This window comes from Erythrolamprus reginae, chromosome Z (assembly GCF_031021105.1).
Source record: "Erythrolamprus reginae isolate rEryReg1 chromosome Z, rEryReg1.hap1, whole genome shotgun sequence".
Lineage (NCBI taxonomy): Eukaryota > Metazoa > Chordata > Lepidosauria > Squamata > Dipsadidae > Erythrolamprus > Erythrolamprus reginae.
In genome coordinates, this window is record NC_091963.1 from 99,810,146 (window position 1) to 99,954,324 (window position 144,179).

The window sequence follows — 144,179 nt, forward strand, 5'->3', positions numbered from 1 at the left end:
CTTGATCGAAGTGTATAAAAACATGCATGGGATAGAAAAGGTGGATAGAGAAAAATTCTTTTCTCTATCACACAATACTAGGACAAGGGGGCCCTCCCTAAAGCTCATAGGTAAGAAAGTGAGGACAAAACAAGGGAAATGTTTCTTCACCCAGAGGATTGTTGGTTTATGGAATTCACTTCCAGAAGAGGTTGTGACAGCTGTCAGCCTTGATAGCTTCAAGGCAGGATTAGACAGATTCATGGATGCCAAGTGTATCGGTGGTTATTGAAACGGATGTCCAAGTGCTGCCTCTAGGCAGGCAGGATTCCCTTGAGTACCATTTGTTGGGGGTCAAGGGAAAGGGAGGGTCTTGCCTTCTCTTTCTGCTCAAGATCCCCATGGACAATTGGTGGGCCACTGTGTGACACAGAATGCTGGACTCGATAGGCTTTGGCCTGATTCAGCATGGCTCTCCTTATGTTCCTATGTTCTTATTAAGCAATTGTTTAAAATCTTGTTATGATACTTTTCTATTATAAGTCTGCGGAGAGGGGCAGCATACAAATCTAATAAATAATAATAATAATAATAATAATAATAATAATAATAATGGTTGTTTGCAAGACTCATATCCATGATTTGTCCAAATAATCAATTTTCTGTAAATTCTTCACACTTAACTCTGAATTCATTAAGTGATCAGCTACTTTGTATCAATAGCAAATCAATCATTAGCCATCATTCACTACAATATGTTGTAAGCAGTGAAGGGCTACCAAAATGTTTACTACCACACTGTGGGCGTGGCTTATGCAGGACGCCCTGCATTTTCTTTCAACATCTTTCAGTGAAAATTGGTGCTCTGGGATGGAGCTCCATTTTTGCTACCCCCCTGCGTTCCCCACCATCCGGGCAGTAGCCCACCCCTGGTTGTATGAATACAGCCAGCCTGTCATAAGAAGAAATTAAAGAACCAGACTGATGAAATTATCATTTCCAGGAGATAAAATAATGTTAATGTTTCAGGATATTTTCAGCGGTCATCAAACAGAGCATTAAACAAGTTGATTTGCAAGCGATAAAATGGACTTCAATTTAGCATCTGAAGAACAGAATCCTTGTCCCCAAAAGGTCAGGCAAGCAATTAGGTTTCTTCCCTCTTTCCATGGACAACTTTCTTCACGGCACTTTGAAGTAAAAATACCTGGAAATACCTTCCTTAAAAGTTTTCATTTATCCATTGTAAAATATGTCAATTTTTTATTTCTACTTTTGATTGTACAGTTTTTTTTAATTCAGAGAGACTTCCTTGCCTGCACTTGAGGTAATTCCTGGAAAGTTATTGACTGATTGATATACATCAAATTGGTATTAGCTCTTAGCAATCATGTAGAAATAGGTTTAGTTCCTTGGCTACTTAATTCCTAATAAAACATGGTGTAGTTTTGTGACCTTCTTCCGCAAGATGGAAGGCATTTCGTACATATGTATTTGAGAGCAGAGGTTTTCTAATTGTAGCTCTTCCGTGGAATCCAGATTTGTGAAACTCCCTTCGAACAGTTTTTGTGGAAACTGGTTTCTGTACATGTCTATTGAGCTCTGCAGTGATTTTAGGAGCTGCGGTCTTGCGATCCGCTCTAACAATTTGCTTTAGAGTCTGACGGTCTTTCTCGGACAACTTCGACTTTCGACCAGACCTGTGCTTGGCTGAGGACATTTTCCCTTCTCTCTCAAAAGCAGTCATTACTTTTGAGACATTACGCCAAACATTCGGACACTTGCTGTTACACTAGCACTTGCCATTCGAGCACCAACAATTTGGCCTCTTTGAAAGTCTGAGAGGTCTGCCATTTCTAGAAGGTTATACAGGTTATAATCAATTTCCTTAAATTTCTGTAAAAAAAAGGTAGTTTAAAAAAACATATCAAATAACAGAATTAAAAAAAAAACAACATTAAAATGTGTCAAGTTTGATTGATTTGAACATGTTCAAACATTATGATGCCAAAAAGTCTGTGTTTCCATTTATTTGTCCACTCCTATATTTAAATGTTTCGATCATGTCCCCCCTTTCCCTTCTGTCCTCCAGAATATACAGATTGAGTCCATTAAGTCTTTCCTGCTACGTTTTATGCCCACAACCCTCCCCTCCACACATGCGCACTCTTCATGCTGCCCCTGCACATGTGCACAATCCTCCCACCCCTGCGCATCTTTACAAGCCTCCCTGAAGCCTGGGACAGTGAAAAACGGCCTAATGGGCAAACCAGAAGTTCAGAAAAATGGACTTCCAGTTTGCCCCTTGTGCTTTTTTGCCCTCCAGGGCTTCAGGGAAGCTTCCTTGATGTCTCCAAAGGGCAAAATGGCCTTCCCAAAGATTGAAAATCAGCTGCTCAGTACGCGCATGTGTGCTATGGCTGACATAGGGCAATACCCTGCGTGCCCTCTAATATGGCTCTGCGTGTTACTTGTGGCACGCATGCCATAGGTTCACCATCATAGCCCTATACCATTCCAGACAAATGGTTGTCCAATCTCTTCTTAAAAACCTTCAGTATTGGAGCATTCACAATTTCTGGAGGCAAGTCATTCCATTGATTGTTTTAACTTTCTCCTGAGTTCTAGGTTGTTTCTCTCCTTGATTTGTTTCCACCCATTATTTCTTGACCTGTCTTCAGGTTCTTTGGGGTAAAAAGTTGATCCTGTCTTATTTATGGTAGCCCTTTATGTCACCCCTATTCTTTTTATTCTGAATTCTTTTCATTAAGCTAGACAATTCCTGCCAGCAATGTTTGTTTTAGCCTCCAATCCTCTAATCATTTTTGTTGTTCTCTACATTCTCTAGCCTCCCCGAGTCTTTGGAGAGGGGCGGCATACAAATCTAATAAATTATGTCAATACAACACAGCAAACGTGATCACTATGCTGGACTTCGTATTTCATCACCAGTCAGGCGCTTCCCAAGCACCTAAGACTACGTGATGTAGCAGTGAATTATGTTTGCCGATCTCAGTAAAGCTGAGATTTTGTCAATTCCGATGGTTTTCAAATGTTTCAAATAATAAATTATTATTATTATCATCATCATCATCATCATCATCATCATCATCATCATCAGAGTTTATCATGTTTTAAAATATATCAACCAAAGACAGATGCAATATTCAATTGTGGTCTTACCAAAGCAATATAAAATGATATTACTATTTCATGTGATCTTAATTCTATCCCTCCATTAATGCAGCCTACATCTGTGTTGGCTATTTTGGCAGCTGCAGTATTTAAGTGATTTTCCAGTAGGACTGCAAAATCCCTCTCACAGTTAATACTATTGAGACAGGTGCCACCTATTCTGTTTCTGTACATTTGGTTTTTCTTGTTTAAATGTAGTATTTTACTTTTCTCACCATTAATTTCAATTTTGTTAGATACGATCCAGGGTTCAAATATGTCAAGGTCCTTCTGTATCTTGAGCCTCTCTTCTGGAGTGTTGGGTATTCCTTCTAACTTGGTGTCATCTGCAAATTTGATGAGTTTTCCTTCTATCTCTTTGGCTAGACAATTGATGAAGATATTGAAGAGTCCTTGGCATAAGACAGAGCCACTAACTACTCCGTGTATACTTGTAACACCTCCCCCTGCCTATGTAGTTTTTTGTGTATGATGACTGTATGTATGTTTTTATATATTGGGGTTTCTTGTTTTTTAGACTTTTTAAATGTATTATTGTTATTTTAGATTCCAACTATTAGATTTGTTATTATATATTGTTTTTATCATTGCTGTAAGCCGCCCCGAGTCTATGGAGAGGGGTGGCATACAAATCTAATAAATAATAATAATAATAATAATAATAATAATAATAATAATAATAATACTTCCCTCCATGTAGATGCAGTTCCAACGAAGATTACCTGTTGAGGATGATTGATCAGCAAATTACAAATCTATCTAGTTGTGATGTTCTCTAACCCACATTTTTCTTTCTTATCAAATAGTAGGTTGTGGTCTATGTTATCAAATGGCTTACAGAAGTTCAAGTAGATTATATCCATAGCATTTTGCTGGTCCATTACTTTTGTCACTTTGTCAAAGAATGTAATAAAATTTGTCTGGCATGATCTGATTTTGACAAACCGATGTTGGCATTATGACTTTGCCTCTAGGTTTGTTGCTTATCGTTTCAGAATGATTCCAGGTATTGGTATCAGACTGATAGATCTGTAGTTTCTGAATCCACCCCCCCCCCCCCCTTTTAAAGATTAGAACTATTCAGCTCTTTTCCATTCATCAGATAATTTCCAGGTGCTCCAGGATGTTCAAAAGATATGGCTCAGTGTTTCTGAGATCACATCCGCCAATCCTTTCAGAATTTGGATGTAACCTATTTGGTCCTGGTGATTTGAACTCATCTAGAGGAAATAGATGTTCTCTTACCATTTTCTTGCTTATTTTGATTTGCATTCATAACATGCATTTTATAGTATTTTTTAAATAGCTTGGACTGGGTTTTTCCCCCCCTTTTGTGTGAAGACAGATGCAAAAAATGAGCTAAGCAGTTCTGCTTTCTCCGTGCAGCTCATAACCTTCTTGCCATTTTCTCCCATGAATGGACCCATTGTTTCCTTGACATGATGCCCACACAGTCTGGCAGATTTGGAGCACTTTTGCAAGGAAGAGTGGGCTAAGATTCCCAAAGCAAGATGTGCCACGCAGATAGGCTCCTACCCCAAAGCTGATTGCTGCCATTAAATTAAAAGTGCTTCAACAAAGTATTCATTTAAAGGTATGCATCTTTATACAACCACATTATTGTAAGTTTTTATTGTTATTTGTCTCCTAAATATATTTCATTTTTTCAACTGAATTGTATATTGTATTGTATTGTATTGTATTATATTGTATTATATTATATTATATTATATTAAATATATATTTATAATGAGCTGGGGTGGTGCAGCAGGTAGAGTGCTGTACTGCAGGCCACTGAAGCTGACTGCAGATCTGAAGGTCAGCGGTTCAAATCTCATCACCGGCTCAAGGTTGACTCAGCCTTCCATCCTTCCGAGGTGGGTAAAATGAGGACCCGGATTGTGGGGGCAATAGCCTAGCTCTGTTAAAAAAGTGCTATTGCTAACATGTTGTAAGCCACCCTGAGTCTAAGGAGAAGGGCGGCATAAAAATAGAATAAAATAAATAAATAAATAAATAAATAAATAAATAAATAAATAAATAAATAAATAAGTAAATATTATATTAAATTAAAAGTGGGAAGAATTCTAAAATAATGATTTTGTTTCCAACTCAAAAATCTGACATTTTAACACGAATGTATAGACTTTCTATATCCACTGCAAAGAGGCAAGAACAAAAACATACTGTATAAACACATAGATATATATACACAAGTAACAGGTTTATTTGACAAGGCATTTTTAATTTTAAAAAGTGGAAAGTTAATGTGTTGTAAAACAAAGCAGAAGCTTGTGGTATAGTTTTTATTTGCAAAAATATTAGATTCACTATGATCTGAGTCATCTTCAGGTTCCCAGAAGAAAAGAAAAATAAGGTGACAAAAAATATCTATTGAAGAAGTAATTATGGAGTGGTTGGTAAGGAGCATCCTTGATAGTTTGCCTTAAAAATTATGCTAACATAGGAGCAATGTCAAAGCAACTATAGAAAGAACAAAGCCCAGGGTATTTTTGTGGCTACAACAGGCATGGAATACTGAGACAAAAAGGCCCTTAAGCCTGTTTATGATAGGCAAAAAAGGGGCAGAAAACATGATGAGCAGTGAAGTGTTAACTAGAATTGTAGCTTTTTATAGTCAGAACTCTGCATAGCTTTTCCCAAGCTTCCGTCTTCCAGTTGGTATGAATTAAAAATACATCACCTCCAGCCACTATGGCCAATGGTTAGCTGTGCTGATAGTAGGTGGATTCCAGACTTCTGGAAGCCCCCAGGTTGCAGAAAGCTATATGCTGAGATGAATGATCTGTGGCCTTCCAGAAGTTATTCAATTACAAGTTCACACCAATTTGGCCAATAGTGAACTCAGAAATTGCAACTAGTCAAAATCACCAGAAGTATAGATTTTTCACTTCAAATTCTAAGAGAGGGTTTATATTTCAGCTTATGCTGCATGAGATACATACGGCTACTGAGCTATGTCTTCTCTTCAAAAGAATGCTTGTAGCTGTTCTTTGCCAATTCAATTCTGTCTCACACAGCCACTTAATAAAATAAAATCAGTTTGTCAATCCCATGTTTTCCTATAGGCCTCCTAAAATAAGCTGCAGCAGCAACTACCCATTACAAAATATAGTTGAATGGAATGTAAAACTATATGACATTAGATCCCAGCTTTTCCTTATTTGGTAGCTGTACACAGCCTATGGGTGATAAAACGTCAACAGAAATGTTACAATCTAGGAGATTTTGTGTTAAGACTAGATAGTCCTCTCTTACCATGTAGAAAAAGAAAGGAATAAATAGAAGTCTTGCCTACTTTGGATTATAGAATTTTATTATTTATTTATTTATTTATTTTTATCAAGTACATATTTGTAATATATATAGATATAATATTAGTTCAAGTCCCAGTGGGTATGGCTAGCTGATGAGGCCAAAATAAGGCCAAAATAGATTTATCATAGTCTCCCTTAATTTTCAAATTCAGCAAAAAAACATGTGACACATACAGATAGAATTGTCGGCTATCAATAAAATTAACTGCCTTGGAAATGGCCCTGGGTTGGGCCGAGAGGCAAATAAGGAGCTTGTGATGTTCTTTCAATACACCAGGGTGATTCGACACAAAAATATGTAACCCTTCCCTGGTGCAGAGCTGAAGGGATTCTCTGCCTTACAAGGCAAAGGTTGCAGGTTCAAGTCCCAGTGGGTATGGCTAGCTGATGAGGCCAAAATAAGGCCGAAATAGATCTATCCTAGTCTCCCTTAATTTTCAAATTCAGCAAAAAAAACATGTGACATATAATATTGTTTATATATATGAGATGGGTACTGATAAGAGGGAACATTAGGACAGGGATGGTACTGGTAGGCACATTGATGTGCTTATGCACACCCCTTACTGACCCCTTAGAAATTGGGTGAGGTCAACAGTAGACAGTCTAAGAGTAGAGTTTTGGGGGTTAAGTGATGAAACCACAGAGTCAGGTAGAGTTCCAGGCATTAACCACTCTATTGCTAAAGTCATATTTTCTACAGTCAAGTTTGGAGTGGTTCACTTTGATTTTGTATCTGTTGTGTGCTCGTGTGCTGTTGTGGTTGAAGCTGAAAAAGTCATTGACAGGAAGGACATTGAGGTAGATAATTTTATGAGCTATGCTTAGGTCATTGCAAAGGCAAGGTAGTTCCAAGCTTTCTAAACCCAGAATTTCAAGTCTGGTTGTGTGAGGTATACTGTTGCGGGTAGAGGAGTGGAGGGCTCTTTAATTGTTGGTATTGTAGATGTTTATGGTTCATTATAAATAATAGTGAACATCAGTGATTAATAGGAATTGTATTTTCAATGTCAGGATCAATTATCTATAGGCTCCTGTCTAATTTTGAAGAGGCTTTATGATCAGTTTAGACTTCTAAATAGCATTCTGTTCTGTCCTTGACAAAAGTATCACCTCTTCTAGAATTTTGATTCTCTGGCTTTCTGGCCTTACTGATATCATGAAGTTGTGGTTGTGGTAATCAATGCCATTTACCAAATGAAAAGGAGGGCAAATATGAAATCTGTTCCCTTGATACATTTGGATAACTGCCTTGATTTGTATGGATGGTGAAAAGTCTGAGGCAGCTCATATTCGCAAAGTGACTTCAGCAAGGAACGCGTCTGGCTTTTACACAGCGCCAGACGCTCCTTTTATACTTTTTAACTTCCCACCGAAACCCAACTGTCAGCTTCTTAGCCAATCAGAGGCGTCTAACAAAATTCAACTATTTACATGGCTTCTATTCATACTCAACACCCCTCCCTCCTTAGTTTAGAAAAAACAGTTTACACAGAAAGCCAGGTGACAAAATCATCCAATCGGCTCAGTCTGCGTGCAATCCTTTCGGACCTGCGCAGATCATTTGAGTCTTGGCAATCGGCCGAAGAGGAGGTCGGCTCGCTAGCATCTCCACTGGTAGTCCAGGGCCCAGGTTGTGGAAAGGCCCCCAGTGTATAGTCCACGGGCACAACGCCGACCTCCGAGGATGCTGGCTCGACATCGCTGGAGGAAGATCGTGGAATTGGTGAGTAGATTTGCATGTCCATTAAATTTTGCTGTACAGTCCATCCGTTGAGGTCCTCTGTAGAAAGCGAGGGTGAATAATCCAAGTTAGTGTTTCAGGCCGTGGTGGCGTTCGGTACAGGTGTGGACTCTTGGCGCCTTCGTAGGTGGTCGATGTGCCTTTTTCACACTCGACCATTGTCTAAACGCACATAGTATGTCTTTGGCGCGGTTTGTTGTAATATTGTCCCTTTTAACCAATTAAGTCCACCATCAAAGTTCTTTGCAAACACATTTTGACCTAAATACAAATTCCTTTCTGGATTTACAACATCATTTTTACATTCATAATACATAGGATGGAGTCTATCTATTGGGGACCTCAGTTTTCTCCCCATCAAAAGCTCAGCAGGGCTTTTTAGAGTGGTAGCATTTGGAGTGATGTGTTGGGTTAATAAGAATTGGTCAAGGTGTTCTTGCACCTCACCTGGTCCAGACCTGCGTAAGGCTTCTTTGGCCACGCACACGTACCTCTCTGCCAAACCATTAGCCCATGGGGAGTAAGGTGAGATGAGGGCGTGTCTGATGCCCAATTGATCTAAAAATAATTCCATTTGTCTGGCAGTTAACTGTGGACCATTATCTGACACCAATATGTCAGGGCAGCCATGTGTGGCAGAAAGATGGCGCAGGGCCTTAATGGTGGCACTAGTGGTGATGTTGCTCATGGCAATAATTTCTACCCATTTAGAATAAGCATCCACAATTACTAAAAAGTACTGTGACCCAACTGGGCCTGCAAAATCAATATGAATTCTTGACCATGGTCCCTTTGGTTGTTCCCACTCCATTGGTGTGGTTCTAGGGGGGTTTGGCCTAGACTCTTGACATGGATCACAAGTGGCTACCCATTTTTCAATTTCTGCCTCAAGCCCTGGCCACCATAAATGTCCTCTGGCCAAACTTTTCATTCTCACAATACCAGGGTGCCCCATATGCAATAATTTTAAGACTTTGTTCCTTAAGCTGGAGGGAATAATGACTCTGTCTCCCCACAAAAGGCACCCCTTAAGATAAGACAGTTCTAGCCTTTTGTTTCTGAACTCTTTTAGACAATCCCCCTGGCTTTCATTAGGCCATCCCTTTAATACACAGTTTACTACTTTTTGTAACACTGGGTCTTGTCTTGTGTGATCAGCTACTTCTCTAGTGGTTGTTATTGGGTTCTCTTCTAATTCTAGAATCAATACATCTGTAGCTGGGGCTGGGTCCTCTACTGCTATGGTCATGGGGCATCTACTTAGCTCATCTGCATGGTTAATTTCTTTTCCTCCCTTATGTTTAAGATCATAATTATAACCTGCTAAAAATATAGCCCATCTAATTAAACGTGGTGACATAAACGGAGGTGTGGGTTTATTTGGCGCTAAAAGTCCTAATAAAGGTTTATGGTCTGTTATTAACTCAAATTTGCGGCCAAAAATATAATTGTGGAATTTCTTAACCCCAGCTACTAAGGCTAAAGCTTCTTTGTCTAATTGGCTATAGTTGTGCTCTGCGGTAGACAATGTTCTAGAAAAATAAGCTAGCGGGGCTTCCGTGTCATTTGGCAAAACATGTGCCAAAACAGCACCCACACCATACGGCGAGGCATCACATGTTAATCTTACTGGTAGCAAGGTGCTATATTGGACCACTACACTGTTTGATGTCAAAAGGTTTTTTATTTGTGCAAAAGCTTCGCTCTCAGTTTTCCCCCAGGTCCAAGGTGTTCCCTTCTGTAGCAATTTGTGGAGAGGCTCGGCTGCTGTTGCTTTCTGTTTTAAGAAAACAGAATAGAAATTTAGAAGGCCCAAAAAAGCCTGTAATTCAGTTTTGTTCTGGGGCTCTGGGGCTTCTCTAATGGCCTTTATTTTTTCTTGTGTTGGATGGATGCCTTCTCCATCAATTCTATAACCTAAAAATTCCACACTGTGGGTACCCCATACACATTTATCTGCTCTAATTCTAAGTCCTTTTTGCTGTAGGCATTTTAAAACCTCCCTAATTCTCTGGTTTAATTGTAGTTGAGATTCCCCTGAAATTAAGATGTCATCAAAATATGGTATTGCGCCTTTTATTCCTGCTAGTAGCCTCTCCATTAAACTCTGGAAGATTCCAGGGGCTACGCTCACCCCGAACTGCAACCTTGTGCATTTAAATGCACCCCTGTGTGTGACTATTGTTTGTGCGAGGACGGTTGGTTCATCGACTGGCAATTGCTGATAAGCCTGCGCCAAATCGATTTTAGCAAATACTTTCCCTTCCCCCAGGGAATGAAGCAATTGTTGGACCACTGGAATAGGATAAGGATGGTGTTGTAGGGCTTTATTAAGAGTGGACTTATAGTCAGTGCAAACCCTTAAGGAGCCATCAGGCTTTAAAGGAGTAACTATGGGGGTTTCCCAAGGTGCTTGGTCACCAAGATGCTCTGTCCTATTAGTTTATCCAGTTGTTGGTCTAGTTTTGGAAGTAGTGGTAGGGGAACCCTACGAGGTTTAAGCCGTACAGGGTGAACTTTGGGGTCTAAGGAAAAAGATATAGGTGGGCCATTGTAAGAGCCCAAAGTGGAGCTAAATACGTCAGGGAATTCTAGTAGGAAGTTAGGAGTCTTTTGGTCAACCACATTGTGAATACCAGTAATTATAATCCCAAGGGGAGCCATCCACTGTAACCCCAAGAGGGAGTGCCTGGCTCCCGACACCACAATTAAAGGTAGCATACATTCGAAATAGCGTGGGACGCCACCAAAGCATATATACGCGGTATTTACATCTCATATACAGCAAACAAAAACAAAGAAAAACATGCGCAACTTCAAAAACTAAACATCTCTCTTCAAGAAGCAGAAAAGCTACTCTGCAATGATCCTAAAAATAACATAATTTTATTAGAAATAAATACGATCAAACATCAAATAAATTTAATAACACAACAACACATCGCTCAAAAGGTTAAAAATGCGAAACAAACATATTTTGAAGCGGCCAATAAACCAGGACGTTGGCTTTCTCTCAAACTAGCCCATCAAAAATCCGATAGAAACATAGATACTTTAGTTGACCCTTCTGGACAACTGAAAACGACCAATTCTGATAAAAAACAAATTATTCAAAACTTTTATCAACAACTCTATCAAGTCTCAAATTTGGATGCCGATTTAATATCAAAATATTTACAAACCAATGAACAAACAAGTATGATAACAGATGACCAAAGAAATCTCCTAAACAAACCAATTTCTATTTCGGATATTGAGACTGCAATAAACAAACAAAAAAACAATAAAACCCCAGGACCTGACGGAATCCCATCTGAATTTTATAAATATCATATTGATATAATGGCACCCATACTCTTAGACATCTATAACAATGCGCTCTCACATGCAAAACTGCCCGCGTCCTGGTTTGAATCCTATATAACCCTTATCCCTAAAGACATTGAAAATAGACACCATTTGGAGAATTACAGACCGATTGCATTACTTAATACTGACTATAAAATATTTGCATCAATAATTGCGGACAGACTAAAAAATATATTAAATAAAATTATCCATTCTGACCAAAACGGATTCCTTCCGGGAAGAAACATTTCCACGAACACAAGAACTATACTAAATGCCTTGGAATACTATGACAAAAACTATGACAAAGCAGCTGCATTAGTATTTATGGATCTCAAAAAAGCTTTTGACAGTCTTCAATGGCACTATCTTATAAATCAAATTAAATTCATGAATTTCGGCTCCAAATTTTTCAGTCTAATCAAAACTATTTATTCTACTCAATCGGTCAAAATTCTCTTTAACAATGATATTACCAACACAATTACTATAACTAAAGGTGTACGTCAAGGATGCCCTCTGTCCCCACTTATTTTTATTCTGGCCATCGAGACCTTTCTCAAAACTATAAGAAACAACTCACAAATTCACGGTATTATGATTAAAAAAGAACATTACAAATTGCAGGCCTTTGCGGATGACATTGTATTCATCCTACAAGATCCAATTCGAATAGCACCCATTTTATTTGACGAAATTTACAAATTTGGTGAAATATCTGGCCTCCAAATCAATAAAAATAAAACTCAAATTTTGACAAAAAATATGATACCAAAAGAGATACTTGCCTTGGAAGAATTAATTAAAATAAAGACCACAAAAAAAATTAAATACTTAGGAATTTGGATGACTTCGAATTATGCTACGATCAAAAAAGACAACTACGAACGATTAATTAAAGAAATACAACAAGATCTTAACAGATGGTCAAAATTAAACCTATCTATTATGGGGAAAATAGCTGCCATAAAATCAAACATTCTTCCAAGGTTTCTTTACCTATTTCAAGTTGCTCCAATAAATTTGAATAAAACTTTTTTCAATACTCTTCACAAACAAGTAAAGAAGTTTATTTGGACCAAGAAGAAGGCCAGAATAAAATTGAAAAACCTTCAAGACCTTAGATCCAGGGGTGGACTTGGACTTCCAGATTTTTATATGTATTATCAAGCTACCATTTTAACCATGATTAAAAATTGGATTACGCTCCAAAACACAAGACTCTTAACTCTGGAAGGATTCGATCTTCTTGCTGGGTGGCACACTTTCTTGACAGCAGACTACCACAAAATACCCAAATACTTCAAAAATCATTACTTACGCAAAACACTAATAACAATCTGGTTCACTATAAAAAAAAATTATTACACCTCAATACCAAAATGGATATCCCCCAATGAAATACTAACTTTTCCCAATCTTTTCTCGTACTCCAAAATTCTGAGATACCAACAACTACTCGACGAATCAGATGCTCTTATTTCTAAACAACAACTGAACAATCAAGGAATTAATATAGACTGGTTAACATATTTACAAATTAAATTAAAGTACGAACAACACAAAAAGCAATTTGGAGTTCAAAATAATAATGTAATAGACACGATTCTTTTCGGTCCTTCTACAAAAATGATCTCAAAATTGTACAACTACTTACTAATCCAAGAAAATCCCGAAGAGCAAGTAAAATGCTGTATGATAGCTTGGGCTCAGAATTTTGGATATACGATTAACCTAATTGAGTGGGAGAAAACATGGACATCAAATTATAAAATGACAACGGCAATGTCTTACAAGGAGAACCAAATTAAAATGTTTTATCGTTGGCATTTGCCCCCAGCAAGAATATCCAAAATGTTTCCCAACTTTTCACCGACCTGCTGGAAGTGCAAGATCAAATCTGGAACTTACTACCACACATGGTGGACATGCCCAATTGCACAAAAATACTGGACAACAATTCAATCCCTAATCGACCAAGTCATGTCAATCAAATTACCACTCAAACCCGAGCTTTATCTTTTAGGGATATTCAGACAAAACCTTACCAAGACACAAAAATACCTTATACTACAAATTATAACTGCAGCCAGAATATTATATGCCTCTCTTTGGAAATCTGATCAAGTACCCTCTTTCTTTACAATAATTACGAAAATTAATGAATGTGCTGAAATGTCTAAAATAGCAATGGAAGCACAAAACAAAAAAGACTCAGAATACTACGAAGCATGGGAAAATTGGCATAAATGGGTTTCTCAGAAAAAATACAAAAAACTTTTATTGTAAAATTCATACTCTATCACACCCAAAAGTACCTTCAACACTTAAATTAATATTAAAATAAATTAGAAAAGAAACACCAAAAACTAATTAAATTTGCAACAAGAAAATATATCAAATCTCTTTTTATCTGTCTTCTAACTAACTCAACACACACTATAAACGTACTAACTACTTTTAGAATAACCAATCTTTATACACACCCATTATATCACCTATATACTCCCCACTCTACAACTAAACAAAAGTCGTCCATAAAAACGTCTGCATTAAATGCAGATTCTTCACTCTCTCCCCTTCCCTTTTTTTTTCTTTCTTTTTCTTTTCTTCTTCTTTCTTTCCTCCTCCTCTTCACAGCTAGAACTTCAATGCCTATATATACTAAGAAACACGACATTTGAGTTATTTCCATATATAAATATTAAGATTAAGAAAGTAAGAGTTATTACATTCCCTCTAAGACATTTGTGTATTACAACTCACATGTATTACAATTCTATCATAAATGTTTTGTTTTTTGAATTCTCCCTCCCCTTCCCACTCTACCCCACCCCCAACCCTTCGTTCTGTCCCCCCTTCCCTCAATCCCCTTCCTTGTTTTTAATTATATTTGTAAATAAATAAAGTATATTTTCAAAAAAAAAAGGTAGCATACATTCAACAGTTTTAAACAGTATAGGTACATCAATTTTCCCCATTACAGGAATAATTCCCCCTTGAAAATCCTTAATTACTAGAGCAGTTGGTTTTAAGGCAGCCTGGGTAAGATGAGGCATATATAACTTTAGTTTTTCCCAGGGCATGATGGTAAATCTAGACCCCGTGTCTAGTTCCATCTGGCACGGCTTCTTGTTAAGGAGCAGAGAAATCACAATTTTGCTCGAGTTTTTAGTTACCGTGCTATTAATTGAATGAGAGTTACCTCGTGAGTAGTCTCGGTTGGTGTTTGCGTTGTTTCTGCGTCCCAGAAAACGATGATTGCGGTTGTCGCGTGGCTGGCCAGGCGGACCCTGAGGACGAGGAGGACGCTGGGCAGAGAAGGAGTCCTCTTGCATGGGGGCTCTGCAGGCTTCTGCGATGTGCCCTCATCGGTCACATCGGCGGCAAATGGAATCGCGGAAAGGGCATTTCAGGCGCGGATGGTTCCCTCGGCAGCCGGAGCAGAGAAAGACGGGACGAGGTTGTCTCGGTGGTCTCGAAGTGTCATGTTTGAGAAGCAAACAGTTGTCTTCGCTGTTGGCTGGCAGATCTTGGTCGTCTGATGACTCGGATTGGGAAGGTTGAGTGTCGATCTTTGCGATGACTTCCTTCTTGTCATTTTGCTTGAGTTCTTTGGCGGCAGCTTCAGAGATTTCAGCTGTTTGAGCCGTCTTGATTATGGTTTGCAGGGAAGGCTCGTCTTCTGTTAGGAGCTTATTTCTTACGGCTGCGTTCCTCATGCCGAATATTAAGGCGTCGATGAGCCGGGCTTCTGGGTTGTCAAATTTGCACTTTGACAACACGGTGCGAAGACGGGTGGCGTACTGGTTGATAGATTCGGTGTCGAGCTGGCTCATTCTGGATAATTGATGCCGGAAAATGATGGCCGGCTTGGTAGGCTTGAAGTGGGCGGCGAGCTTGGTTTTCAAGGCGTCCCAAGTCACGGAGTTCACCAGCAGCGGGTCTGTCAGAGTCTGGGCGAGATCGTATATCTCTGAGCTGCAATAATTCAGGAATATCACTCTCTTCCTGTCGCTGTCGACGTACTTCATGCCCGCTGCTTCTAGGAAGATGTCGAATTTTGAGATGTAGTTGTCCCAAGTAGATTTTTCTGGGCCGAAGAAGTCAGGAGCTCTTCCGACAGGCAGGTTGTCCATGGTGGAGATCGCAGGTTCAACCGTCCGACGTTGCCAGTGAAAAGTCTGAGGCAGCTCGTATTGGCAAAGTGACTTCAGCAAGGAACGCGTCTGGCTTTTACACAGCGCCAGACGTTCCTTTTATACTTTTTAACTTCCTGCTGAAACCCAACTGTCAGCGTCTTAGCCAATCAGAGGCGTCTAACAAAATTCAACTATTTACATGGCTTCTATTCATACTCAACAGATGGCATCATGACATTTGCTAAGGCAGTAGGCATACAAGGAAAAAGCCAAAATATGTATGTTTATTTGTTTATTCATGTCAGAAGCATCACAATTAAAATAAGGAATATTATAAAGATATAAAATTTAAAATATAAAATACAAGATTAAAGTATATACAATAGCACTGGGTCTGTTCAGATCAAGCATTTATTTTAAAAAGTTTCTTCACTTTGTTAAGTTGTCTAGAACAATAATAAAGCAGTTTTTAAAAAACTTACCTCTTTGTACCCAGATTTAGCAACTAATTAGCACAAGAAAATAAAATTCTGTCTCTGCCTTTTGCTCCCAATTTGCCTTCTTGCAACTAAAGCTGCACTTTAGTTTCACTTTCATTTTAGCACTGGCTTGCCTTGCAGCCTCAGTCAGCTGAGAGTCAGGATTTATCAGCTTACCAGGCTCTGTTCTGTTTGCTGCAAGGAAATAAATTGCTGGGAGGCAGAGGCCAAAGGGTGGGTGGTTACATTCAGACGGATCCAAGTTTTCACCCTCTTTTGGGGGGGGGGGTAAAAAGGTATGTCTTGTACTCCAAAAAATATGGTATATTACCAGATGTAGTTCTAGCTGTATAGCAGAACTGCATACTAGTACCCAGTAATTAAACAATTTACTCAAGATGTGAAATCTAAAGCTGCCCCTTACTATAGATATTCTAGATTCAATTCCCCTTATTCCCAGATACCAGAGTGTGACTTTAGGCATTATTGGACTAACACAGCTGTATGGCATCACACTGGAGAAGTCTGGTTTAAGACTTAGTGAGAAATCTCTATTCCTTTGTAACTTCAGTATCACTCAGACCATGGAAATAAACTGATCCAACTCAGCTTTTTTCTTGTTTAAAGAAGTATGCGTTTTAAAGAACAATTTATTAAAATTCAGAGACTGGCAGGCACCAAGATTGATTTTGGCAAGACAAATTTTATCAGAGAAGGCTGCAATCAAATCGAGTACTATGTGAAGATGATATTGTGAATTAAAATATATACAACCAACCCCTAAGCTTGACAAGAAGTTTGAAAAGAGGAAGTGGGGAAAAAAGCATGAGGATGGTCAAATAATTAATTGCCCCATGTGGTAATTGCAACAACAGGATCAGCTGATTGCTGGAAACAGTATTGTATTTCCTCTAATCCATTTTCCAATCCCCTTTGCTGTAATAATATTGTATTCTTCCTCTCACAGGTGCAGTTCATAGCCTATATAGAGATCACTTCCTCAGTCAGAAATAGCGGGGATATGGCTTTTTACCCTCAGTGGCTTTGAAATTTCTACTGGCAATTGTAATAAAACTGAGCAACCCTGGTTTGCTTTCCAGAGAAAGATGCTCCATGGAGCTTCTATTATTAATATAGCTTGTGTTTCCTTAAATCCCCCATTCCAGTTTTTTCCTTAGAAATGTGTTACTGAAAGTACAATGCCATATGCATTTAGAAAAGAGCTACAAAGGAGCATCCCTAAAAAGATATTTAGTTTTTCCCAAAGCCATTTCCCCCCTCTTTTTGGTATATTGTATATATAAAAACAACTCTCCCTTTCTACACTCTAAGAGTCTAGAATTCTGCTATACCAAATTGTCAGCATCTTGTTGTTTGGGAGGGAAAATGTAATAGATCACTTCTAAATGCTGCAATTCATAATAAAACACATTCAACCCTACTCTCTCCTGTTAACCATTACAGTCACAACAAAGTCATAACAATTAACCAAGGTGACCAGATGATTGCCCTGTTTAATAGCTCCCACCTCTGCTTTCTCCAATGTGTCACTAAGCAGATTGTTATGTGGAACACAGGGTGCATGAATGAGGTGGGAGATTCTAGTGCATCTGCCTTTATCCTCCTAAGACCTCCCTATCCTATGCTCCATTTCCCACTCATTGAATCTCACTCTTCTCCCCTCTCCCCAATAATAGGTTTATCTTTGGAAAATCTCCAGACTCACTTTGGGGGAGGTAAGCAGCCTGGTGTCCTGCCCGTTCACATCCTTGGCCGTGGCTCCATCTCAGAAGTGGGTGCCATTTTTGAAGCAGCCCCAGTGAATTATGTCCATTCTGAAAAATGGCACCCACTTCTGAGACAAAACCACACGGACTGAAACGGTTGCTTCTTGTCCTATCTTACCTTTTCTCTATAAATATCATTTCAATCCTGATGACAGAACTCAATTTCTCTATAAACCTTTTCATTTCAATCCTGATGAGAGCAGAAGTCCACTGTTGTTGTCATGGGCCTGTCAGGGGCCAGGTCCAAGGAGGAGGAGATGGAGACAGAGCCAACAGAGGAAGATGGCACAATTTCTTTGGCCATGGAGGAATAAGATGAGGCAATCCCAGGTCCCCCGGGCAGAAGTGGTTTGATTTGATTGGATTGGATTTGTATGCCGCCCCTCTCCATAGACTCGGAGCGGCTAACAACAGTAGTAAAACAGCATATAACAATCCAATATTAAAACAGTTAAAAACCCTTATTGTAAAACCAAACATACATACAGATATACCATGCATAAAATTGTAAAAGCCTAGGGGGAAAGAATATCTCAGTTCCCCCATGCCTGGCGGCAGGGGTGGGTTTTAAGAAGCGTACGAAAGGCAAGGAGAGTGGGAGCAATTCTAATCTCTGGGGGCAGTTGGTTCCAGAGGGCCGGGGCCGCCACAGAGAAGGCTCTCCCCCTGGGTCCCGCCAAGTGACATTGTTTAGTTGACGGGACCTAACTGGTTGCTGGGATTCATGCAGCAGAAGGCGGTCCCTGAGATAGTCTGGTCCGGTGCCATGAAGGGCTTTATAGATCATAACCATCACTCTAAATCCCATCACTACCGGTTCATGTGCACACTTGCATGCATGCAAGATGCCTCTGCACATGTGCAGAAGCATCCCGAGCAATTAGGCAGAGCCTCCCGCCACTGCCGTTCCTGGTTCACAGAATCGGGCAGAACCAGGAGCAATCCACTGCTGCCCTCGGGCTTGGAAAGGGTTGTCAAGAGGGGGCACAGGCAACCAAGTGATGGGGGAAGATGGAAAGGACCGGCAGCAGAGCAGGGCAGCTCCAAAGAGCAACTGTCCCCCCCACTCCTGATTCCCGAGCACAGAGAATGGAGAGAAGGCAGGATCAGTGCAAGGTCACCCAGCGACTCAGGAGGAGGATGCCCGCTCCTTGTCACCAGGCTCACCTGGGGAATAGGATTTAGGAGATGCTCTGAGGAGGGGCATTTGTCGGGAACAAGCATTGCATTCCTCCTAGTCACACTTATGCCACTCACCGTCCTGCTCCGCCTCACCTCACTTTACTTTGTTGCATCTTGCCTTACCTTGCCTAGCCTGGCAATAACACAGCAGCAAAGTCAATCTGCTCTGGGTTCTTGCTGCAGCCCCAATGAACTTTCCCAGCGACTAGGATGCCCCATGATCAGGTTTTCCATATTGCCTCTGCTCCTAGGACTATGCTGCTCTTCTAGACATACAGCAGCCAAGAACTATTGAAAGTATGTGTGCATGTTTAAAGCTATACTCTTGAATTGGCAATGAACCATGGGTATTTTGGGGAAAATTTGGAGCAATAAAAGGGAATTAAACCTTTGCTAAGTTTTCCTATTTGTAATCTTCCATTCTTTAAATTATTGATCATGCTAATTTCAGTTGGAATCTTTGTATGCTAGTGATATCAATAATTAGGCAACCAGAATAACAGAATAACGTAGTGAGAAGGGTCCTTATTCTGCCCCAACCCCAAATAATTACACAAGTTGGCTTGGGTGACATCTGTGAAAAAAAACCAGGTGCTCAGTCATGAAATTTAATTAATTAATTAGACTTCTATGCCGCCCAGTCCCAAAGGACTCACCTAATGTGCCATTCAGACACTATACTTTTCCGCCCACACTGAAAAAAAATTAGAGGGAACATTGACACATGCTCCCGTTCTTGAACTGGTAGGAAAGGTAAGTGAAACGCACTACTGCTGCAATCATAACTAATTATGGAACTCAATTCAATAAGATATTTTTGCTTGAGTCTTTGGCCTCTGCCAATTTGTCCCAGATGGAAAAAAAATCACTAGTAAAATTCAACATTAGAAGAAACATTTTGAAGTTGGCACAAGGGACTTTCAGTAAAATTTTGGATGATACTGTGGAAGGAGAATTTCTTTCACTCCCACATACAGAAATTAAACCAAGAATTAGACTCAGACATGTATATTTCAAGACATAAAAAATATTTATTCTCTTTATACTATTCCTACATCAAAACCTAAGTCAAATGACCAAAGTCAAACTTTAATGAATGGGACTTCATACAAACAAAAAAAATGGAACTTTATACATTTGTATCTCTTGTTAACTTCAAGAGAGCAGTAAATATTCTCTTTTAGAACTGTTGCTGAATTCTTCATCTTTCACGATCCAAACGGTATTTGGCAGTAAAGAATCATCATGCTACCCACTGCGAGCAAGCTGGATTATTAATTCACAATTCAGTTGGAATGGAAGATTAAAATTTCCCCTAATCTTTCAAACAGCTCAATATTGTTTTAGACAAAGATAAATTAACATTGGTTACATTTTTTTTTTTCTTAAAAAATGAACACAATTGAATGGGTTTGAAATTATGCTTTTCCAATGCAGTAAGCTGAGAAGATGAGCACAGCTCAGTTCTCTAAGGGAAGATATGACGCCTTATTGAAGAATAAAGCAGGGTGATTCCCAAAGTGGTTTGTTCACAACACAGCTGGGATCTGCTATTATAAAACTGGTATGTCAAAAATCTGTCTTGACTATGGGATAGTAGTAGCAAGAATGAAACGGCCTTTCTGGGAAAATGCTACTACTACGTGACAGAGGAGGAGGAGGAGAAGGAACTGAGCCAAATCCAGCATAATCACATGGGATAGTTCAGTACCACATCCTGTTTGGCCAATTCCAGCAACATAGGGTCATCGAAGAACTTGCTGATGCTCACATCTTCACTTAGACCCTGGAGAAGAAATAATGAATGCGATCATTAGATTTTTTGGGGGGGGGGGCGAGGGGAGGGGAGGCAACAGTCTTAATTTCATTGCAGTGAAAGAACTGCAGAAGTCAAGAGATAATTTGGCTTCTCATCTTACCTTCCTGCGTCTGGTTTTGATCATAAACTCTCTGGCCAGGTGAGGGGCTGGCTGAGGCTCAAGAGGTCTGATCACGATGCTCTTGTCCAGGGGATCACCTGGCACAATCTGTAACGTCAGGCACATTTAGTAAATGTTTGGCTGAATTTCCAAACCAGTCATGAGACATAAAACGTTTAAAATCTTCATGATGGAATATTAAGAAATAATAATTTAATGTCTACAACGTGGTTCTACTGAATGAATGAAGACACCCACATACAGTGTGTGTGTGGGGGGAGTATTTAGTCAGATACTAATTGTGCAAGTTCTCCCACTTAAAAAGATGAGAGGCCTGTAATTGACATCATAGATAATGGGAGACAACATGAGAAAACACATCCAGAATATGTTTATGTCCACCATAATTTGCTAATAAATTCGTTAAAAATCAGACAATGTGATTTTCTGGATGCGTTTTCTCATGTTGTCTCTCCTAGTTGAGGTCCACCTATGATGTCCATTACAGGCCTCTCTCATCTTTTTAGTGTGAAAACTTGTCCAATTGGTGTCTGACTAAATATTCCCCACCCCACTGTACACACATATCTTTGGCATTAAATAAAGGCTTTTAAAAGCATTCTTAAAGAGTCACATCCACATCTAAATACCAAAGATCTATTTTTAAAACATTTAATGGATTAAACTACCTATAGTTTATAGATCTCTCCTACTATTGTAAAAATGTTTATAAAACTTTCCTTCTGTTGTAGTTAAATATAGCAACCATGAAACAGGCTTGTAAAAAGCTTAATGTTCAAATTCAGAAGGAAACCCAATACTGACTTCTTAATAGCTTAGGCGAATGCTGAATGGAATTAGTGACTAGTGAGTATCCAACAGAAATCTGTTCTGCCACTTTGGCAAAATTTCTGCCATTTCCCCATACTAACAATAGAATTTACGTAAAATAAATATCAGTAACATAGAATTCAGAACATGCTATTCGCCCTCTTTCCCTGCAAAAGGATGTCGATAATTCATTAATTAACATACAATGTTTTACAAGGTGTCTTACATAAATCCATGGCACTTCTTTACAGAATTCTGCCTGGGCAGGTTGTAAGTTTGAATTAAAAATTGAGAATTTGGGGTCTTAAACTTTTTCTCATCTATCTGCTTACAATGCCTCCAACCACTTACTTGCCAGTGGTGGAAGACAGAGAGTGAGAATGCTTGTCCCTGGGTATGCGTCCTGAGGTCTGTCTCAAATCCAAATGAGTCAATAGCTGGGATAAAGGCTTTGATAGTATACAGAGGGGATCCTGGGATTGGTGCATCTTGGGTCACATGGCCTCTGCATAAATACAAAAAAGAAAGCAAATTATTTTTATGCACATTCCCAACTGAGAGATTATACTGTACGTTTGCCTCCGTGTGATATAAGGAAACAAAGTTTTATTATATAGAAAAATTGGTGAGGTATCAAAGCATATTAAGGATGGGGATGGGAGGAGAAGAGAACAAATTAAGTGTAATGGCCTTTTCTGAAATGGAACAAGGAAAAATGTAAACATGTGTTTTGGTGAAGATAGGCGTTGGGACTTAGCTGATACGACTATTCTCATCAGATGGAGCCAGCATTCAGGATGGGTTGTCTTTGTCCATTCAGAGAGAGGACTGAGTCTGTCTTTTTTTTTTAAATTGCCAGTATTTGCCCTGTTGTGATGAATCCGAAGACTAGACTTGGTGTGGCCAAACTAATGAAAGGACTCCCATCTGTTCTGTCTGGGTTCCCCCAGACGTCAATACCAACTAAAAAGAGTAGGCAGACACGCTGGTAAAAAGCAAAGTCATTTTATATCTTTGAAAACAAACACAGATAACAAAAACTGTTCTTACAAACTGGAATGCTATGAAGCTTCACAGAAGAGTCACGACGGCCAGACAATACAACAGGCTTCTTGCTGGCACACACACCACTGTAGATAATAAAACCCACGCCTCCCCCAAGTTTTCAGCCTTCGAGGCCACAAGCCAGAATCAGAGACGCCAAGGATCGAAGCAAGGTCACAGGACTCCCAAAAGATAACTCTCCACAATACAGGAAGGGCGGGCTTGCCTTTTCAACCTTTCTGAGGAGAACCACACCCAAACCCAGCTGTTGCCTATTAGGGATGGAAATACCTGGCTAATTGTCCCCTTCTTTGTGCTGCCCTTCTCTGCCTCATATCTATGATGGCTTGTGCGTTCTCATCTAATGACTCCAGGCTACTTGCTGGGGAGAGCTCCCCCCCAGGGGTCTCAGGCTGTTCCCCCTCCTCCTCGTCCTGACATTCCTCTTCCCCATCTGCCTGTTCCTCCTCCTCCTCCTGTTCCTCCCCCTCCCCCTCTGAGCATGGAGCCGGCAGAGTTCCAGCCGTTCCCTGAGGAGCCTCAGACTGAATCACAACACCATCCAGATTCCGAATTAGAAAAAACAGACAATTATTGCAAAACCCCCCCAAATAAGTATCCTGAGAGAGGACAGTGATCCAAAGGGCGGGACTGAAGGCTGGCTCCACCTGATCTATCAGGTAAGTCCCAATACCTATTCTCCATCTTGGATGAAGTCAGCATTCAGGATAGGACATACCAAAGCTCAGAGATGCCTGTCGTTCCCACTGAATCTAGGATACAAGCCCCTTAATACTGTCCTGTGTCTCTTATGAAAGGTAGATCTTGCACTCTAGTGAATTTATGGTGGTGTCCAAATAAAGTACAGTGGTACCTCAAGATACGAACCCCTCGTCTTACGAACAACTCGTGATACGAACCCGGGGTTCAGAAAAAATTTGCCTCTTCGTACGAACTTTTTTCGTGTTACGAACGCCAAACCCGAACTTCCGGGTTCAGCGTTCAGAGGCTGCTGGAAAGCCGCCCGGCTGTTTTAAAAGGTGACATCCGGCGGCGGAGCTTCTTTCCGGGTTCGGGAGGCCACTTTGGGGTTTTGTCTGGGAGAGAGGGCAGGAGGTCCAGCGCTGGGGGAGGGAGTCAGGAAGGTCCTCCTGCTCTCCCCCCCCAGCGAAAAACACAAAGACGGTCTGACAGGCAGGGCAGAGCAGCCTGGAGCAAAGGGAGTCTGAAACCGCCGGCGGCTTCAGCTTCCCATTGCTCCGCAGGCGGTGGCTGACCGCCTTTGTATTTTTGGATGGGGGGGGGAAGCAGGAGGCGCAGGATCGGCGGGCGAGGAGGCGCGACCGAGCGGGCCAGCGAGGGTGCATCCAACTTGAGGGGCTGGCGGGAGGAAAGCAAATGTCTCTCTTCGTTGCGCTGCCGCCAGCATGGCCTGGTTGGCAGCGGAAGATGTAACCGAGCCCACGGGGCCGGGCTCCGTGGCGGAGACCGCCGGCCGCTCAATCGGGCCGGCAGGGAACAGAATGGAGCCTTCCGCGGCGGGGCTGGTAAGGGGGGGAGCCGAGGGGGGAGCCGAGCCCAGCCCCGTGACATTCGCTTTCCTCCCGCCCGCAGCCGACTGATCGTGGGCTCCTTCGCAACCTCGGAGAGCTTCCTGGGCATGAAAGCTCGCGAATCCAACACGGACGAAAACCAGGAAGCTCTCCGAGGTCGGGAAGGAGCCCACGATCAGTCGGATGCGGGCGGGAGGAAAGTGAATGCCACGGGGCTGGGCTCGGCTCCCCCCCTTACCAGCCCAGCAGGCAGCCGCCACAGAAGGCTCCATTCTGTTCCCTGCCAGCCCAATTGAGGGGCCGGTGGGAGGAAAGCAAATGTCTCTCTTCGTTGTGCTGCCACCAGCATGGCCTGGTTGGCAGCGGAAGGTGTAACCGAGCCCACGGGGCCAGGCTCCGTGGCGGAGACCGCCGGCCGCTCAATCGGGCCGGCAGGGAACAGAATGGAGCCTTCCGCGGCGGGGCTGGTAAGGGGGGGAGCCGAGCCCAGCCCCGTGGCATTCGCTTTCCTCCCGCCCGCAGCCGACTGATCGTGGGCTCCTTCGCAACCTCGGAGAGCTTCCTGGGCATGAAAGCTCGCAAATCCAACACGGACGAAAACCAGGAAGCTCTCCGAGGTCGGGAAGGAGCCCACGATCAGTCGGCTGCGGGTGGGAGGAAGGCGAATCCCCCGTGGGCTCCGTTACATCTTCCACTGCCAGCCAGGCCATGCTGGCGGCAGCGGAACAATCGCCTTCCTCCCGCCCGCAGCCGACTGACCGTGGGCTCCTTCCCGAGCTCCCTTCCTGAGCCTCCCGCTCTCTCTCCCCCCCCTCGCCCCTTCGCCTCCCTGTGTTCCTAGGAGAAGTGCTGGGGATTGAGGCAAGACAGACCTTCTGCTCCTCACCAGCACTTCTCCTAGGAACACAGGGGGGCGAAGGGGCGGAGAGAGAAAGGGAAGCTCAGCATTCCGTCAGCCGCAGCGCTGGCTGTCAACTTTTCTTTTTAGCACTGGGCAGGAGCTGACTTGCCTCCCCAGTGCTAAAAAGAAAAGTTGACAGCCAGCGCTGCGACTGACGGAATGCTGAGCCTCCCGTTCTCTCCCCCCCACCTTGCCCCTTCCGGTTTCGGCGTTCGGGAGACCGCTGGGTTCCCAGCTGTCTCCGAACTCCAAACACCAAAGCCGAACTTCCGCGTTCGGCTTCAGGAGACAGCTGGGAAGCGGCGCGGCTCTTTTAAAAGGTGACAGCCGGCCTGGGAGGCTTCCCAGCACCCCCCCGAACCCCGAACCCGGGTTCATGGGGGTGCTGGGAAGCCCCCCAGGCCGGCTGTCACCTTTTAAAACAGCCGCGCGGCTTCCCAGCAGTCGCCGAAAGCCGTTTTTTTTGCGGGGGGTTTTTTGGTTGCACGGATTAATTGACTTTACATTGTTTCCTATGGGAAACAATGTTTCGTCTTACGAACCTTTCGTCTTACGAACCTCCCCCCGGCACCAATTAAGTTCGTATCTTAAGGTACCACTGTATAGCGGTTGACAGGGAGAGGTTACTCTTTTCCAGATTAATGGAAAAACCATGTTGACGTAGAGTGACGATGGTAATTTGGAGGTTTTTATGTGCCAATTCTTTAGAAGGTGCATGAATCAAAATATGGCCCATATTGCACTGGATATAAATAGGAAGGGATCTAAGATGGGCCACTAAGGCCACTAATACTTCGGTGAGAGCCGATGACAGACCAAAGGGAAGTGCCCGGTACTGAAATTGGGTTCCGGCATAACAGAAGCGAAGAAATTGCCTGTGAGAATGACCAATGGGAATATATAAATAGGCTTCAGTGAGATCTAGGGAAACCACAAAATCACTCTGATGAATAGAAGCCAAAATAGATGAGAGGGAATCCATCTTAAATTTGTGATATTTGAGAAAACTATTAAATGTTTTGAAGTCTAGAGTGGCTCTCTATCTCCCCGAGGCCTTGGGAACATTCCAAGAAACTATGTACCAAGTTTAAGAAATATGTCATCAGAGAGTACTTAAGAACTTTTTTAGATAAGAACCGGGTGTTCAAGATTTTTTTGCTTCTTCTTAAGAATTATTTTCTCCTTAAGAACTGGAAAAAATTCCCAGGAAATTTGGGAGTGGCACAAAGGCCCGGCCAGTTTCCTGCCATTCCCCCTTTAATCCCATCCATCTCGTGCTTTTCTGGGCTGCCAGAGGAGCCTTTCGGTGGCGCTTAAGGAGGCTTTGGCAGTCCAGAACGAACAAAGCATTTTTCTTTCTCTGGGCGCTTGGAGAGGGAATAAACCTCTGCCAGTGCCCAGAGAAAAGAAACGCTCCCTTGGAGCTTGGAGAGAGAATAAGCCACTTCACTGTGGTGGCTCCCTCGCACTGCCCCCCCCACACACAGGGCGAGGTTGCCTCCCAGGGCGTCTGTGCGCAGAAAGGCAAAGGGGAGCAGTTTGCCCTGGCTAAATCAACTCGGCTTCCTCCAGTGAAGGAAAGGTGACAGCTACAAAGCTAGCGAGCAAGAGGAGAGGGGAACCCTTCAGCATGGGAAGGAAGAGGAAGCAGGTAGCAACAGCAACAGCAGCCACCTTTCGGTCAAAGGAGCGGGAGGTTCCCCCTCTCGCTCGCCTGGGTTTCTCTCTCTGGCGCAGTGTATGGGAGGCAACCTTGTGCCGTATATATGGGGGTCACGTGCTCCTTCTCGCCGCTTCAGAATTCCTCTTTTTTTTTTTTAAGCCTTAAAGTTTTGGATTTTTTTTTATTCCCCTCACCTCACCTTCTTCCTTCGGCAGTGACTGTCCTCCTCCTCTTCCCACCCAAATTCCAAGCTTTTATTTCTTTCCTAATGGGTTTCCACGCATTATTTGCTTTTACATTGATTCCTAAGGCAAAAATTGCTTCTAATTACAAACATTTCTACTTAAGAACCTGGTCACGGAATGAATTAAATTCTTAAGTGTAGAGGTATCACTGTATTTCAATCAATATTATTTAAACTTTAAGATACTTTAAAGTTGCCACTTACCTACGCCTGGCCAGGACAGTGTACACTGCAGAGACACAATCAGCAGGAGCCTGTACCTCCACAAAATAATATGGCTCCATTAACCGTGGTGTGGCCTGAGGAAAATGTCATAAAAGAGAGTTTAGCAAAAAACTAATTATTAGTAAGATTCTGTTTTTTCAAGACTAAATATATTTTCCATTTTCTTTCCCACTTATAGCTACTATTGATTACAGCATTTTAAACAAATAATTAATTATTGGCACTTTTTTCCTAAGCTTGATTTGAAAAACAGAAGTGTGGTAGAGACAGCGTAATTGAAGCAGTTCTACCACGTAATAATTCCTGTTCTTCTGGTATATTATCCAATACAGGAAATTAACCACTAAACTTCTACAGAGAATTAAATAATGTCTAGAACTGTAGTTAAGGTGAGTTAAGTTAAACAATCTCTACTTTCAAATTATGGTTAAGGTTCCCCACACTCTGTCAGGTCATAGTCTAAGTCTTAATGAAGGGTTAAGACTAATTAAAATTTAGCTTAATACGTCTTGCAAATCAGGCCCACTGAGCCAGGATAGTGCTGTTTCTGTTAGAAGTTTCTTACCATGAGGAAGGCAGAATACACCACTCGACGGGCTGTTGGAATGATCTGGCCACCTCCCCGATGTAGTGGTTCCTGAGCAATAACAGCATCCAATATCTTAAATTTCACATTGCGGATCACTAGTGAAAAAGAGAGCATAGAATATATAAGTTTTTGTTCATGATTAAAAATGTAGTATTAACTTAGGACGCTGTAAGAGTAATCAAATAGAATATTTCATGTCTACAAGTTATTTTCAATGTACAGTAATACCTCGTCTTACGAACTTAATTGGTTCCAGAATGTGGTTCGTAAGGCAAAAAGTTCATAAGACGAAACAATGTTTCCCGTAGGAAACAATATAAAAGCGATTAATGCGTGCAAGGGGGGGGGGGGGAATCACAAAATGGTGCTCCGCTGGGCGCCGCTGCCCGGCTGTCACCTTTTAAAACAGCCAGGGGGCTTCTCGGCGTTCTCCCGAACCCGAACTTTTCGGGTTCGGGAGGCTGCTGAGAAACGCCGCCGCCCGGCTGTCACCTTCTGAAACAGCCGGGGAGCTTCTCGGCGTTCTCCTGAATGCCGAACCCAGAAGTTCAGCAAAAGTTCGGGTTCGGGAGGCCGCCGAGAAGCGCTTGGCTGTTTTAGAAGGTTACAGCCGGGCGGCGGCGCCCGGTGGAGCGCCGTTTTTGCAATCAGCAGCGGTGTTTTCGGCCGATTTGGAGGCTGAAACGGAGGTGGGGAATCCCAATAGGGAATTCCATGGGCGGAGCTTTGACGTCACGAAGACGTCCTTCCTGGAGGCCACTTTTCGGGCTACTGGCAGATTACAACAGGAGCCTTCTTGGAACTGTTGAAGGACTGTGTTGTAGTCTGGAGATAAATGATGTTGTTGACAGAGGACTGTTCAATTTTGACATTGTTTGTTAAATAAATGAGTAATCTATAAATGGTCTTGGTAACATTGAGAAGAAGGTTTGGCTGTCTCGAACATTTACTTACATTCATCACATAGGGGCCCTTCCCTAGTCCCCCACTGGAAGCCTTGCACAATACTGTCCTTCACAGAACCTAAGAGGGTTTTGTCCACCTGTGCAAAAGAAACAGCAGTATTATCAGCTGTGGGAAATCAGTCTCTGTATACAATGTGGTACATTAATTAATCTACTTCATGGATTACATTATGCATGGATCAGGTCATAAGAGGTTGTTTGACAAACTATGGTGACATGAAACTATGACGCACAATAATGTGTGAATTCAGTTTGTGTGTATATAGCATTAATTGAAGAAACACAGTCCTAAAAGTAAGTATTACAGCACTACATTTTAGAGCTGGAACAAAATGGTTCCAATATCTAAAGCTCCAGATTTCTTTCTTTTTCATGATACCCTGTATTACTGGAAGCGTAGACCAAAATTAATTTCCCTATATTTATTAATTGTGTCAACAAGAAAAACAGTGCTTTCAGAAAGTGGAAGTTTTCAACCCCAAACCAAGAGAACTGAAGATACTAAAGATCAATATAAATCACATTTTGCTTATTCATTTAGGTCTTTTTTACCATAATTTCCTTTCCATATTTCAGAGATACGGTATTAAATATTTGGACTGTACAATGTTTTGATTCAGTTCCAAAATTTTATTTTGCAATGTCTGGCAAATCACAGCACATATCATAACTTTTAAAAGCAGACACCTCTTTTCTCAAGATTAGGTGGCAGAAATAGTATGATCCAAGGGAAAGAAGCAACTGTTTTAATGAGTTTGCCCATGAGTGCTACATTCATACTCCTACACCTAAGCATCGTTTTTTGAATTAAAAAGAGCTTGTTTCCTGAGTATTGCATAGCTCAATTAAATATTCCTATATATGAATATCCATTTGGGATGCTTATCTCCCTTGACACCCAAAGAGGTAAAAGTGGAAGTAAAAAAGAAGAAGACTGCTTATCACAAGCTCTATTGTAAATAGCTTCTGCACAATCCTTACCTCTGAGGGTAAGGTATCATCCACCAAGATGTTTGGTCCAGTAGCATCTGGTCCAAAGGCCCAGATAGAACGAGCAGCCAACAAATCCCAGTCATATTTTGTCTGGAAAAACTCACCCAGCTTTTTCCTAATAAGATATATATATATAAATATTTTGAAGAGCAGAAAGGGGAGAACTCAAAGGTCAAACAGCTTAATATTATTCTCTAACAGTGAATATACTATGTTTTTTTCCTGACAAATATTTGTCTACTTCTCCTTATACTTTTTCAAATGGAAGGTGGCTTTTCTTAGCAACCTGGCATAACTTCTAAACCTCTTAAAGGATGGGCATGCGTTCTATGGCAATGACTTATGGACTGATTGGTTAACCAACTGCACATTTTTGAAAGAATTAAGGTGACCTTGACACAGCAAGCAAACTGCAATGGCAGAATAATTCCCATAGACATAAACATTCTTAAAAATAGAGTTGATTATTATTATTTAAATGATACAATTTATTCACAGCAATTCAAAGCTGGACCAGAATTAAAGAAATTATTTACTTCAAGAATTCTCCCAACTTGGCAGGTCTCTAGAAAATTCATACCTATTCCATGTTATTTGCACAACTTCATTCTCAATGTCTTCAGCTAGACCTTTTTCTAGAGGTTCAGCAATCATTGTAATCTTGTTTCTGAGCAAAAATATAAACGTTATTTGGTTGACAAAGGAAGACAAAGGACAGATTGGATATTTTGTAAAATGAAGGCGCTGATAAATATTGATTTGAAACTTTTTTACTTGGAACTGTTCTTCTATTTGACAGTAGTGTTCCTTCGATTTTCGCGGGTTCAAACTTCGTGAAGAGTCTATACCATGGTTTTTCAAAAATATTAATTAAAAAATACTTCGCGGGTTTTTTCCCTATACCATGATTTTTCCCGCCCGATGACATTATACGTTATCGCAAACTTTCGTCTGCCTTTAATAAATATTTTAAAAATAAACTTTAATAAATAAACACTGTGAGTAATACAGTGATCTCTCGGTTAGCGCGGGGGTTACGTTCCAAGACCTCCCGCGCTAACCGATTTCCGCGTTATATTGGATGCGGAAGTAAAACCACCATCTGCGCATGTGCGCCATTTTTTTTCATGGCCGCACATGCGCAGATGGTGGAGTTTGCGTGTGGGCGGTGGGGAAGACCAAGGGAAGATTCCTACAGCCGCCCAACAGCTGATCTGCTCCGCAGCGCGGAAGCAGCAAGGAGCCGAAGATGGGGTAAAGGCAAAGGGGAAACCCCATCTTCGGCTCCTCGCTGCTGCCGCGCTGCGGAGCGGATCAGGTGTTGGGCGGCTGAAGGAACCTTCCCTTGGTCTTCCCGCTTGCCGCTTGCCAGTCCACACACGCCCCCCTGGATGAGCCGGCCACAGGGGCGAGGGGTGGGGATGAAGGGGCAGGACTTCCCGGGCGGAAGGCATGCTCGGCTCTGCCGCTCCAGCCCCTTTCGGCCGAGCAGCCAGGGAAGTCGAGCCAGGCGTGGCGGCGGCAGCGCTGCTTCTCCGGTCGCCCGGTCCTCTCCTGCCTCCTGCGCCGATGTTCCCCGCTGCGACGGAAGGCAGTCGCTTGGCTAGGGAGGCTCGGCCGAAAGCGGCTGGAGCGGCAGAGCCGAGCACGCCTTCCGCCCGGGAAGTCCTGCCCCTTCATCCCCACCCCTCGCCCCTGTGGTCGGCGGGGATGAAAGGGCAGGACTCCCTGGGTGGAAGGCGTGCTCGGCTCTGCCGCTCCAGCCGCTTTCGGCCGAGCCTCCCTAGCCAAGCGACTGCCTTCCGTCGCAGCGGGGAACATCGGCGCAGGAGGCAGGAGGACCGGGCGACCGGAGAAGCAGCGCTGCCGCCGCCACGCCTGGCTCGACTTCCCTGGCTGCTTGGCCGGGGAGGCTCGGCCGAAAGCGGCTGGAGCGGCAGAGCCGAGCACGCCTTCCACCCAGCGATTGTTCCGCTGCCGCCAGCATGGCCTGGCTGGCAGCGGAAAATGTAACGGAGCCCACGGGGGATTCGCCTTCCTCCCACCCGCAGCCGAGACTGATTGTGGGCTCCTTCGCAACCTCGGAGAGCTTCCGGGGCATGAAAGCTCACGAAAACCAGGAAGCTCTCCGAGGTTGCGAAGGAGCCCACGATCAGTCGGCTGCCGGCGGGAGGAAAGCGAATGCCACGGGGTTGGGCTCGGCTCCCCCCTCGGCTCCCCCCCTTACCAGCCCCGCCGCGGAAGGCTCCATTCTGTTCCCTGCCGGCCCGATTGAGCGGCCGGCGGTCTCCATTCAGGGAACAGAATAAAAAAAAATTTTTTAAAAAAAAAATTTTTTTTTAAAAAATAATATTTTAATATTTTATTTTTTAAATAATATTTTTTGAAAAACCGCGTTGCAGCGTTTCGCGCTAATCGAGAACGCGCAAGTCGAGGGACCACTGTAATCTAAATGGTTGCTAAGGGAATGGGAAATTGCAATTTAGGGGTTTAAAGTGTTAAGGGAAGGTTTGTGATACTATTCATAGCCAAAAATAGTGTATTTACTTCCGCATCTCTACTTTGCGGAAATTCGACTTTCGCGGGCGGTCTCGGAACGCATCCCCTGCGAAAATCGAGGGAACACTGTATTATAATAAGGAAGAATCTGGTTTCAATTTTTATTCATTTCTTGGAACTTGAAGATGAACTGGAGATCCTCATCTGGTTGAAGTGTTTTAGAGTTTAAAAAAGCAGTCTGCCTGGCTCAGGCTACATACATACCTTGAGCCAATTTAAAAACTCTCTACAAACAATCACTAAACTATCAATCCCAATTTAGTGAGCATGGAACAGAAGAAGAAAAAGAGATGGCATCACATATTTGATATAACCCACTGCAAGAATGTAGCTCGCAATAGATAACCTGCAAACTAATAAGTTCTTGCTCTCTTTCTGAAAGAAGCTGAAGGAGTCAAGTAACATCTATTAGTAAGCGGGCCTGTGGACATTGCAGAATACCTTACAGCTAGTCTACTTTTTTTCTAAGCAATACTATACTGTATATTGTTGAAAAACTGTAATAACTAGAGAGAAAATGTTTTGATCCAAAGAAGGAATGGAAAACTTGCTAACTTGTATAGATGTGATGGGGGAAGATTTAAAATGGTTTTTGTAGTGCAATGTATAGGCCTCCAAAGATACTTTTTCAAATCAACTAGTCCCCAATTCATTTGACAGATTTTAAAAACAGGTAACATAAATAAGTAGGTAATTAAATAAGTAAATAGCTTCTTGAATGATTCTAGATCCTTTTCAGCAGACAATATAGAAAACACTAGTATTCATATCACCTTATGCCTCATTTTAAAGATTCTCATTAAAGATCTTACTTCTTATTGGGTGTCTCAGCAAAACATTTCAGGGAAGATGTTTCCACAACTGTCTCACAGAATGTGACCACAGGATCAGCTACCTTTAAAAAACAAATAATGAGAATGGGTAGAGGGCCAATTATCTAATTTCCCCCAACTCATTTTAAATGGGGAGAGCCAGGAAAAGCCACATATTGAAGTCAAATTCAGGGCAGTATTAAAAAGACAAACTCATTTCCCGGTATCTAAAAGAGAGGGGATAAAGACAATGTCATCATCCTGGTGCCACCATTTATGTACTTGTGACAGATGGTGAGGTGTGAGTGACATTTGCAGGATGATATTATTGTGTGCATGTTGTCACTATATATTTTTGCTGTGGGTGCATTGTTAGTACCTTGATATCAATCTCCGAATACATTTTCCGAAGATCATGCATTACACAGTCAAGATAGAGCTCTCCTGTTCCCAAGATCACATGTTCCCCAGATTCTTCCACCTGGATCAGACACAGATAGAACATAAAATATAAGAAAATAAATAGACTAGCAGCTTTACTTAACTATAGTGACAGCAGCAAGATAAGCAGACTAAATTAGATTTTCCCAATGTTGGTATCTTGTACTAAGAAATGGCTATTAGGGACTGATCATATGAATTTTTAAAAAAAGATTTAACATTCAGAAACATGTCAAATATTAAAGGTCCATTAGTAATTTTCAGAGAACCAGTTGCAAAGCATGTCCTAGCATTCTGACTTTCAATATGATGAGTGTGTCCAGTGGAAACATATCAAAAACAAATAAACAAAAATGCCCCAAGACTTTTCTTTGCCACAGGCTTCCCATTGAAACTTCTTATTGAAGATTTTCCTCCCTAAGCAGGGGGCTGGACTAGGAGACCCCCAAGGTTCCTTCCAACTGTTATTCTATTCATACTCCAAAAGTAAGTCAATTTAACTATTATTAAAATTAGTTCTCCAATTATTAATATTTCTTCATTGGGGCAGGAATTTAAATCTCAGGATACAGACAGTCCTTAACTATGATAATTGGGACCATAATTTCTGCACCACTTAGCAATAGCAATCCTAAAAGTGCCTGCTGCTGTTGTCAAGTGAAAATTGTGAGTTGCTAAATGAGGGCCTCATGTGCAACTTGTACAGTAATACCTCATGATACGAACTTAATTGGTGCAAGGAGGAGGTTCGTAAGACGAAAGGTTCGTAAGACGAAACATTGTTTCCCATAGGAAACAATGTAAAGTCAATTAATCCGTGCAACCAAAAAACCCCCCGCAAAAAAACGGCTTTCGGCGAGTGCTGGGAAGCCGTGCGGCTGTTTTAAAAGGTGACAGCCGGCCTGGGGGGCTTCCCAGCACCCCCCGAACCCGGATTCGGGGTTTGGGGGGGTGCTGGGAAGCCCCCCAGGCCGGCTGCGACCTTTTAAAACAGCCGCGCGGCTTCCCAGCTGTCTCCTGAAGCCGAACGCCAAAGCCGAACTTCCGCGTTCGGCTTCGGGAGACAGCTGGGAAGCCGCGTGGCTGTTTTAAAAGGTGACAGCCGGGCTGGGGGGCTTCCCAGCAACCTCCTGAACCGAACCTGGGGTTCAGAAAAATTTTGCCTCTTCTTACGAACTTTGTTCGAGTTACGAACCGGCGTTCGGGAGGCTTCTGGGAAGCCCCGCCGCCTGGCTGTCACCTTTTAAAACAGCCGCGCGGCTTCCCAGCAGTCTCCGAACGCCGGTTCGTAACTCGAAAAAAGTTCGTAAGAGGCAAAATTTTTCTGAACCCCAGGTTCATATCACGAGTTGTTCGTAAGACGAGGGGTTCGTATCTTGAGGTACCACTGTAATTTGAAATTTTCTGCCAGCTTCCCAAAAGCAAAGTAAATGGAAAAGCTGAAGTTACAAGTATTACTCACAAGCAGGTTGGAAGGTAAGTACTAAGGAATGAGATGGGGGATGCTCTGTGAGTGCATGCAAGATGGAGAAGGAATGCAGAGTCACTGTATAAATGTGTGTGGACTTGGCTAGAGAGGAGATGCTGTAGTATAAGTGCATTATGGAATACAAGATCCCTGGGACCACATATTTTGTAGGGGATTACGTAGGAGAACAAGCAGCAAGGGAAACTTGCAACTTTCCTTTCAATTTCCTCATTCACGTATCTTGTGGGAAACCTCCAAATAACAACAGAGTTGGAGGGAACCTTGGAGGTCTTCTAGTCCAACCCCCTGCGAAGGCAGGAAATCCTACACCACTTCAGACAAATGGTTATCCAACTTCTTGAAAACTTCCAGTGTTGGAGCATTCACAACTTCTGGAGGCAAGTTGTTCCACTGATTAATTTTTCTATCCAGAAATTAATTCTAAGCTGCTTCTCTCCTTCATTAATTTTCACCCATTGCTTCTTGTCCTACCTGATTTGGAGAATAGCTTCACTCTCATGATTATCAAGTGACTATGGAATGCTGCAAACATTGTGTGAGCTGTTTTCTAAGCCCACAGATTGGAGCATGTGACCACTGCGGTAGTGATATGGCCAGAAGTTTTGAGGACCAATTGTAATATCCACTTATTAGGTGCTGTTGCAAGTAGATATGGAACAAGTGGTTATTAATTGAGAACTATCTGTTTAGCTAGTGAATGTTATAATCTCTCATGGTTTTTTTCATTTCCCATTTACTGTTTTCACCCCTTTGTCAGCTTTCTGAACTGAACACGCACCTTGGTGGTTAGGGATGGATAGCTTTTATTGACTTTCCGCAGGCCATCCAACATTTTTGGCAGCTCAGATGGATTTACAGGCTCCACAGCTATTTTGATCACAGATGTGGTGTTGAACTTCAAGGGACGGAATATTTGAGCCTGAACAAAACATGTAATTATTATAATTCATTATATTTGCATTCCTGCCAAGAGCTTTGATGGTAGATATTGACCTCCTTCCCATAAATTCTCCAAAAGCATTGGGTATTTTTTCTTATTGTAGGAACATGGAAACTTGGGACTTCAAATAACTTGAGACTATACCCACTATTATATCCATTGGCCTGATGTATTTGGAGGCCAGGGCTTCTTCCTACTCTATCCTAGGATGTATGAAACCCCTAGAGGAGATTCATTATCATATAGGGCCACCTATTTCACATAGTGATCTTCACAACAACCAATTAAAAAATATCAGAGGAGAGCTACAGTATGTGTTTACAACCTTCCAGAAAATCCAAAAAAATAGGATTAGGGTTAGCTACAGGGCCTGGGTGGCTACAAGTAGTTCAAAGATTTAGAGAGAGAGTGTTCCAATATCCCAATATTTACTTCAAATGAATGTCTCCTGGCACAGAACCTTCCCTGGTCATTGTTTTCCATACAATTATGACTGAATAGAAAATGTTGTTGATCAACATCCAAAGTTCTTACAGTAGTCATTAGAAAATTTGTAGAACAGGCTGGAATTAGAATCTAAGCTTTTTGGTATTAGAAAAAAAAATCAGCATGCAAAAACAAAAGGGCAAGCTGATTATTTATTTTGAAGACTGTAGCAGTAAAACTAATTATTTATTTGAAGCTACAATAGCAGACTGCTGTGTGGCTATAAAAATGATAACTGAGAGATATATAAAGTTACTGCCAGAAGGAGTTGTGAGGCTATAGCTATGATGAGGAGAAATCATTAATCTGCTAACACAAAATGATGCTTGGTTCCAGGTTGGTTGTCATAGAACGTGAAATTGATTCATCATAATGGGATAGTGTCAAAGTTTTTAATTTTATGTACACTAAGGACTTGGAAGAGCAATTACCAGGCTAACGTTGCTCCTAGAGCTGAAGATAAATGCAGTGCCGTAAGTTTGTTAACAAATCTAAGAACTTGACTAAAGAGCCAAGACTACAGAAGGTTCAGAAAAATATAAAAAATAATATAAAAATATAAAAAAGCCCATTTCCCCGTCATTGCTTCAATATTTTTAAAACTTCTGTATTTTTGGTCAAGAACAGTTCTTTGAAAAGAAAAAGGCGTGTGAATTTCATCTCATGGTTCAGTCTTCCATTCAAAATAGTCAAAAACTATTCAAAATAGGGGTTTTTACCCATGCTCTACACAAAAAGAAGCTTTTCCAAAAAACAGGAGAGCTTCAAGTCCAGAATGAAAGGTAGTAAACATTGGACCCAATTATAACTGGAGGAAATGACCATGGAGCTAAAAAAAAATTACGCAGTGCTAATTTACTATTTTGAAAGACAGAAAAACATACTATATTTTATTTCAATTATATATGAACTAGCTAACCAAATTATTTACCAATATATTGCATTGCTGAATATATGAAACACACACAAAGTTGATGGCTTATCACATTAAACTAAAAATAGTCAGGATGAAGCGACAGGCAAATGGATATCAGGAACATTTTTCTTCTCACTATCTATGAGAACAACTTTATATTAACTTTGGTACCTCTTCATTGCCCCTGGGCTCAGTGACAGTGGCTGTCTTCACAATAGGCTGGTCTACTCCCTCAATAAGCACCCAGTTACCAGCTGGCACTCTATTAACTTCTATATGGTACCTGAAAGAAGATAGCAGTTAATGCATCTCTGATATTCATGATTCCAAGGATATTCTAGCGGACTTCCTTTGACTAGAAATTCCAAACTCTTTAAAAAGGGTTAGAGATTATTACACAAAGTATGTCACTTGAAAAATCCTTCATGTGAAATCTTCAAAAAATAGTTTGTCTTAAGTAAATAATTGTCATAACTGTATCATTCTTGGTCCACCAGGTCAGGCTCCCAGAACGTCCCTTATTACTTGAATAATAACCTTGAATATAATAGGTAATATGGAAGAGCATCTAAAGCTGTGTTGGTGTGGGTCAGGTAATATCCTGAAAAATATAACTGAACTTTCATTCAAAAGCAATTTTCTCCTTTAAAAACTGAAAAGGTTCAATTGGCTGAAAAAAGGAAGAGTCATGAGAAGGATGCTCAGTTTTGATTAATCAAATACCATTACGGACCCACTCAAATCCTCAATCACCATTGGAAAGCTTTCTTTCTTTCTCATCCATCCATCCATCCATCCATCCATCTATGAAATTACAACTGTGGGCAGTTTATTTTCACATAATAATAATAATAATAATAATAATAATAATAATAATAATAATAATAATAATAATAATAAAAATTCTAATGTGGGATACAAATAAATAAAGAAAAAAATTCTAAGAATTATCTACCTTGCTACAGAAATCCAAAGGCGTCCCACAGTGCAAATCTGTGAATCTTCCTCATCTTCAAGAGTGTAGTTTTCTCCAAGGACTTTCACAGGTTGCTCTGCATGGATGGTTCCACTTAACACCCTACCAAATGCATGGAATTGGACCCCATCGTCTGTACTATACATTTTCGTGGTGTGGCACATAAGTGGACCCTTTCAAAATAATTTTTATTTTTGGTAAAAATCACTCTTTAATTTACCATATACAATTTCTTTAAATATCATTACAATAATAATCATATAAATCTTGAAACTAGTAATCACAGTGACATTCTGGTTTACTGAATCCCACGGCTGCATCTGAGAAATTTTGAATGGCCAATGCTCATTATCAAGGCTAGTATCACTTTAATAGCGTATTTATCTTATGGGACTCTAGTACTGTATTCTGAATTGAAGGAACCATAATAGGATTTATAAAAGAAGTGTAGAAATCCTGTTAAGTTTGGTGGGAATGCCCCAGTGGTACACAAAATGAGCCCAATATAAATATATTTGTGTCTTGCAACAGTTGTACTTTTCTTTAGGGTGGAGTCTAAAAATTTTTTTTGGGCATATACTGTACCTGTTGCAGATGGTTAGCGTTCATCATTCCTAGCAAAGCTCAGTCACTCTTCAAAATCTGTGCATTATCATATTTATTTATCACTAGAAGAAGCATGTGGCTAAATTTTGCTGCCCTACATATGGACTCCATGTTTCTGAGATTTATGCATTTAAAATGGACTACCATAAGTCATCCATCTCTGCCCAACTGGTCCCTCACTCCTCTGACTCATTAGAAAAAGGATGAGATAGAAAATGCTGTCTGATAATTTTCAGCATCTACAAAGCTTAAAATTATTTTTGTACCCATCCCATTTCCAAATTGTACATGCAGCACATATATAGTTTAAAACATTATACTTTAAAGAGCAATGAATTAAGGGATATTTTGTCAGTGAGATTCAGCAATGCTATTATCTAACAGAAAACATTTTACATAATTTGTATTGGAATAAAAAACTGCTAAAGTGAAACAAGCAACTTCCACATTTGTAAGTTTGAGAAAGACAATGCTCCAGTTTAATACCTACTCCTCTTTTCTTCTGTGCTATTTCTACATTTCTTTATTTAGAAACAATAACATAAAATGTAAAATACAACAAAAAGCTACTCAAGCACAACAGCACAATCAGTCTGATGCCAAATACAAACAAAGGAAGAGTAAATAAAATGCTTACATCAGGATCACATTCACTCATAGCCTCTCCTAGGTCAGAGTCAACGCCTCCTGTGTAAGTGTGCTCAATCTTGGTCTTTGCCCCTATTTTAGGGGAGGGGATGTGTTGCACACACATATCCACAAAACCTAGAATAAAGGTAAATGAAACCATAATACATCTGTATTTGGAAAAGGCAGAGATGGAAGTTTCTGCCTTTTTCTAATTTTCCATTGCATTATAATCTCTTTCATGTTCAGAAATCTGCTATATTCAATTGTATTTTTTTTATTAGTAGCATCTGTTCTAGAACAGCAACCTAACCTTTTTCTTTATTTAGTCTGAAGTTATATTGTAGAAACCTGGAAGATATGAGTTTAGAAAGATGCTTAGGACGAGCTGAAGTGTAGGTATAAAGTTCTAAAATTATCTAAGATATGTATAACTGAGGATACATCTCATTTCATGCCAGTCCATTCCCTACATGATTTTCTGATAAGATTCATCTTCAAATTCTTTTATTAGAAGTTGACCCTTCCTTATAATGAATACTTTTATCCTTTTCCAATGATGGAATATTATTTTGTACAGCTGAATGCATTCTTGGCACCTGACAATCTTTCCAAAGTAAAATTGTGTTCATCTGGACATTGTCCCTAATTATTTAAAGATTCATTTATCTGCTGTAGTGGGGCATTTTAATTTATCATAAATAACATAAGAATTCTAAACAGAATGATAAGAAATAAATCAACATTCACAATTAAAGAAATAAAAAATTAGGATAGCCCGCTAAAATAAAAAAAGCAGAGAATTCAATATATACAATAACATTTTGCAGCATATACTGTGCAAACTGTCTTGCAATATACTGTATGTATAGCATTTTAACTTTATAGAAACAATGGAATAGTTTTCATTGAAATCCATACTAGGGTAATCACTCTGCAGTGATTAGATGTTTAGCATTTGTATGGTTCCTTTTAATGTTCTGATTTGTGTTATTTTTAGTCTTGTAAAATATTTTGAAAACCATCTTGTATACCTAAAAGAGCCTAATAAATCTTCTAATATATAAACGAATATAAGCAGTATGTTATTACTCTGAGGCCCACTCTAATAACAATTCTTTTAATTTATAAATGGTACATTAATAAGCAGAGAGTATAACTGAGATATCCGGGATAATACACTTACATTTTATAATATTTTAATGTTGTCATTTCTTTTTAAAGTTCAGGTTTATGTACCAGTCAAATTCATGCTATCCTTGTTAGATTAGTCTGAGAGAAAGTGATTGGTCCAAGGGCACTTAATGAACTAAAAACACTGTGTAGCAAGAGGAATAGGCTTACATCTAAAGCAAGTTGCATTTTTCCCTACTCCAGCTCCCAGGAGCACTCAGTAGGCCTCTCAAACCCTCTGCGCATCCCAGCTTTTCAAAAAACGGGCCCGTTTTGAAAAAAAATGGGCTACACAGAGGGCTTGGGAATCCTGCAGAGTGCTCCTGGGGCCAGGAAGGGCAAAAGCTTTTTTTTTTTTAAACCTCTTCAAAATCTTATACTCCGGTGCATCTTATAATCTGAGAAATACGGTAATCATATTTACCTGTGAACTCTCCAAAGAATTTTTTGCACACAAGCCTTAAGAGAGGACGGATGTTTAATTTCAACTCTTCCTTGGTCAGGTGAATTCCCAGTTCATCCAAGGTTCGAGGCAAGGAGGTATCTACATCTCCAACGACCTGCACAAAATGGATGTAGGACAATAATGGAAGATGCAAGTAGCGAAGATTATATGGAAGGAGTAACTATGTGATTTACCCTGACAATAAAGATATGATCCACACAATACAATGCTTCCTCTCTTTCTGTTTCTGACACTTTACTTTCTAAGCTAAAGACCAATAAGCAATTATAGACTGATGGGGTCCTGTTGTTCAATCAAACCTACTAATTTAAAGATGAAAATTGATGAACAAAGTCCTCTAAGCTTACTGTTTAGATAATTCCTTTTTTAATTCATGTAAAGGCCAAGCTGAACCTCCAAGATTCACATAAACGTCTTGTTCTTAAATTATGTAACATTATGGAAAAAACTACTACTTCCTAAGTACTCTAAAATGGTCTTAGAAAATGATTTCCAATAAAAGATTAACAAAAAGATTAATTATCTAAAGTGGAATAAGGTATGAAATGTAAACTAGTAGCTTCTTCTTTGGCTCAAGATAAAGAATTTCTTTTGAAATTGCTTCATAGATGGTGTTTTTAAAAATAGCAATAAGAAAATATATCAATAATTAATAAGAAAATCTCATATTTATATTCAAATACTGTATATAAAGAAAATTAAACATATTTTAATGTATGGTAGGTTTTTCCCATTTGTTCTGGGTTGTTCTTGGAGGTTTCAAAAGTTCTGAATCAAATACTATATTTTTTTGCACTATAAGATGCTCCGGATCACAAGAAACACCTAGCTTTTGGGGAGGAAAACAAGAAACAAAATTCTGCCTCTGCCTCCCAGCAATTTGCCTTTTTACAGCAAACAGCAAGGTAAGTTTCAGCACAGCCTGATTAGCACAATCAAGTGAATGGCAGTTGGATCTGCCTTCTGGAATATCGCTGATAAGCTGTTTCAGGCTGCAGGGATTGCACCTGCCCATTTCCGCCACCAGCCATTGCCCTGCCATCACTGCCTCCATGTGCCATTGCCTGGAATGGGCTGAAAATGAAACACACAGAGACTGAAAATGGGCGTGTATAGGTGGTGTTAGGTAGCAATGATGATCCCACTTGGGACAGCTGATCAGCAGTATTCCAGAAGGCCATCCAATCTCCAATCAGCTGCTCGTGCTAAATCAGGCTGTGCTGAAGCTGACCAGACTGCTTGTTGTTTGCTGCAAGGAGACAAATTGCTGGGAAGCAGAGGCCGAAGGGTGGGGATTGGCAGGGCTTTGGTAATAATCCTTCTGTAAGACACACAAACATTTCCACCCACTCTTTTTTGGGGGGGGGGCTGTGTTTTATAACCCCCAAAATACAGTAATTAATGAGATTTTTGCTTTGCTGAACATATTTCTGGATTCAATGCATATATTTGCTGACAGGCCTGGGGGGTGTAAACGTAACATCTGATGTCCAAATTTTATTTGATTAATATGTATGTTGTTTTAGATTGGATTCAGGGTTTCTATAGTTTATTTTAATAGGGTTGTTAATTGGTGTTTATAATTATAATCTTTTTATTATTGTATTGTGTTGTGTTGTATTGGTGTTGTAAGCCGCCCTGAGTCCTGTGGGATTGGGCGGCATATAAGTCGAATACATTAAATTAAACATTCTGTTTAAAAAACCAGTTATCCTTTTTTCTGACTGCTGACTGAATATCTATAACTAAACACCAGAAAGATAAACATATGTAACTGGAGCTCTGGTTTCAGAACATTTGGCACATTGCCATAAAAGAGAAACTGCCTTACATTATTTGCTTCATACTTTTTATTTATTTTATTTATTTATTCTTTGTCCAATATACAATACATATGGAAGAGAATAGACATTAAGTAATATATATGATGATAGAAAGTAAAAAGAAGAGAAGTAGATGGGAGGGAGAGAGTATATATGATATAAGAGATAAGGAGAGAATATATATAGATATAGATATATAGATATAGATAAGGAGAGAATATATATGACATATGAGATAAGGAAAGACAATTGGACAGGGGACGATAGGCACATCAGTGCACTTATATACGCCCCTTACTGGCCTCTTAGGAACCTGGAGAGGTCAATCGTGGAGAGTCTAAGGGAGAAGTGTTGGGGGTTGGGAGTTGACACTATTGAGTCCGGTAATGAGTTCCACGCTTCGACAACTCGATTGTTAAAGTCATATTTTTTACAGTCAAGTTTGGAGCGGTTAATATTAAATTTGAATCTGTTGTGTGCTCTTGTGTTGTTGCGGTTGAAGCTGAAGTAATCATTGACCGGAAGGACGTTGCAGCATATGATCTTGTGGGCAATACTTAAATCGTGTTTTAGGCGCCGAAGTTCTAAGCTTTCAAGACCCAGGATAGATAGTCTATTTTCGTAGGGTATTCTGTTTCGAGTAGAGGAGTGAAGGGCTCTTCTGGTGAAATATCTTTGGACGTTTTCGAGAGTGTTGATGTCTGAGATGTGGTATGGGTTCCAGTAAGATGAGCTGTATTCGAGAATGGGTCTGGCATAGGTTTTGTAGGCTCTAGTCAGTAGTGTGAGATTGCCAGAGCAGAAGCTACGTAGGATCAGATTAACAACTCTGGAAGCCTTTTTGGCGGTATTGTTGCAGTGGGCTTTAGCACTTAGGTCGTTTGATATTAGTATTCCAAGGTCTTTTACTGAGTGTGGGTTGGCTGCGAGAATTTGTTTATTCAGTTCATATGCGAAGTTTGGATTCTTTTTGCCGATGTGGAGGGTAGAGCATTTGTTGGTTGATATTGGAAGTTGCCAGTCTGAAACATATTGGAAGTTGCCAATCTGAAACAAAGTCAAGGTCTTTTTGGAGAGTGTGTTGTCAGTGGTGTTGAATAGTTTCACATCCTCGGCAAAAAGCACACAGTTGCTTATGATATTATCACAGAGGTCATTGATGTATAGGATGAAAAGAGTAGGACCTAGTACACTGCCTTGGGGAATGCCGCTTTTGACAGGGACGGGGGTGGAAATGGCGCTTCCGATTTTGACAACTTGTTGCCTGTTTGACAGGAATGCAGTAATCCAGTTGTGGAGGAGTCCTGAGATGCCATAGGATTTGAGTTTTAGGAGAAGTTTGTCGTGAACTACTGAGTCAAAGGCTTTGCAGAAGTCGATATAAATTGCATCGATGGATTTTCCTTGATCAAGATGGGTAGTCCAGATGTTTTTGCAGTGAAGTAGTTGTAGGTTGCAGGATAGTTTCTTTCTGAATCCAAATTGTTTTTTTGATAGTAGGTTATTAGATTCTAAGTAAAGGGTGATTGATCGATTTATAATTGATTCCATGATTTTACAAGGGACGCAGCATAGTGATATTGGTCTGTAGTTGTCAACTAGTGATGGGTCTCCTTTTTTGAAAATGGGGATGACTACTGCTTTTGACCACAGCTTGGGGAGAGTGCTGGTCCTGAAGGATTGCTTTTCTCTGCAGTATTCAGTCGTTAGAACTTCTCCCCTCAGGATCTTTGAAATTCCTTATGGTTTCTTTGCAATTTCTTATGGCTTTTCTCTCAGAAAATCTCCCCTCCAAGGAGCTGCAGTCGCTGCCTCTTCCCTCTTCATGTATATTAGCAGGAGCTGCCAGTTCTGTGGGCTTTCTTTAATATATGATCTGATTTTACTCTTTATGTTGATCAAGAGAACTCTGATTGATTTGTCATACTGAACTGTTCTTTATATTTTTTACCTCCTTGCAGAGAAATTGGAGAGGAAGGGATTACAAGAGAATAAACAGTCACACAATGGGGACTATACATAAGAAGCAGTGCACTGGAAGCCCATGCACCCTCTAATTTCAGCTAGAAAGTACCATCTCAGTCAATTCAACAAGTTGCCTGATTCAATTGTGTCTGCCTTTATATGTATTTGTTTTTGAATAAACCAAGAAAGGCAATTTTGTATCTTAGAAGAAGCAAAGTAAAGTAAAGGGACAAAGCATCTAAAACAACTACAGGAATGTACATTTGTTTACCCTCTTACTTATAATCAAAATCCTCTTTAGAGGGTCAGCTCTGGATACCCTTCCTGCTAAAATACAGTATGTGGCTAACCAAGTGCATGTCTTTCAGTAGTAGTCTCCTGACAAATGAATGTCAACCCAACTGAGGTACACCCAGCATTATGTCCATGGGTTTTTCAGTGCTTGTTAAAGGCTCATTATCCCAGACATTTTAAAGATCCTGCTGTGCTATTTTTAAATTCTGTAATATTAAAAAAAAATATTCTATATTTTTTTACTGTTATTGCTTTATCAGGCATGCTTTTGTCAACAATTTTAACCCTTTGAAAGAACCTTCTATTTGAACAGTTTGAATGGGCTACATACAGTGATCCCCCGATTATCGTGATGGTTCCGTTCCAAGACCCCTCGCAATAATCGATAATTCGGGATGTAGTGGTGCGGAAGTAAAAACACCATCTGCGCATGCGCGCCCCTTTTTCCATGGCCGCACATGCGCAGATGGTGGAGTTTGCGTGTGGGCGGCAGGGAAGACCGGGGAAGGTTCCTTCGGCCGCCCAACAGCTGATCTGCTCCGCAGCGCGGCAGCAGCGAGGAGCCGAAGATGGGGTTTCCCCGTTGCCCAGGCAACGGGGAAACCCCATCTTCGGCTCCTCGCTGCTGCCGCGCTGCGGAGCAGATCAGCTGTTGGGCGGCCGAAGGAACCTTCCCCGGTCTTCCCGCCGCCCAGGCAAAGGGGAAACCCCAAGATCGCTTGCCGCTTGCCCGTCACCCGCTGGCCCGGCCGCTGGCCCGTTCGCCTGCCGCTGGCCCGTTCGCCCGCCCGCCTGCTCGCTTGCCCGCCCGCCTGCTCGCTTGCCCGCCCGCCTGCTCGCCGCTTGCCCGCCCGCCTGCTCGCTTGCCCGTTCGCCCGCCCGCCTGCTCGCCCGCCTGCCGCTTGCCCGTTCGCCCGCCCGCCTGCTCGCTTGCCCGTTCGCCCGCCCGCCCCCCTGCTCGCTTGCCCGTTCGCCCCGCCCGCCGCTTGCCCGTTTGCCCGCCCGCCTGCCGCTTGCCCGTTCGCCCCGCCCGCCTGCCGCTTGCCCGTCACCCCGCTCGCCCGGCTGCTCGCTTGCCGCTCAAGAGCAAGAGGGGGAGAGATAGAGAAAGAGAGAGAAGGAAAGAAAGAGATGAGAGAGGGAGGAAGAGAGTGTGAGAGAGGAAGAAGCAAGATAGAGAAAGAGAGAGAGAAAGAAAGATGAGAAAGGGAGTGACGTCATCGGGTGGAAAAATCGCGATATAGCGATTCGCAATGATCGGGATCGCGAAACTCGGGGGATCACTGTATTGCTTTAAAATAAAAATATATCTATATCAAAAGAAACAACCTTCCTTCTAACTTCCTCTTCTACTTAGATTAATGCATCCTCTCAAATTTGCTTGTTACATTAGAGGTTTTCTTTTCTACTGTTATAAACAATCCTCCCTTAGAACATTTAACTGTTTGCTCTATTAAAAAGCTTTGTCTATCTATTAATTAACTAGTTTATCTCTCACTGTAGGAAGCAATTTTGAACTAAGGAAGAAAAAACATTTTATTTTCTGAAGTTTATGCAAACGGGATAGATGTCAGATAAAGAATCCCAGAACTAAGAGAGCTTTTGGAAGTCTACTGTCTAGATACAAACAGACAACTGCTGACAGATGGCTGTCATATTGTTGCTTAGATACATGTAGCAAAGTAAAGTACATAACTGCTTGAGGCAAATACCCCAAATGTTTTATTCTTGGAAATGAAGGATAAGGTTTTTTCTCTGTTCATCTTTCTTTTTGAAATGACATAACTCTCATATTATAAAAATAGCTTACAATTCCAATATTCCCTAAAGAAAACATGAATATGTTTTCCAAAGTTAAAAACATACCTGGGCCAGTATTTTGTAAACAGGCTCAAGAACAAATTCCACAAAGCTTCGCTGGGAACTACTTGTTGGTGCTTTTTTAGTGAATTTTCTCCTAGAATATACAAAAGTATACATAACAGAACATGCATGACACTTCAAAATCCTATTCTGGTGTTGTGCCAAGATCCTTAGGAACATTATAGCCATGTCTCAAAGTAACTCCAAAAAAACTCAAAAATGCTCCCATTTTATTTTCCCAACCATACCAATCAGAGCAAGTGTTACAATTTCATTCATCGACCCTCCACCATGCATTGCTGGTGAACATCCGATTAGTGAAATTGGAGATTAGATACCAGGTGGAATGCAGCTATCAAAATCTCTCCTGAAGTGACTTAGGTTCTGAATATCCGAGAAAGCAGTTTGACTTGCTTGTCAGAGTAACCATAACCAGAAATGTATTTGTTCATACATATACCTCAATCACTGTTTGGTTTGGCACAGCAACCAAACAGGACAGGTACAGACATTAACATATAATTATGACTGTTGAAAAAAACAATTGCAACAAGCCTGCCTTCCCTTGAGGATCTGTATACTGCACAAACCAGAAAGAGGATTGACAAAGTATGTATAGACCCCTCATATCCTGGACATAATTTATTTCAACTTCTCCTTTCAGGATGCCATTATAGAGCATTGCATGACAAAACACCCTAATTTTCCCCGTGTCATCACACCTCTGAACACTTAATTCCCACAGCACTGTCTCATTTCTCATGTTCTCTCATCTTTATTATCTTCTCTTATTAGTTTCTTGTGGTTTATTTTATAATTTATGATTAATTATTGTTCACTATAATTATAACCTATGACTTGATGTTTATATGTACCTGAGAAAATTTCCTTGTGTGTCCGATTACCCTTGGCCAATAAAGAATTCAATTTAATTCAATTTCTATTCTAACATTCTAACTCAATTTTGCATGGATGTGCAGTCACAGAAGATAACTTTTTCGTTCCCTCTCATAGACCAAGATATCCATTCACTGTATTTCAGTGAGGCAAACCTTTTAGGCAACCAAGTACCCAAACTGGAATGCATGTGCATGTGTGTAAATGTGCGCATGCCAGAGCACTGGAAATCCAATGAACAGCTAGCCGGCATGTGCATCCCAGTTTTTTTGGCCATTCTTGGTTGTTTTCAGGTGTTTTGGGGCCATTTTCAAAAATGTTGTACACACATGCACAGTTTGGGTACTTGGTTGCCTAAAAGGTTTGCCTCACTGAAATACAGTGAATGGATATCTTGGAAATCAGAAGAGCAGCTGGCAATGGTACATGTGTCCAAAGAGAGGGCTCTGTGTGCCACCTCTGGCACAGGTGCCTTAAATTCACCATCACAGCCCTATTTAGTCATCATGTCAGCAAAAATACTACAAACTGTCTCTTGCTGATTGTTTCTACCTTTTGGTGTTGAACCAATATGCCTAGGTACATTCTAGTCATTTCTTAAAAGAAACTGGAAAGCAAAACTTAACAACCCCCATTTTATTCTCCAATTCAATCTGATTCGCTAAGGAGCGTTGACTAACAATGAGAGCCTTTTTTGCTATGGCACCCAGACTCTGGAATATCATACACCCCCCCCCCCCCCCCGAGATCAGATTGTCTGTGTCCCTATTGGCCTTGAAGACATGATTTCACACTCAAGCCTGGGACACAGATGTGTAACAGAACCCAGTTCTTGGTTGAGTGATCATTAAAAAACGCAACCCTGAGCTCCTGTGTTTTATCTTTTTTACATGTGCTTTTAATTTTTTAATATTGTTCATTGGGCAATCATATAAATCTAATAAAATAAATAGATAATAAAAGTTAGTTGCTCCTTACGTCTTGGGGTTGAAATAGATATCTCCCCACAGTCGCTTAGCAAACTCCTGGTAATTGATGTCTCCTGTAACAAGCAGAAAGAATTGCGGTCTCATTTCAGTTCTAACAATCTGTACAATAGCCAATTTCCAGTAGTTTTTCCTCTCTTACACTCTAATGTGATGAGAAAATGAAGCAGAATTTAATGAGGAACTGCATTGAAAACAGACATGCTGTGGCTTGAGGATGAAAGTTCTGAAGATACCATAGAATCTAAATTCTTCTTTTGAATATCTATCTTGAAAATCTTGAAATGCCTCAATAAGTAATCGAGCAATTTACAAAAAGTTGCAACTCTTCATCATGCATGTTGCAGCAGACCATATTTAGCCCTTCTGTGCTTAACGAAGGAAGCAACCTAGGATTAGAAGCCTGTGTGCATTCCGTTTGAATCTTTTTTAGTAGTGGCACTTCCCTGCCCATCACAACTTGAGATACAGCATTATTAACTGAAACTGAATATTACAAATCCAAATATAAGGCTGCTTATTGATTACAAGGGGAAATTAGGTGTCTGGATGGCAAGTGAGGAAACAAAGTGAGACCCTTTGAGACCACTGAGACTATTTAGCTGTCTGCAAGAGTATAAATCCTTCTATTCCTTCTATTTTCCACCACCCAGTCTAAGCTGAAGAAGCTTCTTGGATAAGAATGAAAATGTCTTCCAAGAAAAACCAGAAAGTCCAGTTGCCTCTTCAAAAAGCACCTTTGGGACAACTTTTACCTGGGTGACTGGGAAACTCCATAAGCACTGAACAAACTGAGAGAATGCTAAAGTGATTTAATAAATAAGGAAAAAAATAGAGGGAAGTGTGATAATTCAAGAGACCAATATACATAGGTGCAGAAGATCAGAATGGTCAGTTTGCATTTGTATATGCACATACAGTGGTACCTCTTCTTATGAACTTAATTCGCTCCGTGACCAGGTCCGTAAGTAGAAAAGTTCATAAGAAGAAACAATTTTTCCCATAGGAATCAATGTAAAAGCGAACAATGCGTGCAATCCCAAAACTCACCCCTTTTGCCTTATTACTGCTGGCATTCGGATCCTTGTTCGGGGGCAGGTGGAAGGGGGGGAAGACAGCTGAGGCTGCCCAGAGGGTGGATTGACATGCGCGGGAAGCTGCCTGGCTTCCACCCTCCTTGAAAGTTTGCAGCGGCGACGGCAAAGGAGAATCCCGGCGCTTCGGCTTCAGACAAGGCTCCCTGGCTCCGTGCCTGGCACCAGAGCGGGCAGGGAGAGCCTGGCTTGTCTGCCCGCTTTCGGCCAAGGAGAGTTGGGAACCAAGTCATATGCCAGCCAGCAGAAGACACCGAAGCAGGGACCAAGCGGCTGGGTGAGATGCCCCCCTTTCTCCTCCTCCTCTGGAGCCCGCAGGGACAGCCATGCTCCCTTTTGTCTCCACCAGCCAAAGAAGTGGTGGCCAGTTGAACTTGTGGCCCAGAGTCCTAATCCGGCCGCCGCTTTGCCTCCCTCCGCCTGATCCTCGGCAGCTCCGGCGACCCTGCGTAGCTTCTATGTCCGGGAGAAACTGCTCCGAATCTTCCTTGCACCTCCTGCCCATTGGCCGGTTGAACTGCAACTGCTGCCCGACAGGACCCTCCAAAGCCGCCCCGGCCGCACCTGCCTCCCCCCCCCCTTGCCTGGCGGGTGACGAAGCGCTGCCATAGCTCCGTTCCCGGCTGCCTTGAGTGGAGCTGAGGGGGCTTCTGAGGGGAGGCTCAGAGAAGCAGGGAGCTGCCGACTCGGCTTGGGGGCGCTAAGGAGGAGTGACTCCAGACCTCAAGCCGGAAATCCCCCCAAGTGCTTCATTGCCCGCTGGGCAAGGGGGGGGAAGTAGTTGTGGCTGGGCCGGCTTCGGAAAGTCCTGGTGGGCAGCAGTTGCAATTCAACCGGCCGATGGGCAGGAGGGGCAAGGAGGACTTGGAGTGGTTTCCCCTGGACGAAGAAGCCGTGTAGGCTCGCTGGGGCTGCCGAGGATCAGGCGGAGGGAGGCAAAGCGGTGGCCAGATTAGGACTTCGGGCCGCAACTTCAACTGGCTGTCGCTTCTTTGGCCGGGGAGACAAAGGGGAGTATGTGGCTGTCCCCATGGGCTCCGGAGGAGGAGGAGGAGGAAGGGGGGCATCTTGCCCAGCCACTGGAAAGCAAAGGGAAAATCTCAGGTGCTTCAGCTGGCAACCGTCAATGTTGGCAGTCTGGTGGCGGGGAATCCTGGCAGGGGCGGCAAGCAAATGGGAAATCCCGGCGGTGGCAGTCAGAAGGCAGGAGAATCCCTGCGGCAGTAAGAGAGGGCACGCACCTGGGCTCGGGTTTGTAAGGTGAAAATGGTTCTTAAGAAGAGGCAAACAAATCTTAAACACCGGGTTTGTATCTCAAAAAGTTCATATGTAGAGGCATTCGTAAGTAGAAGCACCACTGTATCATGTAAATATATATTATAAATGGGTAATAGGTAAATTCCTCCATTTAAGAATACTTAAATGAGGTTATGACAGAAGATAGAAGTTCTTATTCAATAATAGTTCTATAGCTCTCAAGTGTTCCTATATGGAATGTATAGAGTTAAGGGGGAAAAAGATAAAAAATAGACAATCAACAGACGTTCAGGGGGAAATGCTTCAAATTTCAGATTACAAAATAATAGTATATTAAAATTTCCAAAAGTCATTTGCAAATCCCTATTATTTTGTTATCAGAACACCAGTTTGAAAGATCTCCTAAATGTTTGCTGAGCAGCTTTTGGAGCTTGTTTTTCACTTTAAAATGGACAGATAGTTAATTAAAATATTCTTATCAAAATAGCAATACTTTCTAGTAAATTTTAGTAGTGAGAGATGACCCTCTGAAAACATGCTGCTCACTAAGCAATGAACAGAATATCAGCACTGTTTCTCAGGGAGCATCATTGTGAAGAATGTACGCCCCAGCCTTTAAAATCTACATATGCTAAACTATATGACTCTGGGAGATTATAAATAAATGATACAAGGATCATTTATTTATCCAAGTAAAGTTTTCTTTAGGAATTGTTACTGGAACAGCAGACAAGCCAGATTCCTCTCTCTGCTACTTTCAAACTATACAGCTCTATCAGGGGAAAGCCTCTACTGCTTGGCTTGTTTGAGTGGGATTTAACATTTGCAACTGGTAAATCTAAATACATATAGACAATCCATACATCAACACTGAAAATATATATATATATAACAAACACATACTTGGACTAAGAACATAGGGATTTTGCAATAGGATTATCCTTTTAGATAAGAGGGTGTCTTAACATAGTTGACAGAGTTATTTTATCCAACGCTTACCATACATGTCAGCATATATCTTGGCAAAGGAACCCAGTGTGAAACAAATGCTATACTGAGAACTGGCAAAACAGACATTGCCCAAAAGAGGTGAAAGGATCAGGTTCTCATCTGTGGAATACATGCTGAAAACAAGAAAATATAGTATCAAACAACTTCATCAAGAGAAACAGTAAGATCATAAGATAAATACGAACTCACATTAAATCTTTTTACCAAAAGCTTTTTATTTTGAATTAATTCATGTCAAGTTGCTAACTAAAAGTTTTATTCAGTGAATCCGAGATGTAAGGGCACATGTTTACAGCAATAAGAAGTAAAATTACATGAACATAAAATGAATTACATTCTAGGTGTAATTTTAAAATCATTGTTAAAACCCCCCACAAATATTTAAAAACAGAATTTTTTAAATTCAACATTATAAAAATTTGATGTTTAAGGAAGTCTGATGTTCCGAATGTATTAAATATTGAGGCAGTGGGATTCAAGCGTATCTATTATAAGCAGTCATTTATGTACCTGATTAAGCCATTGACTTCATCCACTATGTGCCGCAGCTTATAATAGGCATCAGTAGGTGGCAGCTTCAGTTCTAATATCAGACGATCAATCTTGTTAATACACACGGTCACTGCCAATCTTTCCTGTACTGCATGCTTGATTAACCGCTCAGTGTTCAACATGACCTAAAGGGAGAGATAAAAGATAAGGGCATCAGAGAAGGCTTGAAGAATAAAACAGTGAATCTTATCTGGTGGAAGAGCAGCCTATATAAAAAGTATGCTCAACTGTAAGCTTGCCTGTCTGATCGATATATCTATCAATCTAATATAAATTTTGAAATAAAAATGCAACAATGACTTATCACAAAACAAATCTCTATACCACATAAAATATCAGCCAATGACAGTTTATATTTTATAATATAAACTGTCATTATATTTTATAATACACTGACACCAAAGGCTATGCAAACACAGAGAAAAGGATAACATTACCACCACCACCACCCCAAAAAAAGAAAGCTATTTATATAACCTTCTCTATTTCTGCACTGAACAATCTTTACCCTTGGATAAAACCTCAGATCGAGCTAACTATTCAAATGACTCAAAAGGAAGAGGAAGAAAGACACTGGGGTATGTAGCTTGTAGTCTTTCCTTGAAACTGTGAGAATAGAGATTTTAGAAACCATCTTGAGGATCGAATGCTGGATTGCTTAAAAAATTCCATATACATTTTAATAATGTAACTCAAATGTTTCCAGCTTTTCTTGCTTCAAGATTCTCTTAGCATCTTAGTCATTTTTTCATAGTATCCTAGGTCAAAATTGTAAACTAGGCTGGAAGCTTCCTTCTTTCAGAATTTTATTTTTTTGGGGGGTAGGGGGAATGAATCGCTGTTGTTCCTTTCTGTCTAATCCAAAGAAGGCAACCCTTTTTCTGGTTGTGTGCCAAAAGTGTGTGTGTGCCCGCAATAACATACAAGCATGCTCGCATTCACAATGGAATGCGTGCCCATCTGCACATGCGAACACACATGTGCACTTTTCCACACATTTTGGGCCTGGAAAGCCTCTTGCACAAAGCTTCGCCAGCGCGAACAGTCTGCTGCTGCTGCTGCTTGTCATCCTCCTGCCAGCCTTGTGCTCCACAGCATCCAGCATGGCCATTTGTGCTGGCAAATGTTGGTGCCTTAGACTTCTTTTAAAGGAGCATTCTTGGCCAGTGCGCCCATTACCACTTACCACAGCCACCGGGGAAGCAGCAGTGTGAGGACTGCCATGCCAGGTGCGAAGGGGTGGGGGTGGCAGGAACAGCAGGCTGGGGTTTCCCTCCCATCCTGCCAGAGGTTTTTGTCCTTTCCAGACCAGCTCCAACCAAGCTGTGCACAAATGCCAGCAGCTTCTGCGCCTGGGTGCAGAGGAGGGTGAAGAGCCAGTAATAAACAGCATGCAAGTAGAGAGGAAGAGCTTTTCGTGCCCCCAGCTCATTTCACTGCAGAAAGCGGGCGTTTGGAAGAGCTTGGAGGGCGGGCTCCTTTTGAGAGTGCAATCAATGTTGGCTCGCATAATTCATAATTTGTGCACAGCTTGCTTGAAGCTGGTCTGGAAAAAAAATCAATAGCCAATTAGGCAGGGCTCGTCCCACCCAGGTCCCTCCAAATGGGTCTCCCTACGTAGACTCCCTGCTGAACTACCCCAGTTTTTGCCCACCCCAAAAGAGCCCATCCTCCAATCTCTTCCGAGCACAGCCTCTTTCCTGCACAAATGAGCTGGAGCGCAAAAAGTGCTGTCCCTCTCCTTGCATGCTGTTACTGGCTCTGCAACCCCCCCCCCCAACTCCACCCCAAAACCAACAAGATGCTGCTACTTGGGTGCAGAGAGGGGAAGAGCTGGTAACAAATAGCATGCAGGTAGAGAAGAAGAACTTTTTGCATCCCTAGCTAATTTGCTGCAGAAAGTGGGAGCTTGGAAGAAACCGGAGGGCAGGTTCCTCTTGGATGGGCAAACACTGAAGTAGTTCAGCAGATCATCTTCCTGGAGCATGCGCAATGGGTGGCTGTTCTTCCAGTTTCTGGCAGAAGAGCAAAGGGCGACAGCTCTGCATGCCACTTCTGGCACATATGCCATAGATTCACCATAAAATGGGGCAAAACTCACTTAACAAATGTCTCACTCAGCAGCAGATTGAGGTTGTAAGTTGAGAACTACCTGTACTTGTTTTTCTTCAATACAGTGGTACCTCTACTTAAGAACGCCTCTAATTAAGAACTTTTATAGATAAGAACCAGGTGTTCAAGATTTTTTTTGCCTCTTCTTAAGAACCATTTTCTACTTAAGAACCCGAGCCTGGAAAAATTTCCCAGGAAATTTGAGAGTGGCCAGTTTCCTGACATTCCCCCTGGGTTTCTCTCTCTGGCACAGTGTATGGGAGGCAGCCTCGCGCCAGGTGTATTAGAAATGTGTGCTCCTCCTTGCTGCCTCAGAGTCCCTCTTTTTTACTTTAAGCCTTAAAGTTTTGGATTTTTTTGATTTCCCTCACCTCACCTTCTTTGTTCGGCAGTGACTGTCCTCCTCTTCTTCCTCCTCCCCCCACCCAAATTCTGAGCTTTTATTTCTTTCCTAATGGGTTTGCACGCATTATTTGCTTTTACAATGATTCCTATGGGAAAAATTGCTTCTACTTAAGAACTTTTCTACTTAAGAACCTGGGTAAAGAACAAATTAAGTTCTTAAATAGAGGTACCACTGTACTATGTCTTTTTTCAGTGAAGAGGAAAAACCTAGCCTAAGAGAACACACACACTCACCCCCTCAGCTGCATCAATGAAAAGTACCACACCATCAGAAATGCGAAGACCTGCTGTGACCTCATCAGAGAAGTTTACATGACCTTTAGGAGTAAAAAAAACACAATTAAAAATGACAAATCAGTGCATTTTTCCCTTAGGAAATAAGGTTAATAAGAACATGAGAAATCAATCTATTGTGCTTCAATAGCACTGAAGGCATTTTTTTTACATCCAATGGAAAACAGAGAATACTGCTGATATAAAAATATTCTTTAAAATATTTGCTGATTTTCAATGTCAGAAATTCATGGAAAAGACATTTCCATGAATCCGTGAACCTTGAAAAGGCTTAGCTTGGATTTGTTGTAGAAAGAAAATACAACAGACCAGAATAGATTTTTTTATTGGCCAAGTGTGATCAGACACACAAGGAATTTTTCACTGGTGCATATGCGCTTAGTGTACATAAAAGAAAAGATAAAATTGTTAGTCCTATGGTAGAATATCATCAGGCTTTATGTAAGTAAAACCTAAAATATAACCAATAATATCCCTAAGTTGCTTAGGGAAAAATAAACTAGCCTTTTAAAAATACCACTATTTTTAATCAATCCTTAAAATCAATGTAAGTCTCAAAGTACTAGCACCATTTTCTTTACACAAACCCAGAAGCCTGAAAAATTATGAGATAGTACAATCATGTGAAATCTAAACATTTGCTTCAAACCAATTTTAAAAGATGTTAAAATGTTAACATCTATATGAAGCCACTAAGTGAGGTAATCCAATAGTCTGATGAAATATCATCAGTATGTTGATGGTACCCATTTTTATATTGCCACTTCAAGCAGTATGAGAGACTGTCAAATGTCCTGTCACAGTGCTTGGCTTCTTAAAGGATCTGCAGGGGACTAAGATTGAACTTTAATGAGATGAATTTAAGAGAGGGGAAGAGAGGTTCTCTCTCAATGCCAATGAGATGACAATGCCACAGGGTCGCATTGTGGCTCCACGTCATAATGGGCTCCAGGAGGGGGGGGGATCCTGTCTCCCCCATTGTAAAGTGCACTAAATTTCACTGTGCTGCACAAAGCGCTGCTAGAGCAGTGGGAAGGCCATGGAGGCAGCAAAAGCAAATGTACCGCGACAAAGGCGGAATGCTGTTTCATGCAAAAGCAAGTAAGGCCCCAGCCATCGCCCCTGCCACAACATCCCTTTGTCACCCAGGGCACTGCAGCAAAGGGATGAAAGAGTCGCATGTGGCTCTGGAGCTACAGATTGCTGACACCTGCTCTAGAAATATCAAGTCCATTGTAGGAAGACCTGGAAGCAAAGTCAAAAGAGGAACCAACTTACAATCTCTATATAGCCACAAACAGATTAAGTCTTGAATTCCATTGTGCCTTATCTAACATCAAGATAGTACTAACCTTAGGTTGAATAGTCTTATGCATAGATATGGCTAGTAATAAATTAGTTTAAATACAGAAGTTTAATTGGAACTTCACGTTTGATCCTGATGTTTATTCCAGGCAGTCATCATCTGGTGGTTCTCTTTGGTTTATTACTTAAACTAGAACAGGTGGAGGCCATAGCTATGGGAACCTTTACTGAACTTTGGATAGTTCAAAAAGAATGAACTCATTTGATACAAAAGGATCTAGCCATCTGATTGGATTACTGCAATGTGCATTACATGGGATTGCCCTTGGAAAAATATTTGGAAATTACAACTGATCCAGAAGGCAATGGTCTGCATTCTTATTAATACCTAACATTGGCACTTTGTAACACAAATTCCGCAATTGATTGTGTTTTAGTGTACATTAATATGCTGATATTGAAGTATAAACACTTTAAAGGCATGCCTTAGCTCCTGTGTATGTACAGGACCGCCTTCTCCCAATTATATCAGCCAGGTCTAACAGATCTTGCAGGAAAGAGTGAAGAATGTGAACACTAGGCAACACTGTTTTCTTGTAATATTCCCATTGCTTTGGAAAGACCTCCTACTAGAAACCAATCTCACCTTCTTAATAACAATTTTAGGAAACTATTAAAATCAAATTATTTCAGCAATTATGATATAATTTTGCCAATTTAATTTCTTGAGTTATTTTTGTTACAACATTATACTCATTTATTTATTGTAATTTATGTGTTTTCTATGTAGATGTTTAAATTGTCATTTCACTGTAGTCCATTAAAGCTTGTTTGAATATGGCTGATATGAAACCAGCAATTTAAAATACAGAACTTCAAGAGATGCAGATGTCAAAAACTATATGTCATTAAGTATGAAAAACGTTGTTGTATGTCATATACAGATATACCACCACTTTAAGATTCTCTTTTTAAACATAGTAGAGTAAAAACATATTAGATCATTTTTTTGCTATTTTCTAAATCTTTTGATGATTCAACCTACCAGGCGTATCCATGACATTGAAGAGAAATGATTTGCCCTTGGTGTCTGGGAGGACAATGGTCACTGGTGTGCTTTTAATCCCAACACCTCTCTGAAATGAAAACAAGATCATGATAGGGATGGAAATAACTCTTTAGATAGAGGATAGCAAGAATCAGCAAAATTCTACATATTTCTAGGAATACTGAACATTTCTAGAATTCTAGGCACTGAATATTAAATTAAGAGATCTATTGTAAGGTATTTGACAACATGAAAACCTTTGAGTATCAAGGTAGATAATATTATGAGAGCTTGGAACCTTTCTTCTAGATTTCATTTTATAGGAAAGAATGGGAATAAAATTCCAGAGTTTCCTTATATTTATCCATTCTAAGTCAAATCAGATTCACCTTTCCTACAAAAAACCAAATAAAAGTAAAGAACAACCAAAATAATGTTGAATTACAACTTCTTCCTTCCTGGAAAAGCTAAACATTTCAAAACTTTAAATCTAAGGAAAAAAGGAAAGCAGAAGATAGAAACAGAAATGTATAGATTTATAAATGAAAAGGGAGAAAAGGAAGATGTTTACTTTAAATATTTATTGTCAGAAGATTCTGTTGAGATAAATGGAATTGCTTCCTTATGCAATATTTGTATAAAGAAAATATTAAATGTGGATTGGGATAGGGAACCTGCAGGATTTAAGATATTGCTGAAACAAAATTCTCACCAGCCTTGGTTTGCACAGCTATATCAGTTAGGATTACTGGGAATTATATTCCGGTAACAAGTGAAAACCTCCTGTTCCTTATTTCAAGCATTAGTTTTAGATTTAGGACCATTAACAGCAATAAGGGTATTTTATGAAGTTACAGGAATAACCTGATAGGTCACTATAAAATAAATAATGAATAACATTTATATTCTACCCAGCTCTTTTTTATATATGCTAGAATTAAAGTAAGACTTATTGTTGTCTGATTTTACATAGTGTTTTTAATATCTCAAAACATAGTAGGAATATAATGAAACAGTTAATTCAGGGCATTATGCAAGATGAAAAGAATCACAGATACAAAACTTCCAAAAACACACATAAATATACTTACTTCTTGCTCAGTGAATAGAATGTCTGTATAGCAAAGCTGAGAAAAAACAGAAATAGCATTACTCAGACTGGATTAATTGAGGCAGATTATTTTTATCCACAGTTAAGTAGTAATGAATATTGCTTCTTTTACTTCTGCTTTTCCAATCTGTCTTCAATAAGACACATAAGAGGTCTCAGATCTCTGTTATTATGTATGTACTATTATTTTTTATTCTTTAGATTTATAACCAGATTTTCCTCCAAGAGCCTGAAACATCTTATATGGAGCTCACATTTTATTTCATATTTTCATTCAGTCTTGTGAAGCTCTGCTATGAGAGGGAAGGGCCCAAAATGATCATCAAATTTCCACGTCAGTGACTCCTTGTACAAAAATCCCAAGAAATCTATCTGGATTATAATGGATTATGTAATTGGAAGACTAATCATTTTTATATACTTATAGTACAATATACCTACTTCCCATAAAAAATAAAATACATCCTGGAACTTACATCCTGGTCGTATCGCTTCCTGATCTCAGGATGTGTCTGTTCAATCAGGCAATCCACAAAACAAGTCTAAAGACATTAGAAAAGAACAAAGAAATAATGCACCAACTAGTTAAACTACAGTGTTAACAAGTATAAAGATGTGATTCTTTTAGCTCTTTTTACAATTAGAAACAAGACGCCTATATTCTGAGATAACAATTGCCGTATTTTTCAGAGTATAAGACACACCTTTTTACTCCCTAAAAGAGGCTGATAATTTGTGTGCGTCCTATACTCTGAATGTAGGTCCCCCCCCCAGCCCTGACTAGCCGCCCCGAGTCTACGGAGAGGGGCAGCATACAAATCCAATAAATTATTATTATTATTATTTTTAAATTATTAGTTGCTAACAATCTTCCCAGCTCTTTCTTTGCAGGCTCTTTCATTGTTTCTCTCTGAGAATAATGTTTTTCAAGCCCTGAGTCTTTGCAAGGTTTTTTTTAATTACTCGAACTTGCTCCAAATAAGTTTCTTTCCAGCCCCTAACCAGGTGCTAACGATGTTCCCAGCTCTTACACTGTTACTCTCTGCAAAGAATATTTTCCAAACCCTGTCTTGTAGGTTTTTTATTGCTTTAATATAATATAACAACAGAGTTGGAAGAGAACTTGGAGGTCTTTTAGTCCAATCCCCTGCTTAGGCAGGAAACTCTACACTACTTCAGACAGATGGTTATCTTCTTAAAAATTTCCAGCGTTGGAGCATTCACAACTTCTGGAGGCAATTTGTTCCACTGATTAATTGTTCTAACTGTCAGGAAATTTCTCCTTAGTTCTAAGTTGCTTCTCTCTTTGTTCAGCTGCCACCCATTGCTTCTTGTTGTATCCCCAGGTGCTTTCTGGCAACTCCTGAGATAATGGAATACTGCTATCATATCTCCCCTGGTCCTTCTTTTCATTAAACTACCCATGCCCAGTTCTTGCAACCATTCTTCATATGTTTTAGCCTTTACTTGCTCCGAATGTTTCTTTTCAGCCCTAACCAGGTGCTAACTATGTTCCCAGCTCTTACCGGCTTGTAAGCTCTTTCATTGTTACTCTCTGCAAAGAATGTTCTCCAAGTCTTAAGTCTTTGCAGGGGTTTTTCCATTGGTCTACTTGCTCCAAATTTTTCTTTCCAGGTGCTAATGATGTTCCCAGCTCTTAATGGCTTGCAAGCTCTTTCATTGTTACACTCTCCAAATAAGGGTTTTTTAAAGCCCCAACCCAGGGGATAAAATAATGTGCTGAAGCTGACTAGACTAAGGATGCTAGCCAGATGAATACCTGGTAAGCAGATTCTTTTCCCTATTTTTCTCCACAAAAACTAAGGTGCGTCTTATACTCCGGTGCGTCTTATATTCTGAAAAGTTAAAAAAACTCAAGATGTTATTGGACTATCATTTTCAATTTTCTTTCTGTCTATTTCTCTCACCCAGACATATATGCACACACATTGTAGACGCTTGCTCTCAAATTCCAGAATTACAAGAGTTGGAAGGACCATCAAATTCAACAATACTTTATTATTTTATGAATGAACCATAAAGTAATAAAAATGAGCTTTTCTTAGTAAATGGTTTCCGTTTTTACTGTTTTAAAAAAGAGCTTTCATAATGTTCAAAATGTTATGAAAAGCACCATTAGGTTTTTATTATTTAAAAACATTAATTTCAAATTAATTTAAAATTGGAGACACCAAATTTAATTCTATGATGATTAATAAAACTTAGAATGATTTCAGATTCTTTATTACCATATTTGTTAATTTATAAATTAATTTATTAAATAAATTAGCCAACCCTGTGGGTGAACATTTTAATATTCACCTTTCCATGGTGTAGGTGTCCACAAAGTGTAACATTCCGGATCAGTTCTGAGTTGTCCATCAAATCTGCAAGAAAACTAAGAGAAAAAGATCAGAGAGGAAAAAAAATGTTAGTGATTATTACTGCCCAAGGAAAATTTCCTTGTATCTCCCATTTTACCCTTGTCAGAGATGAAAATAACTACAGCTTTATCAAATTTTTAACATCTATACTTTGCAGTTTTGTGTTTAAATAGCTTAAATGAATCTCCCAATACTGGTGATAAGAATATATTCTACCAAAATCTCTTCACAAAGTGGAAACGTTCTTCTCATATTAAAATGTACAAAGCAATATTATTGTCCTATTGAACTGAGATGGGAAGAGAAAGCAAGATGAGCAGCTGTATATTTTCTATATCAAAATCAATTAAAGTTCAATAAAATTAATTTAATAATCGTAACTTATAATTCATGTTGATAATATTATGCATTTCCTCATCCCTCTTTCACATTACTGGCCCCTTGCAGCAAACATTGAGAATAGAAAATAAAAACTACTATATGTGCTGACTATAAGTTTTGCAGATAATGAGATAAGTAGGAAAGTGTTAGCCTATGACAAAGAATTGCTGACAAACAAAAAATTAGTACAATACAAAAGGTAGACAATGTGTGTGTGCAAAGGTGATTACATAAAAATAGACGAAGGGGTTGACTTCGAAGAATAGTGCAGAATCAGAAGGCTTATAATATGAACCAAGGCATCCTTAATCAAACATGCAACATGCATAAAAGTTGGGACTACATCTCTCAGAACCAGTGGTAGTGGGTTGCTCCTGGTTTGGACCAGGTCTTAGAACTAGTAGCGCTGGCGGCAGAAGCTCCACCCACACACCTGGGATGCTTCTGCACATGCGAAGAAGCATCACGTGTGTGCACAAATAAGTGCCAAAATTATTTAGATCCCACCACTGCTCAGAATATAATATAAATTAAGATGGATACTGTAACAACTAAAAGTTTTAGTGGTGAATTTGTAAAAACTTGTGAAGAAAAGAACAGAAAGAAGCAAAAACAGTAATAAAGGTTGGAGGGAAAAGAAGAGAGAAAACAAATAAATCCAAAGCTCTACTCACTCCATTTCATATACAGTAACTGGCAATGTTTGCTCCATGAGGGAAAATTTCTTGGTCTTCACTGGTTTAATAATAGGTTCTGTAGGAAAAGAAAGCATTGAAATGATACTGTCTTTAATTGGAAAATAAGGCATTCCTAAATCATTTATCAATTGGAAGATTCAAAAATAAATGCCACAAATCTTAAACTGGATTTCTGTTTTATGCATGACAAGTAAAAAGATTTTTTTTAAAAAGAGGCTGAGAATATTTCCCAAGCATCAAACAGTGAGTGTACTAATAGACACACTAGACAGAATAATATACAGTGAACCCTCGAGTTTCGCGTCCTCAAGGATCGCGAAAGGGCTATTTCGCTAGTTTTCAACCCGGAAGTAAACTCCACCATCTGCGCATGCGTGCCCTTCCACGCATGCGTAGATGGTGGAGTTTCCCCGCCGGGCAGAGGCTTCCCTGGGTCTTCCCCCTCTTGCCCCGGTAAGAGCGTGAGCTTGGGGCAGCCTAGCTCCGCTTCCCAGCTGGGAAGCGGAGCCGGCAACGCGCGCGCGCTTGGGGAAACCCCAGATCCGCTCCCCAGCTGGGGAGCGGCCCCAGCAACGCGCGCGCGCTCCCCAGCTGGGGAGCGGCCCCAGCAACGCGCGCGCGCTCCCCAGCAACGCGCTGCGGCGGTGGAAGTAAAAACACCATCTGCACATGCGCAGATGGTGTTTTTACTTCCGCACCGCTACTTCGCGAAAAATCGATCATCGCTTCGGGTCCTGGAACGGAACCCTCGCGATGATCGAGGGTTCACTGTATTTGTCTTAGTTCTTACTGATGTATAAAATCAGTGGCAAATCAGTGTTCATATATGTTATTATGTGCTGATATATGAGCTAAATATCTGATAATACACTCTACAAATATTTTTTGGAATTGCATTGCAGGTACCGTATTTTCCGGCGTATAAGGCGACTTTCTGACCCCTGAAAATCTTTCCCAAAGTGGGGGGTCGTCTTGTACGCCGGATACTGATTCCATAGCACCGTTCCCCGTAGGCTGCGCCTGCGCAGACCAAAATACCGCCCCACGCGCCCTTTTCCATGGGCGCGCAGTCTCCATCCCCCTGCCAGCCCATGGGGGTCGGGGGCGGGTAGGCACCGACAGTAGAAGGTGCTGCCCCCGCCCGATCAGCTCCCTCGCCTCCTCTTCCGCCGAAAGAAACGCGCCAAGCCTCGCATTGCTTCACCCTGCTTCGTCCTGCCTGTAATCCTCCGTTGTGTTTTCGGGGGGGGGGGGGGGGGGGGGGAAGCGGCGGGAAAATCCTGTGCTGGCCAGGAAAGCCGGGTTTGCTTTCTGTGATAGCAGCGTGCCTTTTAAACACGCTGTTTCCTGGACCTCTTTCCTGGGGGGGGGAGGGGAGTGGCCTCCTCCCCCACCCACCCAGGAAAATGTTGCAAGAAAGCAGCGTGTTTAAAAGGCGCGCTGCTTTCACGGAAAGCAAACCCGGCTTTCCTGGCCAGCACAGGGCTTTCCCACCGCTTCCTCCCGAAAACACAACGGAGGTCCAGGATGACAGGCGAAGCGGGGTGGGAGCAATGCGAGGCTCAAGCTGGTACCGGAAGACCTCTGTTGTGTTTTCTGCTGGGGGGTGGGGGGCAGGAGGACCTTCATAGCTTTTCCGGGAAGCTGGCTTGAGCCTTGTGCATGTCAGCAAAGCCGGAGACGTGGAGGGAAAGGAAAGAGAGGGAGGGATAGAGGAGAGGAAAGAAGGAGGGAGGGAGGGAGGGAAGGGAGAGAAAAATGAACGAGAGGGAGAGAGAAAGGGAGGAAGAGAGGAAGGAATGAAGAGATAAATATAAAGGGAGAGAGGGAGGGGAAGGAAGGAAAAGAAAAAGAGAAAAAAGTGGAAGGAAGAGAGAAGGAAAGAAAGGGAGAGAGAAAGAAAGAGAGAAGACGGGAAGGAAGAGAGAGTGAGAGAGGGAAAGAAAGAAAGAGTGAGAGAGGAGAGAGGAAGGAAGAGAGAGAGAGTGAGAGAGAGGAAGAAAGCAAGAGAGAGAAAGGAGTGGAAGGAAGAGAGAGAGAGAGAGAAATGATAGAAAAAAGGGGGGAAGAGAAATGAGAAAATGATTGAGGCAGAGAATGACAGGAAAGAGAGAGAAATAGAGAGAGAAGTGACTCTTGATTTAAAGCATATGGTAAAAGCACTTAAATAATAACAGAGAAAAACCCCCCCAGCCCTCACCTGTTTTTATTAATAGTTATGTTTTTGGATTTGCTGGTTGTTTTAGTTTTAATAGTAATAGAGTTTGGTTTTGTTTTATTATTAATTTATTTTAATTAAAAAGTAGAGATTTTATTTATTTATTTATTTATTTATTTATACTTCTATGCTGCCCAGTCCCAAGGGGACTGCCGCTCAGACACTATACTTTTCCGCCGCTTCTTTCTTCTCCGCCTCGTCTCCGCTACTCCCGCTGCCACCTTTGCTCTCCCCGCCGGGGGTAGTCTTATACGGCGAGTATATCTCAAATTCTATATTTTAACTGGAAAAGTTAGGGGGTCGTCTTATACACCCAGTCGTCTTATACGCCGGAAAATACGGTACCTTTCAAATAGGGAAGTATCTTTATTTATCAGATGTGCTGTAATCTATCCTGCCTATTTGGGTTACTTTCTCATCATGCTAATATAGTTTTTCCCAAACGTAGCAACTTTAAAATTTCAATTCCTAGAATCCCCCCAGCCAACACATTGGCCAGGTTAATTGGAACAGGTTTTCCAAACCTTGTGTCAATGGGATATGAAAAATTAAAACTGTAAGAGCCATTCTGTGGTACTGGCTATAGTGCTGAGTTAGAAATCAAGATATTATGTATTGTAGTCCTACCACAGGCATGAAACCATTGGTGACTTTGTACGAGTCACTCTTTCTTAGCCCAACACAATTCACAGGATTTTTCTGGTAGGAAAAATAGTAACAGCATTAGGCATGTATACTAGCCTGTTTCCCCGAAAATAAGACAGGACTTTATATTTTTTTGAACCCTGAAATATGGCATTGGCTTTATTATCAGGGAGGGGGGCTTATTATTTTGGAGGTGCAGTAGGTGGCAAGTGTGGGACTAGATATCCCATCACCCCCACCTCCTCTCCCTGTTCTTGGAGCTGGCCGAGTAGCTAGCCCACTGCCACCACCACATGGAGCAGGACCTTGAAGAGCTTGTTGTGCCATTGCAGCATGAACTGCCTCGTGGTAGTGCTGTGTTCATGCATGCAACAGACTAGCCTTGCAGAGTCATGATCCATAAGGCAGTGGTGGTAGCATAATGAATCTCACAGAAATTCATTTCTGCAGGTAGGACATGCTGGGCTGCGAGAAACATGCCCTACCTGACACTTGTAGCCCCATCGCATTTTTCGGCATTCTGTCCAGAGAAGCCTATTGTAAAAGAAAACTTCTCACAACTTCAATCAAACTTCAAGAAGTCTTCATTTACAACAGGCTTCCCTGGTCACAACACCGAGGACCGCAAAGAAGCTACAAATGTCAGGTAGGATACGCATCTCGTAATGGGTTGCAATTTGGGGGTGGCAGGTTGGGCAGGGCAGACCACACGTCCTATCTGGAACTTGTAACTCCATCACGTTCTTCAGCGTTGTGCCCACTAAACCTCACCACCTTTCAAGCGAAGTAGGAACAAACTCTCCTGGCCTGCCTGAAGAAGCCGAGCTGACAGCCAAACTTCTAGTTGGGGTCAGCAGCAGAAGCAGCTGGGAAGGTGCTTCCTTGTCTTTTCCAAACGCGCCCTTCTGTCTCTTAGCGAGAGGAGGGGAGGTGAAAAGAGTGCACTTAAGACACAGCACTAGAAGGAATCTTTTGGCTGCGTGTTGAACACAAGAAATCTTTCTCTCCTTTTGCAGGTGCGATGAGTCCCATGAAGACTTATTTATTTATTGGATTTGTATGCCGCCCCTCTCCGTAGACTCGAGGTGGCCAACAATAGTGGTAAAAACAACATGCAACAATCCAATACTAAAACAGCTAAAAACCCTTTTTTTAAGAACCAATCATACATACAAACATACCATATATAAATTGTAGAAGCCTAGGGGGAAAGAATATCTCAGTTCCCCCATGCCTGACGACAGAGGTGGGTTTTAAGGAGCTTACGAAAGGCAAGAAGGGTGGGGGCTATTCTAATCTAATCTTATTTCTGGCAGAGTGTGGAAAAGGAAAAGATTTCTTGCGTGCAGCCAAAAGGGTTCCGTCTCCTGGTGTTGTGTCTTAAGTGCACTTTCACCCCGCCCTGCTGAGAGAGAGCCCCACGTTTGGAAGAGACAAGAAAGCACATGCCTGGCTGCTTCTGCCGCTGAAGTCAGCTATAGGTTTGGCTGTCAGCCTAGCTTCCTCAGACAGCCCATGGGAGCTTATTCCCCCTCCTGCTTCACTTGAGAGGGGAGGGTCAGAGGACACAACACCAAGGAACGCAACACAGCTACAAGTCCCAAGTAGGACACGTGTCTCATGATGGGGCGCAATTTGGGGGTGGCAAGTGAAGTGGGGCAGGCTGCAAGAAACACATCCTACATAGGATTTGTACCTCTGTCAAGTTCCTTGGAGAGAGAGAGCAAGTGAGAGGCAGGTATACCGGGTTGCATTCCTGCAGGGGATTCCCACGCACTATCCTCACCTGCATCCCCTGTCTGAAGAATGTGGGGGAGGGCAGGCGGAGGATGAGCAGCCCAAACTGGCGAGTGAGGCAGGGGCGGGAGGCAGAGCCGAAGGGATGGCGAGGCTGACCCGTGGCCTGGCACTCTCTAGCAGACTGTAGAGCACTTTAACATCAGTAACTGCAGAGGCCCAAGTCACTTCCACTGCAGGAAAGAGCGGTGGCAGCTCCAGGCAAGCCTCTCCCGGCCAAAATAATGCCCGCTGCAAAAAGAGCAGCTCCCAGCATGTCCCTCCATTTCCCTGAAAAGAAGTTGGGGAGGCTTATTTGGGGGGGGGGGGCTTATTTCAGTACTGTTCTGAAAAGCCTGATTAGCCTTTTTTATGGGGACATGTATTATTTTCGGGGAAACACGGTATCCTTAACTAACCAAAAATGAAACTATTAAAATAAGTAAAATATGATCATTCCAGGCAAGCCAACTGGATTTACAGCAACTCTACAGTAGTCCTACAAAACTGAACTAAGATTAGGAGAAGACTGCAGCAAGTTGTGCAACAGAGTCTTACTATTTAAATTTCTCACCTGTAAGAGGCTGTGTATCTTCTTCTTGCACTATAGTTTCTACTTCAGGACCATATACCTCCTCAGCTGTTGGATAATACTTCTTATCCTCGTGTAATACTACATCCATCCCAGGGTGGTCGTCATCATGGTCTGCCATATCGTCGTCATCATCATCATCATCATGCTGAAAGAAAAATAAATTGCCCTTAGCCAACTGTTAGCAATAGAGTTCCACTTACAGAATTCAGGGCTGATATCTACATTCAATTATAACTTGCAAACATATATGTATATTGGATAGTTTATAAAATGCTGCCAAACAAGAAAGTATTTTCTCAGTAGCATACAGCAGCTACTCTTAAAACTAAGGCTCACACTTTTTTTCAGGAGCAAGATTAATGGATTAATCTTTAATCTGTTCATTACAGAAACTGAATTAAAGAAGCATGTGAAAAAACTAAAGGATAATCTTAAGCATGAATATTGTTTGTAGCACAAGCATGAAATCCATACCTCATCAAGATCTTTTGACTCACGACCCATTTCATCATCGTCATCATCAGAATCAAGCTCTGGACCAATATAATTTCCAAATTCATCATACAGGTCTGTATCCATGTTGCTGGGTCTTGAATATAAAAATAAATAATTAAAATAGAATCAGTTTGCATTCTGAAAATATCACTTTAATATTTCAATTTATTATCTTAACAGTTTTATTGCAAGCTTGATATTTTATCAGCATTTAATACTACTCTAAATAGCTTATTCCTTGATTTGTTTATTATTCATGCTTATAGTCTTCGGAGAGGGGCGGCATACAAATCTAAGTAATAAATAAATAAATAATAAACTCCTTTCGGAGTTGTACTCTGGGCGGCGTAAAACAATCTAAAACCCATTAAACCCACCACAGAGAAGGGCCTCTCCCATGGCCCAGCCAACCGACATTGTCTAGCCGACAAGACCCGGAGAAGACCAACCCTCTGGGCCCTTCTAAGTTGTCGGGAGCTGTGTGGCAGGTGGGGGGCCCAGAGATAGTCTGGTCCTAAGTCATGTAAGGCTTTATAGGTGATAACTGACACCTTGAATTACATCCGGAGACCGATTGGACCAATGCAGGCCGCAGTGTTGGAGTGATGTGGGTGTATCTTGGTGTATCCACAACAGCTCACGCGGCTGCATTCTGGATCAACTGAAGTCTCCAAATGATTTTCAAGGGTAGCCCCATGTAGCACATGTTACAATAATTGAACCGTCAGGTGATAAGGGTGTGAATGACCATAAGGAGAGACTGCTGGTTTAGGTAGGGTCTTAACTGGTGCTCTAGGCAGACCTGTGCAAAGGACCCCCTAGTCACAGCTGAGAGATGTTGCTCTAATTTCAGCTGGGGGTCTAGGACTCCCAGCTAGCGAACCCGTTCTGAGGAGATCAATTCCCCCACCCCCAGCACCAAGGATGGAGAGATGGCATTGTGCTTTGGAGGCAATACTCATAGCCACTCAGCCTTGTCAGGATTAAGCTTCAGCTTGATTAGCCTCATCCAGACCCTCACAGCCTCCAGCACATCACATCTACTGCTTCACTGAACTGACACAGGTCGAAAATATAGAGTTGGGTATCGTCAGCATATTACTGATATCTGATCCTGTGCCATCAGATGATCTCACCCAGTGGTTTCATGTAGATATTAAAATGGGGGGGGGGGGGGAACCGAATCCTGTGGCACCCCACAAAGGAGGGGGCTCAGGGTTTACCTCTGCTCTTCTGCCAACACCGACTGCAATCAACCGGAGAGATAGGAGAGAACCACCATAACACAGTGCCTCCCACTCCCAACTCTCCTAGTCATTGCAGAAGGATACCATTGTCAATGGTATTGAAAGCCTTTGAGGTCAAGGAGCATCAGGATAGAGGAGTGACCCCCGATCCCGTGCTCACCACAGATCATCCATTAGTGTGACCAAAGCAGTTTCTGTGCTGCAGCCAGGCCTGAAACCCAACTGATAAGGCTCTAGATAATCAGTTTCATCCAATAACTGCAGAAGTTGGAATGACACCACTTTCTCAATAACCTTATCCACAAAGAATAAGTTGGGACACTAGACAGTAGTTTTTAAGATCAGCTGGTTCCAAGGAAGGCTGCTTAAGGGGTCTCACCACCACTTTCTTTAACGGTTGCAGGAAAGACCCATCACTCAAGAAGGTGTTGATCAATGCCCTGAATGCCCTCGTGTCACCTCCCTACTAGCCAAAAGCCGCCAGTAAGGGCACGGGCCCAGTAAATAAATGGAGGCACTCATTGCTCCTATCACCTTGTGCACTTCATCAGTTGTCACAGGATCAAACTCTCCCACACAATAGGATTAAGACATGCCCCTGTCATTACAGTCAAGATTGCCCAATCCAAATTTGAGCAATTTTGTCTGCAAGAAACTGAACAAATTCCTCAGCTCTACCCTGTGAGGGTTCATCCGCTCTCCCCCCATATTAAGAAAGGAGTGGGTCACCCTAAAAAGGGTGGCTGGGCGCAAGTCTACAGATGCAATAAATGCGGAAAAATATGAACATTTTGCTGCCCATATTGCCGCGATAGGTCCTAATAAACACTTGGATTCGGATTACTGGCCCTCCAGCCTTGCTCCAGTTTTTGTTTTTAGTTTCACATTTTATTTTCACTTCACACCTAAAAGCTACCAACATCTAAAAGCTACCAATTCACTAGCTTTCTGCCAGTATTAATCCAAGAGCTGTTTTTTAATTAATGATTCTCCCTAATTTTAATTATCAGGTAAAACTTCTCCAACTTCTTTATAGCCACAACTGCTGTCATATCACATCACTCATCTTATCCAGAATAAGAACAATTATTCTTACAGAATCAGTTGTTCTAATTCTAATTTTCAGAAACTTTCAGATTTAGAATGTAACTTTCTATCACAAATTTTTAAAAAAGAAAAATAGCATCTTATCAGAAATGCATCTTGTAGCTGTAGCTTTATTTTCGACAAACCTAATCTATCTGAATGCAAGCATAGGGTTTTTACTTTTTACTTCAGAGGAAGCTTATGTGTATATTAATCTCTTTCATACTGCAATTAATAAAGATAGGCATGTATATGTTTCAATAAAATATTGCATAAGATCTGTAAACATTTATCCTTTACCATTTGAAAGTGCAGTCTTATCTATCTTCCCATTAGCTTCCATAGGTAGGGTTTTCTACATGTTGCCATACCATCCATTTATTCGAATTCCAGCACGCTCGTCCAAAGTATCAAGCGCGTATTTTAAGGCTACTGAGAGATATTGAGGAACCTTAACTGTCGTTTATTGATTTTAAAAATAAGATTTTTTTTAAAAATATCGTCCGGCTTTAACAAGAAATAGCAATGCACGCGTGAGCTTACCTTTTTTTTTGGTTCTCCTCAGGAAGCGCGCGTTACTCCAGACGTTTCCCTTGCCGGCGCACGATGCGACCGAGGTACAAAAGGACCCTTCATTTTTTTCCGGATAAAGTTGTCCATTTAGCAGCCTGATATATTTCCCAATTTCCCCCCCTCTGTTTCATGCTGGAGCGTGAGAGGGAAGTAGATATTCGATTTCGATTCTTTTCGGGTCCTTTCAGCAAAATTGAATTTTTTCATAAGCATGGACTGCGATCAGGCGTTTATTATAGACTGCCCCGATCGCTATAGGTCCATATCGCCACTTCGTTTTCCAATTGCTATGGTAACCGAATCGACGGTTAATTGCTATTGAAAGTGGCGGCCTAGACGGGGAGAAAAATCGAACTACGTTTCCACAAAAGTGGAAAAATTCCCTTCCTTCTATTTGGTAACGGACAGGTTGGCGAAAGAAAACAAGCATTTTGGGCTCCTGGGTGTGCATGGGATAGTAAAGTAAAACATAAACCTGTAAAATCCCTCACCATTGAATACGGAGTTTTGCTGGATTATGTTCTTGCTTGCCTACTTACTATTTTGTGCTGGTGTACTTCGTTTCCGTCAGTGCCAAATCCAGACAGACTTCTGGGCTGTAGGATTGATTGGAAGTTGCAAAAGGAAAAAAAAAGAAAAAAAAGGGTGCATTCATAGCAAATTCCTTATGTCAGAATCTACTTGCAAGGATGTACTGTAGTGGTTATATTGACTAACAAAATTATATCTGCCAGTCTATTTTTACTGATTTTACTGAATTGATTCATTAACCACAGAATGATGAGAATGTGGGTTGTATTACATAATTAGAGAAAATAAAATGCAATCACTGCCAACATTTCATTTGATTTATTTCACATTACCATGTTGGAGAAGGATACTTTTTCACAGCTAGAAGAACAGCACCAAAAAAAGTACTTGGCCAGTTTTTCAAACCTCAACAGGCATCAGGCTCAGGCATCAGATGAATCATGTATCATGCTAAATAAGGAATGGTATTATTCAATATTGATTTAGCACACGATCCCATTATAGCTTATTCACCAAATAGTGATTAAATAAGACATGATTGACTTGGATGGCTGATTCCAGATACTGAAAGTTTATAGTTGTGATCTGACTTAAAATAAAGTAGCTCAGTGCAATTACTGTTTTATTCCGTTTACTACTATATTTGTAAATAAAATGATTATTACAAAGTCTTCTGTATTCTATATTAATGGAAATTTAAGGTTATGTAATTGAAATATTGGATAAAACAATGGTGTATTTAGGATAAAAATAAGCTGATCATTTTCTATTATGCAGTAATTTGAGAGAAAAACCTAGATTTTCAAATTAAATATCTAAGTATCAGCCAGATGTGTTATTCTTAGGTTCCCAAAGTGGAAGGTATGATTGATTTCCATGCTTTGGAGAAAGAGCTGGAAGAAGCTGTTGCCAAAGATGAGAAATACCAGAGAGAAAATGAGGCTAAATTCCGAGCGGTACATCAGAAAGTATCATCTTATGAAGAATTCAGGTTTCTTGATTTTCAGATTCCTTTCTTGATGCAGAATATGGATAAAAATATTTATGAGGGCAATCTCATAGCAAACCTATTGAACATATAGTAATTTAATTTAATTTATTATATTTCTATGTCGCCCAACTCCCAAAGGACTCTGTAATTAATTAATAATATATATATTATTTTTAAAACTTGAACTTTACTGGATGAAAGCACAATATTTATTTATTGTGCTTTATTTTCATATTAACCAATTTTTTTCAGCTGCCTTCCCTCTATTCTATTGGTGCTCAGAAAACTGGAGAGTAATAATTGTCTCTTAACATTAGTAGTTCTTTAATTTTATTTCATTGCATGTAGTACATTGGATGATATATTTATACACTGAATAACAACTTAGATATTAATCATGTAATGTAGACATTAGAAAGCTGTCAAGGAGAATTCAGTACAGTGGTACCTTTACCTAAGAACACCTCTACTTAAGCACTTTTCTAGATAAGAATCTGGTGTTCAAGATTTTTTTTTGCCTCTTCTTAAGAACCATTTTCTACTTAACCCGAGCCCGGAAAAATTTCCCAGGAAATTTGAGAGTGGCACGAAGGTCTGGCCAGCTTCCTGTCATCCCCCCTTTAATCCTGGCCATCTTGGGCTTTTCGGGGTTGTCAGAGGAGCCTTTCGGTGGCGCTTAAGGAGGCTTTGGCAGTCCAGAGCAAAAGAAACATTTTCCTTTCTCTGGGCGCTTGGAGAGGAAATAAACCTTTGCCAGCACCCAGAGAAAAGAAATGCTCCCTTTGATCTGGAGAGCCCAGAGCGAACAGAGCGTTTTCCTTTCTCTCAGCGTTTAGAGAGGGAATAAACCACTTTGCTTTGCTGCCTCCCTCGCGCTGCCTCCCATATACCCGATGCGAGGTTGCCTTCTGGAGCGTCTGGCAAAAGGGGGCACTTCGGATCAACTCGGCTTCAGCCAAACCAAGGAATCACCACAGTGAAGGAAAAGCCCTGGCTACAAAGCAAGTAAGCGAGAGGAGAGGGGAGTCCTTCAGCATGGGAAGGAAGAGGAAGCAGGTAGCAGCAGCAGCCGCTTTTCGGTCAAAGGAAAATGAAAACCCCCCCACCTGGGTTTCTCTCTGGTGCAATGTATGGGAAGCAGCCTTGTTTCAGGTATATGGGAGGCACGTGCTCCTCCCGCCTCATTTTTTTTTTAAGCCTTAAAATTTTGGATCTTTTTGCTTCCCCTAACCTTCTTTCTTTGGCAGCATCTGTTCTCTCCCTCTTCTTCTTCCTCCTCCTTCTCCCACCCAAATGCTAAGCTTTTTTCCTTTCCTAATGGATTTGCATGCATTATTTGCTTTTACATTGATTCCTATGGAAAAAAATGCTTCTATTTACAAAATTTTCTACTTAAAAACCTGGTCACGGAATGAATTAAGTTTTTAAGTAGAGGTACCACTGTACTTTTATATTGTGCAGGAAATGTACTGCAACATTGGAAAAACATTCATTTTTGTGATACATGTTAGCAACATAGTGCAGCTTCCATTTCCTTCAATTTTAATTTTGTATACCTGAGAGAAGGGAGTCAAATAACTTAACAATTAAATCACTCTGTCTCCTACTATTTTGCATAATATATCAGGGAAAGAAGTAACAAGTACATAACACAGAGACTGGAGTTACCAATTAAAATTGAAGAAGCAGAGGTTTCCCCTAACTGCATATTTTATCCTACATATTGCAATGTAGTGTATTGCATACACTAATTGTAAGTTATCCAGAATTTTATATGGTAGAGCGGTCTTTCCCATAAACTAACAATTAAGAGACTAGGCAAGATGCATGATAATCTTGTTTCTTTAATAATTAGATGAAATGAGAATTTTGTAGCTTTAAACCAAGTTACTGTTGCTAAAATAGTTATCTGAAATGTCTCTAGAATGTTCCTCTATTTGTCTTCAGAGATATTGTTCTAGCCTCCCATTTGAAACCTCTGGAGAAAAAAGACAAAATGGGAAGAGGCAGAAATGTGTTGTGGAATTCCTGTGCAGTTAAAGCAAATCACAAACAAGAGAGTAAAATAGACTTGCCTCAGGTAAGGGTAGTTCTGTCTATGAGCTGAAATGTTTCTCCAAATATTTATTTTAATTTAAATCTGGTTTTTTTTGTCTCCTCAGGAGGCGCGCATTATTTTATTTAGGAACTAAAACTAAAAGATTATTTTTTCAATATTTGAATAACTAACAATATAACTAACAATATCATGGAATTATTATTATCCTATCTTGTGCTATGTTGAGCTATCTTATATTATCTCATCATCTTATCTCTTATCCTATCCTATCCATCTTTCTAGATTTTATTGTTTTGTTGAAGAAATATACAGTGAGAGTATATTTTTTAAGTGATGATGCTTTTATATTCTGCGTTTCTCTTTTTTGATCACTTTACTTCCAGTTGCTCATTATTAATTAATACATTGTACCATTTTTTGTTTTAAAAATCTGTTTCCAACAGCCTTATTAAAATTTCAGTTTTTATAAAATTTTAATTGATAATTATAAAATGAAGAAGTTATTAATTGTGGAATTGGAAAGTACAATAATATCTAGGTTGTGGGACTATATCATTTTTACAAACTCTTTAGGAATTAGAACGCCTGCCTGAGACTTCTGCAGAGTTCTATAGAGACTGGCGCAGATGTATGAAAAACAGTCAGGATCGCTATCTTCTCCTCCTCCAACTTGGATCCCAAAACTTGGCCCGGATCTTCCAAACAGATCTTGGTTTTGGCCTCTTAGGTGAATTTCTAGTCGTGATGAACCAAAATGCTTGCATCAAAGACCGCAATTTTATCTTAGATATCTTGGAGAATTTATCAGGCACCAAACGTTTTGGACTAAACATTGAACTTCTTAGTGAGAAAGAGAAAGAAAACTGCAGGCAGTTGTTTGAAAAATTGCAAAAAATAGAAACTGACCTTGGCAATTTTTCTGAAATTCAACAGATTCCAAATGAAGATGGTACAGATGCTACTCAAATCCATTGTCAAGGTGGTAAAGGAACTGACAAAAAAATATTAAAACTGATGAACCTTTACCAAATCGCCTTGATCAATTCTTGAGTTTATACTAATAACTAAGAATGGAAATATTGTAATGTAAATAAAGAACTAGAGTGCCTATTAAAATTGTATCGATCAGCCTTTTTAGTATACATTGGAAAAATAAGAGCATATGAAAAATAGATATGGAATCAGAGAGTGCTCACCTCTTGCTTTTTGTCTCTGTTGTATTAAAATATTCTATCAACTTAAACCATTGTCAGTTTAAAAGTAGGCATTATTTATTTTTAGAATACTTTTGTCATATTTCTTTTTTTAAAGTTTTATTTATTCAATTTTTCAAAATTAAAAGAGAAGTACCACAATAATTTTGCACAGATCAGAACCGATCTCTTATATCTGTTCAATTACTTACTTTTGGTCTTTAACTTTACCTTGTTCACACAGATTACTCATGCTTACATAATTCTTATATTTGTAGGTACTTTCACAATTATCAGAGTTTTTAAATTTTCTTTTCCATCCAATTATACCATTTTTGCCAGGTATCACAATATTCTGAGTTGTCTAGTCCTTTGATCTGAATCGTCAGTCTATCCATTTCTGCACAAGTGCAAGGCGGGCCGTTCGAGGTAGACCAACATTTGTGGTGGGGCTGGAAGCATTCTGCCACTGCCGATGAAGACAGGGAGGAGGTTGCGTGAGAACGTGCGCAACCAGCCAGCATGTTCCATTGCACGGCGCTGGGCATGATGGGGCCAGGGGGTGGAGCAGTGAGTCTCAGTATAAAAGGGACCGACTCACTATTCCCCGCCCTCTTTGGATTCAATCGTCGGCCCTGTTGCAGACTGACGAGTCAGCAAGAGAGGACACACGTGGACCATCCCCATTAGCCCTGGGATCAGTATGATCTCCAGGGGCAAGGAAAGGTTTGGAGCACTTAACAGAGATAAGGATCCGCGCATCTGGAGGAATTTTGTGGCTTTTAGCAGCTGCCCGCCAGCTGGATCGTCGTGCATTTGTTTCCCCTCCCTCCCCCACCGTGTGAGCCCCTTCAAAAGGCCTGGGCTACTCCATGAGGGTCACGACAATTTACCATGGCCGGGCAGAGAGAAGGGGAGGCATCCCGCGGGCCGGGGATGGTATGGTGGGGGATCAACGGATGGGACCTGCCCCCCATGCCTCCAATGGTATTGGAGTAATTGCTTACGCCAGGGGTGCTTGGGTGTGGATGGAGGTAACACCGCACATCGTAAGGTCGAGAGCCGGTGGGGTCGTTTCTAGGCCAGCACCATTTCTATAGCCCTAACCTATTCACCACAAAGTGACATTATTTTTAGACAATAGTTATAAGGCTCTTAATGAATAATGTGTGCATTGCGCTGGTTCGCATCTGACGTGGGGATTGCCAGCTTCATTGATATACATTGCATATTAGGGAAAGTAAATCTTGGAATTCAGGAAGCTATGATAAAAAAAAAAAAAGGAATATAACAATATTTTACTCACCCACTATTGCATGAACTTATTTATGGGTCAATAAATAATTTTTCCACATGCTAGAGCTTGTTAACCCCTTCAACCCCCCCCCCCCCCCCAAACAACCCACAGATCAGGCCATTCAATGAGGACAAGAATGGGTAATTTTACTTTTAAAATGGAATTTCTCGTTTAGATTTTCTTAAATATTCCAGTGAGGGGGCTATTCTTGGCAGGCTACTCACTGCCCTGATTACAGGAGCTAACAGGAATGTCCTCCACGGAGCTCAGTTGTCTCACTCTTCATTTAGTTTCGGGTAGCATCTGGGCATTGCACAGTTTAATTGTCATCATGACTGGTGTATGCTCATTAGAGCTAAGTTCTGGACACTGAGTGGGCATATTTAATATTTAGGTGTAGACAGACCCACACAGTGCGCTTGCGTGCTATGTTTCGCCATTCCTAGGTTAGGATATATTTTAAAGTTTTGGTGGGAATCAATCACATTTGGGTATATAATCACTTCCATAGTTGACAGCCATCTTGGTACTCTTATATAATATTTGTTTCTTGCCAGATTCTTATTAATGAGTCCCTTATGTCATTTAAAATCTGCTTTAGTTAGAATGCTTAGTCCTTGAAATATTAAAAACCCTACTGACAATTCAGACGTGGACTCTTTGAGCATATTTATATAGAGGGTTTTTTGACTAATAGGTAAGCATAGCAAATAACTGAGCTGAAACCAGAAAGAAGAACTTCAGTTCAGACTGAAGAACCTGAAAACAAGTATTAAACATAAGTATGATTTTATTAAGACAGTTTGAGAGAATGCATTTTATTCTTTACAGTTACACAGTGTCAGTGACAGAGTATGATAAATTGCTTGCCTGCTCTATTTCTAGGTACTCGCCATAGCAATAATCCAGTGAACAATTTGGAAGCATGCTTTTGAGTATCTGCAATATTCTGACACATTCTGTTACAGCAAAAATAATATTGCATTTCCAGGCTAATATTAATTTGATATTACTGTATATTAGTTGGGATTTCAACTAAGTTAGTCCTGATAGAGAAAATTTTTAAAACTCTGTTATTCCCAGCAGAGCAATAAAACATTTGAGAAGAAATTTAAAGAAGTTCTTTTGGATCATGTTATCAGGTGGAACTGTCCTATACTTAGAATCTATGCAATAATTAATCTTTACCTTATGAATTCTCGTTCATTCTTCTCATCAGAGATGCCAAGTTTCTTGAATTTTCCTCAGAGTTACTTAGCCAGGTTTTGTTTCCAATTCAAATTATAGCACACTCAAAGCAAAAACACCAACATGGTTCTACCAGATTCACTTGTATCATTGTCCCAATCTCCAGATCCCTTGATGTTCCAGTGCACTGGTGTGCCTTTCGTCCCCGGTCCATTTGTCTTTCCTTTCTCCCACTTATCATATATATTTTCTTTCTTTCATATATCCTCTCCTCTAAGTTCACTTTACCCTTATATATATTACTACATGTCTATTTTTCTTCCTATGTATTTGTGTATTGGACAAATGAATAAATAAAAAAATAAAAGACATTGTAATAAACTTCAGCCATCAAAAGGCTATCAACATAACAACTGCTCTAATTCATCTTAATTGTGATTAACACTTAACTCTGTAACTTGATATGTTGTTAAGTTCTATTTAGCGTATACTATAGTAGAACCCCCCCCCACAAATAATGGGGGGGGGGTAGATGGAAGGAAGGAATCTCTGTTTGAGTCTTCTCTAAAATTATTTCAGATATTATATTAAATCTTGGTGAAATGAAACAATTAATGATTGAGCAGTCTAAGACTATTATGAGTCTGTTTTGGAATGAGCGGCATATAAATACAATAAATGAATGAAATTCTGTCAGTTGATCAGTTCTAGGAAAAGGAACATGCATGCTCATATCAGCCTGAAATACCAATAAGCATCTCTCTGATCCTATACACCATTACTTTCAGCATAATGGATGCAGTCTTTAACATTACAATAGTAAAACGAAGAATGCCTTATGACATCCTTTCAGTTATAGGCTGATAGGCTGGGAATAAGACAAATGAATATCTGGCAAAACACAAAAACCAAATAGGTTGCCGGGTGTGTTAATATTGTAGTTACCCTATTTTCCGGTGTATAAGACTCACCAGTGTATAAGACGCATCTAGATTTTGAGGGGGAAAACAAGGGAAAAAGCATTCTGAACCCAATGGTGTAGTATTATATTGTTTAATAAAATACTAGTGTAGCAGAATACTTTTTATTTATTACTTATTATTATTATTATTATTTATTAGATTTGTATGCCGCCCCTCTCCGCAGACTCGGGGCGGTTCACAGCAATGATAAAAACAATGTACAGTAACAAATCTGATATTAAAGTTTAAAATAACAATTTTAGATTAAAAAGCCTAAAAACCCCCGAATATAAAAAAGCATACACACAAACATACCATATATAAACTATATAGGCCTGGGGAACATGTCTCAGTTCCCCCATGCCTGATAGCAGAGGTGGGTTTTAAGAGGTTTACGAAAGGCAAGGAGGGTGGGGGCAGTCCTGATCCCTGGGAGGAGCTGATTCCAGAGAGTCGGGGCCACCACAGAAAGGCTCTTCCCCTGGGTCCTGCCAGACGACATTGTTTAGTCGACTGGACCCGGAGAAGGCCAACTCTGTGGGACCTAATCGACCAATTAAAGGGCTCTCTCATAAGTGGGAGAACTTGCACAATTGGTGTCTGACTAAATACTCCCCTATAATAAGTGGACTAAATACTCCACTTATTATACTATAGAAATGGCAGTACAGTCTGAAAATCTCTAACATCAGAACATAATGTTGTCCTAGATTTTCTGATAATGAGGCAGCTTCATTTATACAATTAGTCATAACGTCTTTCAAGGGCTTAGATTTGTCCATATCAGAACTTAGTTGTCATTCTAGAATTCACAGAAGTAATTCCAGAGTCTTTATTTCTTATGAACGGATAATACACACACGTGATATACATTGTTAAAAAGTCCACTCTGAAAGAATTGGAACAACACCAGCAATTCTAGAATGAAGGCTGTCTTCATTTATGTGCATTGTTAAAATGTAAACTCCAGAATTTGCAATTAGCCTCTTTTATAGAACGTGGAAACTGTTGAGTAACATATGAATAGATATCAAATGGTGTCAGCAGGATGGGCTGTGATAGCTATGGTCTTTGGCATTGCTGATGTTCTTCATGCCTTTGCTATTATGGAAAAAGAAGATGTGTTCAAGAAGAATCCTTGCCCAGCTTTCTTGATGTTTGAGAATGCTGCTTACTTGGCTGATATGAGTTTTGAACTGCCCTGTAAGTGTAAGCCAGAGGAAATAACTACTGTAGTTTGGTACTTTCAAAAAAGCATGGGCAGTCAACAAACAAAAGTTCTGACAGATTTTGATGGCACTTTGATAGTGGATTCACGCCACATCAAGGTAGGCAGCGACATGCTTCGTCGTTTCAGCATTAGGATGTTCAGTCTCATTGTTTTCCGGATTCAAGCGGAAGACTCAGGGCATTATATTTGTGGCACAAAGAAAGGGGATTTCTTCTATGGTTATGATATAGATGTACAGCCTTCAAGGAGAATAGCTGTTGCCTTTGAAGATGTGGGGCAGCACCCACAAGATGACCTCCATGAAATAAATTTCACCGTCTTCACAGTTTTCTGGGATTGGACTAAATGCAACCGCTGCGATGTCCGGGGAGAACAACGGAGAATTGGGCTTTGCTATGTAAAGAGTTCTTCTCTATTCAAGCGGTACCATACCACTACAGAAGAGGTGGCATCTTGTGGGTCAAAATCGGTACCCAAGGATTTCTTTTATGGCATTCCGATGAGAAAGCCTGAAGTTGTAATACGAAGTTGCATGGTGTCTTGTAAGGAGGAGACACTTTCAAATGAAGGAGAAGCACCCATTTCAAATGTTATCTCAAAGCTTGGAGAAAAACTTTGGGTTTCCAACATCCCTATTCAATTCCACAAGCAGTCCCTTGGCAGAGGATTGATCATTACTTGCCCTGGTGCTAGGCCAGAGCATGCTGTTGCCTGGGATAAAGATTCAACACGATTATATCTCAGTAGGTTTCTCACTGGGGTTAACAAGACCATGAGGCTCTTCATTGACCATGGGAATCACCTCCACATTCGTTTTACCCAGAAGAATGACAAAGGTATTTATTACTGCTGGCGAGAAGGAGAAATAGTTGCTGGATTCCGGCTATCTGTAGTGTATCAAAGTCGCCACAGACGAAGCTTTGATGATCCTGAAAGTCAATATGCTATTAAGGCTATTTTCACGTGCTATGTGCTCATCACCATTTTCTTTATCCTCATTCATGTTGTTCGCTGTTGCTTCTATGTGTTTAGATGTACAGATTTGGAATAGCATCTCAAGAAAATGAGTAATGGCCTAATAAGTGATGATGATGATTTGCCTCGCAACTAATTTGATAATTAATTGAGCAACTGTTTCTTTATCAATTAAGTATTTACATTTAAGGGGAATATATAACACTGAAGATAAATTTTGCTCAATCAGCTCTCTTAAATATGAGAGCTAATATACAATGAGTAAGGCAGGGACAGTAATATGTTTTCATTAAATATGGCAATATAAAAGTTTTTTTACTGTAGAATTCTCTGCTTTAATAATTACCCGATTGGTAAACCAATTTAAAGTCCATATGTATTGTGAAAAATCCAGAGAAATAGTTAACTGAGCATTGTCAGTCTGAGATTCCTGTTGATGAACTAGTACAAATTCAAATATATTTAAACAATACGCCATAAATCTGTAGCAGTCACACTGCAATTATTCTGTTGACAGTTGAAAGTAGATGGGTAATTCATTTCTTATCCAGTTTAATTGATGTAACGAACAAGCAATTAATTTTGTGTATCTTTTGTCTTCCTATTTTGTTTATGTACATGTTTTTATATTTTTTTTGTTTCTTTGTAAGCCATTATGAGAATTCTTTGGAGAATATCAAATAAAGAAACAGAATAAGCAATGAAAAACAAAAGCAATTTTTTGATGTAATGTTTAATTGTAAAAGAAATATAATAATAAACAAGTTTGCAATTTTAAACAATAAAATCTCTATAGCCTCATTATACTTTTAGTTTCTGTTAAGCATTTACATACAATTTTCTGTAAATTATAATTAGAAGTTCATCTTTAACTATAAATATAAAAACAAGCATGTTTATGTGGATAGCATACAAAGCAGAGCATTAAACCTATGAAGTATTTTGGGATAGTGATTCTAAAAGAAATATATCCAAAATATTAAATAGTCATACATTTTAATCTTGTATATATGCTAGTGGTAGTACAGCTGGTTTTGCTGGAAAATAGGTGAAAAATGCTAAGTTCCACTATATCCCCTAGTTTTATTTTTTAAAAGAAAAATAAATGTTATGCCATTTCTTCCATTGTCACAACTATTAATTTAAAAATAAGAGGAACAGGTTAAGCATAAACATTTAGTATTCTTTCCCAAAGTACCATTAAAAAAAACAAAAGAAAGTTATGTAGTCCATGCATAAGTGAATGCAGCCCAGGGAGTCAAAAGTGAAAAATGCAATTATTAGCATTTGTGTAACAAATAACAACAATAGACAGTGTTCATACGCCATCTAAACTGGGAATATAAGAATTTTATGTCCCCCAATTTATGTGTTATTTAATTAAACAGGCTGCTGATGTCTTAAAATTATGCTTAAACATATGGCTGATGTAACGGGTGGAAAAACCCAGTCACTTGAAAATCCTTTCCCCCTCAGATTGTGTTCACTTAGTTAAAAAGAAGAAGAGCAGTTGCCTCAATGCTTCGTACAAGCCTGCTCTATGAAAGACTTGTTACCTTTTTCCTTCTTTCCTAGTCAACACCTCTTGGGAAATCCTAACTTCTGTTACTTGCTTACTCTGCTCTGCAACTCAACTCTGTTTTGCTCAGCAAAAGTGGACTGTCATTTACAGTTAGGGCAGGGTTTAGCCAGAAATCTTAGGGAAATGGTCATTCAGTAATCTTCAAAGTGCCATAGATTGCCTAACCCTGATTTAGAGCAATTGCTTCAATATGTGAAATCAACCGTATCAATTTTTATTCCTTTTTTTAAACTTCACTGACTTGGTTAAAGCGAATTAAATTCTATCAAGCTTTTTCCTGCCAAACCTTTAATCTTACAGGCATCTTGTCGCTGTCCTTCATGAACACCTAACCTTTCCTCCTCTATTTTCCCCTCTTCTGTCACTTTGTCTTTTGATGGTTTTCCCATCACTTCTCGTCATCATTCACTGCACAGCATCCACCTAGAGTGAAATGGCTGGTAGCACTCAAAAGAATGCAACTATGTCCTCTTTTTATTTGGATCATAACACACAGCCCAATTTGCTGAATATAAATCACAGGATCATCAATTTGGAAGAAGTTCAACAACAAGAGACTGGGAGAGAAGGAGGAGGATGAAGAGGAAAGGGAGAGGAGAGGGGTAAGGATGGGAAAAAGGGATAGGATAGAAGATGGGGAGGAGGAGAGGAGAATGGGAGAGGAGAAAGGGAAGGATTGGGGGAGGGAGAGGAAAGTAAGAAAGGGAGAGGGAAAGAAGAAGGGAGTTAAGGGATGGCAAAAAAGCAGCCTTGACTATAAAAAGAATAATTGCTTTAAATAAATCAAAATATGTATGGGAGTATTGTAATAAGACTGAGAAAATGAAATAGCATATTTGTGAATATAAATATGTGAAGTAAAATAAAAAACTTTGTTAAAAAAAAGAAATCAGTGTCCAGTGCAGTTTTAAGATACAATTCTTAGTTTGGTCAGAATCTTTCAACCTAATCTACAGCATAAGATTGCTTGGATAGTCAGGGTTAGGATCATCTTAATTCCTTAAAAGAAACATGGGCTATAAATTGGAGGTAATGGAAGGAAATTCCATCTTACATTTACTATCAACCAGCATCTGGATTTAAACCTGCGTGAACATTCAAAGGAGAGGTGCTTTTTGTTCATGTTCAACAGGCACATCCTTTCAAATTTTGCCCCTCCTGGAGAACTCCAAGGATTAGGAAACAAGCAATTGAAAACCAAGACTAAGAACAGAAACGGAACTCATTCCATTTCCCTGGTAATTTCAAAATTAACTGAGTGGAGGGAAATTAAACAATTAAAATAGGGAAATTGTGATATTTAAAATAATAGGTACAAAAAAATTTTATCTAGAAATTTTATATCATAGTCTTATCTGAGCCAAAAGCAAATTTTTGTATAATATCAGTGATTGTATTATATAACTTGGAAACTCTTTACAGCAAGAGGTCTCTAAAACAGGAATAGACAAGTTCTTTTGAGCTGCACATAGCCATATATCCCCCCTTTTCTCCCCATGGGAAAAATTTTTAAGTCGTGATCTATGATTTGAGCAATCCTATATTTTAATCTCCCCTTGCACTTATTTTTGCATGGGATTTCTTAAAACCTAAGCAGTATTTTTATATTTCCCCCACCCTTTTTTAAAAAAAATAAAAAAATATTTTATTTCTCTCTTATGAGATTGGTCTGTCTTTCAAAGAGGAAAAGGAAGAAGAGCTTAGCCCAATGGTTCCCAACATGGGGCCCATGCTCTACAGGGGGGCAATTGGATTTTTAATGGGGGCACTTGGAATCTTGTTTAAACCAAGTTAATGGCCTTTTAGGCTTCCCCACATGAAGAGTTCATTTTTTGAACAGTAAGAATTATATGTCATGGCGGTGGCGGCGGTGTGTGTGGGCACATCAGGATTTTTGAGATGCTTAGGAGGGGCATGGCCAAAAAAATATTGGGAACTACTGGCTTAGCCTTTAAATGCATTCCTTAGTGCTACAGACACATTGCAATTCTTTCCTCTTATTTTTTCACTACCAAGCACTGTATTCCAAAGAGGAAGGTTGAGCTAAGAAGTGTAAACTTCTAGGAGAAAGAGTTTGAGACCTCTACATGTTCACCGTATACGTTTGGTCATTTCCATGCGTAAGTGAAAAAATGGAACACATTTATCTAATTTGGATAATCCATCATAACTAGTAAAGCAGCACACAGAATAATAGACAGAATGCATACATACTATAGGAAACAAATTTCACCCACTACCTAGGTTTTATTGGCAAACTATTTCCAAATAACATGGCAGTCAAAGGCAGTGTTCTCTCTAAAATTTTTTTGGGGTGGGCGGAAAAGTATAGTGTCTGAGCGGCAGTCCCTTCGGGACTGGGCGACACAGAAATAATAATAAAATTTCCCTCTCGGCTTCTGGGCAGGTTTGGAAAACTCTGAGTTGATGATGATTTTTAAGTGAGCGATTGCTCACCTGCTCAGCTTAGAGGGAACTATGGTCAAAGGTGAACAAAATGAAGTACTATGATGGGAAAATATAAGGCTAGTGGATGTAAATAACTAAAACTTAAAATATTAATCATTTATTCACGAATGATCATTTCAAAAAAGAAAGGAGCTTCTGTTGCAAGTTATCTCGTGCTCTTGGAAGAATGGCAACATGTAAATTACAATAAATAAATAAATTCTATATTATCTGAACTAAGCAAACCATAAGTGGAATTATTACTTTTAAATAAAACTTGCCTCCTGCTGATCAGGGTTCCCACTTGCAAGGGTTCAGGAAGCCCCTGGGAATCTTTGCATATTTTCCCTAGAAAAGAAGCTATGCCTTTAACATGTGGTACATAGCTAAAACTTCCTTATGAATTATTTTAATTGTAAACTCATAGCAGGATATTTTGCCCCATAGTAGGATATATTTTGTTACAGATTTCTTAAAATCATGTTTTGCCAGGAAAAGGGACTAATCCCAACACACACACACACACACACACACACACACACAAATCCCAACACAAAAAGGGACTAATCTCAACACAAAAGCCAAGATGGGTATGCTTCATGCATCACCTCCCTTGTCCTCAAGTAATCTATTTGATTTCATTACTAAGAAATAATAGATCTAAGCTTTACAATCTATGGCATACATCTTCAGTAAAGAAACTTACTTCTAAATTATACTTCTTTTAGGTCAATGATTTTCACACGTAAATATAACCAGCACTTTTCTGTAATCAGCAGTAGCAGGATTCCTTTTAATTTATTGATTCTAATGAGAAACATCAAGTTATGGCTGTTAAGCCAGCCCAGAACAATTGTTTAGCAAAATACAGGTAGTCCTAGACTTATGACCACAATTAAGCCCAAACTTTCTGTTGCTAAGTGAGCCATTTGTAAAGTGAATTTTGCCCCATGTTACTTGCCACATTTGTTAAGGGAAAATCATGGCAATTCTTAAATTAGCATGGTTGTTAAGTGAATTTGACTTCCCCAATGATTTTGCTGGTCAGAAGGTCACAGAAGGAGATCACATGACTCTGGGACATCTCAACCATCACAAATGTGAGTTAGTAGCCAAGCGTCTAAATTTTGGTCGCATGACTATGGAAATGCTGTAAGTGTGAACAATCTGTAAATCATAACTCACATAGTCATTGAAAGTGACTATGGAAATGCTGTAAGTGTAACAATCATAACTCACTTTTTTCAGTGCCGTTGTAACTTTGAACGGACACTAAATGAACAGTTGTAACTTGAGGACTACCCGTATAGCCAGGTCTAAATACTGTGCTATTTGGGAACTGCAAGAGAAATATTTAAGATAAAAAAGGGAACTGCAAGAGAAATATTTAAGATAAAAATAAAGTAAAAAAGTCATTACAGTCAGCTGAAGCACCAGCTACTGAGTTATTTGGTTATTTTCTGGCGTGGTAATTAAATTTGCATATTTGTTATTTTCAATGGTTGCTGCAGATCCAAAACTATTTCTGTGCCAAGATTAGGAAAAATCTTCCATGTAGTAGTTTTCACTTCATGCCACTTCCTTCTGTTCTTGGGTGGACTCCTTGATCACCTACAATATTTGGAGAGAATGTGAAAGTTATATCAATTGGTTTTAATTGTGACATTTCTCTTCATTTTGTCCAGACATACTTCATTTTGCATTCTTTTAAAAAAATCAAACCCCCCTATATCTCTATCAATTCTATACAGTATTAAATAAAGTTTAAAATACAGAATAATAGAATCTATGATCTTGAAGATCTAATCCAACCTCTTGTGCAGGGCAGAATATCTTATTCCACCCCAGACAAATGGTTATGCCGTTTCCACCAGCAATAGAACATCCACAACTCTGGGAGGAAAGTTGTTCCATTGAATACCGTAATAATTTTCACTGTGAGGAAGTTTCTCCTTAGTTCTTGGTTGAATCTTGCACTGATTAGCTTCCACCCAATTGTTCTTGTCCTACCCTCAGATGCTTGGAGAATACACCCTCTTCCCTATGACTGCCCTTCAAACATTCGATTTTCACTTATTTTTATCACCACACTAAAAATTAAGCAATTAATCCAGCTCTCAGCTCTTCTTGTTGCAATAATACTTTCATGTATTAATGTAATGATTTGTAATATACACGCTAGTACACGCATGTAGCACCTTTCCTCTGATAGTAGAAAGTGACACCTACCACATGCCAAACAAAAATTTTAGTTAAGAAAGATTTTAACTAACTGCAGTCTTGTCTTGTAAGCACAAGAGGGCGCTTGAGATTCTACTCAACTCTAGCTAGAAAAAAAGACTAATAAGAGGAAAACTCTATTTACATTGTTGTATTTGTTTGGCTTAAAAAAAATAAATCTGAATCTTGGTGGATAAGTTCTCATCACCATTTACTTGATTAAGAATCTTCCTTCAGCTCTGAGTTGGGGTTTTTTGGACTTTTTTGTTTCGTTTTTTGTTTGCTATTGGATGAACAACAAATTTGTAAAGCACTTTGAAAAGGAAATTTGGCCTAGTAAATTTCTTTTCCATAAGCTTCATATGCAAATGCCTTCTACAGCTTCAGGTATGTTTTTAGACAATCACAATACTATCACTTTCAGAACAGCATCATAGGTTTTTCCCCACCTATGAAGATGGGCCATTGCCACAGGCCTTCCAGCAACTGGAATATTAATATCTTCATTCCTGCTCTCTTGGGAACACTGCAAAGACCAATTTCAATATTTCCTTGATTTATTGGGTAAACCATTTCATGGCTTACCTCAAGTTTTCCCAAGAAAGGTCCTGCTGCTATTACCCCATCTTTGTTTTCTAGCTATTCTGTGAGGCAGTTTTGTAATGGCCTTCAATTCACTTGTTTTTGTTTATTGGCAATTTTAAGGAGAAGTGTTTCACCACATGGTGATAATACAGTGCTGCTTATGATTGGAAAGCAAAGCAAATGCAGGAAAAGGACATACTAGTTTGACTTAAGAAGAATTAAAAGAAGGGAATATTTGTAGCTCAGGATGTGGGGTACTCGATGTTCTCTGAACTTGGTAATTTTCTTGCAGATATTTCATTACCAAACTAGGTATTATCATCAGATTAATGATGTTGTTAGTTTGGTAATGAAATGTCTATATGACAACAACCAAGTTCACCAAGGATTCCTACTTAAGCTAATATCAACAGTGTCAATATAGTGATGTTTACTTCTATCAATAGGCAAAAACAACTTTCTGAAAATATAATTCTAGAAATCTATTAGCATATAAAATTGGCACTGTAACTGGTACTGTATTGTGCAGGGTTCACATGAGATTTGTATGCCAGTTTATCACTTTCACAAAGTTAGTTATAGTGAGAAAGTAAATCAATGTCTTGCTCCTCAACCAAATCACAGCAAAGATGGTCTTTTCACTAGATATTACAGCTTTGTTAAGCTTAGAGGGGGTTTATTCTCCCGTCGCGAGCTGTACTTTATTCTCCTCTACCACCAGAAGTTCAGCTGCTATAGTGTTGTTCTCAGCTTTCTGAGGTGGCTGGAAGTGAAGATTTCAAACTGGGGAAGGAGGACTGTGGAAAAATCTTTTAAAGTTATAAATAGGAAATTCTCCTTTTGATTGAGCCACCAGATTAAAATGAAGTTTATTTATCTTATAAAGGTGATTGAAATACTGTAATATGCATGAAACCTATTATGTACTCCTAACGATGATAATGATGATGATTCTAATAGCATAGTTTCTGCATGCTGATCCAAAATGATCAGACTTAGGATGTAAGACATAAAAGTTGATTCATTTTTTACCATCTGCTGCTCATCATATTTTGTGATATGTGAATTAAGGAACAATGATATTTCCTGAATAACTAAGCATCTTAGACTGTCTACTGTCAATATCACCCCATTACTAAGAGGTTTGTCATGGGTGTGCATAAACACACCATTGTGCCTACTGTTCCTGTCTTACTATCCTATTGTCCTCATTTATCTATACTTACTCTGATAGCAGGTTCATACCTATACCAGCTATCATGTTTCACAAACAAATAAATAAAAGAAAAAAAAAAAGAAAATCTCTCTATAGTGAAAAAGTTAAAAACATGGCCAAAAGGACAATTCGTTTGCATAATTCCTTTTCTATTCACTTTCAGAAAGTGCTTATTAACTACTTTTCATATATTAGAAACCTTTGGACTGACAAGTCAGAAAACACTGGGTGCCTGCATTCAATCCTTAATGAAAGAAAATTTTAGCCAGAAGTTTTTAAAAAATAAACAGCAAAAAGCTAATTAAAACTTTGATTTTAGAAAGTTGTAAGTGGTTAAATTTCCAGATAATTTGAAATAAGTTTAAGGAATTAATTATAAATAATTTTTCCTATGGGAAAAGTTGATTTGTTGTATTTTTTTCTTGTAACATAAAAGAGATAATCAATTTTTAAAAAATGGACACTAGAGGGAACTAAAGATTTTAATTAAATATAAACCTGAAGAGCAGCTGTAGAAGGATGTAAAATATTATAACATTGAAAATACTTAAGGATCTTTTTAACAATTGGAATCTGAAGTTAATATCAACAGTGTCAGTAGTGATGTTTACTTCTATGAATAGACTGTGTCAAAAAAATGTTTTGGAACAACTTTTATCCAATAAAGCAGAGTCGGAGTTGGCACTGAAGATGGATCTACAAATTAGAGGCTACGAGAACTGCTTCATTGGGAAAACAAAAGAAACTGGTTGATGCTTTAAAAATCAGAAGGGAATTTCAAGTAACAAATCAAGAGAGTGATTGATAATCCTTTTATATGAGGTTGGTTAAAGCTTGGATGAGAACAGGTAAAAAAGAAAAAAAAAGTATCTACATTACTTAAATGGACTAAAGATTGAGATTGTTAGGAGTAGAAGGAAGGAATATGAAGTCAGTTTATTTACCAAGGATAAAATAGATATGTTGTTATTTCTTGCAACACAATGATACGATAACTGAAACATTAATACTTTTCTGTTCATAGATAGGAGTTGGGGCATGAGATGAAGAAATCATGGGTTGTAAATTAAAAGGAGGTTATACAATTATCAAAAATGTTTATATATAGTGACGAGGATCCTCTGCATTTTCTTTCTATTCTTACTTTGTTTTAGTTTTTATTACTGCAATTATAATATTTAATAAAATGATTTTTTAAAAAATTGTAATTACAGAATTATTTCTCCATTCTCTCCTAATTTCATTCTTTATACCACCTATATTGCCGTACATTAGTTCTAGAATAAATATCATTATTTTTAATTGTGCACACTCCTATTTATAAGAGGAATCTTACCAATATTTTCATTGTGGTAAATTGGAGACATGGCAACAAAAGAACTGTACCAGAGTATTTTTAAATATTTTAAAAACAAGGAATCCTGGTACAGGAGGATATGGGAACTGGCTAAAAATAGTATTATCTTTAAAAACTAAACAATAAGACTATCATTGCAGTAATGAACAATGATATTATTTGTTATGATTTCAAGAAGATTGGTGGGGGAATTAGTTGTTGCTGTTGCCCTGAGAAAGAGAGAAATATTTTTGAACACTCTACTGAGCGATCTCAAAGTTGTTTTGTTTACGATATAATTTCTATATCCCTTCCCCCTCTTTTTGTGATGCAATATTATGCTTATCAGTTTTGAACTATGTTTAAATCCTATATTTAAAGATTTGGTTCAACAAATTAGGATGATAAACATTAATTTGTTTTACTGGCACTTTATAAAGAAGCTTGAAAACTCAAAAGGATAATGTCATTTACTTATTGATGGCAGAAAAAGATGAAAGAAAGAAACATCACAGAATAATAATCTGTAAATTAAGAGTTCCTTAACTGAAAGGGAACGAAAAATAATTAGGGAGATTCTGAGCAGATATGTTCATGGATGCTTCAGATGTTTGAAAGTAACAGGTCAAACTAGATTTTTCATTAAACATTTCATCAGATGAACTGTATGATTAAAAAAAAGGAAGGCTTTGAATGCATAGGTAGCTATTTCCTACCTCTCCATCTCTAGCTTCCACTGTTCTGATCACAATATTCCTCTTCGGACGAGCCTCAAAAATTGACTTTGTGTCGAGGCTGGTTTCTGGTAGAAAGGGAAAGAACAACTAGGTCACTGCTACTGAGCATAACTTTGACTCGGGAGCCATTGATGATCTGTAGTAAGGTTTAAAACATGAAACCTTAAGAGAAGTAATGACAAAGAAAATGCTGACTTTCTTAGAGGGGAGAGATGGGAAACACCACCCCCATTCTGATTAAAAAAAAACCTTATCTTTCACTCTTTAATATTGTTTCATTGAACACCTAATACAAAAACATGGAAGAAATTTTGCTAAATAGTGCTGCCCATAAGCTAAACAGAACTAATGTTGTTGGACATAACTAATCCATAATGACATTTTTAATGTTAGAAGACATTAAAAATCATTTAGGGGTATAAAACAGATCCAATTTTTAGATTGGAATATTTTAAACAGTCTCTTCTAAATTAGACTAAACAAGAATGTAGTAATTTAGAAAGATGTATTAAAAAATCAACACAAGAACAAGTAGCATCTAACATGGTAACAAGTCATGGAGTTAATTATCAAGGCTAAGAATTTTTATATGACTGGTTTGGAAGTCAGAGGCAGAAATTTATCAAGAGTTGCCTATGCCAAGATAGGTAGCAAATAAATTTAAATATAGGAATAAACAAATAAATCCAGTCTACTTTGTTCTAAGCTGTTCTAAGCTGGCTATGTGTTTCTGTGCTGCATTGCAACAAAAGGCCTTGAGATGATCCAACATTCCAGTACTGTATTACTGAACTTGTTCACATCCATGAAGAGGAGATAGTAAGTTGCCATCGAAGAATTTATAACTTCCCTACAGATGCAAGATCAACGGAAAGGATACTCTGGATTTAGGTAATGATTTGAACAAATCATTGGAAGGATTAAACAAAACAAGGAAGGATTAAAAAAAAATCCAATAAAAATTTCAATGTTTGTGAAAGTTATTCAGAATTATTGGCAGGAAATAAACAAGTTTATAAATCAGGTAGTTTGTTTTGATCCTTCTTAAATTTACTGTACTCTTTTTAATGTCTCCGGAGATTTATTGTTTTAAGTTTTTTTGTAATCCTAGAACTTTGGTTACTTTGAGAGGATTGCAAATAATTATAAACATTAATAATTATATTTCTATAAAAAGGTACTGTCCATGGTTCTTTGTTCCAAAGAAAATCAGCTACCGTACTTACAATCCTCTTTATATAGCTCACTGGTCAGAAAATAGGAAAACAAAGCATGTAGTTCTTCAGGAAAAAGTTGACCTGGAAACAGTGAAGGGCTACCAAAATTTTTACTACCACACTGTGGGCGTGGCTTATGCAGGACGCCCTGCATTTTCTTTCAACATCTTTCAGTGCAAATTGGGTGCTCTGGGGTGGAGCTCCATTTTCGCTACCCCACTTCATTTCCAATCCCATCCGGGCAGTATCCCACCCCTGCTTGGAAAGAGAATGAATATCTCACCTCGGATCTGAAGGTTGGAGAAAGTCTGTACTGGGATTGTAATCCTGCAGAAATAAACAAGGAACAATGTTGGTTTCGAAATTATGTACTAATCTTTTCATTTTCCCCTTCTTTCCCAGTCTCTGTCCAGTTCATCAGTTAATTTCAGGTTGTGCTTTAGAGAAGGTATAAGACCAAAGAAACATTATTGGGAGAAAAACCCAATCTGACAAAGCTGTTGCTCAAACTGAAATGAAGTAGCAAAACAAACTCCCCCCCACCGAGCTCAGGATAACCGGAACTTTCCACATACATTCCTGAATGAAATGAAGAATTTTAGCATGGTGAATTTGGAATTTTGAACTTATATGATACACTGTAGTTGAATAAGACAGGGGCATGTCTTGCTTCGAGTCTGATTGTATTGGATCTCTTTTTAAAATATTGTGGGTATGACTAACAGCAAGTCAGCCCAGAGATATATATTTTATTTCATAATCTTCTTCCCAACTTTGGAAGTAGCCCTGATCTCCACACGTACAATGAGCCAGAAGAACACTGAAGGGAAAGAATAGAGTATAATTTTAAATTGTAGATGCAAATTTGTATCTATTTATCTGATTATATATTTATCCATCCATTAATCTACCTAACCACCTCTAAGCAGAAAACAGATTGAAATTGTTGATAGGTTCAATTTAATTAATTGGCAGTTAATTAGCAGGCTGGCTACCCATTGGTAGTGCACCAGGCGGACCCAGGCAAACACTCCCCTCGCCACAGCCGAAAGATGGTGTTCTAAAGTTAGCTGTGGATCGAGGAGGATGCCCAAGTTGCAGACCCTCTCTGAGGGGGTCAATAATTCCCCCCCAGAGTGATGGACGGACAGATGGACATGTCCTTGGGAGGCAGTACCCACAGCCACTCCATCTTGTCTGGATTGAGTCTGAAACTGTTGGCACCCATCCAGACCCTGACAGCCTCCAGACACCGGCACATCACTTCCACTGCTTCACTGAGTGGACATGGGGTGGAGATGTACAGCTGAGTGTCGTCAGCGTACTGATGGTAACTCACCCATGCCCTTGCATGATCTCGCTCAGTGGTTTCATGTAGATACTAAACAGCAGGGGGGAGAGAACCGACCCCTGAGGAACCCCACAAGGTAGGGACCTAGGAGTTGACCTCTTCCCCCCCGCTAACACCGACTGCAACCGACCAGAGAGGTAGGAGGAGAACCACCGTAAAACGGTGCCTCCCACTATTGTGGATCTTTAATAGGTCTTAATTGGTGGCCTAGTTAATGTCATCAGAGTTTCTTCATAGGAATAGCCCCAGGTCGGTCTGCTTTTCCCTCCTGGCTGAATTATTTTCTGGCTTTGACATTGCCTTTCTTTCGTAGTATCAGTTGCTGCGATTGCAGGCAAGCTCAGCCAGATGACTACTGTATATGTAAAACTGTTCAGCACCACGGACAACACATCTACTCTCCAAAAAGACCTCGACTTTGTCTCAGATTGGTCTAACACCTGGCAACTTCAAATATCAACCAACAAATGCTCTACCCTCCACATCGGCAAAAAGAATCCAAACCTCATATATAAACTGAATAAACAAAATCTCACAGCCAACCCCCACTCAGTAAAAGACCTTGGAATACTAATATCAAATGACCTAAGTGCTAAAGCCCACTGCAACAATATTGCCAAAAAGGCTTCTAGAGTTGTTAACCTGATCCTTCTGCTCCGGCAATCTCACACTACTCACCAGAGCATACAAACCTTTGCCAGACCCATGTTTGAATGCAGTTCATCTGTCTCGGATATCAATACCCTAGAAAATGTCCAAAGATACTTCTCCAGAAGAGCCCTTCACTCTTCCATTTGAAACATAATGCCCTACGAAAGCAGACTATCAATCTTAGATCTAGAAAGCTTAGAACTACGAAGCCTAAAACATGATCTAAGTATTGCCCACAAAATCATATGCTGCAACGTCCTGCCTGTCAATGACTACTTAAGCTTCAACCGCAACAACACAAGAGCACGCAACAAATTCAAACTTAATATTAATCGCTCCAATCTTGACTGTAAAAAATGTGACTTTAGCAATTGAGTTGTCAAAGCGTGGAACTCATTACCGAACTCAGTAGTGTCAACCCCTAACCCCCAACATTTCTCCCTTAGACTATCCACAATTGACCTCTCCAGGTTCCTAAGAGGTCAGTAAGGGGTGTGCATAAATGCACTAGAGTGCCTTCTGTCCCCTGTCCTATTGCTCTCCTATATCTCCTATACCATTCTTCTTTCTTATATTTATTCTATTCTTTCACTGATATATTTTATTCCTATTATATTCTTTCACTGATATATTTTACTATGAGTATATCCTCTATAACCTTCATTATATATTTACTATGTGTATACCCAATATAATTCTCATTGTGCAATGGACAAAATCAATCAATCAAAAATAAAATAAAATGAAGAATCTAAGACTTCCCTGATTACCTCAATCTTCCCATTTGATTGCATAATGTCTTAATCTCATAATCAAACGTAAGTTAAACAGACCTCAGTCATTTAGAGTGTTATATCCCAGGTTTCTGGAGGGAAAATGCAAAACATTAATTGGTTGTCCGTGCCTGGCAGTAGCAAATATATCTATAGCTGCCAGGCATGGCTGGTACTGTTCTTCCTCCGAGGATCTAAGTAAGGAAGGTGGCCTTGCCAAAGGTAAGAATGCAGGAACCACAGGTACTACCTAAGCAAAAGAGCTGTCCAATTGTCTCTCCTTTATCTCACATATCATATATCTTTTCTTCCTTACATATATCTTCTGCTCCATTTTTATATCTTTTCTTTATATATAATAATTCATGTCTATTCTCTTCAATATGCATTGTGTATTGGACAAAAATAAATAAATAAAAATGATACTATGAAAGAAATGAACTCATTACCGGACTCAGTAGTGTCAACCCCTAACCCCCAACATTTCTTCCTTAGACTATCCACGATTGACCTCTCCAGGTTCCTAAGAGGTCAGTAAGGGGCGTGCATAAGTGCACCAGTGTGCCTTTCGTTCCCTGCCCAATTGTCTCTCCTTTATCTCACATATCTTTTCTTCCTTTCATATATCTTCTCCTCTATTTTTATATATTTACTTTAAATATAATACTTCATGTCTATTCTCTTCAATATGTATTGTGTATTGGACAAAAATAAATAAATAAAAATGATACTATGAAAGAAATGACTACTTCAGCTTCAACCGCAACAACACAAGAGCACGCAACAAATTCAAACTTAATATTAATCGCTCCAAGCTTGACTGTAAAAAATATGACTTTAGCAATCGAGTTGTTGAAGCGTGGAACTCATTACCGGACTCAGTAGCGTCAACCCCTAACCCCCAACATTTCTCCCTTAGACTATCCACGCTTGACCTCTCCAGGTTCCTAAGAGGTCAGTAAGGGGCGTACATAAGTGCACCAGTGTGCCTTTTGTCCCTTGTCCAATTGTCTCTCCTTTATCTCACATATCATATATCTTTTCTTCCTTACATATATCTTCTCCATTTTTATATCTTTTCTTTATATATAATAATTCATGTCTATTCTCTTCAATATGAATTGTGTATTGGACAAAAATAAATAAATAAAAATAAATAAAATAAATTACAGTTTTCCTCTGACTCTGACTACGGCGCCTAAAACACGATTTAAGTATTGCCCACAAGATCATATGCTGCAACGTCCTACTGGTCAATGACTACTTCAGCTTCAACCGCAATAACACAAGAGCACGCAACAGATTCAAACTTAATATTAATCGCTCCAAGCTTGACTGTAAAAAATATGATTTCAACAATCGAGTTATCAAAGCGTGGAACTCATTACCGGACTCAATAACCCCCAACGTTTCTCCCTTAGACTCTCCACGATTGACCTCTCCAGGTTCCTAAGAGGCCAGTAAGGGGCGTACATAAGTGCACCAGTGTGCCTTTCATCCCCTGTCCAATTGTCTCTCCTTATCTCACATATCATATATCTTTTCTTCCTTTCATATATTATTATTATTATTATTATTATTATTATTATTATTATTATTATTATTTATTGCATTTGTATGCCGCCCTCCTCTGCAGATACTTCATGTCTATTCTTTTCAATATGTATTGTGTATTGGACAAAAATAAATAAATAAAAATAAATAAATAAAATAAAATAAATGACAATTTTCCTCTGACTCTTCAGGTATTCAGCCTATCCAAGGAAAAATGTCTGGCTCTTCCTAGGCTCTGGTGGCTTTTCAGTCCCTTCGGCCAGTTTCAAGAGCAGGGAAAATATTTCCTTGATCTCTTGCCTGGATTTTAAATTATTTCATCCAGCTTGCTGATGTCATGATCTGTTGGGTTTGTTTAAAAGAATGGCGGAAGGATACCTGCAGAGCACTCCCTTTTTCACACAGGTTATGCAGCCTGTGCTTCCCTAGAAACTCAGCCGGCTCCTTCTTTTGCCAGTTCCTTGCTTTAGGGAATCACAGGAACTTAACGTAAGGAGAAAACTTAAAATAGGATTCCAGTGTGATAATGGTACAATTTATTCTATAACTTCAGGACATTAATAGCTCGCTCTGCGTTATATCTGGAGCAAAGCTAATTTACAAATGAAGACTGCAGTTTTCTGATCGGGCAAGGCTCACCACTGACAGGACTCTCAGGAACTTCACTGGTAAAGTTGTTGTGGTACACAACAGGAGATTCTTAGAGAGGCCCCACAGAGGCTTCTCCCTGCCTTTTCTGGCCGTTTCCTCCCAGGAGATTCTTATAGAGGCCCCACAGAGGCTTCTCCCTGCCTTTTCTGGCCCTGTTTCCTCCCAGGAGATTCTTATAGAGGCCCCACAGAGCTTGTCCCTGCTTTTTCCGGCCCTGTTTCCTCCCAGGAGATTCCTAGAGAGGCCCCCACAGAGGCTTCTCCCTGCCTTTTCCGGTTACAGTTTCGGAGGGTCGGGTTTGTAAGTGGAAAATCTTGAAAATCTTATCTAGAAAAGTTTGTAAGTAGAGGCGTTCTTAGATAGAGATACCACTGTATCTGCATTTTACCTGCCCTCTTCTCCCTCCAAGAGTTTGCGGTAAGTAGCAATCTCAATATCTAAGGCCAGCTTGACATTGAGGAGTTCTTGGTATTCCTGGAGGTGACGAGCCATTTCCTCTTTTAAGTTCCGACTGTCTTCTTCCAACCGAATCACTGTGTCATGGTAATTGGTAGTCTCAAGAGCATAGCGGTCTTCCATCTCTCTCAGTTGTCTCTCCAAAGATTCATTCTGCAACGAAGCAAAGTTTCCTGATGAAGCAATGATCAACTACTAGTATGATCTGCAGAGAGGAACAGTCATCTCCTGGCTGCAGCTCACAGGTACCTACTTCATTTTTGTTTGTGTTAGTTATGCCAATGCCTGCTATCTTGTACATGTTTTGACAAAATAAATAAAATAAAAACATATAAACCTCCTCCTGCTAGCCAGATGTTTTCAACTTGTTGGCTTTTCCCAGCATCAGCTCCACCTACCGATCCTTTAAGAGACTCCAGATCACAAGTGAGGACCTGCAGCTGCCGGCGGTACTCGTTAGCTTCCTGCTTGACTAGACGCAGCGCCTCAATGTTTCGTGCCGCGGCATCACTCAAATCTGCAAACTATACAGAGACAAGTCAGTTGTTTTCAAAAGTTGCAACCAGAAATTTAAACAATGTTATCTGACCTTTCCAATCCTTCATGTTGTATGTGTTGTATGGTTTTTAAATTTTAATATAATTTTATTATTAGATTTGTTCTATTATTATACTGTTTTTATTATTGTTGTGAGCCGCTCCGAGTCTTCGGAGAGGGGCGGCATACAAATCTAATAAATTGAATTGAATTTATCACCGCAGTTCCTGAAGATGACCATTTAACTATGCCTGGATCTTTGGCATTAAGAGAGTCTTTAGCTTCCCTATCAATGGAAACACCAAATCGCCATTCGAATGGGCAGAGCAGAGGAAAACCAGAGGTTGGCAATTTCCACATAGCAGGTAATATGAAACAGTTAATCTCCTGTTCTTTGGTGACTGAGTTTCAAATTATTCCCCACCACCACCACCAAAAAAAAATATCAACTTTTAAAATAATAATAATGAAGGCAGATACAGTTGGAGGAGAACAAAAGAATCTTTGATTTTAGCCACATATCCCTGTCCTTATTCCTACAATCAACGTAAATATGATTCATCTTCCCCTCAAAGGAGTTTCACTCAAATAGCAAAGAAGTAAAATATAACCTGTCTAGAGCCTGCTAAATAGGCAGCACTATATATATTTTTTTGTAAATAACATTGATAGCCTGATTTTCTGACACTGAAGAGAAACTTGTTGCTGCCCATCCCACTCCAGTCAATGTCTTACGTCTTGATTAGCTCTGTCACCTTTTTTAAGTATCAGAATTGCTGCCCACAAGATATTGGAACAGAAGCCCTTAGTTATAGTATATTCCTTAGGTCAGTGATGGCAAACCTTTTTTCCCTCGGGTGCCGAAAACACATGTGTGCCCACACCCATAATTCAATGCCTGGGGAGGGCAAAAACAGCTTCTCCTGCCCTCCCCAGAGGCCCTCTGGAGACTGGAAATGGCCTCTTTCCCAACTTCTGGTGTGGATGCTGCAAAGTCCCTGATGAAGACAATGTCTTCAGAGGGGCTAAGGGCAACCCAGCCAAGGGGGGTCACTCACAAACGTAAATCCTAGAAAGAAGACTTGGACACATTTTCTCTCTGGGTGAAGTGGCACAGTATAGAGTTGTGTACCTCTTTTTATTTGGGAGCATAAGCAAATGGGGATAATTACACGTACATGTTAAGTGATACACAAACATCCAGTAACATAACTTCAGACATGACATATCTTTGAGTCCTTCCTTTGCCCCAGTTACCACAAACCAATTTCCTTGAAACTTTTCCTTTGAGCAAATGTTTCTCACACCTAATTTCTCTGAAGCCTTCTGCCTTATCACAACCAACCTCCTTTATCCCAGTCTTGTCCTGTTTTTGCTTCAGGCAATGTAAATCTCCCCCTTTGATCGTATAACATCGTGTCTGGAGTGATGTAAACTTGTTTATCAGTGAGATGTTTATTGAACCCTTTGTTTTCCTGTTGCAAATTTACCAGAAGTGCAGACTTAAGCAAGTTAGCACAGTCCTATCCTGGCTATAATAGAATCAGGATAAGCAGAGCATTTTTATGCTAGAGGTCCAGATATATATAATATGATATATTCCTATTCTAACATTTTATGCTATACTGCAACATTCTCGTGGGCCCAGTAGGCTTGTATTTCACCCTCCTCAGTCTCCAAAGGCTTCCTTGGAGCCAGGAGAGGGTAAAAACGCCCTCTCTCATCCCCCCGGAGGCTTTCTGGAAGCCAAAAATGTCCAGTGTAAGTAAAAAATCAGCTGGCCAGCACACACATGCACCTTGAAGCTGAGCTAGGCAACGGCTCGCATGCCAGCAGATATGGCTCCGCGTGCCACCTTTGGCACCTATGCTATAGGTTCGCCATCACTGCCCTAGCTGATAGTTCTTTTTACTTCTGTCCATTATATTGTGGCTATACCTTTGACTTGTACCATTCTTCAGTCTCTTGCATATTGCTTGTGGCCATGGATTCATACTGGATGCGGATTTCACGCAGGGCAGTTGTCAAATCAGGCTTGGTCATGTCCATCTCAACGTGAACCTGTTGCTGCTGCAAAAATTCCCGCAGCTCCCGCAGTTCCTGAGAAAGAGACAGAAAAGTTTTTAAGCCAATAAAGTCAGACTTTGGGCAGGGCTGGGTTCCCCTGAAGTGGAATGAAGCAACCTTAGAGAATGTAGACATATTAAATTCAAACAAGTGGAATGAAAGGGGCGTACATAAGTGCACTGGTGTGCCTTTCGTCCCCTGTCCAATTGTCTTTCCTTTCTCTCACTTATCATATATATTTTCTTCCTTTCATATATCCTCTCTTCTAAGTTCACTTTACCCTTATATATATAACTACATGTCTATTTCCCCCCCCATGTATTTGTGTATTGGACAAATGAATAAATAAATAAATAAATAAATAAAATAAATGTGCTCTTTATTTGGTATACAGGGATGGCTGAATCATCAAAGGCACCTGCTTTCATTTGTAACAAACTTTCTGTACACTTAGAAAACAGAACTTTTCCAGCAATGGCACCAGATTTTCTGGGACCCTTTCTTTCTCCTTCCCCAAATATTGCTTCTGTTCAGAACAGTTTTACTTTACCATTTTGCAATTGTTTGTATCAAAGTGGTCTCTCAAAGTCAGTAGTGACTCCTGATTGTTCCTTCCAAAGCACTGAAAATTTGGGCAGATCGATGACCTTTGGGATTCATTCTTGACTATTGGGATTCCCTTTTGCCAGCTTTTAACACAAGACTGTCTTTTTCCTTTCTAACTAATCATCCAGTCAATTTTATTTCATACTATAACAGCCAAAAAAAGAGAGAAAGAGATAAGTCCTCTTTAGACTCAATTGTATCAACCCCTAACCCCCAACACTTCTCCCTTAGACTCTCCACGATTGACCTCTCCAGGTTCCTAAGAGGCTAGTAAGGGGCGTACATATGTGCACTGGTGTGCCTTTCGTCCCCTGTCCAATTGTCTTTCCCTTCTTTCACCTATCTTATATATTCTCTTCCTTTCATATATCCTCTCCTCTAAGTTCACTTTCACCCTCTTTTATACTATCACCTGTCTATCTTTCTTCCTATGTATTTGTGTATTGGACAAATGAATAAATAAATGAATAAATAAATGAATAAATGAATGAATGAATGAATGAATAAATAAATAAATAAATAAATAAATAAAGGACTAAATTCAAGAATTCAAAGCCTATAAGGTTTTTCAAAGAGTAACCTTTAAAAGGTTTCCACAATGAAATCTTGGGTAGAATTTGCAGAGGAATTGTTCCAGTTATGCATGTAACATCAGCATTAGTTTCCCTCAAAACATCTACTGTTCAATTGTATTTATCTTTTGCTCATTTAAAAAATATTTATATTTCACACTTCTCTAGATGTTCAAGTTATTACACATGGTATATGTGATGGTCTTCCTGCATGGATTTTCCCCAACAGTTCTATAGGCTGATAATGTCTAAAGTTTCTTGGTCCCCTACCTCACTCCTCCTCCTCAGGAAGCTATCTCCTAGTGATATATTAGAGCTCACCTGATAGAAATATCATTGCTTGAGGAACCATCATAAAAGGAATTAGGAGGAAAAGAATACTTTTCCAAAGATACTTCACCAGAAGAACCCTTCACTCCTCCACTCGAAACAGAATACCCTACGAGACTAGACTTTCAATCCTGGGCCTAGAAAGCCTAGAACTAAGATGCCTTAAACATGATCTAAGTGTTGCCCACAAGATCATATGCTGCAACGTCCTGCCTGTTGGCGACTACTTCAGTTTCAACCACAACAACACAAGAGCACACAACAGATTTAAACTTAATATTAACCGCTCCAAACTTGACTGTAAAAAAATATGACTTCAGTAACCAAGTTGTCGAAGCGTGGAACTCATTACCGGACTCCATAGTGTCATCCCCAAACCCCCAACACTTTACCCTTAGATTATCTACGGTTGACCTATCCAGATTCCTAAGAGGTCAGTAAGGTGCGAGTACAAGTGCACTAGAGTGCCTTCTGTCCCTTGTCCTATTGCTGTCCTATATCTCCTATACCTTTCTTCTATTCCTATATCTCTTCTTCTATTCTTTCATTGATATGTTCTATTACTATATCTTCTTTTCTATTCTTTCTTAGATATATTGTACTATGAGTATCTCCTCTATAACCTTCATCATGTATTTTACTATTTGTGTATATATATATATACCAACTAAAACCCTCATTGTGTATTGGACAAAATAAATAAATAAATAAATAAATAAATAAATAAATAAATAAATAAATAAATACATACATACATACATACATACATACTTTTTTGGGGAGAGATATAACTTTAGGAGGAACCATTGACATACCTTGTATATTCCAAAACTGAGTCCATACCTCTAACTTTGGACTAGAAATAGAGATTTATTTATTTATTATTTATTTATTTATTAGACTTCTACGCCACTCTTCTCAATCAACTCAAGGCGGCATACAGCATAATAAGTACAATACAATACAATACAGAATGTATTGTAGAAATCTATTTTTTTTAGTATTACAAAACTAATAGAATTTCTTTAAAAGCCCATGTATCCTGACACAGTCGTTCACATTCATCCAATCCATTCACTCACAGCATCGGCCGGAGCCAATCTCACCACTTACCATGCCCACCAGCAGAGATAGGTCTTCAAAGCTTTGCAAAAGACCAGGAAGGGGGGAGCAGTACGCATCTCCAGAGGGAGTTTGTTCCAAAGGGCCGGGGCTGTCATAGAGAAGGCTCTTCCTCTAGATCCGGCCAGACAAAATTGTCTGGCCAACGGGACCTGGAGAAGGCTGACCCTGTGGAACCTAACTGGCCTTTGGGATGCGTGAGGCAGAAGACTCTCCATCACTCCATTACTCTCCATCATATCAGAGAATCACACAGTGCAGTGATGCCTATTCTGAGAGACCAAAATATAATTTTGTTTTACCTTAGAAACTTCATAAACACTTGTGGCTTAAAGGCTGCCAATTAGCTGTAGCTCATAAGCAAGCAGAGAAATGTGAACTAGCAGTTGCTGGGAAGGTTATGTTTGGCCAAGGGCTAAAGAAAGTGGTTTTTTTAAAAAAAAGTGAGTAATGTTTCTCTTGAGTTGATTTTAATTCCTGGTGACTATATGGTGACACCCATCTTGGCAACAGTACATAAGGGATTGTTGTTGTTGTTTTCAATTTTACAATATAATATCAGGTTGGACCTTGCATCTAAAAACTAATTAGGATGAACCCCGCTTAGCATTCTTAAAATCAGAATGGTAATTTCTAATTATGGGTCTGCTGACTGAATTAAATCAGGAGGGTACAATTTGAGAATTTGGGATTGCATGCTGTCTTCCAAAGTCTTTATTTTTAATTTATTCCTATATTATATTTTAAATGAAATTGATGGGATGAGCTCCACATACAGACACCAAAGAATATTACATGGAGCCAAGAAAAATATTATCCTCCATTTATTATGAAATATATAAATGGAGGATAATATTTTTCTTGGCTCCATGTAATATTCTTTGGTGTCTGCACATCAAATGCTGCAGAACAAGACTATGTGGATCTCATCCCATTAAAAACTATGTATCTCAAAACTAAACAATCTCCTCTAGTCTGGAAATGTTGAATATAAAGGACTCTGAATAAAAGGAAGCAAGATATTTTGCACAAAATCCTTTCTAAGGTTTTTGTGAATAAACTGAAGGTGATGAAATGTTTTTGACCAGAAGAATACAAAGACTGTTCATTTGGATTATTCATTTTTCCTCCTAAATGCACAAATTCAGATCTCTGTAAAAATAGCACAATACAGTGATACCTTGTCTTACAAACTTAATTGGTTCTGGGACGAGGTTCTTAAGGTGAAAAGTTTGTAAGATGAAACAATGTTTCCCATAGGAATCAATGGAAAAACGATTAATGCATGCAAGCCCAAAATTCACCCCTTTTGCCAGCCGAAGCGCCCGTTTGTGTGCTGCTGGGATTCCCCTGAGGCTCCCCTCCATGGGAAACCCCACCTCCAGACTTCCGTGTTTTTGCAATGCTGCAGGGGAATCCCAGCAGTGCAAAAACAGGTGCTTCGCTGGCAACGGAAGTCCGGAGGCGGGGCATCCCAGCTGCGGCAGTAGGTTTGTAAGGTGAAAATAGTTTGTAAGAAGAGGCAAAAAAATCTTAAACCCCGGGTTTGTATCTCGAAAAGTTTGTATGACGAGGCGTTTGTAAGACGAGGTATCACTGTATAATCAATTTTTAGCTTTGAGGAAGGTCGAGACTAACAATTAGAGAGCCATGCTGGAACTATGAAGACTATCTATTGGAAGGTAAACTATGAATGTTATTGATTTCTGTAATGAAACATTCTAGTGACCCCATTCTAAAAGAAGTTAAACCTACTGCATTCTGGAATTCTTTCTGACTGAGACTTGAAGTGTGAGATATGGTTGAGCAACAAAAGAATAAAAATAATTTTAAAACAATTTGGACAAAGTCAAATAATCAATCTTATGACAAGCAGGCTAGCTTTCCAAACAACATAACTAAGCATCACTATATTTTGTATGTATCCCAATCTCTTCCCATTCATATTATAATTTCCAGAGGTTCCACCCAACATGGGTGATGGCTGGACAGGTACATCTTCAGGATAGCAGGTTATGGAAGCTGCTGTCCAATTTTCCTGCAATTGAAACCTGATCTGGTTCACACATTTGTGGATTAATACTTTGTATTCAGGGTTCAAACACGCGGAGATAAAACCAAACAATTATAGCATTGTGCATTGTGTAAACCCAGCCTGATTGTAGATGTTAAAGAAAAACAGACATAGTCTGGCAAAGAAAATAACTTGAGTCTTCAATTTCTCTTCCATATTGAGTTAACCCCCCCCCCCCCCCCAGAATGGCAGTAGTGGATTATTATACCTCATCATGAATTTTTTTCAGGAACATAATCTCCTCCTGCAATGAATCAATTTTCCGTTCCAGATCAATCCGGGTTAAAGCAGCAGCATCAACATCCTGTGGGGATAAAAAAAAATCCTGGGACATGAGAGGGAAAATCATTTAATTTATTTTAACACCACAACAATACAGGTAGTCCATTCAATCACCGACTCATTTAGCAACCCTTTGCAGATATGACTATTACTTCCTGTTCTAACTATTACTTCCAGTTATATAATGAAACAGTAACTTTATGACCACTCCTTGCATTTGTGATTGTTGCGGGTCTGTATAGCAAGGGAAAACTCAAGTAAGATTGTAAGCAGAGTTGTGATTTTACTAGTGACCACATTGCTTACCAACTGAGTTGCTGGTTCCAATAGCTACATAAATGAGGATTAACTGTACAGATAACTCTGTAAATTATGAGCACAACTAAGGCCAAGTTCTGTTGTTAAGCAAGGCACTAAGTGAGTCATGGCCAATTTTACAACATTTTTTCTATGCTTGTTTAGTGAATCATGTGGCCATTAACTGACTCCAGTTTCCTCCATTGACTGTTTTTGGAAGTTGGCTGGAAATAATTCAAATGACAATTCCATGATCCCAGACTACTGACACTATCATCCATCCATCCATCCATCCATCCATCCATCCATCCATCCATCCATCCATCCATCCATCCATCCATCCATCCATTTATTTATTTATTTATTTATTTATTTATTTATTTATTTATTTATTTATTTATTTATTTATTTATTTATTTATTTATTTATTTATTTATTTATTTATTTATTTATTTATTTATTTATTAGATTTGTATGCCACCCCTCTCCGTAGACTCGGGGCGGCTCACAACAGCAATAGAACAATTCATAACAAATCTAATAATTTAAAAACATTTTTAAAACCCCATTATTAATCAGACATACATACAAACATACCATACATAAATTGTATAGGCCTGGGGGAGATATCTCAATTCCCCCATGCCTGATGACGTAGGTGGGTCTTTAATAGCTTACGAAAGGCAAGGAGGGTGGGGGCAGTTCTAATCTCCGGGGGGAGCTGGTTCCAGAGAGCCGGGGCCGCCTTAGAGAAGGCTCTTCCCCTGGGACCCGCCAAATGACATTGTTTAGTCGACGGGACCCGGAGAAGGCCAACTCTGTGGGACCTAATCGGTCGCTGAGATTCGTGCGGCAGAAGGCAGTCCTGGAGATATTCTGGTCATAGATGCCAGTTGCCAATTTTTCATCATATGACAATAAAGATGTTGCAATGATCGTTATGAATCATTTGGTCATTTAGTGCCATTATAATAACTTTAAACAGTCACTAAAAAAATAGCTGTAAGTTGAGGACAACCTATATATGCCAATTAGAGAGGAAAAACTAAGCCTCGGCACTGGGCTTTTGTTAGATCCTGTTTTAATTCATGCATTGATGATGATGAGATGTATTGAGAAAATTGATAGGCTGATTCAATGCTGCCATTTTTGCCCATTGTTTGATTCATTATAGCAATCGTATAAATTAAATCTATTTTAAAAGTGTAGCATTATTTAAAATTTAAATTTTATTTAAATATTGTTATACCATGTACTACAGTTTTCTTGTTTTCCCTTTTTAATGTAAATACCTAATAAAGATTATTTAAAAAAAATAAAATCGCAGGATACGAACAGTATAGGAACAGTTACAACAAGCATTGAGAAATGATGTTTGAATGCAGTTATACCCACCCCATATGTATTTCCTGAATAATTTTATTAATAAGATTTTTTTCCCAATCCTTGTATTGATAAAATGATATCTTATTAAACTACAGAAGCATAGACAGCAAAAAAGGTGGTTTGAGGATTGATCCCCTATTGAGGAATCACACTTTTCATACTCAGTTCAGAGAAGATACATTTATGATGTGAATGTGAAATATGCCATTATTTCTCTTAGGAAATCTAATGTGTGCAACAAAGCTCTCTCCAGAAAGTCATTTTGTTCCATCTGATCTCCTGTGGGGGAGAGGGGAGGGATCGCAAGGCTGCTACTGCGCATGGTCCATTCATAAAAATTCTGTTTATTTTTTTCCCTTGATTGCAAATCTAACCTAGTAATAAAATATATTCTTCTATTCTTGCACTATCCATCAATTCTCAGTGGGAACTGGAACTAGTTAATTAAAGATAATTAGGAAATACAGTAGCAAGTGAATAAGAAGAAATTCATTAACTACTTAAAAAGAAAGGAATAAAATAGTATGTTAATACATTTGGTCATTCAAATGCAAAATGACCAAAGTTGCAAAATTTTCACTTAGGAAATAAAGTCAAATACACTGATATGTATGTATTCATATGGGCACATGTGAAAAAGATCTTAGAATAGAATGCATTTGTAAACTTAATATGAAGTAGTAGCGAAATTGCAACTCATTCAAGAGGGATGTGAAAATATTTACTGACCCCTCACATTCTGAACATTTTTTCCCCATCTCCTACCCTCAAAACAACGCTATAGAGCCCTGCACACCAAGACAATAGACACAAGAACAGTTTTACCTGGACACCATCACTCTACTAAACAAATAATTCCCTCACCACTGTCAAACTTGTCACTAAGGCTGCATTACTTAAGATTAGTCTTCTCATCATTCTTATCACCTCCCACTTATGACTGTATGACTGTAACTTGTTGCTTCTATCCTTACAATTTATATTATATATTATTAATTTATATTAATATTGATTGTTTCCTGATTTCCTATTTGTCCCCTATGACAATTATTAAGTATTATACCTCATGATTCTTGACAAATGTATCTTTTCTTTCATATACACTGACAGCATATGCACTATAGACAAATTCCTTGTTTGCCCAATCACACTTGGCCAATAAGGAATCTGTTCTATTCTATTCCATTCCATTCCATTCTACACTACTCTGCTCTATTCTACGCTATTCTATTATATTCTATTTGTTTACAAGCAAAACTCTTCACAAAACTGGTTTGAAAAAAAAGCAATACCATCATTTATGTCAGACCCTTTATTCACTATGGCCTTATTTGAGAATGCCTTGAGTATACAGAACTGTTAAGGTTTCCAAATTATAATCTTAAATGTAATAGAAAACCCCACACACATTGCCATGTTGTTACCAGCGTTATTACGTAGTTATCACATATCTTCATTTGATTTCTAAGACTTGACATCATGCCTGGCCATAAATATTTCAGATACCCATCCCCATATTTTTAACCTGCTTTCAGTAATGATACAGGTAAGTAAGTTGGTTTACTTACATAAAACCTACATGAATTGCATGAAACATCTTACATACAGAGGTCTTCAAACTTGGCAAATTTAAGACTTGTGGACTTCAACTCCCAGAATTCTCCATCCTGTAGAGCTGGCTAGATAATTCCGGGAGTTGAAGTCCACAAGTTTTAAGTTGCCAAGTTTGAGGGCCCCTGTAAGACGTACAGTATTAGCAAAACATCTGCCTATTGTAGAACACTAACATCAGGCTGGTTTTATCTGCTTTTCCAACTTCATGGACTTTTGTCCATTGTTGCCCAACATTGAAGGAGGGAGTCATAATACTGTACTTTTGTTTGGCCTGAGAATTGCTGGATATTTTGAAAACTATGGTAGTTTTTTTATTGGTGCAACCTAACATTGTATTTGTCTTTTTTGCAGTTATATCTCACTGCTACTTCATATTCAATCTACAGATGCATTCTATTCTAAGATCTTTTTCACATGTTAATGCATACATATCAGTGTATTTGATTTTATTCCATAAGTGAAGATTTTGCATTTTTTTTTGGTTAAGTATCATTTGAATTTTATTTATAGGGATTGCTATGTCACATAATTGTGGATCATCTGCAAATTTTATAAGTGGTTCCCCCCCCCATAAACTTTAAAGAAGTAACTGAATAGTACAGAACCCCCAAGTGAAAGTCAGTTTCATATACAGTAGTACTTAAATTACTAGACTAGAAACTGGTACATTGTAAATTCTAGTGTGCCACTTGGGTGATCTGGGGCAAGTCACTTTCTCTCAACCTAGGAAGGGGGCTATGGCAAATTACTTCCAAAATCTTGTCAAGAAATCTGTAGAACTTGTCCAGACAGTCACTAGGCGTCAATACTGACTTGATAGGACCAAAGAGAGAAACAGAGAACCAATAAACTAATTTGTTTTTTGCTTTTCTCAAATCCAGGCTAAGTAATTTTCAAGATTCTTTCAAAATTATCAAGAATCTTCTCAAGTACAATATCAGTGCCAGATTGACAGGTCTGTAATTTGTTGCAGTATCTTTTTCTTCCTTTTGAAGATGGTAATATCATTTGCTGTCTTCAGATGCTTGACATTTCGCTGATTTTTAACAATGTCTCAAAGATTAAAAAGTATTCAGCCAGACTATCAATAAGGTGTTTCTTGAGTAGCTAGGTATAGTTCATCTAACTCTGGAGATTTAAACTCATTCAGAGTAAATAAGTATTCCTTGATTATCTTTTTATCAATTTCAGCTTGCTCTTCTCAACTTCCTGATGGAATACATTCCTATTTTTGTTGGAGAAGATTGAAACTAAATAGGAATTGAATAGCTCTGTCTTTTGGTTTTCTCTCTCTTACATTTGGTCTTCTTCATTGAGCAATTGATAATATGATGCTTTTCTTCTCCTTTTTGTTTTGAATATGTTTTTAAAAGTTCTTTTTGTTATTTTCTACCACCCTTCACTAACTAAAGCAGATTTTCTTTCATAATACCAATCTCAGGCTACTTATTTCTACTATTATTTTGTGATGTTATTTGTGTGCAACCTTTTTTAAAATAGATTTTCTGTAAAGTTTTTATTTGGTTGCATTGGCCTTTTCTGCTGTCCTCATTTTTCTTTCTTAATTGCAATTGTTTGAAAATGTGCTTTTGCTATCTTCTTCTTTAGGAATTAGGCAACTGATATACTGATTTTTTTTAAAAGAGTGGGTAGGCAGATATTTATTTATTTATTTAATTTATTTATTTATTGGATTTGTATGCCGCCCCTCTCCGTAGACTCGGGGCGGCTAACAACAATGATAAAAAACAACATGTAACAATCCAATTAATAAAACAACTAAAAACCCTTATTATAAAACCAGACACAAACATACACACAAACATACCATGCATAACTTGTAATGGCCTAGGGGGAAGGAATATCTTAACTCCCCCATGCCTTGTGGCATAAGTGAGTCTTGAGTAGTTTACGAAAGACAGGGACAGTGGGGGCAGTTCTAATCTCCGGGGGGAGTTGGTTCCAGAGGGCCAGGGTCGCCACAGAGAAGGCTCTTCCCCTGGGTCCCGCCAAATGACATTGTTTAGTCGACGGGACCCAGAGAAGGCCAACTCTGTGGGACCTTACGGTCGCTGGGATTTGTGCGGTAGCAGGCGGTTCCGGAGGTAATCTGGTCAAATGCCATGTAGGGCTTTAAAGATCATGACCAACACCAACAGATATGTTATGGATTATCTTGCTTAAAGAAGTCCATCTGTTGTAGAGGTGCCAAACTTGGTTTCATTGTGGGCTGCATCAGCTTCACCCTTTGCACATATATTGCAATGCACATAAGGAAGAACAGGATTTTGATCACTTGGTTATGATCACCATCTTGACTTTTTTGACACCCTAGTAACAACAGAAGAACTACCATCTCGAATCAGGCAACAATTCTGAGGACTTCTTATATTTCCTTTTCATTGTTCCAAGACAGGACTTGTCATTTTGCCACCTTACCTGTCGGTAGGAAGACAAATTGCTTTCAGCTTCAAGGCGCAGATTAATCTCATCCTGTAATCTTAAATGAGAGTGAGAGAGAGAAGGGAGGAAAAGTAAAGTAGGTTTATTGAATGATCAGTACTCTTCCACCAGAGGCTACACTCAAGGACAAACATCAAGTTCAACCCCTCCACTCAAACCTTTGCAAATTCCCTGCAAGTACATACACGCTCTTTCTTCCTACAAACTTCTGCATGCAGTAAAAGTTTCAAATTATAATACTTATAACAGCTTATTTTTTATTAGGCATACACCAAAAGCCTTACAGGAGCTGCAAGGAGGGAAACCAACTTTTACCTTTCCACAGGCCATTGTGAGTCTTTTGTGTGTTTTGTGCGGGTGTGTGATGTGGGAATCTGACAAATATAGTGAAATGTGTTTAACAGTTTTCAACCTTTCATTAATTTAATGTCCGGACTTCTAACTGATTTTAATACTTGGTTTTGAGGGGAGGCACTTCAGGAATATTCAATTTCCAGAGGAGAAAATAATGTGAAATGTTTTCATTTTTATAGTGTCTTTTTAAAAAATTATTATTATTATTATTATTATTATTATTATTATTATTATTATTATTATTATTAATTAAATTTGTATGCCGCCCCTCTCCGTAGACTCAGGGCTGCTTTTCTTGTTATCTATTGTCTATTCCATATCTTAACTGGTCAGCAGAACAACCCACATGTATAATTCTTCAGAGCAGGTGTGAACAGTCACAGTATTGGGGAGCAAGATGCTATAGGACAGTGATGGTGAACCTATGGCACAAGTGCCACAGGTGGCACATGGAGCCATATCTACTAGCATGCGAGCCATTGCCCTAGCTCAGCTTAAACGTGCATGTGTGTGCCAGCCAGCTGATTTTTGGCTCACACAGAAGCTTTGGGGGGAGTGTTTTTGGCTTCCAGAGAGCCTCCAGGGGGATGGGGGAGGGCCCTCCAGAGGGCTTCTGGGGGCTGGGGGAAGTGGTTTTCGCCCTCCCCAGGCATTGAATTATGGGTGTGGGCACTCACGCATGAACGATAGCGCACGCCCACTCTCTTTCGGCACCCGAGGAAAAAACGGTTCACCATCACTGCTATAGGATCACACAGGGAAGCACTTTGATTTGGTGATTAAAACATTAAGTTAGAAACGAGAAGACTGTGATTTAAGTCCTGCCCCAGCCATGAAAACCACCTGGTGGATCTTGGGCTAGTCACTTTCTCTCAGCCCAACCTGATGGGATATCTTTGCTGCCTTGAGTTTTATTGTAAAAATAATAAAGGCAGGATACAAATAAATAAAAAAATGTTTCTTATTCTAGGCAGGTCTTTAGCTTAAGCCTGAAGATGTCCTGAAAACAGTATCTCTCTAGATTGTAACTCTTGAAAAAGCAATAATGTCACAGCAGCCTACAGAATGGAAAAGTCAAAAGGAATGGGAAAGCAGGGAATGAAAGAAGACAGGCTTGAGAAAAACAGGAAGGGAAATGACTTACCTGTCATAATAGGAAATATGATTCATGCCAATTTTTTTAAAAAAATCCCCCATATCTGAGGGACAGTTCTAAGACTGCTCTTAGGCTGCTATATCTCTCCTCCAGCTGGCCTGCATCCAGATGGGACTTTTTGTGATGTTGTGTAGGCAGGAGGGTTAACCAGAAGCCCTTCTCTATCCCAAACTGCTGAGAACTGGTAATGCGATTTACTGACATTTGGAGGCACAAAATATATAGAAATAATAATGTAAACCATAAAATAAGGAAGCTTACTCCCCAAATTCCAGGAATATATTTTCCTTGCTCCCTTTCATACTGGTCACAATCCCATCCATTTCAAATCATAGTCTCCCTCACTGTAGGTTTCCCTCTTCCAACAATGCCAAATCCAGCCCAGCATCTAAAGACTGTCTGTCATATTCTACAACCAAGGTTTTCCTTTGAAAAAGGCAGGCCAAAGTCATTTTGCTGTCTGGCACAGAAGACATGGTTTAGACCAGGGGTAGGCAAAGTTGGCCCTTCTATGACATGTGGACTTCAACTCCCAGAATTCCAGAGCTAGCATGATTGGCTCAGGAATTCTGGGAATTGAAGTCCACAAATCATAGAAGAGCCAACTTTGTGTACCTCCAATTTAGACAATTCTCTGTTCCACGTGCACATATAGAAGTTAAATGTTCACTCAGTCCTGAGGATGCTTGGGCAAGCGTTCCTTTGTTTAAGATTATGCATTTAAGATTATAGAGCCGGGGTGGCGCAGCAAGTAGAGTGCTGTACTGCAGGCCACTGAAGCTGACTGTAGATCTGTAGGCCAGCAGTTCAAATCTCATCACCGGCTCAAGGTTGACTCAGCCTTCCATCCTTCCGAGGTGGGCAAAATGAGGACCTGGATTGTGGGGGCAATATGCTGGCTCGGTTTTTAAAAAGTGCCATTGCTAACATATTGTAAGCAGCCCTGAGTCTAAGGAGAAGGGCAGCATAAAAATCAATCAAACGAACAAACAAACGAACAAACAAACAAACAAACAAACAAACAAACAAAGCAGCAAAGAAGCTGATGTTATTTATGAATGATAGAAACCTTTTGTCATCTCAGCAACTGCCAACTGAGGAAAAAATGCTTCCTTCTATGTAGTTTGTGCCCTCCATGCTCGAAGGGGGTGGGGCATAACAGGACAAGGCAATGGCCGGAGCATTGGAGCATTGGTGCAGAAGAGAAGCTGCTTCCTGCTGAGCATCTTTCCCTGCAAGGGAATCTCCTCAGCACTGGCTTAACAGATCTTGGGAGAACAGGAAGTGGAACAGGAGGCAAACTGGATTCCCTTTCCTGCCTCCTCTCTAGGTTGCAAGAGGAGAAGGGGAGGAGAATGGCCAGCTGAAGGGAAGCTGCTGCTGGCGATCATTCCTCTGCCAGCCCGGATTTCCAAAAAAAAGAAATAAAGGAGGTAGCAAAGCACACCAATAACAGCTTGCTGCCTTGGGCAATCATGGCAGAGAGGGGTGGGGAGAGACATAGAGAGAGATGCCTTCCGACCCCTGTCCTATTGTCTCTCCTATATCCCATATATCTTCTCTTCTATTACATTCATTGTGTATTATTGTGTATTGGACCAAATAAATAAATAAATAAATAAATAAATAAATAAATAAATAAATAAATAAATAAATAAATAAATAAATAAATAAATAAATAAATAAATAAATAAATAAATAAATAAATAAATAAATAAATAAATAAATAAATAAAACATATACAGTGATACCTTGTCTTACTAACATAATTGGTTCCGGGATGAGGTTTGTAAGGTGAAAAGTTTGTAATACGAAACAATGTTTCCCATAGGAATCAATGGAAAAGCAATTAATGCGTGCAAGCCCAAAACTCACCCCTTTTGCCAGCCAAAGCGCCTGTTTTTGCACTGCTGGGATTCCCCTGAGGCTCCCCTCTATGGGAAACCCCACCTCCGGACTTCCGTGTTTTTGTGATGCTGCAGGGGAATCCCAGCAGCGCAAAAACAGGTGCTTCGCTGGCAATGGAAGTCCAGAGGTGGGGCTTCCTAGCGAGGGGAGCCTCAGCGGCATTGCAGCATCGCAAAAACATGGAAGTCCTCGAAACCTCGCCTCCGGACTTCCGTGTTTTTTGTGATGCTGCTATTTTGCTGAGGCTTCCCTCACTGGGAAGCCCCACCTCTGGACTTCCGTTGCCAGCGAAGTGCCCGTTTTTGCGCTGCTGGGATTCCCCTGCAGCATCGCAAAAACACGGAAGTCTGGAGGTGGTGTTTCCCATGGAGGGGAGCCTCAGGGGGAATCCCAGCAGCACAAAAACGGGCACTTCACTGGCAACAGAAGTTTGGAGGCGGGGCATCCCACTGGCTTGGGTTTGTAAGGTGAAAATAGTTTGGAAGAAGAGGCAAAAAAATCTTAAACCCCAGGTTTGTATCTCGAAAAGTTTGTATGACGAGGGGTTTGTAAGACGAGGTATCACTGTATAGAGAAAAAAATACAGAGTGATACACACAGGGGGACAGGAGATGGGGAGTGAAGCCTTCACAGCACAGGTTGCACTCATTGCTCTGTTACTTATTTGCCATAAAAAACACGGAGCCACAAAAGTTGGGTAAGTATGGCTGGGTGTGTGTGTCACGTGACTGGGTAGAAATGAGTGACACTGAATTGGCCACGCCCACCCACGTTTTATGGCTCCAGGCATTTTGTTTTCTTTGGGAAACTGGCCCAAGTGGCTCTTTGACCATTTAAGTTTGCCGACCCTTGTTTTAGGGCCTTATGAAAAGCTAACAAGGTTGGGACCACTCTGATCTCAGAAGAAGAGGATGTCCCACAAAGGAGGGATTATTGCAGAAAAAGATCGTTTTCTGATCCCCACCAGCCAATATATACAAATTGTTTAAAATCTGTCCAGCTGGTCCCAAATGTGCTTTTTCAGGAAGCAACTGGATTGTCTTGGTTTTTGTTTGAAGACCTTTCACTTCTCATCCAAGAAGCTTCTTCAGCTCCGACAAGATAGTGGGGAATGGAAGAATTTATATTCCTGGCAGATAGCTGATAATTTGCATCCTTTTAGAGGGTCTTGAATAAAATGACCAGATTTTAAGATAGGGAGAGAGGGACACAATTGAGTGGGGGGGGGGGGGGGGCGCTAAAAAACGTTTAGCCAAAAGAAATTAGCAAAATAATTTCTTTCTTTCTCTCTCTCTCTCTTTTCCTCCCTCCCTTTCTTTCTCTTTCTCTCTTCCTCCCTCTTTCTCTCTTCCTTCCTCCTTCTTTCTTTCTCTCTCTCCATCCCTCTTTCTTTCTCTCTTCCTTCCTTCCTCTCTCTTTTGCTCTCTCTTTCTCTTCCTTCCTCCCTCTATCTGTCTTTCTCTCTCCCTCCTTCCCTCCCTCCCCCCTCTCTCTTCCTCCCATTCTATTTTTCTTTCTCTCTCACTCCCTTTCTTTCTTTCTCTCTCTCTCTCTCCCTCTCTTTCCTTCCTCTGTTTCTCTCTCTTCCCTGCCACAATGGTGCCCAGGTGGAGGCAAAGGTGGGAGAGGAGGCGGAGGGGTGAAGCAGGTCTGAAGGCTCAGCAGGTACTTCCCTTCTCCCATGGAGTTTCTGCCCAATGGACCCGGACAGCCCCCTGACCCACCCTCCAAGTTCCTTCGCTGCTCTTTCACACACCCTGCCCGGTTCAAAACCGACATAGAAGGCCAGCTGCGCGGGTGGAGGGGAATGGAAGGATGACCCCCCAGTTCCACTGCCCCATTACTCACCCACGCAGCTGGCCTTCCTCTTTGGAGTGGGGTCCTGGGAAAGAAGAGCAGGCAGCAGCCGGCCCTTAAGCTCCTCCCAGGTCGGGGCAAATCCTCCTACCTGCCGTTCCCTCTTCCGCAGGGCTGCAGTGCCGGGACATGACTGGGCCCATCTGGGGGCAGGGGAAATGGGTGAGCAAAGGCCCTGCACAGCTGGCCTGAAGTCCGTGCAGAGACCTCCAGCCAAGCTGGGTTAGGGGCAGGGAGGGCGAGGCAGCAGCCTGGAATCCCCTCCCTCCAGCCTTTTCCCAAGGAGGCTGGTTGGGAGGAAAAAAGCAGGACATTTTTCAAAGGGTGCAGGACGTGGGACGAATGATGAAAAACGGTGAAGTGTTTTTAACAGGAAAGTGAACACAGGGGAAGTGTTTTTAACAGGAAAGTGAACACAAAAACAAGGGGACACAATCTGAAGTTAGTTGGGGGAAAAATCAAAAGCAACTTGAGAAAATATTATTTTACTGAAAGAGTAGTAGATCCTTGGAACAAACTTCCAGCAGATGTGGTTGGGAAATCCACAGTAACTGAATTTAAACATGCCTGGGATAAACATATATCCATTGCAAGATAAAATACAGGAAATAGTAAAAGGGCAGACTAGATGGACCATGAGGTCTTTTTCTGCCGTCAGTCTTCTATGTTTCTATGTTTCTATGTGACTGGTCACCTTATCCTTGAAGCACTTGGAGATTTATCTGTGTCCTCAGGGTAATTTGAGTTGATCCTGTATGTTGAGCTATACAATTTGGGATGAAAACCCCTTGAATGGTTTGGGAGTGGATTGGTTTTCCAGAGGAAAAATTGCAGACTACAGGAAGCAGAAACCCTGCTCAGGTGACCCCTAGGACACAGTTAATCCTCCAAGTGCTTCGGGGACCCTCTGAAACCAGCTGCCTGCAAGGAATATAAATCCTTCTACTCCACTCTATCCTGTGAGAGCTGAAGTAGCTTCTTGGATGAAAAGCAAAAGGTCTTCAAAGAAAAAACAAGAAAGGTCAGGCTGCCTCTGGAAAAAGCACATTTGGGACAAGTTATTAACATATGCGGTATACTTGGTTTCCTTGGGTTGCCTGTCTACTTGAAAACTCCCAGGAATAAATGAACAATTGTAATTAAGAAATAAGAAATGCAGATAATTAGAAGCTATCTATGAAATGAATTGCCTACCTCCAATTTCTTTACCTTCAGGAAAGTTTTTACATTAATTCATGCTCAGTTCATGAATTATGCTGAACAGAAATTCAGATTTCACTATCAGATTGTATTACTGGGGAAAATGTTTCTCCCAAACCTGCCTGGTACTGTAGGACAATGATTTGGAATTAGAATGATTTGGAAGCTTTTGCTAAGATAAATATGCTGTTATTAATTGTCTTGCTGAAGAAATGATAGATTACTAAAGAATCACATTTTGTGAAATTCTATGCTCTATGGAGTATTTTTTCCCAATGTAGAATTTCTAGGATGTGCTGAAATTGCAGTTCTCAAAATTCTAGGCTACTGAGATAACTGGAATTTTCGGAGTTGCTGTCTTAATATCTGGAGGGTCCTATTTTGGAGAAAGCTGCTCTAGTCAATTCCATAGCCAAGCAGAATGTGGCACGGTGATTCAAATATGTCCCTAAAATTATTTAACTAACCTGATTGATTGAAAAATTGGTTTCAAATACAGAAGATACAGATCTTGACTAAATCATCCCTAATGATCACTTTGGAAGTCCTAGACCAGTGATAGGGAATCTTTTTTCCCTTGATTGCCAAAAGAGCGAGACTGTGCGCTATTGCACACACCCATAATTCAATGCCTGGGGAGGGTGAAAACAGCCCGAGGCCCTCTGAAGGCTGGAAACAGCCTGTTTCCCAACTTCTACTGGTCTTAGTATGCTTGTGTTTCGCCCTTCCTTGGCTCCAAAGGCTTCCCTGGAGCCGGGGGAGGGTAAAAACATCCTCCCCCCCAGAGGCTCTCTGGGAGCCAAAAACACCCTCCCAGAGTCTCCGTATGAGCCAAAAATCAGCTGGCCGCCACACACATGCACGGTGGAGCTGAGCTAAGACAATGGCTCATGTGCCAGCAGATAAGGCTCTGCGTGCCACCTGTGGCACCCATGCCATAAGTTCATCATCACTGTCCTAGACTTATACCATTTGAAAGCTTAGCATCACCCAGCTTCCACCTATGCTTCTGTGTTTCAATGCTCTGCCCCTGCTTCATGAAAACTGGAAAGTCTTTCTTACTTTTGCCGGAGACTGTTGAGATCCTCCAGCAAGTTGTCTCTCTCAATCTCCAGCCGGGCTTTAGAGTTGGAGAGTTGGTCTACTTCATGACGTAGCTCCCTCATCTCTTCCTGGTAAATGTCAGCCAACTTATTCGGCTCTTTGTCTCGAAGTTGATTGAGCTCAGCCACAAGAACTTTGTTCTGTTGCTCCAGGAAGCGGACTTTCTCGATGTAGCTGGCAAAACGGTCGTTCAGCTCCATCATTTCCATCTTCTCGTTGGTGCGGGTCTCTTTGAATTCATTGTTCAGGGCATCCGCCAAAGAAAAATCCACCTTGTCGGAGGAGAACTTGGGGCCAGAGTGGAAACTTAGCCTGGCTGTCTTCAGCTTAGTGACAGAGAATTGGGTAGTTGGAGATGGAGGAAGGTATCTGCGGCCTGGCGAGAACCTCAACGCATGGTGGACAGAGGTGGTTTGTGAGCCAAAGCGTCTTCCATAGGATGAGACTCTATGTCCTTCCATGGTCAAAATGTTTTTGCAGGGCTCTGCAAACGGAGGGTTTTCTGTGCGAGTGCTGCAGAGGGTTTTATGCAGAAGGATTATCCATCCCTGCCTGATCATACGCCTGTGAAGGGCTGGGAGAGGGGGAGGAATGGGTTGCCTGCCAGGCACAAACATATTTTATATTTACAATGCCAAGTTCCCTGTGCCCTGGCAAAGAGATAAAAGAAAAACATTAGGCAAGACCTTTGAGCATTTTTTATCAAAAAGAGAGAGAAAGCACTTGGATGACTTTGTCCGCCTGTGATGGCCACCATCGCCTCGCAACTCACGTGTCAAGACAATATGATGCTATACAAAGTCGGATCCCATTGCACCTCCCACCTTCCCCTAGTGCAATCATTAACCACCCCAGTTACCCGAGTGCAAGAGAGGGAAGGAGTAAAAGACGGTTTCAGACTAGCAAACTTTAGCATTTTTGTTCTTTTTAATTAATATTTTTATTAATTTTTCTTTAAGACAAACAATACATAGAAACATAGAAGACTGACGGCAGAAAAAGACCTCATGATCCATCTAGTCTGCCCTTATACTATTTCCTGTATTTTTATCTTAGGATGGATATAGGTTTATCCCAGGCATGTTTAAATTCAGTTACTGTGGATTTACCAACCATGTCTGCTGGAAGTTTGTTCCAAGGATCTACTACTCTTTCAATAAAATAATATTTTCTCATGTTGCTTTTGATCTTTCCCCCAACTAACTTCAGATTGTGTCCCCTTGTTCTTGTGTTCACTTTCCTATTAAAAACACTTCCCTCCTGAACCTTATTTGACCCTTTAACATATTTAAATGTTTTGATCATGTCCCCCCTTTTCCTTCTGTCCTCCAGACCATACAGATTGAGTTCATTAAGTCTTTCCTGATACATTTTATGCTTAAGACCTTCCACCATTCTTGTAGCCCGTCTTTGGACCCGTTCAACTTTGTCAATATCTTTTTGTAGGTGAGGTCTCCAGAACTGAACACAGTATTCCAAATGTGCTTGTATCCTTATGATTTATATTTAAGTACGTATTGGTAGTATACAAAGATATAGTGATATTTATATACATGATACTAGTAAAAGAGAAGCAATAGGACAGGAGACGGAAGGCACTCTAGTGCACTTATGCACACCCCTTACTGACCTCTTAAGAATCGGGATAAGTCAACAGTGGATAGTCTAAGGGTAAAGTTTTGGGGGTTAGGTGATTGCTTATTTATACCATATGACAATCATTAAGTGCTTTATCTCATAATTCTTAATAAATGTATCTCTTCTTTTATGTACACTGGGAGCATGTGCACCAAAGACAAATTCCTTGTATATCCAATCACACTTGGACAATGAAGAATTCTATTCTGTTGTATTCTATCTCCAACCTGAGATATTCATTGCAATACTCATTTTTGCTGAGAAAATAAGTTCCCCAACTCATAGGTTGAGACCCAAATTCTTTCTTGATCTTGAACTGCTTTTTCCTTCTTTTCCCAGACAAACAACATTTAACATTTAAAGGAGCTACCATTGCTCCGCTAAGCATAGAAGTCTTACTAATACAGGGGAAAAAAGTCTAACTGTGATTTAGATCAATACAGAAAAACAATTCATGATATATTACTATGTTATAACATCTACTTCAATGTTTCCATTTTAACATTATAATTTGCGTAATTGGAGTCAGTTCTAATATACTAATAATTTTTCCATAAAATTTCTCAATATACTACTAAAATATAACATCCAGTTCTATATTTTCATTTTAATAATATCATTAAAGCAATTAAAATCAATTAATTAAACACAGAAACCCCTTATACTTAAAATTTCTTAATATACTACTATACTGTATGCTTATACAATTTAAAATCTACTTCTTTATTTCTATTTTAACAATAAAATAAAGTAATTAAAGTCAGTTGAGCAATCAGAAAACCTTATCCTTTAAATTTCTTAATATACTACTATCCTTAAAATTTCAATATATCATTTATTTAATTTAATAAATTCAAATGTTTTAAAATTTATTTCTATGTTATTAATACTTTTTTTTAACATTCCACCAATTATACACTTTCTCCCAGGTTTTATAGAACTCTGTTTCCATTTGATTATTTAACCGTCTCGTCATCATGTCTAATTCTGCACATTCCATAATTTTTTAACTACATCTTCGTCCTTTGGTATTTCCTTTTCTTTCAATTTTTGCACAAATGTAATTCTTGCCGCTACTAAAATATGAATAAATTAGCATTTTTGGAATGTGAATAGCACTGACTGTCTCATTCTCAGAAATCTATTGCATTTTCTTTAAGTATCCAAATGCCAAGAATTTGATTCCTCTCATAAACAGACAGCTGAAAATCTAAATGTAATTTAAAACTTCTGATTGACTTTCAGTTCCAGTAGATCCTTGAAGGCAGGGACAAGATTGATCCCCCATAATTTTAGATTTTTTTTTTCAATTGAAGAGCGAGATATATCTGGTATCATTAAAAGCGATAGAATTAACATGAGTGGGCACACAACTAGTTATCTTAGTTTTATAGAGATACTAGACCGGAATATACTTGGAAAATGCTTCTATGTGTGTACTTAGCCTTCCCAAACTTTATATTTCCAGGTTTTGAATGATTAAACCCCATTTTGAAGAAAGTTGTTCTTATTGAAGACTAATTCATTCTAATATCAGATGTGCCTGGCTTGTGTATGTCGGAATCTTTCTTTTGCCTGAACAAGATTAAGAACTAAATAGGGATAAATTGTACTTTAAATAACTAGTTTACTTTTCTAAGAATAAAAAAAGAGAAGATGGTAAAAAGAACCACCAGGTATGAATCACATGATTGCTGATATTAACTGGATTCTTGGTTTCTAGCCCTGCTGAGATTGGTCTCCAAATGAAATTCAAAGTGTTGGTTTCGACCTATAAAGCCCTACGTAGCATTGGACCAGATTACTTACAAGACTGTCTGCTGCCTCACATATCCCAGCGGCCGATTAGGTCCCACAAAGTTGGCCTTCTCCAGGTCCCATCAGCTAGACAATGCCGCCTGGTGGGATCTAGGGGTAGAGCCTTCTCTGTGGCGGCCCCGGCCCTATAGAACCAACTTCTTCCAGAGATTCGTACCATCCCCACCTTCCTCGCCTTCCATAAGGTTTGAAGAGCCACTTCTGCCGACAGGCTTGGGGCCATTCATGTTAACATCTAGCCCCAGCCAACAAATGGATTGATATGCATGATTGCATGAATGTGAGTGATTGGTTTTTAAGAAATTAGCTTCTTAAAAAATGAGGTTTTAGGGTGTTTTTTTTAGGAAGTTTTAGTTTTAGATTTCTGCAACGTCTTGCCTGTCGGCGACTACTTCAGCTTCAACCACAACAACACAAGAGCACATAACAGATCTAAACTTAATATTAACCGCTCCAAACTTGACTGTAAAAAATATGACTTCAGTCACTGAGTTGTCGAAGCATGGAACTCATTACCGGACTCCATAGTGTCATCCCCAAAACCCCCAATACTTTACCCTTAGATTATCTATGGTTGACCTATCCAGATTCCTAAGAGGTCAGTAAGGGGCGAGTACAAGTGCACTAGAGTGCCTTCCGTCCCCTGTCCTATTGCTCTCCTATATCTCCTATACCTTTCTTCTATTCCTATATCTCTTCTTCTATTCTTTCATTGATATGTTCTATTACTATACCTTCTTTTCTATTAGTTCTTAGATATAGTTTACTATGAGTATCTCCTCTATAACCTTCATCATGTATTTTACTATGTGTATAGAGATACGTGTGTATGTTTGGTTTTATAATAGGGGTTTTTAGTTGTTTTTATTATTGGATTGTACATGTTGTGTTTATTATTGTTGTTAGCCGCCCCGAGTCTGAGGAGAGAGGCAGCATACAAATCCAATAAATTATTATTATTAATTATATATACCCACTAAAACCCTCATTGTGTATTGGACAAAATAAATAAATAAATAAAATAAATAAAATAGATATTGTATTTTTTCTCTATGTGAGCTGCCCTGAGTCTGAGGAGAATGGCAGCATAGAAATAAGTAAGTAAGTAAGTAGGTGGGTGGAAAGCAGTCAGAAGATTGGTTGCTCCCAAATAATAAATGGTTTTGTCTATTACAATGCATATTTATTTATGGTATTGGTCAGACCTTTCCCACATCACTATTATACAGTGCCATTTTAATTGCAAATAGGTCTTGATGCTCCCAGTTCCCTGGAAATTACCATGGTTAGGAAAGAGTTTGAGCCAACAGCTTGTCTGCCTGCCACACCCCTGGCCTGCAGCTGTCTCATCTCATTCCAGTTCTTGCTTAACTACCACTCCGCTGCATTTTGTGAACAGTCCTGGCTGACCAGGCCCTGTGTCCCCCTGGAGCCAGAAGCAGACAGTCCCACAATGGGCCTTACTAATAGACCTGAAGCCCACAGCATGAACTTGTTTCTTAGAACAGAAGGAGCTCTGTACTCTATGCTCTGTCCCAAACTGTCCAGTTTCGTGCTCATCATTACAAGATTAATACCAACTTCCCTGCCCAATTGCCATTGTCAGGAAAACCGAGAATTGCTGAAAGAGCACAGTGTCCCCAGGGAAGAAATTGACAAAGACAAAGAAATCAAAGTTAATAGGGTGGGAGGGGAAGCATTGTTGAAAACCTCTGTCAAAGAGAACTTTGAGAAACGATAGATGGCCCAAGTGGTACATGACTTCATGCCACCAAAAGCTTCCAAATATACTTCTAAGATCATACATTGCTTCAGGGCTAATGCTTTTATTTAGGCTGAAAGTCACACTTCTGCCTTCTACTTTACCAGCTTATTCTGAATATGAACTATCTAAAGCAGGGGTGTAAAATTATGCCCCCTTTATGACCTGTGGACCTTGAATCCCCAAATCCCTAAGCCAACATGGCTGGAATTCTGAGAGTCGAAGTCTACAGGCCATAAAGGGGCCATAGTTCCCCTTCTCTGGTCTATAGTCACATGATATAGGAACTGCAAGCCCAAACCATCTGTATTTGTTCATGTGAGGTTTTAAAATAGGAGATCTTTGTATCTGAGAGAGAGAGCCGGGGTGGCGCAGCAGGTAAAGTGCTGTACTGCAGGCCACTGAAGCTGACTGTAGATCTGTAGGTCAGCAGTTCAAATCTCATCACCGGCTCAAGGTTGACTCAGCCTTCCATCCTCCCGAGGTGGGTAAAATGAGGACCCGGATTGTGGGGGCAATAGGCTGGCTCTGTTAAAAAGTGCTATTGCTAACATGTTGTACGGCGCCCTGAGTCTAAGGAGAAGGGCGGCATAAAAATCTAATAAATAAATCAATCAATCTGGTGCACAGAGGATGGTGGTTGTTAGAAAGTTTATTCTGGCCACCCCTCTGGCAAAAGCCTTGAGGGCAGTGATGGGCTCCTGCCGGTACGGTTAGGTATGCAGAACTGGTAGAAAAATTTTGGTCAAGTATGCAGAACCGGGAGAAAATTTTGGAAATTGTTATTTTTCCCTTCTGGGCTCTGGGTATGTTTTTTTCCTATTGCAGTAAATGAGGACCGCCTTCTGCCGCATGGATCCCAGCGACCAATTAGGTCTGATTAGGTCCCACAGAGTTGGCCTTCTCCAGGTCCCGTCGACTAAACAATGTCGTTTGGCGGGTCACAGGGGAAGAGCCTTCTCTGTGGCGGCCCCAAGTTTCTGGAACCAGCTCCCCCCTGAGATTAGAACTGTCCCCACCCTCCTTGCCTTTCGTAAACTCCTTAAAACCCACCTCTGCCGTTAGGCATGGGGGAATTGAGACATCTCCCCCTGGCCTATACAATTCATGTATGGTATGTTTGTGTGTATGTCTGCTTTAATAACGGGTTTTTAAAAATGTTTTTAAATTATTAGATTTGTCTTGAATTGTTTTATTGTTGTTGTGAGCCGCCTCGAGTCTATGGAGAGGGGCAGCATACAAATCTAATAAATAAATAAATAAATAAAAATATAATTTTAGAAAAGCAGTGTGTGTGCAGGTGTGTGTGTGTGTGTGTGCATACACATACAGTTTATACAGTAGATAATGTATATTTTGTGCGGCTGTGTGTAACATGTACATACGTCACATATACATAGAATTAAATAGTATATTTTGGATGTTCAGTAATAGTAAATAGTTAAGAAATCTAATCTGCCTTCAGTCCTTTGGGGTTGGGTGTCATAGAAGTCGAATAAATAAAAAAAATTGTATCTCTTTAAGGCGAGGAGAGGCCAGACACCCTAACCCTCACCCAAACCCTTGAGGCGAGTGACATCGAGTGGCCAACTTTAAGCCAGTCACATGATCACCAAGCCACTCCCACCTGGTCACATGGTTGGCAAGCCACACCACAAAATAAGCCACACCCACAGTGTGGTAGTAAAATTTTTTGCAGCCCTTCACTGCTTGAAGTTGTTTCCTCCACCAAATTAGTATCTGAAGTAGATAGTCTGAGGTAGTCACTTCTGCCATTTCTGGGTCAATTGGTTTGGGACAGGATTTATCGTTTTATTATATGCATTTATTCATGACTTGAATGACACCACTCAAAGAGATTTTTAATGCGAAAGCCTAAATATAATAGTAATAGTAATAGTAATAGTAATAGTAATAGTAATAGTAATAGTAATAGTAATAGTAATAGTAATAGTAATAGTAATAGTAATAGTAATAGTAATAGTAATAGTAATAGTAATAGTAATAGTAATAGTAATAGTAATAGTAATTTATTAGATTTGTATGCCGCCCCTTTCTGTAGACTGGGATATTTTTATCCAGTGGCAAAAATCAAATGAAAAGACAGCACAAAAGCATCAATGGAGGAGGAGGAAGTCTCCTGGCTGTAGGAGAAAGGGGTTATTGTATTCCCAAATGTATTCAGGTTTGAATTCACCCCTTCCATATCAGTAGAGAAGGTAAGCAGCTTTCATTACTAGCTAGGGGATGCATATTGTGTAAATTTGAACGTTCACTAAGGCAGTGTTTCGCAACCTTGGCAACTTGAAGATATTTGGACTTCAACTCCCAGAATTCCCCAGCCAGCATTTGCTGGCTGGGGAATTCTGGGAGTTGAAGTCCAGATATCTTCAAGTTGCCAAGGTTGCGAAACACTGCTCTAAGGGAGTGCTTGTAACCCAGAGATTACCCGTACAGTACTCAATTAATAATCACAATTGAGTCCCAAATTTCTGTGGCTAACCTAAACAGTTAAGTGAGTTTTTCCCCATTTTACAATGTTTCTTGCTACAGATGTTTGTTTTTTTAAAAAATTATTAAGACAAAACAAGACACCAAAATACATATAAGAGAATGACAAACATACAGCAAAATATAGGAGCTATTTTCGCTCTGCTCTTATCAGAAGTTTCTGGAGAAAAACATTTGCAAATCATATCATACAAAGAAACATATACAGTACTTATACTTCCTATTATTTACAAATTTTTAGCTATTTACTTCTGTATAATATATATAGTTATTCCTTAATCTTCTTGCTACAGTTATTAAGTGGATCACTGCAGTTGTTCAGTTAGTAACCCTGTTGTTAAGAGAATCTGGCTTCCCCATTGACTTCACAAAGGAGGGGAGTCACATAACCTTGGGACACTGCAACCATTATAAATACGTATCAGTTGTCAAATGTCTGAATTTTGATTAAGTGACCGTGGAGATGCTACAATGTTTATTACTGTGAAAAACAGTCGTAGGTCACCTTTTTCAGTGTTGTAACTTCAAACAGTCTCTAAACAAACTGTTGTAAGTTAAGGACCATCTTGCCTATTAAACATTAAAAACTCCAAGTATATAGATATACAGATATATATCTGGTGTCAAAAACCCTTCTTTTTTAACAGATAAATGAGATAAAGTTATAGGTTAAAAAACTAAAGTGATTTACTCAAAATTTCTTGGCTTCGCTATATGCAACACTCCATTTACTTATACATAATTTAGAATATTAGCTATATTGTAATGAGCTATGAAAATATTTTCAGTTCATATTTTCAATACAGATCTACCGTACACTCGCCTGCCCTTGTTTGATTGCTTTTTTTGTTTTTTTTTGTATGTCCTGTGTGTTTGGGTTTTTTTCGTTCTATTTTGTTTTGTCTTATGTCTTTGGTTAATGCATATTGCCTAAAATTTGACGCACAAACTTTTGTTTCTATATTGCTATCTGTACCTCAATGTATTTATTGTATATATCCTTGTAAATAAAACTTTATTAAAAAAAACAGTAGTAAGTCACCTTTTTCAGTGTTGTAACTTCAAACAGTCTCTAAACAAACTGTTGTAAGTTAAGGACCATCTGTACTAACTGTCATACTACAATACTGTAAATGTTGCAACAGTTGACATACAGCATTAGTAGTCTTCATGTCTTTGCACTTATAATCTTAGTGCCACATGCGGTATTTATTGATTCCCTTATGATAACTAATGATACATCATGATTGTCCTCTTTACTGACATCCAGCCACACCCAAGTACCATTGTGATTAAATTATTATTTGGGAAACTTTTACAACCATGTACCTATAAAGAAGGTTGTGGCTCCTCTTGTCCCTGGCGTATCTCCAAACTTAATTCCCTCTCTGTGCAACATGCACGCACCCCTGACCCAAAAATGAAGGTCAAGGCAGTTGTTTGCCAGCTCCTGAGTCTTTTAAGCATGTCACCCATTGGAACAGAAAGAAAAGACTGTTGTTTGACTATTGGGCAAGACTTGGATGCTGTGAATAGCATGGCAGTGGGGAGAAGGAGTTGCCTGTGCATAGCAATTAAATCTTCTTTATCCCACACGGTGGGGGACCTGGCACGTCTCTGAGGAACTACCTATAAAACTCAGTTGGACATTTCAACCCTGCAAAGTTCCGGGAAACAATGCAGTTTCAGCAATAGAGGAGGTGGCTAGTCTTAGGGGCATTGAAGACCCTTTGTAGCTTTTCTTTTAAATGAGATTTATTCTAGTAAACAAGATCAGATATAGCAACTGAAACACACTTTAAGCTGGTATCTCCATCTGGATGTAACTGGGCTTGTTATATTTTGCACCATGCATTTTTTCCTGTCTTGCATTTAATCAGTAAAACAGAGGCAACCAGAGGGTATGGTCAAAAAGGTCAAAATGGAGAATGCGATTGTGCAGTTGAAGCTCTGCCCTTATTTAAAAAAAAAAATCTCATTGAATGTGAAAAAGAGGTAGGATTTCAGCCATAGAGTTGCAGCTATTGCCATGAACTGTTTTGATCCTCACCCTGTGATGATCCTGCAAGATATCTGATTAAGTGCTGCTACCATATTCAAGTTCTAGGTCAGTGATGGTGAACCTTTTTTCCCTCGGGTACCGAAAGAGCATGGGCATGTGCTATCATGTATGCATGAGTGCCCACACCCATAAATCAATACGTGGAGAGGGCGAAAACAGCTCCCCCCTTGGAGGCCCTCTGGAGGCCAGAAATGACCTGTTTTCCAACTTCTGGTGGACCCAGTTGGCTTGTGTTTCGCCCTCCCCAGGCTCCAAAGGCTTCCCTGGAGCCAGGGAAAAGTAAAAACACCTTCCCCATCCCTTAGGAGGCTCTTTGGAAGCCAAAAAATGCCCTCCCAGAGCCTTTGTGTGAGCCAAAAATAAGCTGACACATGCACATTGGAGCTAAGCTAGGGCAATGGCTCGTGTGCCAGCAGATATGGCTCCGTGTGCCACCTGTGGCACCCATGCCATAGGTTCGCCATCACTGATCCAAGATGAAGGCAACATTGCGAGGACCAGGCCAAAAAAAAAAAATTGCCAGGACACATTTGGTGCCCTGTATAAATGCCAGTAAGCATATTCTGTAAGCATATAATATAGTGAGAATTCATGCCAGTAACCACAATAATAATGCATTAAACATCTCATTACTGTGAAAGTGACACCGCGCAATTTCCAAGGAAGAATTTCAGAGCTGTTTTTCAAATGCCTTACAGTATATCTCTGCAGTGACATTACAGTAACCTACATGTTCAACAACGTTTTTGGCTGCCCCTAGATCTTTCACTCTGGGGATTCTATTACTATACTGAAGTTTCTCAAAAACAGCATAGATCAGTTGCCTAGTAATATTGTACTACTATGTTATAATTATACTATGTTATACTATACTATGTTATAATTATAATACATTTTTGGCAATTTACTGGGAATGTAATTGATTTATTCGTGTTTTAAACCTCACCTTTATTATTTTTATAAGTGAACATACCTAATATTTCTTTCTCCTCCCATTTTCCCAGCAACAATAACCTGGGCTGAGAAAGAGTGACTAGCCTAAAATCACCCAGCCTGTTTTTATATGGTGCCTTAACCACTGTATCAAAATAACCAATCAATGCAATAGATCAGGGGTAGGCAAAGTTGGCTCTTTTATGACCGGTGGACTTCAATTCCCAGAATTCCTGAGCCAGTCATGCGAGCTCAGGAATTCTGGGAGTTGAAGTCCACATGTCATAGAAACATAGAAGACTGACGGCAGAAAAAGACCTCATGGTCCATCTAGTCTGCCCTTATACTATTTTCTGTGTTTTATCTTAGGATGGATATATGTTTATCCCAGGCATGTTTAAATTCAGTTACTGTGGATTTACCAACCACGTCTGCTGGAAGTTTGTTCCAAGGATCTACTACTCTTTCAGTGAAATAATATTTCCTCATGTTGCTTTTGATCTTTCCCCCAACTAACCTCAGATTGTGCCCCCTTGTTCTTGTGTTCACTCTCCTATTAAAAACACTTCCCTCCTGAACCTTATTTAACCCTTTAACATATTTAAATGTTTAGATCATGTCCCCCCTTTTCCTTCTGTCCTCCAGACTATACAGATTGAGTTCATGAAGTCTTTCCTGATACGTTTTATGCTTAAGACCTTCCACCATTCTTGTATTGCAGGAGTAGGCAAAGCCAACTTTGTCTACTCCTGCAATAGATCCATTGGCATTTCATATTGCACTGTATTACCAAGTGGTATGTTTTCCCATACACAGGACTTTTTATTGTGTCGCTAGCAAATTTAGTTAAACATTACTTGTGCAGTGTTAAAGTCTGATGTATTATTTTCTTCTGAATATAGTGAGGGATTACTGGTGGTAAACTGATTTCTGTTTGGCCCATTCTTAATGCTTTTGAATTGCCCTTTAAAAGTTAATGTACTCAAAAGGATGGTTTTATCTCCTGTTTTTCTTCTATGATATTTTCTTTCAATGTTTATATAATTAAAAGAAGGCAAGGAATTAATAAAAGCCCATTCCTGCAGGAAGTGATACTAAGTGACAATTTAGAAATGCAGACACCTTTGGGGAAATTAGGAAGTAATTGATTTTATTTATTGGCTTTTTACTTGCATTTATTCCCATTATGTCACGAGCTAATTGTAGGACAGTTATATAATTTTATAACAAGCTTGAGAGCTATTATAAGAAGAATGAGAGGTGTATGGGAGCAAAAATAATGAGTGGGTGGGAGACTTTCATTATTTGTGTTATGGCTGTAAACCTGAGGCCCTCTAGGCATGGCTGAATTAATAATAATAATAATAATAATAATAATAATAATAATAATAATAATATAATATATTACTATTAGTTTTTTCTCATTCCTATCACCCATTTTCTCCCATTTATTATTATTATTATTGTTGTTATTATTATTATTAATTAGATTTGTATGCTGCCCCTCTACGAGAACTCGGAGCAGCTCACAACAATTAGAATGTAGAATACTTTATTTGGACAAGCGTGATTAGACACTTAAGAAACTTGTCTCTGGTGCAGAAGCTGTCAATGTATATATGCAAAGCCACAAAGTAATAACAATTATAATATGGTACCATAACAAGGGGTGGTAGAGAGAATGAGAAGGATATCTCATCGACAGCCATACAACATAGATAAATATAACTTAGACATAAAACAATACCGTGAAGATTAGATCAGCAGAGTAATTGCACAAGGGAAAAAAATATCCCTGTGTATAGTTGTTTTGGAAATGCCCTATAGCAGCGGCTGATCAGGAAGTGTTGGAGTGAATTCATATAGGGAGCAGGCCTTTTGGCTTATTTTAAGCAGAATTTGTTGAGGAACTGGTAATACCATTGACAACCCGGCAGGTTAACCAACCCTGTAACACCATCCTAAGGGGAGGACACAGTTTAAGACCAGGATGTGAGGAGTCCATAGACATTTTCTCCACCCTCCTTCTGACTACAGTCTATCAGTGGTGGGTTCCTACTGGTGCGCTAGGGTGCGCCATTCTGTCGATTGCACAATTTGCATGCGACGGCGACTCTGGTGCTGTCTTTGCTGGTCCATCATGCGGCGCCACCTCTTTTTTCCAAATTTTTGGCCCTTTTTGCTTGCTGCGCATGCACAGAAGCAAAATCTCATGAGAGGATGCTCGTGCAAGTGAGATTTTGGCAAAAAATTATAGTTTCCGTGCATGCGTGGACTGCATTGGCTGCCGATTGGTTTCCGGACACAATTCAAAGTGTTGGTTATGACCAACAAAGCCCTACATGGCATAGGACCAGATTATCTCCAAAACCGCCTTCTGCCGCATGAATCCCAGTGCCTGGTGAGGTCCCACAGAGTTGGCCTTCTCAGTGAACCAGGCAATGTCGACTGGTGGGGCCTAGGGGAAGAGCCTTCTCTGTGGAGGCCCCGGCCCTCTGGAACCAGCTCCCCCCAGAGATTCACCCCACCCCCACCCTCCTTGCTTTCTGAAAACGTTTGAAGGCTCATGTTTGTCACCAGGCTTGGGGTCATTAGATCATTCCCCCCCGACCAACGAATGTGTTGAGAATAAATTATTGATTGAGTGAATGTTAATGGAATCTTTTAGTTTTTAGGATGTTTTTAAAAAAGTTTTTAAGTTATTATTAATTGGATCAAATTGTTTTATTATGTGTTCCTTGTTTGTTGTGAGCCGCCCCGAGTCCACAGAAAAGGGCGGCATACAAATCCAATAAATAAATAAATAAATAAATAAATAAATAAATAAATAAATAAATAAATAAATAAATAAATAAATAAATAAATAAATAAATAAATAAATAAATAAATAAATAAATAAATAAATAAATAAATAAATAAATAAAATTGCGCGCATGCGAGTGTGCACTCGTGAGATTTTGACGGCTTTTTTTTTTGCGTCCTGCACATGCGCAGAAGTAAAATCACGTGAGACAACATCATTAGGATGCATGCACAGTGTACCATAGGGAGATAAAAGGAACCGGCTGCTGAGGTTTTCTATGGATTATTAGCTTTTTGACAACAAAGCCTTCTTTGTGGTCCCCTTTTAATGATGATTCTAATGTTAAGTGTCATTTCTAAAAATGTCATGCTAGCTCAGGAATCCTGGGAGTCGAAGTCCACAAGTCATAGGAGAGCCAACTTTGCCTACCCCTGGACTGTTCCATTGAAATGAAATAGTCCATATAAAACCTGAAGGATTCTATTGCTGATTCTGTGCTGTCCAGTATATATGTATGTATGTATGCATGCATGCATGCATGCCTGTATGTATGTACATGTATGTATGTAGAGCCGCCCCGAGCCGTCGGAGAGGGGAGGCATACAAATCTAATAAATTATTATTATTATTATTATTATTATTATTATTATTATTATTATTATTATTATTATTATTTATATCTGTATTCATTCATTCATTCATTCATTCATTCATTCATTCATTCATTCATTCATTCATTCCTTCCGCCCTTCTCCCTAGACTCAGGGCGGCTTACAACATGTTAGCAATAGCACTTTTTAAACAGAGCCAGCATATTGCCCCCACAAACCGGATCCTCATTTTACCCATTTCGGAAGGATGGAAGGCTGAGTCAACCTTGAGCCGGTGGTGAGATTTGAACCGCTGACCTTCAGATCTGCAGTCAGCTTCAGTACAGCACTCTACCTGCTGTGGCCTGCAGTACAGCACTCCACCTGCTGCGCCACCCTGGCTCACATATAGTAAATAATATAGTAAATAATGGTAGAGTAGGAGGGCTCTTCCTAAAATCCGCTCTCATCTCTACAGCTTTGAGCATGTTTAGCTCGAGATTGTTCTGGCTGCACCACAGGGTGAATTGTCCAAGCTCCCGTCTAAATGTGTGCTCATCACTATCTTGATTGAGACCAGTAACTATTGTATCAGAGGAAATGCAGTCATTGGTTTAGAGAGAGAAGAGCAATGGAGAAAGTACCCAGTCCTGGGAGACACCTGTGCTAATAGATTGGGTGCTTGATGTGATTTTCCCTAGCTTCACCTGTTGCTTCCTATTTGTCAAAAAGCTAATAATTCACCTACAAGTATGGACAGTACAGTTAGGCTGAATCAATCTGGACTGAAGTATTTCTACAATGGATGCCAAGCTGAAGTCTACGAAAAGGACTCTTTGGGGACTCAAAATTTCACAAGATGTAATGCAGTGTCATCTACTGATCTATTTACCCATTAGGCAAACTGCAAGGGATCTAATAGTAGATCTATGATGATTTTTAGGTGAACCAGCACTAATTTCTCAAAGATCTTCATAAGTACATATGTCAGAGCAACTGGTCTGTAGTCACTCAGCTATTTAATGGAGGTTTTCTTGGAAACTGGGATGACAGAGTATTTAAAGAGCCCTTCACTCCTCCACTCAAAACAGAATATCCTACGAAAATAGACTAACAATCCTGGGCCTAGAAAGCCTAGAACTAGGGCACCTAAAACATGATTTGAGTATTGCCCACAAGATCATATGCAGCAACGTCCTACCGGTCAATGACTACTTCAGCTTCAACCACAACAACACAAGAGCACGCAACAGATTCAAATTTAATATGAACCGCTCCAAACTTGACTGTAAAAAATATGATTTCAACAATCAAGTTATCGAAGCGTGGAACTCATTGCTGGACTCAATTGTGTCAACCCCTAACCCCCAACATTTCTCTCTTAGACTCTCCACGATTGACCTCTCCAGGTTCCTAAGAGGCCAGTAAGGAGCGTATGTAAGTGCACTGGTGTGCCTTTTGTCCCCTGTCCAATTGTCTCTCCTTTCTCTCACTTATCATATATATTTTCTTTCTTTCATATATCCTCTCCTCTAAGTTCACTTTACCCTTATATATATTACTACCTGTCTATTTTTCTTCCTATTTTTTTTGTGTATTGGACAAATGAATAAATGAATAAAATAAATAAATAAAGCAAGAAGGGGTATTGCTCATTTCCCGCACTTTTTAAAAGATGCAGGAGAAGATGGGGGCCAATTTTCAGCATTGTTTTTCAAGCAAGAAGGCATCACAATGACTGGTGCTTGTGTTTTTCCTATCTTTTTTTATAATGAAAAAGCCTAGCATATCTTTTTTCTAGGGGTGTGTGTGCGTCCATTGGAGATAGACAGTGATGGCTACCCTTTTTTCCCTCGGGTGCCAAAAGTGTGTGTGTGCATGCTATCACACATGCATGAGTGCCCACATCCATAATTCAATGCCTCGGGAGGGCGAAAACAACTCCCCCCCCCAGAGCCCTCAGGCCAGAAATGGCCTGTTTCCCACCTTCTGGTGGCCCCAGTAGGCTCGTGTTTCTCCCTACCCAGGCCCGAAGGCTTCCCTGGAGCTGGGGGAGGGTAAAAACGCCCTCCCCACCCCCAGAAGCTCTCTGGAAGCCAAAAACGCTCTCTGTGTGAGCCTAAAACCAGCTGGCCAGAACACACTTGCACGTTGGAGCTGAGCTAGGGCAATGGCCCATGTGCCAGCAGATATTGCTCCATGTGCCACCTGTGACACCTGTGCCATAGGTTTGCCATCAATGATGCAGGATATTTGGTTATTGTTGGTGTATTTGAGGTGAGGAAGGTAGTGGTAGATGACAGTGATCTCCTCTCAAGCCTACAACAGAACACATTTGGGTCATCTGCCAGTGGATGATTCTCTTCAATAAGGGAGAGAAGTCTGCTGTGGCCAATCATGTTCTTCAGTCTTCCCCAGACATTTGCTCTTATATTAGCTGAGAACTAATTCTTCATTTTTTCGGAGTTGCTTCGCTATTTTGGTCTCCCTTGTTGATGCCTTCCTAGCCTTCCTCCCATCTCCCCTTCAGAAGTTTCTCTGCAGCCGGAGGGGATTGAATTCTGATGTTGGATGACATTCCTCTTAGTTTCTTACTGGAAAATAATAATAAAGCTCTTACATATCTTATTAGATGTGCATCCACCTTGCCTTTATAACACAGAGTCAGCCAAAACTCATGCATGGATTTAAAACAACCAGTTGCGTGCCTGATTGTAACATCAAGCCAGTCACATCGTTTGATTGCACTTAATGGTGGAACAACAGGGTCTTGTTTTCATTTTTGGCAGTCCCACTGTTGCCAGGGAAGCCACTCTGGGACCAATTAACAAGAGCTTAAAAGTAGAGAAAAGCAGGCACCGAGAATGACTCTCATTCACAGTGACCTGCAGCTGAATTTGAACTGTTGACCTCAAATCCATTTAGCCCAGCATTGGGAGAAATGAATAAGGCAAAGTGGATTTTGGGTGGATTTTGAAAGAAATTCCATTGTGCTACTCTTGTTGTGGGAAAGTTGAGCATCGGCCAAACCACTTGGAGCCCATGTCTTATGCCACCTTTCATTGTTTCATAGCCAGAGAATCTGGGGAACATTACGACATCAGAACCAGCTGAAGGGAATCTGAGACTCTAATGAGGCTACAGAGCAAACACAAGAGTTTCTTTATTCCCAGTCAAAGTGATGTGTGTTGGGGGGAGTGGGGGTTGTCTTTCCCTCTCGAACAACAGAATTGGTGGGAGATCAGAGAGGTTGCCTGAAAAATAGGCGGAGCTCTGGAAATTGATGGTCGAGGATGCTAAAAATCCAGGACATAGATTTGGAAAACAAGGACAAGGAAAGGACAGTAATATCCTAGAAGGACCATTAACTAGCTTATAAGTAGTTTAATAAGGTCAATTAAATTGAAATGCATTTTACTCTTGCCAGGGCCTCAACACAAAGGCTTCTTTGAACTGCTAAAGACAGTAAAGCAAGAGAACTTACAACTAGGAAAAAAAACCCCAAAACCACTCATTGCTTAGTTTGCTTTTTCTTTCCCAATGACAAATATGTAGCAATGCCATAATAGCCTAAACAGAGCAGGAGGGTGTAGGTATGGTTGCCCCATGGATCCAATTCTCAGATTTCTCTGATTCAGTCTGTACTATTGGATGCTTGCAGCAGGTTTAAAAAATATATATATTTCGAAACTCAACTAAATATTTGAAGTAAACAATTGAAAGAGAATGGGGGTCCACCGTTTAGATAATAATAAAGGTCTTAAAACTGAACGGAATGGGATCGCATTTGATGCAGAGGAATAAGTCAACGAAAGAACAATTAAGTCTGAAAATAGGTTGGAACCAACTGGGGCTGTGAAAAATAAATCCTAAAAATGTCTCCCTTTACCTTTCCCAATGGGAGAGGCAGTTGAGCAGAGACTCCAAATATTGACACGGATGCTATTCAGGGCACCCCTGAAGACCCCATATTCTAAAAGACCTGCAGTAGACCTTGGGCAGCCAGACTCACCCTGTCCAATTGCATCATGTAGTACAAGGGGAGAAAAGAAACATTTTCCCATACCGAAGGGGTATTTTGTTTCTCCTTTATGGAAAGAAAAATACAGATGCCTCTTATGGTTTGCTTCTGAAAAAGTGGTTGGAAATAAATTCAAAAGCCATGTTCTGCCCGCTTTTCCAAAATTCCAATCAATCAATCTGTTTGTGGCTGCCGCGGCTTGGATAGCTTGTAGCAAGCCATTTTCCTGTGCCTCTGGTCAGGAGCTCTTTATCGGCTCTGGGGGAGGGGTGCCATCCCCTCCCAGACCCTTCTTCGCCACCCCTCCCAGTTCTGATCGAACTGGGTCCCCAGACAGCGGAGCATGGGGAACTCTGTGTCACCACGGCGCTTGGCCATAACCCTCTCTTCCCTCATTCCCTTCCTCTATTGGAACCAGGTATTCACCAGAGCCTTTTGGATCTCATTCTCTTTGCAACAATTGTGGAGCAGAAAGGCAACCAGGCAAGTGACCTGGCCAGTGGCTCTATAGGGAAAGATTCATGCTGAAGGCAGCAGAGTCTGGGAAGAGCCGCCTCTTGGGAGCAATCAAAGGGGCACTGGGACCATGGGCTCGGTTAGCCAAGCGGAGGAAAAGTGGCTGGGAGCAAGGTGTATATGGCAGGACCCTGGCTAGACCCTTCAGGCAGGGTGGCTGAGACCCTCCCTGCTTCCGCCAGCCTCTATTTTTAGCAATTCTGGAGCTGGCCAGCAATGAGACTGGAGGTTTCACCCATCTGGTAGCTACTCCGGCTCCATGGATGCAGCTGGGACACCAGGCAGGCTGGACCGTGCCACTTCCCACCCCGTAGGCATGGCCAAAGCAGCCACCAATGCTCAGTGCTTTTTGCTGGAAAGAGGTCAACCGGCCCAGCCTCTGCCTACCAGCGGAGATGGAAAGCCAGCTGTTTTATACTTAGCTGGCACTGGATTGGGCATGGGGAAGCGGCAGCCTGGTGCTCATCCTCTTGATCCAATGTGCAGGCAGCCAGATGAGTCTCCTGAAACCCAAGCAGGAAAACGGAGGAAAGGAGCCCAAGCTGAGCCCCCAAGCCCTTTCCAGCCATCAACCAGCGCCGTGGGTGCAAAGAGATTTGCCACTGCTGCTTCCTTCCTGGAGTGGCAGGGAGAGAAGAAGGGTGAAATCTGAAAGGCAGGCAGATCGTAGCCTTCCCTTCCTCCTCCTGTTGTTTCAGGCAAAGTGGAGTTTGCCTGTCAATTGCTCACAGATCAACTCCAGCCTTGTTGGCATCCCAGCACCTTATAGCTTCATAGCTGCTCCACTCGACCTTTGGGCTGTGCTGCCCAGAAATGGCTGACATCGCCTTGCTTCATCCAATTGGCAGGGCAGCCCATTCAGCACACATGCACAGCTTTTCTGAAGCCTGGGAGAGCAAAAATGGCCTGCCATCTCCAGAAGGCTGAAAATCAACTGACCATTGTGTGCATGCGCACTGGAGCTAATATAGGGCAATGCCTTGCATGTCCTCGGATATGGCTCTGCGTGCCACCTGTGGCATGAGTGCGATAGATTTGCCATCACGGTCCTAAGACATAACAGTGTTTAATTGAAATGTTGATCAGAATTTGCTCAGTTATGGCATTGGCTGCCACAGAGAACTGAACCACTAACCAACCAGTTATGGCATGGCTGTCACAGAGAACTGAACCACTAACCAACCAGTTATGGCATGGCTGTCACAGAGAACTGAACCACTAACCAACCAGTTATGGCATGGCTGTCACAGAGAACTGAACCGCTAACCAACCAGTTATGGCATGGCTGTCACAGAGAACTTAACCACTAATCAACTCAGTCTCTTTGTCCAAGAGGCTATTCCATATTTATCTTGCTTAGTTTTGCCTTTGTTCTTTTTTATATATTTACTCATTGATAAATATAACAACTCAAAGATACAATGAGGTACAACCAAAAATATAACAGTGTTAATAAAATAAGAAAAGTATTACAGAGTGGTGATTAAATAACTGACATTGGAAGAATGTCTTCCTGTAGTGGATAAAAAAGCTCTACAGAGAATTATTAAAACTGTTCAGAATATAGTTGGGCTTTGCTTCCCACCCTGGATGATATCTTCGTATCTCGCTGTTCTAGGAAGGTGCACAACATTCTCAGAGACTCTTCTCATTCTGCTTTACAAAACTTTTTGAACTGTTGCCTTCTGGCAGAAGATACTGAACAACTAAAACTCGGACCACACGTTTCCTGAATAATTTTTATCCCAGAGCTATACTCGCACTTAACAATGAACTAAAGAGTCACCATCAATGAGCTGTTGGACAATATAACTTGGTCTGTTGTGTAGATGTTTGGGTGGTTCGGGGTGGGGAATTTGTAGTGGGTGGGGCTTTTTTAGGGGCGGAATTGTTATGTGTGTTGGAATTGGTTTCTGGGCGTCATGCGACTTTTGTTGTCAAAGATTATTTCTTTGTATTGACAATGACAATAAAGGTGTTTTTTTTAAAAAAAAAAAAATAAATCCACAAAGTGTTAATGTAGAAACGCAGTAGCTCAGTTCTTTAACGTTAATTCCAGCCATCTATTGCTTCATCTTCTTGGTTTTCATAAATTTTATTGTTTCAATAGTGATATTTATATAGTACGCTAGATTATTGGTATTGTATTATAATGGGCATCTTAAAATGTTGATTATAGTTAAGAAATAGATAATGTATCATTATTAATCCCATTCAGATATTAATGTTACAAGCATTACAATTATTTGTCTTTTCTTCCAAATTAAATATTGCATTGGAAATGAAATGAAAAATGAAAGAAGAGAACACATTCAAGGTATTTGTTGTATAATAAAGGTTTCATTCTTACATTCCTTTATATTAAAGTTTTCTTTATGTTGCTATATGGTGATGGATGTGTCTTTTTCTTTTATGTACACTGAGAGCATATGCACCACGACAAATTCCTTGTGTGTCCAATCACACTTGGCCAATAAAGAATTCGGTTCTATTCTATCCTATTCTAATGTTAATAAACTCTTATCTTTTTTTCCTGGGAAACTGAGAATATTTTCAAACAAAACATGGGATGCCGTTCCCCATCAATTGTATTTTGTAGGAAAAATTATGAGATCCATTGTTGAAAATAAAGAAGATGATGAATGGTGGCATTTTTAATAATTCTTTAAAAAAATATTACAATATTATTAATCAAAAAATTCAGGCAGAGCATGAACCCTAGAAGACATCAAGGGAAGATTCTGTAGGGACACGGGTGTGCCCAGAGGCTGTAATGCTAAGAAGAGCAGCTGGCCTTCTATGCTTTCACTAGCAGCATAAAGGGAGAAAATTCTTTAAAAAGGGCAGTGCTACCGCAAGGCTCAGCAAGATTTTTGTAATGTAATAAGCTGTCCAGGGAATCCATTCTGAGACTCCACACTGCAAAGCAGTGTGCTTACTGGATTTCCTCATGACTAAAAAAGGGGAGAAAAAGAACTGACAATATGTATAAAAGTTGCACTAATATACTAGACACACATTTGGAAATCATCCTCATAGCAGAAAGAGGGGCAAAAAGCAACTTAATTGCAATGTGAATCACGGGAAGGAAAAAAGCACTACAGTGGTTATACTGTAATAGGAGTCTAATGATCTTTATTCCTGCTTTGTCTTCTTCGTGAAAACTAGGTGTTAATGAGCAATTTCAGAGCTTCTGCTATCTTCCATCTTATATTTCTGGAGTGGGTAACATTATTAATAGAGGATATCTTTGCACACATCTTTTGGGGAGTAGGAAAATGTTCATTGTAAGAACATAAAATAGAACCTGAAAGAGCACAGAATAATAGAAACATTTAAAACTTCCCAGTAATGGAACATCTGCAGGTTCCCAGGGCTGACTGTTCCACTGATTAATTGTTTTTACTATCAGGAAATTTATTCTTAGTTTTAGGTTGGATCTCTCATTAATAATCTTTCACCTGTTACCTCTTGTGCTGGCCTGCAATAAAGAAATAAATAAAAAAATAGAGAAAATAAAGAAATAAGAAGCTTTCTATTGTCCCGAGTGTCTTAGTAGTTCCCTTCCAAACTAATGTAAAATATACAAGTCTACCTTAAAATACAAAGAAAATATATAAAGATCATTTAGATATTTTACTGCTGTGGCATTTAACAGGGTGTCCAGGGAGAAACATTTTAAAATTTCCCGATATTTCCCTGACATTTTGTTGTAATTTGCGATCTAGTTAAGGTGCGGTCGTACTAAACAGTTAAGCCGTGGAGAAATATCGGTAGCTGAGGAAGCAAGTTGTTGCCATAGTTAAGCTTATTTTTGCTTGACTCTGCCAGGCAGCACGATCCTTTTTTTTTTTACATGATTTTCCCCTGACTTTTAAACATTTTAATACAGTTTGGTTCCACCCCCCGATTTATTTCATTTATTTCACATATTCCCTGATATTTCCCGAACCACCGATTTCCCTGATAATTCCATTTTCCAGGTTTTCTGGATCCCCTGATTTAAGAAATGAGAGGTGTGTCCTTCCAACTCATTAAACAAGAAATTGCAAAATGTCTAAAGCAGAAGCAGTGAGAAAATCCCAATTATTTGGAATAAAAGAACTGCAAAGGATAGGATTAGAACTTGTGTTGGGACCTGAAATTATAAGTACCAAGTAGCTGAGATTTTTTTTTTCTAGTCCAACTTTCCAGAAGACTTGATATTCAGGATGGAGAGTACATCAGATTTGAGAATATTTTTTTCTTAATAATTGGCAATGTCAATTGTTATTGGAAGTGCACATGCAGCAATTAGACATATGCGTACAAGAGAAATATATGGATGTAAAATTTTGTCTTTTGAAAGAGCAACAACACACAACAGACATAGGCTTAGAAATAGACCTCTGTATAACAATTACCTCAATATTGATCAGCTTATTTATTTCTGCTTACTTGGCCAGATGTATTAGACTATGGCCAATGGAAAGGAATTGTGAACAAACAGAACAGGCTGAGTTTTGGAATGACACTAGATGGCAGCTATGAATTGCAGTGCTGAACATTTTACCAGCTTGGGCTCCAGATCAAAAAGGGAAAGTGCCTGGTTGCAAACCAGATTTTTAATTCAAAATTGCTTATTAAAAATGAGCCATTTAGAAGGTGCCAATCATAAGAAACAAAAACAAAAATGAAGTAAAAAGAATGATAGGAAACAGCTTATGTATATGAAAAATAATATGAATTAACATAAATATTTCTTATTTTATTTTTGTTTAAAAGCTTGATCCAATGCCCCTCTATCTAAAAACAGTTGAGACAGTACAGGTAATCCTTGGCTTAGAATTATTCATTTAGCGACTGGTTTAAAGTTAAAATGGCACTGAAAAAAGTGACTTATGTCTAATCCTTGCACTTACAACCATTGCAGTATCTCCACAATCATGTGATCAGAATTCAGGCAGTTGGCAAACAACATGTATTTATGACCATCCTGAGATCATGTGATTTCCATTTGCCAGCAAACTTCTGATAAAGCCATCGAGAGAAGCCGGATTTGTGTAACGATAGTGTCATTCACTTAACAGCTGCACTGATTTATTCAACAATCATACCGCAGAAGGTTGTAAAATTGAGCATGATTCACTACACAGCTTAGTAATGAAAAGTCTGGTCTTGAGTATCATCTTAAGATAAGGAAAATAATAAAAAATTAGGTAGCACCTTTCTATTGCATGTCTTGTAGATAGATGGGATTTATTATTTCCATACTATATTGTGTCATTCATTCATTCATTCATTCATTCATTCATTCATTCATTCATTCATTCATTCATTCATTCATGCATTCATTTATTTACATTTCTATGCTGCCCAACTCCCCACTATGTATCTATGTATGTATCTATGTATGTATCTATGTATCTATCTATGTATCTATCTATCTATCTATCTATCTATCTATCTATCTATCTATCTATCTATCTATGTATCTATCTATCTATCTATCTATCTATCTATCATCTATCTATCTATCTATCTATCTATCTATCTATCATCAGCATATTTATTTATTTGATTTTTTAAAAAAATACAGCCCTTCTCCTTGGACTGAAACCTCATCCCATGTCATTGGATGATCTTACACAGTAGTTTCATGTAGATATTAAACAGTAGAGGGGAG

General features: G+C 39.9%; 4 protein-coding genes across 6 annotated transcripts; 2 read left to right on the forward strand and 2 right to left on the reverse strand.

Annotated features, from left to right (window-relative positions):
- Window positions 1-20,205: 20,205 nt before the first annotated feature.
- On the reverse strand, window positions 20,206-71,778 carry EFTUD2 (elongation factor Tu GTP binding domain containing 2). Of its 2 annotated transcripts, none has more exons than XM_070729079.1 (28): window positions 71,698-71,778; window positions 68,801-68,915; window positions 68,306-68,471; window positions 63,069-63,147; window positions 61,952-62,027; window positions 60,106-60,171; window positions 59,610-59,645; window positions 58,516-58,606; window positions 56,106-56,188; window positions 53,313-53,479; window positions 52,791-52,915; window positions 49,433-49,496; window positions 47,561-47,651; window positions 41,571-41,706; window positions 39,984-40,111; window positions 38,720-38,913; window positions 37,936-38,047; window positions 36,201-36,341; window positions 33,872-33,973; window positions 33,493-33,575; window positions 30,702-30,788; window positions 30,110-30,236; window positions 29,118-29,205; window positions 28,140-28,258; window positions 27,554-27,648; window positions 22,296-22,449; window positions 21,114-21,221; window positions 20,206-20,980 (listed from the first exon to the last, which is right to left on the reverse strand). In XM_070729079.1, exons 2-28 carry the CDS (start codon window positions 68,903-68,905, stop codon window positions 20,885-20,887), a joined length of 2,919 nt encoding a protein of 972 aa, XP_070585180.1. In that variant the 5' UTR covers window positions 68,906-68,915; window positions 71,698-71,778; the 3' UTR covers window positions 20,206-20,884. The 2 variants fall into 2 exon arrangements, with proteins under 2 accessions (XP_070585180.1, XP_070585181.1); XM_070729080.1 differs by having other exon boundaries at window positions 71,455-71,717.
- A 231-nt stretch (window positions 71,779-72,009) lies between these two features.
- On the forward strand, window positions 72,010-76,680 carry DNAAF19 (dynein axonemal assembly factor 19). Of its 2 annotated transcripts, none has more exons than XM_070729791.1 (4): window positions 72,010-72,135; window positions 73,104-73,249; window positions 75,197-75,329; window positions 75,882-76,680. In XM_070729791.1, the coding sequence occupies exons 2-4, from the start codon at window positions 73,122-73,124 to the stop codon at window positions 76,356-76,358; spliced, it is 738 nt and encodes a 245-aa protein (XP_070585892.1). In that variant the 5' UTR covers window positions 72,010-72,135; window positions 73,104-73,121; the 3' UTR covers window positions 76,359-76,680. The 2 variants fall into 2 exon arrangements, with proteins under 2 accessions (XP_070585892.1, XP_070585893.1); XM_070729792.1 differs by having other exon boundaries at window positions 72,026-72,124.
- A 4,302-nt stretch (window positions 76,681-80,982) lies between these two features.
- FAM187A (family with sequence similarity 187 member A) lies at window positions 80,983-82,300 on the forward strand. Its single transcript, XM_070727428.1, has one exon. It carries the CDS (start codon window positions 80,983-80,985, stop codon window positions 82,228-82,230), a length of 1,248 nt encoding a protein of 415 aa, XP_070583529.1. The 3' UTR covers window positions 82,231-82,300.
- Window positions 82,301-87,753: 5,453 nt separating this feature from the next.
- GFAP (glial fibrillary acidic protein) lies at window positions 87,754-120,321 on the reverse strand. The gene is made up of 9 exons (XM_070728275.1): window positions 119,819-120,321; window positions 112,258-112,318; window positions 106,448-106,543; window positions 101,407-101,568; window positions 99,330-99,455; window positions 98,864-99,084; window positions 93,779-93,822; window positions 92,258-92,343; window positions 87,754-87,795 (listed from the first exon to the last, which is right to left on the reverse strand). The coding sequence occupies exons 1-9, from the start codon at window positions 120,319-120,321 to the stop codon at window positions 87,754-87,756; spliced, it is 1,341 nt and encodes a 446-aa protein (XP_070584376.1).
- Window positions 120,322-144,179: the final 23,858 nt, after the last annotated feature.

Excerpts from the sequence above, each read along its gene's own strand:
- DNAAF19 (XM_070729791.1), top strand. The coding sequence starts at position 73,122 with ATGATTGATTTCCATGCTTTGGAGAAAGAGCTGGAAGAAGCTGTTGCC. Across the intron at positions 73,250-75,196 it reads TCATCTTATGAAGAATTCAG|AGATATTGTTCTAGCCTCCC; the intron begins GTTTCTTGATTT and ends ATTTGTCTTCAG. Across the intron at positions 75,330-75,881 it reads GTAAAATAGACTTGCCTCAG|GAATTAGAACGCCTGCCTGA; the intron begins GTAAGGGTAGTT and ends CAAACTCTTTAG.
- FAM187A (XM_070727428.1), top strand. The coding sequence starts at position 80,983 with ATGGTGTCAGCAGGATGGGCTGTGATAGCTATGGTCTTTGGCATTGCT.
- GFAP (XM_070728275.1), bottom strand. The coding sequence starts at position 120,321 with ATGGAAGGACATAGAGTCTCATCCTATGGAAGACGCTTTGGCTCACAA. Across the intron at positions 106,544-112,257 it reads ATTTGTCTTCCTACCGACAG|GATGTTGATGCTGCTGCTTT; the intron begins GTAAGGTGGCAA and ends TTATCCCCACAG. Across the intron at positions 99,085-99,329 it reads TGGAGTCTCTTAAAGGATCG|AATGAATCTTTGGAGAGACA; the intron begins GTAGGTGGAGCT and ends GCTTCGTTGCAG.
- EFTUD2 (XM_070729079.1), bottom strand. The coding sequence starts at position 68,905 with ATGGATACAGACCTGTATGATGAATTTGGAAATTATATTGGTCCAGAG. Across the intron at positions 33,974-36,200 it reads ATCCATCCCTAACCACCAAG|GTGGAAGAATCTGGGGAACA; the intron begins GTGCGTGTTCAG and ends TGTCTGATCCAG. Across the intron at positions 20,981-21,113 it reads TCAAAACCAGACGCAGGAAG|GGTCTAAGTGAAGATGTGAG; the intron begins GTAAGATGAGAA and ends TTTCTTCTCCAG.